The sequence below is a fragment of the Perna viridis genome, chromosome 5, assembly GCF_037379345.1.
Source record: "Perna viridis isolate PV_CMFRI_1.1 ecotype Kerala chromosome 5, ASM3737934v1, whole genome shotgun sequence".
NCBI lineage: Eukaryota > Metazoa > Mollusca > Bivalvia > Mytilida > Mytilidae > Perna > Perna viridis.
The window spans coordinates 49,062,255-49,204,031 of NC_142449.1; the positions used below are offsets into that span (position 1 = coordinate 49,062,255).

At 33.7% G+C, this 141,777-nt stretch overlaps 5 protein-coding genes, 1 long non-coding RNA gene and 1 pseudogene across 11 annotated transcripts; 4 read left to right on the forward strand and 3 right to left on the reverse strand.

The window, feature by feature from the left end:
* The first annotated feature begins 4,598 nt into the window (after nucleotides 1-4,598).
* On the forward strand, nucleotides 4,599-14,207 carry LOC148618073 (tetraspanin-18-like). The gene is made up of 8 exons (XM_088585933.1): nucleotides 4,599-4,757; nucleotides 6,751-6,871; nucleotides 7,156-7,349; nucleotides 8,041-8,115; nucleotides 9,304-9,411; nucleotides 10,104-10,295; nucleotides 11,221-11,304; nucleotides 12,909-14,207. The coding sequence occupies exons 1-8, from the start codon at nucleotides 4,695-4,697 to the stop codon at nucleotides 12,981-12,983; spliced, it is 912 nt and encodes a 303-aa protein (XP_088442059.1). The 5' UTR covers nucleotides 4,599-4,694; the 3' UTR covers nucleotides 12,984-14,207.
* A 9,385-nt stretch (nucleotides 14,208-23,592) lies between these two features.
* Nucleotides 23,593-47,621, forward strand: LOC148618074 (uncharacterized). 4 transcript variants are annotated; one of them, XM_088585940.1, is made up of 5 exons: nucleotides 23,593-23,667; nucleotides 42,744-42,896; nucleotides 43,625-43,816; nucleotides 46,289-46,393; nucleotides 47,397-47,621. In XM_088585940.1, exons 2-5 carry the CDS (start codon nucleotides 42,756-42,758, stop codon nucleotides 47,589-47,591), a joined length of 633 nt encoding a protein of 210 aa, XP_088442066.1. In that variant the 5' UTR covers nucleotides 23,593-23,667; nucleotides 42,744-42,755; the 3' UTR covers nucleotides 47,592-47,621. The 4 variants fall into 4 exon arrangements, with proteins under 4 accessions (XP_088442066.1, XP_088442063.1, XP_088442067.1 ...); XM_088585937.1 differs by lacking the exon at nucleotides 23,593-23,667 and adding an exon at nucleotides 37,602-37,737; XM_088585941.1 differs by lacking the exon at nucleotides 23,593-23,667 and adding an exon at nucleotides 37,844-37,867.
* On the reverse strand, nucleotides 31,671-38,706 carry LOC148618075 (uncharacterized). Of its 2 annotated transcripts, XM_088585935.1 has the most exons (5): nucleotides 38,571-38,706; nucleotides 36,386-36,504; nucleotides 35,614-35,917; nucleotides 34,923-35,124; nucleotides 31,671-33,687 (listed from the first exon to the last, which is right to left on the reverse strand). In XM_088585935.1, the coding sequence occupies exons 2-5, from the start codon at nucleotides 36,455-36,457 to the stop codon at nucleotides 31,746-31,748; spliced, it is 2,520 nt and encodes an 839-aa protein (XP_088442061.1). In that variant the 5' UTR covers nucleotides 36,458-36,504; nucleotides 38,571-38,706; the 3' UTR covers nucleotides 31,671-31,745. The 2 variants fall into 2 exon arrangements, with proteins under 2 accessions (XP_088442061.1, XP_088442060.1); XM_088585934.1 differs by lacking the exon at nucleotides 38,571-38,706 and having other exon boundaries at nucleotides 36,386-36,596.
* On the reverse strand, nucleotides 38,899-42,665 carry LOC148618076 (uncharacterized; annotated as a pseudogene).
* A 142-nt stretch (nucleotides 47,622-47,763) lies between the features above and the next one.
* Nucleotides 47,764-77,665, forward strand: LOC148618077 (C-C chemokine receptor type 1-like). The gene is made up of 2 exons (XM_088585936.1): nucleotides 47,764-51,390; nucleotides 75,923-77,665. The coding sequence occupies exon 2, from the start codon at nucleotides 76,166-76,168 to the stop codon at nucleotides 77,264-77,266; it is 1,101 nt and encodes a 366-aa protein (XP_088442062.1). The 5' UTR covers nucleotides 47,764-51,390; nucleotides 75,923-76,165; the 3' UTR covers nucleotides 77,267-77,665.
* Nucleotides 77,666-88,091: 10,426 nt separating this feature from the next.
* Nucleotides 88,092-91,896, reverse strand: LOC148618078 (uncharacterized). 2 transcript variants are annotated; one of them, XR_015921941.1, is made up of 4 exons: nucleotides 91,798-91,896; nucleotides 89,863-90,066; nucleotides 89,462-89,553; nucleotides 88,092-89,163 (listed from the first exon to the last, which is right to left on the reverse strand). It is a non-coding gene; the product is annotated as an uncharacterized LOC148618078 (long non-coding RNA). The 2 variants fall into 2 exon arrangements; XR_015921940.1 differs by having other exon boundaries at nucleotides 91,376-91,879.
* Nucleotides 91,897-108,026: 16,130 nt separating this feature from the next.
* Nucleotides 108,027-137,011, forward strand: LOC148618079 (uncharacterized). The gene is made up of 10 exons (XM_088585942.1): nucleotides 108,027-108,237; nucleotides 113,429-113,507; nucleotides 114,892-114,954; nucleotides 118,410-119,120; nucleotides 120,873-121,003; nucleotides 122,323-122,476; nucleotides 124,395-124,538; nucleotides 126,246-126,296; nucleotides 127,694-127,801; nucleotides 129,594-137,011. Exons 2-10 carry the CDS (start codon nucleotides 113,429-113,431, stop codon nucleotides 132,059-132,061), a joined length of 3,909 nt encoding a protein of 1,302 aa, XP_088442068.1. The 5' UTR covers nucleotides 108,027-108,237; the 3' UTR covers nucleotides 132,062-137,011.
* Nucleotides 137,012-141,777: the final 4,766 nt, after the last annotated feature.

Genomic DNA, 141,777 nt, shown 5'->3' on the forward strand with positions numbered 1-141,777 from the left:
TTTGTGGAAGCGATTCCATAACATCTTATAAATACCCTAGAAGATGTCAAAATGCTTGATTTTTTGTGTGGTCGACCTGTTCTCTTTTTCAACTGACGGTCGGCATTTCAATGAAAACAAAATGTGCAACGCTACTCGCTGATTTATTCCTTCAAACTTATGAGGTTGATTGACTTTATAGATGATCTTATTCTAAAGAAGGAACATCGTTTAGCCATATCCTTTCTTCTCAGTTTCCGCTGTATACTTTAAACAATCCCAGATTCGGAGATTTTATACATTTTACTTGTTTCTTTATACGCGTCATTCTGTTATTTCAAGTTCTTATTTTCCTTGTCTAGTGGTTATCCTTGGATTATATTCCTTTCTTATCTTGGTTTCCCCTTTTACCTGACCCACCTATCCTCTTCGTATCAAGTGGCTATAAGGCTAGGAATAGGACACGTTATCTATTTGATAGTAGATATCAACTGGAGAAGTCATTAATTTTATTATCACTTGCAATATGGCGGAACAGGACATGTTTACCCTTCCTGGGCACCTGATGTTACTCCCAGTTTATTTTGTGCTAGTTCATATCGTTAGTGCTTTAGTTTGTAGTATGACGTCTTGTTTCCCTATCTTCAGTTTTTGTGTTATTCGAATCGCTACCTGGTGTCGGTAGATAGTCTCTGTTTCATGTGTTTACGTTTAGGCTGTATTTTTGGATTTTGACGTATTTGAATCATCCCACTACTAACGCTTCTTTATTTTTGTCGATATTTACCATCTTTACAAGTTATCGAGTTGATAAATACATGTACTGATCCCTCGGATTAAATTTTGAACAACATGTCCCTAATCTCAAATGAATGGGTTTTCTGCTAAAGCCGTTTTATACTTAAATAATGTTAGATATTGAAAAGGATTTCAATACAAGGTATAGCAAGTCAATAAGTTAAAAAGTCACTTCTATTGGTTATTGTTGACAAAATCTTTTTTATTCTTTATTAGACATTTTTTTTTATTTCACTGGTATTGATTCTGGAAATTACCACTACTTGTCGTCCTATAGATATTGGTATGCACAAACAAAATACTTGTATTATTTAATTTTCACTTCAAGTAAGTTCGAAACTTCAAAGTTTACTAGTTCATTTAAATGTTATTTGTCAGATATATTTTTGGAGATCGATTTAAAGAAAGACTCCTCAAAATGTCACGGCAAATCACATCACATTGAAAATATAAAAATAGGAGATGTGGTATGAACCAAGTAACGAACAATTAAACTTCTATAGGTCACCATACGGTCTTCAACGATGGGCCATACAGTAAAGTGCAGTAAAACTATTGGAGCATTGAAAAGCACTGATTATGGCACAAGTCCGTTAAAAAGCGTGTGTTGGGGTTCTGGGTCCATCCGCAAGATACTAGACAATGGCAACATATTGAGAGATGAACATTGTCTATCGCGACTTGCACATTGACTCAGAACATCATATTTTTTTTCTTTTTCAAACATGTGATATGGGGGACTATCATAGCTTACTTAGAACTTCAACTTTCAGTTATAAATTCGGACTTCAAATCTTCAAATTACAATATGTATTTACGTTGTATATTTTGGTTGTAGAGTTCACGTTACATAATGGGCATTTGGTTAAAAGGTTGCATGTTTTTTTGTAATTATAATTTAATAAAATATCAGAATCTTTACTACACAGTCAACCCTTGACCGAACAGTTATCTGCAATATCTACACAGTTAAGCCTTAAACGAATAGTTATCTGCACTGACTACCCAGTTAACCCTTGACCGAACAGGTGTCTGCACTGCCTATAGAGTTGGCCCTTGACCGGACAGTTATCTGCACTGTCTACCCAGTTAACCCTTAACCGAACCGTTATCTACACTGCATATATAGAGTTAGCCCTCGACCGAACAGTTATATGCACTGTCTTCACAGTTAACCCTTGACCGAACAGTTATCTGCACGGTCTACACAGTTAACCCATGACCGAATAGACACATGAATTGTCTACACAGTTGACCCTTGACAAAACAGTTATCTTCACTGTCTATGCAATTAACCCTTGACCGAACAGTTATCTGCACTGTCTTCAAAGTTAACCCTTGACCGACAGTTGATTATCCGAATTGTACTCACAGTTAACCCTTGACCGTTCAGTCATCTGCACTATCCATACAGTTAACCCTTGAAATAACAGTTATTTGCACTGTCTACACTGTTAACCCTTGACCGAACAGTCATCTGCACTTTCTATACAGTTAACCCTTGACCGAACAGTTATCTGCACTGTCCATTTCTTGAATATAGGCTTTGTTGTGAACAAAACAGTGAAGCAAATGTAAAGAAAATGTCCATGAGATAACGACCACAGTTGTAAGACTACAAAAATTGTGAGCAAAGCTCACTAGGTGACACCCCGCTTCACTCCCCAAAAACCATATAAGATGCCCCATATGTGATTTAAGCATTTCAGATGGAATAAAGAGCTGCGCTTTAAGCGCATGATACACCCGTTGTCCTTTTAACTTGTCATTATACTTTTTTATATGATCAACTAGAAATACCCCCCCCCCAAAAAAAAAATAAAAAAATAAAAAAATAAAAAAATAAAAATAAAAAAAAATAAATAAATAAATAAAAAATGTACAAAATATTTGGCACCATCAAGGCTACCTCAATTTTAACTAAGTTTGTTGTCTATATTTTTCACCCATACATTTCTATCTTGTTTAAAACACCCTTTTCTGACAAGGTTATCAAGTACCTTTTATATTTATTAGTCAATCATCATAACAAATGGTCTGTTTAGAACGAGTTTTCAACGAATAAAATTTTCTTGGCTGTTTCCGGCCTTTTTTAAAGAGTAAAACTTCATAACACGGAAAGGTAAAATTTGACATTTATACAAATCGGAAGGGAGCTTACTTCAGTAGATAAGATTAATTCACCAAAGTTTCATAAAAGTTAGTGAAAGTGTTTTTGAGTAATTGTACGAAAACTTGAAAATCTCCCTTTTTAAAGTATAAAATTTCATAACGCGGAAACGAAAAATCTGAAATTTATAGATGTCGAAAGGGAGCTTACGTCAATAGATATGAACAATTCACCGAAGTTTCATAAAAGTTTGTGAAAGCGTTTTGAGTTATTGTGTGGACGACGGACGGACGGACGGACAACGGTATACCATAATACATCCCGTCTTTGAAGGCGTATACAAGCGAAATAGAAGGTACACAATTGCATCAGGTAATAAAGAATCATAGAAAATGTCCTCAAATTCCATTCAGCGGTTTCAGGGAAGTTGCGGATTAGAACAGGGAACTGACGAGCGGGCCGACACCATGATCTCTATATACCCCCGCTTTTCAAGCGGAGGTAAAATAAAACGGTGCAAACAAGAAGAGCCCGTCCTCGTCTGACCATATATCGTTAAGGTGTATCCATCTGCACCATAGAAACTGATTTGTTCAACGTGCCATAGTTTTCCTTTCCTCTTTTGTCTACCACGGACTTTACTTTTTATAAACAACTCGGCGGGTGTTTCTAGAAAATCGAGGACGCTTACACTACCGATGCATTTTGCCCATGCTCCCATGTTTTAGTAGAGGCCGACTTCCTCATTTACTTTTCTTACTTTGTATGTATTATTTTGGACATTTTATGTTCTTTGTTGTGTTTGTTTTCAATGTCAGTTCTTTGACCTGGATTACATTCTTTTGGTTTCTGGTAGAATCTTGGTTCCCTTAATTACGTAGTCTCTTTCAGTTCGATATAGCTTTAAGCACACTAAACAGCAAGGTCATATAGGCAATCTCATGACAATTAAATGAAATACAAAAAGAATGTAAAAGGGGACAAGACAATATAAACAAAGGGATAGATATACATAAATAAAAGTGGATGGAAACCCTCCCCTGACTCATACGTTTTCAAATACTGGTACATGTTATTAATATGCAAACATAAAGGAGAAATGCTAGCAATAATATGATCAATGAATAGTATTGCAATTGATTTGATTAAAGGGACGACGATTTAATTCGGGAGGGGTGGGGCTGGCAAACTCTGTAGTGTCAGAAAATTTATTTTCCACCGCATCTAGGCAAGAATATTATTTCCATTTCACTGTATGAAGTACCTTGGCTGAGGTCAGAAGACAATGTGTTTATTTCTAGGAGGTGTTAACCTGTATGTTTATTTTCAGATTTTTCAGGGCCAGTAATTTTTTTTCATAAACTACCAGCACCCCCCTGGAATCAAATGTTTCCCCTAAGTTCGATTCAAGAACCACATTGCCGGCATGCAATCATTAAACAAACTAATTTATCGACATTGTGGTCGGTAGAAAAATAGTCAAATCGAATACATTGTATATACATCTACATATATTTGAATTTTATTTTCTGAACAAAGATTATTATCACTCTTCTTGGTAAGATATAACTTACAAAAAGTAACAAAGATCCGTTATCTTATTGAACTACTCAAATTCTCCAGTAACCAGTATATTTGTCTTTACCCAAAGCCTTGTATTATCACCATTAATCAATATTATCATTCCCTATATTGTACATTGTATCTATAAAATCTATAATTTTGAACATTTTTAGCACCAAGACAATTATCTGTGTTTACTGATAAATTTAAACAAAGGAAGTTATAAATTTTTTTCATATTCTGCATGATGGATTGCATTTCAAAATGTGGGAGAATACTTATTGTTATTCTGAATCTTATCTTTTTGGTAAGCTTACTTCACATTATGTCTTGTGAAATCAACAAGTACTGCTTCGACTAAGCGATTTGGTTAACGCACGTATACGGATTTTCACTAGACGTAGTAAACTTCGGGCAACTTTTCAAGAAACGTTTCTGAAATACGCTTAAATCCTCCAAAACATTTTCCTTCAAAATTTGAAAATTATGATGAAAGGAAAGGCACACCGCGCGCCTTTTTTCCAACCTATTCGTGACGGGTGTAAATATTCTTCGGCCAAACATGTTTAACTGATTCATCTAATACTGCCGCTTAGGATCGTCTGATAGATATTAATGTTGAATGTCCCCTAAGGGACCATGATTTGAATAATAAAATTTGAATTGAATTTGAAAGTATCTGAAATTTTTCGTAAAAACTACATGTAAAAAACTTGAGTGTTTCTTCAACCCGGAATGTCTTCAGGTTGTACAGAATATAAGCAGTGTGTTTTCTTCCACTATAATCAGATACGCATCACGACTAGTATTATATTAGTCGGGATGCATATTTGATAACAGGAGCATGCTTCTGTGTTTTAAATCGAGCTTGAGGTATAGCTACACGTAATAAAACTATTTCTGGCGGTAACAACTTATACTTTAAAAGAATACGCTCAATTTGAAGGAAATTGACTTTTTGCTGGCTGCAGTTTGAAGGGGAGGCAGTGCTACTGTGAATGTGTTTTATCTTCATACATGTACAATGTTTATATAGCACTCTCAAAATATCATTCTTCAGAAATACGGAAAGATACTTGCATATGTAAAAACGAAATCTTAATCCATGTCTTTTTAAAAACAAATATGAAATAGCCTTATTTTGAAGAAAACCAAAAGGCCTGGCACATCAAAATATGACCTACATCAACACCATTTGCAGAATGAGTGAATGCCCCCTAAATATGTTTTGAAATGTTACATAGACAGAATGCGTATTTGGGATACACCCATCCATACGCATATGGTCCGATCATATGATTATGCGCATATCGCATTCATGGTTAATTTTTTTTTCAATGGAATTTACATCTATTCTTGAAGACTAAATGTAACACATCCATGGGATTTATTTTCAACAAAATCACTTCAACTCATGAAGAACCACAGCGAGTCTATATGCTTACATGTATTTCAATAAATACTCGTATGGGCAATACGTCCGGACTTAAAGAGCATTACGTTTGTATCTGAATACGCTTATTGTCTGGAATGTTTGCAACTATATCATCGATATTAACATGATGATGAAAGCAAAGGAAAAGGGCCGATATAGGGTCTTGCTGGCCAAAAATTCGATTGAAAATTAATCATAAAGTGTTGAATAATTTCATTGTGAATTTGGAGACTTGAATCATCACAAATAAGAAAAATAAAGACTTCTGATATTTCTTACATTGAAAGGACAGAATAAAATATTGACTGAAGTTTACCAATATTGAGATATCCTGTCAAATTATGTACTTTTTGGACACTTTCTTGTCATATTTTTGACATGGAAACGATGTCCACATCCAGAGAAACAACTTCTATTTATAATTACATAATTACATAGTTAATCATATGTGAAAATGTACAGTTGTTTCTTGGGTGTGAACCTAGTTTTCTGGGTGTAAATATGTCCACCCCCCCCAAAAAAAAAAAAAAAAAACAACAACAACAACAACAACAACAACAAAATGTACAATTCTCAGCTGTGTTTGCTAAATGACGGTAAATTATGGCACCAATATGACGTCATTATAATGAACTAATGCCAAACATTATATTTTTTCCTTATATTTATTTATTTTACTACCTTATGAAAAACTTAATATTATTACAACAACGTTGATATTTTAGACAATATTCGTAGCTTAATGTCCCTACACCTATGGCAATATACATGTAGTTAGACGTTCAAAGACTATAGGAAAGTATTCTAAGTATATATGGTTTCAGTGAGTTCGGTTTACATTTTGTGGGATTCTTTTTTATTGTAGTTGATTGGACTGGTGATATTTGGACTTGGTATGGTTCTGAAATTTGGATTCGACAAAGTGAAGCCATATCTGGATGACGGCCTTGATGCAGTTAAAGATGGACTAGCTTCACTATCCCAGAGTAGGTATCGTGATGTCAGTAGTGACATTACCGGTAAAATAATGGTAAACACTACAAAATATAGATACATGTACATGTGTCTAATTTTGTCCAACCATATTATATAATATAGTAATCTTATATTAATTAAAAATATTTTGAATTATGCTACCATGTTCCCTGAATTCTTTAATAAAGGGTAGTTAAATTTGACGCAGATGCAGTTTTTTTCTCTCTTCAGATCTTTCGCTCGCGTTTAGATTTAATTAACCATAAACATTGTATGCACTAACACTATGTTATAGAGTCTGGATCATTAGGAGGCGCTGGACTGGCACAAACTTTTGATGCTTCGAAAGTTGACGAACTTATGGAAATTATAGAAAAGATACTTTCAGGAATGGCGGTTGCTTTGATAGTCTTTGGGTCGGTTATCCTAATCCTAGTTATTTTGGGGATGTGTGGTGCCTGCTACAAGATCAAGATATTTCTCTATATTGTATGTAACAAGTATTTAATGTACAACACGCGATGATACAGTGTATATGCTTATGATGTTTTTGTTTTTTGTTTTCTATACACATATAGAAACAATTATTTCAAATGATTTTCACACGAATTTTATGTGATTTTCACACGAACTGAGCTAATTAAATTTACATGAAATTTGGATGAATCGAGCCTTCACGTGAGCTTCGTGTGATTTAACACATCGCATCAAAGCCAAAGAACTTGAGATAAAGGACCCTACAAACCCTATAAGTCAGCCATTAATTATATCTTGACATTCACTTAGAGATTGATAGAAATAGAAATTTCACGACTAAATTACATGTACTAGTATACAACAAACGCACAGGCTTATCATAACATCCCTTCAGCACATGTTTTGTTTTCCTACCATGCCAGGACTTGTCTTATTCACATGGACTTGTTGTACCGTGCTAGACTTCTTACAATGAGACTTTTGGAACAACAGAAGATTGAATTTACCACTACAGAAGTTTTATGGTCGTTATCATGAACGCATAGAACGTTATGATGTATTTACCTGCACCAAATGAGCTGACATTTTTCATCCCAATGGGGTTGTTGTCTCATTGACATACTCACTTTTTCAATTCTCTTGATATTACATGATAATAATATGAAATGATTATTTTTACCATACTTATTCCCTTCTTTTTCAGTACAGCTTCATCATATTCCTGCTGATGATGTTATTGATCGTCATAACTGGGCTGTATCTGAACAAAAGAGACATTGTAAGTTTATGTGGAAAACGATTCGAAAGTTTGCAGTGAATTACAAGTCGAAAAAACTGTTCATTTGATTCGAACATATTTTAATTGGTAAGAGCGATTCATTAATTCATTTTAAATCTAACTACAGTTTTATCCAGTACATGTATTTCTAAACAGAAAGTCCCAGTTCTGACTACGTTTTGGATACTAATAGAGTGAACATACTATTGTATACTTAATGTAAGTTCGAAATTCACTCTAAACGCTGCATTCAGCCCTCTTAGAAAATACAAGAATCTTTCAAAGTCGGGAAAAATCCGATTGTCAATGATTGTAGTAAGAGAGGAAACGAACGTCTGCCGCTGTGTGGAGCATGGATGTAAGTATGTAGCGAGTCGTATCGGTTCAGTTCCGTAGCTCTTGTTTTCATTGGTCAATTTTTAGTAGCAATCTTTGTAAAATCATGCAAATTTTGAAATATATGATACACCCCAAAAACGCTACACATTTTTTATTTTTGTTATTGAGTTGATTAGTAGGTTTGTATAATGAAATGTTTAATTATTCATTCCAATCTGTCTGCTCTTAGGAGATAATTCACATTGAAAATCCACAAGTTTCTGTTGTATTTTTGTGTAGTTTACAGAGTTATCTCCCTTAATTCTGAATTCTACAGTACATTTTCTATAATTTTATCTCCCAAGAACAAGGGTTATATAAAAAGTCACATGTTAATTTCTGTATAGTTTACTATAACATTTAAAACAAAATATCAAAAATAAAATTATGTAGGCTTTCAGTCATGAATCATATTTTGCATGATTCTTTTCTAGAGAGCTGCTTAATCGACAGGAAGCATCGGAGTGATATATACGGAGGGTCATACAAAGAAAAATATAGATTCTAGTATTGTGTATCTTCGTATATCCTTATCAGGGCTCCCTAGAAATACAATGTATGTCATCATATAACACAAGAGGCAATAAAAAGTGTATGCGTAGAACATTGTCAATTCGTTATACATCATCTATATGTTTATTTTTGGCTTGTAGGATTTACATTTCTCATAAAATGGAACAAATTGAGAACCAAGCCATGTGTCATATCATTTATCATACGAGGACTGTTAACCTCTGAGTGAATCTCTTTGGGGAATTATAGATAAGAATTAAAGTTAATGGATAAATATAAAATTTGCATACCTTATAGATCGATGATAAAGTGAAGCCAATCTTGAAGAAGTCGCTACATGACACATATGGAGGGTTGAGGGGTGTCGATTTTATCAGCTTGACTTGGAACTTTGCGATGCACGAGGTGAGATTTATATGACAAACCCCCACGTTAATAGGGGAGGATTATCCTAAACAAACAGACCGTCATCGTTCTGTTACCATCTTATAACTTTTGTTGTCAAGACCTTCCAAAGCTTACTTAAAAGTGTGTTTACACTTGTTGAAGAACTTTTGGTGATCTCTGGAAGTATTTACTATTTAGAATTTACGTGGTTCGCTGGTACATTTGTTACTATTTAGAATTTACGTGGTTCGCCGGTACATTTGTTACTATTTAGAATTTACGTGGTTCGCTGGTACATTTGTTGCGTTTTTTCCATATTTGTATTTTCCCCACTGTGATCAGCTAAATAAATAAAGAGAGAAAGAAAACATAGAACAGACTTTGTCTTGAAAAACGGGACCACTCGAGTAACTTTTTATTACAAAAGAAAAATTACATAAATGCAGTACATGCAGTTTTGAGAAAAAAACAACTAATAGCACATAACCTCTGAATCTTGTAGAAAATAAGCTATAAGAATAACTGGCTCCACTTAAACACCGAGTATTGCATGACCAAAATAAACAATATGTCACAAGGATATTGAATATGTTTAATGGCAATAAAGATTTGATTTGATTTAATATAACCTAAAATTAGTTAGAAACACATCATATTACGTACGTGTGAATGAATGGAAGAATCTTTTGATAAGTGTTCTTTTCCTTAAGTTCTCTTGTTGTGGAGTAGACAACTACGAAGACTTCAAAAATGCTGCTCATTGGAGTACAAATCCACTTTCGAAATCTGGTATGACGTTAATGGCGCCTTTGGCTTGTTGTAAAAAGCTTCCAACTGGTCAAAACCTTGATGATTTCCAATGTGCTGTCCAACCAAAGGCTAATGTTTCCAATTATGAAGTAGTAAGTCGCGTATTAGTTTTCTATTTAGAGAAAATGTACAATATATTTCAATCTATTATTGGTGCTGATAATTGAGTTGTATATACTGATGTAACAATAGTATGCTCTTCGTGTCAATGGAGGAATAAATAAATAATCAATCAATACCAATATAATGTATAAAATGAAATAACCCCTCCCTGCTCACCCAGGAAATAACCCCTGCTCACCCAGGACTTAACATAGATAATGGGTGCATGAGGTATTTAAAAGTATTATTTTACTTTCCCTCTAGTATGTTCAGAAAGGTGTAAGGGCACATCGGCTTTAACTGCTTAAAGATTCAGTCGAAAAAAAATTAACAGTTTTTGTTTTAAAAGTGCAAATTTGCATACATTTGTAACCGACATGTGATGATCGGTGGTGACCAAACAACTTCATATGCCGAATATTTGAAATAAACTGGAAGTGTCAGTTGTTTCTTGAATACGCACGCCATTTTCTACATACATGTACTAGGAATCTCTAAAAAGAATAGCAGTCTTTCAAATTACTTTGGAGAAAATTAATGGTACTGTTCGCGATTAAAGTCAACTGCATTTACTGCTTCTATGAGGTTGTCCACATTTTACAGTAATTGTAATAAAAACACTTTTAATAATAATAATATTATCACTGTTGAATTAATTACAACTTTTTTTTTTCATTGGAAAAACAGCTCTGAAAATGATTAAATTTTCATTTGACCGATATCAAATACAAACCTTACGATTTTAGAAAACTCAAACAGGAATGATAAAATTGATGATTTAAGAATTACACCCTGTTTATAGATGTCTGTTTAAAGCGGTCTTCTGGAGGGGTTTCAATGAAAGTTTCTACAGCGAAGTATGAACTTTTCAGCTAACAAAGTATGTTTTTTTCATATTTTTACTTTGCTTTTTAGGGGTGTTACGATGTGCTTTGGTCGTACGTAGAGAAATATAACAAGTACGTCATGACGTCGGTCATTTTGTTGACACTTATCGAGGTACGTATAGAATAAAGTAAGACAAGTATATTTTAGTTCATATCTGTCGCATGTGAAGGCAAGACAGATGAAATTATATAGTTACACAAAATACATATATCTATACAATGTAGCAGTGTCACTATTCTCTTATAATTGTACAGGATCAGGATAAGAAACCTCTCTTTCATATGGATCGACTTAAATGTTCAATATCTTTTTTCGATGTATTTGCTTCTAATGCTGCTGATTAGAGTTTACTCCTTGAACCACGTGTACAGCACACCGAAAGTGTCAATATTTATCATGATTAGTATTTGTTTACAACTACATTGTACATGTATTTGAATCAATTTGATTCAAACTGTTGTACAAGTTCAATATATAGATCTAAAGAAAAAGTCCACGTGCATGGAGTATATAACAACGTGTATTGGGTCTATTTTTGTTTGTTTTTGTTTTTGTTTTATTTATTTATTTTTTTTTTGTAAAATTCTTTCTCTTATGTTCGATACAAATACTTGTGTCTAATTTATGTTAATAAAGTAAATGAATGCATGCAACCTCAGTAATATTTTCAAATAAATAAAAACCATTGAAATGTCTGCTCATCAGAAAGTACATGATTGTACATGTACGTGTAATTAAACATACATTTTGTAGCTTACTGATCTTGATGAAAACATTTCTTTTAAGTTTATTTTTATCATTATGATTATTCTTCCTGCATTTATCACAAATTTTATTTTTTCTTCTTTACATGATTTTGAACATAAGCCATCATTAATAAGTAAGCTTCCTTTTCCAAATGTCTTTTAGAATAGGTATATAACATACTCTCCCCCTCCCAAATCATTCCAATATCCAATAAATATTTGGAATTAAACCATTGCTTGTGACGTCCACCTATTGTTAAAAAGGTGGATTCTTTTTTACCAATCAACGATGGACATATGGAGGACAAAACAAAAGATGAAATTTCCTATTCAGGATTTAAATACGTAAACATCTAAAATACTCCAAAAATACTTCATGTGTACGTTTTTAAAAGAAGTTATTGCAATTAACTTTTTTGAAAAAAGTAGTAATTCTGTGTCTTATAAACAGTTTAAAAGTTGTATGATCATGCAATAGACAAGGAACTTACATAAAACTTTAGAGGATTCTTGTACAAGTCTTCTTTTTTAATATGGCACTAACGATTTAAAATTAACTATCGGGCGGTGATTAAATTTTTGCTAATGGTTTCCCGCCATTTTACATGTGTACATTTTTTTCAGATTCATAAGAGACCCGATTATTTCTCTTCTCTGTGTGGGGAAAATAGAGATATTGAGATTTTTACATGTTTGCTATTAAACTAAAGCCTCGCATGTTAAAAAATTAAACTTTCTACCAAAACCCTTAAAAAGGTGACCGACTTGAATTATTTGATCATATAATTGGAACAAAATACTTTAAAATATTTCTCAACTAAAGATTAACATGAAAAATGTTCAGTTACCATTGAAATCGTATAAACATCGTAATACTATTCAAAAAAATAATCGACGACCGATAATTATCGATGTTCAGTTTAATCGATACCGACTTGTTTCCAATAATTGACTTCTATATTTTGACAGGCTTTGATTATATTTCTTGGATGTTGGATTGCATGCAATGACGGCAAGAGCAAAGTTTCTCCTTCCGGTGATTAGAAACACTGAAATAATAATTTGTGTGGAAAAGGACGTAGAAATCGCAGTTTTTTTATGTTCGTATGACCATTTCAGAAACACAACGGAGTTGTTTCATATAACAGTTTCGTTGCTTTAGTTACAAAACAAAAACTGTTTTCAAAGGTTCTGAATTGGCCACACTCATTGCTTACTTATAATCCTTTAACCATTCCTGTCAACTATTTGTTTGACTGATCGGCTACTGACCAATCAATAGGCGATAAACAAAACATCAATTATACAATTATGAATGATCACTGATTTTTTGGGGGGGTTGAAACTTTCAGTTACGTTATGTAAAATAATGGCATATTTTTTAATTTGAATATTCGTTCCTAGTCCCCCTTGAACATTGTATTTAATTATTTTAAATTGTACACTCTATTTCAAGAATATTGATAAAAGTATAAAGTAGTTTGTTTGAATGTAAGTTTATGTTGGTCTTTCGGTGATAATACAATGTAACTATTCGAAATGATAATAACACATAAATCGTTCATGAATTGATCAGTGGCCGATCGGTAAATGATCGTTGACCGATCATTTATAACCGCTGGCGGATTCTGTGAATAGTTTTTGTGGTAGCATGGTTAAAGGATTAACATAACACTAGTATATTATGCTCTTACTTATATATTTCTTCCCTAGAAAAGAATTTAAAAATTTGTATTAAGCCAGTTAACATTGATGTACATGTACAAAATTATAAATGCTTACAAGAAAACTAAATTCTTTCCAATCAAGGTCTTGCTAGTGCTTACTAATTTTGGTTTTAATTAGGTGTCAAGAAAAATAAACATGTGTTTGAATTTATTATTAGGGAAAACTAAGCCATGTGTACAGTATACTGTCTTCACGGTAAAAAGAAATATATTTTAAACGTGTTTGCAGTGTATATGGGTATGGGACCTGAATCATATGTACAGTGTACACAATTAGGGGAACCATAGTAGTGTGTACGGAGTACGTGGTTATGGGGAACCCGAGTTCGTGTGTACTGTATACACTGTAAGGGGAACCTGAGTCATGTGTACAGTGCACTGTGTTCGTGGTTATCATTTGTCTCTTGAGTTTTTTATTTGTTACTTTAAAATATCTTTAGCTTATCCTTTCTATGTTAATCAGAAATTGGTACGTTACATATTCATTTTTTGGCTTTTTTTTAAATAAAGAACTGAATCTGAATAAACAAATTTTAAGAAATTGTATTTCCTTATGACTGAATTCAAATGACGCTTGCAAAGAGAATTGGAACTGGTTTCTCACCATTTTCATTATTCTAAAAATTTTTTAGCTAAGAATTATTTTATTAAATCAGGAGAGGCGTGATATTATGAGGATGTTTCAGAAGGGGGTGTCTTGCCTGTTAAAATGTGAGTGAGCTCACTAAGTCACACTTCCGGTAGCAAAGTGCAAAACCTTCAAATTATAATATCTCGTTTTAAAACATTCATAATTTTAAAATTACAACTACATTAGTTGTTCAGCTTCATATAAAGTTTCATCAAATTCCATTGAATGGTTGCTGAAGAGTTGTGTTTAAAACAAACATGGGTAGACAGACGGGCATGTGTATAGCTACGCTAGCTCAAGCTTTGTTTGTGAGAGTATTAGAAATAAACAAAATCACCGAAACATACATGTAGGTCCCGTCAGCCAAACAGGGACGATTGAGCTAAATTACATCTGTTCTAGGGATCGGAATAAATAGGGATGAAGGAGCTGAATTACCTCTGTTCTAGGGATCGGAATAAACAGTTCTAAAGGCTAAAAACCACTAATTCCACTTCTCATAGGCTTCTATGCTAATTTCATAATATTCAATGGCTTCTCTAGACTTTACCTAACTTTAACCTGCAGAGGACTATATATCAGCATGATTCTGTATATGTCAGCTCACAATCCTCAGAATGGCATGTGGGGTTAGCAGACTTGCAGTGCAGTACTGGTCACCGGAAGTGAAGGGTCTATAAATAGCATGGGAAATCCCAGTGTTTTCACAAGATAGGGGTATATTTAAAAATCATTATGGAGATTAGGCTTCACATCACAAGAAGCAAAATGCACCTATAAAATGTACAGAAATGTTTTTCCTTTCAGAAACTGTTTAAATTTTTTAAATAAGATGAGAACTTTTTTCACAGCACTATGAGGAAGAGGGGTAATTTCTGCGTAGGACTATTTTTGCGTACGTTCCAAATGCTCATTGGTTGAATTGGTGGTCTGTAACCTAAACTGAGTGGGTGACATATTGTAAAGTTTGAAGTAAAAAAAAATAAGATCGAGGCATGATGAATCTTTGTACTAAGTTTCAAAGCAAGACACTTTTTATGAGTTAACACTTGAAGACTGGAGAGAGAACGGGAAGCGGTGCAGATGTTGTGGCGAACTAGATCTCAACAACGTGACAGTTAGACATGAATTGGCAGGCAGGTGTTTTCACCTTTAACAGGTTTTACTTTTGTCTTAGCCGTTGCACAGGACATCGTCACGTTATCCGTAGTCTTAGCCGTTAGACAGGACAGGACATCGTCACGTTATCCGTAGTCTTAGCCGTTAGACAGGACATCGTCACGTTATCCGTAGTCTTAGCCGTTGCACAGGACATCGTCACGTTATCCGTAGTCTTAGCCTTTGGATAGGACATCGTCACGTTATCCGTAGTCTTAGCCGTTAGACAGGACATCGTCACGTTATCCGTAGTCTTAGCCGTTGGACAGGACATCGTCACGTTATCCGTAGTCTTAGCCGTTAGACAGGACATCGTCACGTTATCTGTAGTATCCGCGGCACAGGACATCGTCACGTTATCTGTAGTCTTAGCCGCTGCACAGGACATCGTCACGTTATCTGTAGTCTTAGCCGCTGCACAGGACATCGTCACGTTATCTGTAGTATCCGCGGCACAGGACATCGTCACGTTATCTGTAGTCTTAGCCGCTGCACAGGACATCGTCACGTTATCTGTAGTCTTAGCCGTTAGACAGGACATCGTCACGTTATCTGTAGTCTTAGCCGTTGGACAGGGACTTCTTATTACTGGTCGGTTTGAGTATTGGATATAAAAAATAAGAAATGTAGTATGATTGCCAGTGAGATAGTCATCCACCAAATGGCAATTAAGCAACGAACAATTAAACTTGTACAGGTCACCATATAGGGCTGCGGACTCTAATGGACCTAGAGTGTATACGGCTGTAGTACATGTGAATGGAAAGATAAATCAATGTAGTTTTTGAATATCATTCTTTTCTAATTGAAAAGTGGTAAAGTTTTCTGCTATTGTACATTAATTAGAGAAGGAGTCAAAGATCAATGGACCCCAATACACTTTGATAAGTAATAAAGTGAAATCGTTCATTATAGGTATTGGGAAACAAGTAACATGTAAAGATCACATGTATATAATTTCAAAAATATAAAAAAATAACTTTTTCCGACAAAATTTGACTAATCACTGAACAAAAATGCCTGTAAAACTGGTTGCATTTTAGTGCATTTTCAATGATTAAGAGATAATGAGGTACCGTGGAATATTAAAATGTATACAATGTATCTAAATATTCTGTACTTAATAACAAATAAAATAAACACAACGTTATCTATTCGATCTGCAACACGGGCTTCTCAAAATGAGTTTGAAGTTTCACGCTCCAACTATTATTATTAATTGTACTCAAATACGAAATCGTTTCCTGACAATTTGTCTAGTTTCTGGGACGTTTTATGATCAGAGACAATGTAAAATATCGAGTCCACCTTACGTTTTGACGAAAAGACTTAAGGTTTTGAGATTTGGTTTTCTACATACAAAAATTATACATATATTTTTTGCGTTTGTCGTTATTTGCTTGGACTTCAAATAAAACGTTAAAGATTTAGCAATGAATTAGGGATTCTCAAACAAAAAAAAAGTGCGACTCGGGGGTTCATGGCAAGGCTGAATTTCGTTTGAATTTGACAATACATAAACTGTGAACTTTGAACTTTGCTTGGAAGCATGTGCATACATGTACATGCTTTCCAATGAAAAGGGGGTGCCAACCCCATGCATCCCCTCTGGATCCGCCGCTGCTCTGAACGATTAAACGAGTTGATAAAAAGAAAACAGATTCTTTGTAAACATTCCAACGCAAAAAGAAGAAAGAAGTTCAGACGCAATATAATTGTTTACCTCTTAAAAAGACTCAAGTTTTAGTAACCGTATGAATAGGACACACTGGTAACATAGTTGTTATAGAATATTATTTCGAAGGAAACATCATTGACCAGGGCAGGGCAGATCAACAATATTATAAAAAGAGAGGGGTTTGATCAAGACGTTTATAAACAAGGGAATACAATCCATTATTTGCTATTTACTGTCTATAAGTTGTTATAAACTTCCTTTTTTTACAGCGTAAACATACATGTACAGAGCAGTTGTAGTAAGAGGTTTGTGCATTGATTTGATTAGTATTATAAGAAAGTATTCATATTTTGACAAGGCAGAAAAGTTTTTTTGAACATTTACAATATCATAATTTTAATTTGTGTGCAGCCAATCACGTCTCTCTGCATCACGTAAAGGAAGAATAAGTGAGCCACTTTATGGTTCACTTCTCGAATTTTGATTTGTTATAATCTAATTACCAATAAAATTTAAACTGAATCTGGGATTTATCACAACAAATGTAAAAGCAGCTTCGCTACCCAAGGGTTACGGTCTTGCATCCTCCCTTCACGCAACAGGAGGGGCAGGACAGTAACCTTGCCTAGCGAAGAGTCTGTAAAAGCTAAGAATCGGAAATATGCAACTCATAACTTGAAAACTTTTGATCGGTCTGTATTATAGTAAAGGCCGATTTTAATTGAAATAATCCATTTACAAAAAATCTTTGCAATGTTTTTTTTTCACAGTCACATACTAGATAACTATTAAGCAATGGCGGAGTTTCCCTCCTTCATTTAAATCCGGAATGACATCATTTATATAAATTAAAGAAAAAATCTACGGGCGCATAAGAAAAAAACAGAGAAAAGGCGTTAAAATTAATGTCCCACCAATGAACCTAGTCCGAACCCCCAGTTTTTTGTATCAAGCCTGGGCTGCTCATTAATTCTTTTAATTCATATATCTTATTCTTATGACTATTTGTGTATTTTTTGTGCTTTGTCTTTACTATGGATATCCTGCTCATCGTTCCTATTTCCTCAAAACGAACATTGTTACGCGCTCAGTTATTGAATACATGTAACAGAAAAAAAATGTCAAAACTCTTATCTGCTTAAAAAGCACTTAAACATGATCATGTCAAAATATAAGTTACTTTGGATAATATTCATACTTTTCTGTTGTACCAGCAGTTCGGAAACAACAGATTGTCCGGGAATTGATATCGTATTTTACAATTTTAATATAATTAGTAGTTCAAACTCATTTTGCAAAGCTCATGTTGCAGTACGGAATAGAGAATGTTATGTTTATTTAATTATTTGTTATTCAGTTCAGAATATGTACATATACATTGTAATATTCTACGGTGTCTCGTTATCTCTTAATCATTGAAAATGCGCTAAAAAGCAACCATTTTAGAGGCAATTTTGTTCTATAATTAAATAGTCAACTTTTGTCGGAAAAAGTTATTTTTTACACTTGTTTCCTAATACCTACAACTGATGATTTCACTTGAATTATTTATCAAAGTGTATTGGGATCGATTGATCTTTGTCCCCTTTTCTAATTAATGCAGAATAGCAGGAATCTTTACCGTTTTTCATTTCGATATTCAATTAAAGTACTCATGTACTAAATCAATTTATATCGATCGTTTGAATTTTTATCCCTAAAATAACAGTAAAATTGCAAAAAATTGGGATAAAAGGAAGGTAAGGGAATCCAATTCAAACGTATCTTAATACAAGCTTAAAATTATTTAAAATGTTTAATATTGAACTATTTGTTTCATTTTTTTTAGTTACCTTTCTGATTACGAAACACACAAACAAAAATGCGTTATGCATCCTAGCAGTTCGCCAGTTTGGGTAATATTCGGGTTCGATATCGGTTTACATGGAACACCTACATAAATGAATACAAACTCTCGGACATAGTGCATAATTGAGCTACAAACTACTAGCTGGCCATTCCCAGTTTTTTTTTTTTTAAATTTTCAGGTCAAAATTTAATTTATCGACCACCAGGTCAAAACAGTCTGTTAAATCATTCAAACTTAATCCATGGTCATTGAAATAAATCATGTCCTTAGATACATGTTCTCTCAACCAGCTACATTTCTCAGTTGATAAGCTTTATAGCTCAAGTGTTATAAGTTATCCATAGACGTCTAACTTAATCCACGGTCATTGAAATAAATCATGTCCTTAGATACATGTTCTCTCAACCAGCTACATTTCTCAGTTGATAAGCTTTATAGATCAAGTGCTACAAGTTATTCCATAGACGTCTATGTGTCATATAAAAGCGCTTAGTTTCTGGGGACCTAGCTCCAGAGACACGTACATTAACGTAAACGATAATGTCTTTTAATGTAATTTCACCAATCGCGTCTGGTGCAGAAAACATTAAAGCCATGCACTTTTAACCCCTTGACCACCTACAGTTCTACCATGATAACATACAAATTGCTAGAATAGCCAAATAGAATAATTATTACAAAAAGTAATAACACCAGACCCAGAAATTCACGAGAAATGCGTTATCGAAATTCTATGCCATCGTCTATGCGTTTCATTTTTTTTTTGTCATCTGCAGGCTTCCGATGTCACAAGGCGGTAACCGTAATAAAAATACACGATACCGTGGGTGATACGTCAGAACGGTTTCGGGGGTTAAGCTATTTTTTTTTATGAAATTGGCCAAACGATGAGGGCAATTAATAGCCTGAAACCTGTTTCTTCATACAAGTGTCTTGATCGAGGAACCACTGCCCCTTTTTTCTGCCAAGGCCTGCATAAAATATCTGAAGACAGCTCTTCCAATTGGTACTCGGCATTTCTCTTTTACTTATATTTCAATATTATGATTGGTGACTATTTATAATCTCGCAAGGTTTTCATTTCTAGCTAAACATCAAATGGTTTATTATGCGTCTAAATGTAAATAGACAACTTGAATATATAGACACTTTATATACTCTCAAGAACAAGATACACACCTTCCCAAATGCACTCAACCATGAAAACGCATTCAATTATTCTGTACATCTGTATGCATTTTATCGTACTGAGAAACGAAATTAATACTTAGCAGAGGAACACTTCCTAAGGTGCCCATTTATGCAAGTTCAACACATGTCAAACTTCTGTCACATCATTTCCATCATTTTGCTGACAACACCTCTGTGTAAGTTTCATGGAATTTAAAAAAAAACTACATGTAGTAAATACATGTATAAGTACATCTTGTCTTAATGTACATTCGTATCTTACAAGTTGACAGATGGTGAGTGTATATAGTCAAAACCTATAACATCTTTGTAAACGTAAACACATGAAGTTAATAAATCTATTAAAATAACTACATTTAAACTAAGTAAAACATCAGTACAAAATATCTACATAAACAAAATATTCAATAATACAAAAAATAAATCATAATTTGGTAATCTGGGGACTACTTGTAGAAAATAAACTTATTTTAGAAATCAGTATCTGGGGGGAGCCCAGCAGATACATGAAAGATGTTAAAAATGAAAATACATGCGAGCTAAAAAATGAAAGAAAACAAAAGTACATTGTATCCGGGGGAAGCCTGGCAGATATTGTATAAATTTTGTCTAATCTTAGTACCTGGGGGAGCCCAGCAGGCACACCTACAACTACCTTATCTTAGTACCTGGGAGTGGGGAGGGCGACAGTCACGCCTACATCCTAAATCTTAGTGTCTGGTGGGGAAGCCCAGCAGACACGCCTAAAACCTTATCTTAGTACCGGGAGAGCCCGGCAGGCAAGCCCAGCAGGTTAATAACATAAAAGCATTTGTGCATTCTGAATTGGGGATTATAATTCCAGAAAAATGGAATTGAAAACGCCAAAATGAGTATAACAAGTGCCCCCAAGAAGATTGCTCCACTGTTAATATGAATTGTACATTTAAATGTAGGTGCTGTAACCCACTATAGTCAACAACAAACAACGAATGAAAATATTCATTTGATTCGTGCATGTATAAGTGTATCTATTGAAGTCCTGATGTACCTAGTATAACAGTTTGATGACCTTCAATTCCTGCAGCTACTGCAGTAGTAAGCTGCCCCGATACGAAAAGGAATGACCACTGTATTTGGAATCAACTATACCTAATGAAGATAATTCATGTCTAAAATGCCAATAAACTTGTTTCTACTCAATGGTGCTTCTTTACAGTCTATAAAAAGAGCTGATAAACTAATTGCACTTGTTTCTTCCTAGTACCTTTAATGAACTATTTCATACATTGTACAAGTTTGATACTTTCAGATTCAAAATATGAATATTTACACCCTGTCTGAAAGGATCAGTCTTCGACATTTTCCAATTCAAAACATAGTAAGACCTATTTATATCAAAAGTAATATCTTGCATTAAGATACAGTTATCATGATTCATTTACTGGTAACAGTAAAGTCCCCACAACGTAAAAGCCAAAAAAAGGCTAATTGACAAAGTGCTAGCATCATAGAGTCTAGAAAGGGGGACAAAACCCTTTTTTAAATAATTTACAAACCACTGTCAAAATAGATAGAGTTACTGGAAGTCTTATCTTTAAAGTTACATGTAAATCAGAACCTTGAACTCTTTTGATACCTCTCAATATACATTCTAACCTATCATATACATGAGTGGATCTTTTCTGCCTTTTGTTAAGTAAAAAACCCTAGTAACTCCAGATAGATAAATCTTAAAGCGGTTAATTTGAAATCTAAGGCTTGATAACAGTATGCAAGGAAGTTAATAACTCTTCGTCTATAGTAGCAGGTCTCCTGGTTGGTTAGCCATACCATACAAGGTCAAAATTGGCAGAAAAGTTCAAAACCAGTCTTATAAGCTGCTGCGGTATTTGCACTTATAGAAATGTTCCATAACCGTTCCTTCATACATGTATCATCAAATCTTTCCGCTGAATACAAGATGTTTGAAATTGATCTACCCAAGGTGCTATGCTGTCGAAACTTTGCAGTCTTTGTTTATAATCGCCACTCTAGACATGTCACAATCAAACACAGTTCTATGCCTAGCCCAAGTACACTGTACTACCCCCCAAGGCTATAGCCATAGCTATGGGATATAACTCAAATAAGGCCATAGAAGCTTCTTTGTTGTGCAAAATCTGTGAAGGAAACCTCCCTTGAAACCACATGGTACCAAAAATACCCCCAAAAAGCGCAGTCTGTAGCATCAGTGTATAAATGCAAATCAGATGCTGGAGTTAGATTATAATTTAGAAAGAAACGCCATTCCATCCAGATAGGAATTTCATCCAAATTTGTATATCCAATCCACATTCTTTCGTAAGATAAACGTGGTGATGCAGTTTTTTAGTTGTGAAAAGCTTAATTAGATATGAATAAATGAACGTCCAGGATAAATTACTCTGCATGCAAAATTGAGATGACCCAAAAAACTGAGTAATTGCTTCTTTGTACATGATTTTAATGTCAAAAATTTCTCTATGATTTCACAAATCCTTCCAATTTTCCTTGGGTAACCGAGCTTCCATACATTCCGTATCTAATATTACACCTAAATATTCCAAACAATGAGTCGGTCTAACAGTCTTATGGGGTGCAACTACCTGAATAACAAAGTTAAAATTGCCATAGTTCTATCAGCTTCATAATTTTGGTGGGTCAATTGTAAGGAAGTCATCAAATATTTTCGGACTTGAGCGACTACCAAAGACTAATCTAGAATAAAAGTAATATTTAACCTCCCAATGAATATCGTGAAATGGCAATAATTGTTCTGCTATTGGCACTAATTTGAATGCATCAGAAATATCGGTTTTGCATAGCCAACTACCTTTCCTACATTTTATATGGATGGCATGGTCAATAGTAACATACTGCAGTGAAAATCTTTGTTTTATCGATTAGGTCATTTAAACTAGGGTTATCTAATTCATCGTGGGGGGCCGATAAATCCACTATCATTTTTTTCTTTTTGCAGTATTTCCCTTCGACGATGCCTATTGGATTAATGCGGTACAAGTCGTATGATTTAACGCGCTCTGTTCGTACTTGTTTGAAAATAGCGGCGTAATCGGCCAGTAAAATGCGACAAAACAAATTAACCAGTAGTTATCTATTGAATTATAAATTATTCTTAAAGAATATGGGTGTGGCAATATATTTAGCTTGACAAATGTCAGAATACAGCGCCGTAGTCATATATAGTCATTCCTAAATATGTTGAAAACCGTAGTATTTCAGCTGTCCCAGGTAACATTTTCAGTCGCATGAAAAAATTCAAAATGACATAAAAATGTGGTTTTTTTTTAAATAAAAGGAATTTGTTTAGGGGAAAAAATCGGAAAATTTCTACCTTTTTGTACGTTGTTTTATTTTGACGTCACGGTGACGTCGATTCCCAGCAATTGTTCAGAAAGACCAAGAACGAACTGTCCCACAGAACAATAACTCTAATTTGAAACAAAGAAACGGAGTATCAAATATGGATACAGGTACATTTTATTTACATTTAAGTAATGTTGTTTCACTTAAAATCATAAATTTCAACACATTTTAAAAGAAAAACAGCTTTATATATAGACGACGAAAATTCTTACTATACTCGGCGTCACATAAATAACATACTGTTAAAATTTGAATAAAAATATTTTCTACGACTTTATTGACACCTACCGTCGTTTAAATTGTCTTAAATGACTTGCTCATTCGTTTAGCCAAACGGCTTCTCCCTGAACAAGTCGCTTTTAGCTTAAATCATGCGTAACAAATCCTTACGGGAAAATCCCATACTAATATCCGCCATGTTGGTTTCTACGGGACGATTTGTTTACAAACGAAGTTCGTAAGTTCCCGTCGAACTCCGGTGACAATCGTCTGCTTGATTAACTTCTCGGTATTGTACGTTGTTCGCGTAAAATAAATCCGAGATATCCGAAATAACGCCGAAATGCATTCTGGGTTCTTCGGTTTTTGGACAAACCATTTAAACGTAAACAACATCTCCTAGCAACCCGATCACTGTAAACATGGCCGACTTTTTACAATGTAAATATTGGCACCTAGAATTAAAATCTGACCGGAATTTAACGATTCAATGTTTAGGGAGAAGCCGTTTGGCTAAACGAATGAGCAAGTCATTTAAGACAATTTAAACGACGGTAGGACTCAATAAAGTCGTAGAAAATATTTTTATTCAAATTTTAACAGTATGTTATTTATGTGACGCCGAGTATACTGTCTTTTTCACGCGTCTTTCTGCTCAGAAAGTTTAGCTAAGAGTGAAATCCATGATTGGGGAACATCTTTTGACACAAATTCAAATGTTATCCGAGGACTATACTTCGAACCCCTTAAAACGAAATCTGGGCTGTCTTATAAACTTTTGAAAGACAAACGTGCTATTGTCCCTTCTGCGTCAGTGATATATACTGCTGTACCCTCTTTCCGATGTATTATTAATATCCCTTTTTGTACGGAACTGATTGCACGTGCTTGGGTCAGAGGTCAGAGGTTGCCGATACTGAACCAGGCCTGTTTCATGAAAACGAAAAGAATGATCAGATTGCCGATATTCCAGGTAATTTAAAAGTTTTAAGCTCAACATAGAGTATGTCCAACTTTTCCAAAACCTCTGTATGCCATATTATTTAATCCCTTTTAGAAATGTAGAAAACACGCATGAAACCAATCAATCGATATTGATTTATCGTCTGCCATTTACAAAGCTTCCCAAACAACAATCACGTGACCAAAATACGTCATGTGTCATACGAATTAACTATGGAAAACCAGATTAACAAAAAAATGAACATTTTCTGAGGATTTGACAAATTACAAATTTTCCCTCATCTTAAAAACATTCTACTTAGAAAAATTCAATGGAAATTAATAGTTAAGCAGTATTTAACGCTAAAAAATTCTCACAATTAACAACTTTAAGCTAATTTAAGACATTTTTTTTTTTATTTACAGATATATGAAAGAAATGAAGAAAAAAACAGTATCACCCTGATGCTTAGAAATCTGTCTTCAATTGAGTACAGAATGGATATTATTTTTTTTACAATTTTTTTTCTGCTGCTGTTGATTTTATTAAAGTTGTTCAAATGTATAAATGATTTAATTTGCTAAGTTAGAATTATATCAAATGAAAAAAAAGTTGCACAAAAATGGTATATGAAATACTTATATAAGAATATTCAAATATTTATCAATTAAAAATTAGCAAGTTTCAATAATCTAATGATTGAGATCACCTAATATAATCAATTTTAAGTAATCTAAAATATTCTAAATGATTTCAATTCTTAATCAATTTCAATCAAATGATTATTTGAATATGAATTGAAATAAAATAAACATCATTTTGAAATAATTTGCCTTAAATAATGAAGTGTTTAAATTCTCACATATAAATATTTCTCTTTAAATAGACTAAAATACATTGTATAAAGTTATTTTTGTCCAGTACTATTATATATATATTTCTTTAATAAATCCAATACTAGCATATTTCTTTTTATTTAGTTGAAATGTATTGTACCCCATATGGCTCCCCATACTATTTTAATCTCTGAACCGGAAATGCACGGATTTGGGGTACCACAACACTAATGGCGATGATTGACATTCGATTATCAGTCACGGGTGTAATAATTAAATAAAGACATGCAAATAATATAATTTACAGAAGTGGAAAGTAGAATGTCTGAATTTTATTTTTATGAATAATATTAGCGTCGTCTGGTCAAATCGATAACTCGATCGGAAGAATATTATTTTGACCAACGGAATGGGGGTACCCCAGTATACATCTCCCCGCATCTCAAACTTACCCGAAGTATCCATAAACTTTCTGAAAACATCCATCTTGATATACTCTCTGTTCTGAACGAAATGGAGGGATCTGCTTAGAAATCGGTTGGAATTTAACAAGTCAGTAAATGGTGTGTAATTGAATATGATGTTTAATTATTTTGAATATTTTAAATTGCCTTTAGAAAAGAACGGATGTGGGAATATGTCACAAATACAAAAAAAAACGCCCTTACAATAACAATAGCCTTTAAACTATTATTTATTTCAAGAGGATTACAAATAATATTGCTCTCTTGCTTATTTATTTATAAAAGCAATTGTATAATAATACATTACAAACATCAGACTGAGTTCTTCAAAGCTATTCTAGATTGCATTTTGCAGTTGGTCATTATTTACGAATTGTTGTGACTTTTTTTGTGATTATTTATCAGATAACTTGTTCCCAAAGAAAAATAAAGTCCACATTTCTTCTGATAGTACCCCCAAAACGTCGTGTTACCGCTGTGGGTACGAACAGCGCGCGTAATGTCTAAGGTATATTAATAAATGGACCATAGATGAAACCTTTGTCTAATTCAGACTGAATATATTTTGAAATGATATCCGGTTGACGTCTAGCTGATAACATTTTTTTTTACATTTAACCGAGGAAGACGGTAGTGGAGAAATACCAGTATCAAAACCATACTTTAGATCTGTCACTAAATTCCCTGTCTGGATGGTTGCATAATAGTTTTTGAAAATTTTCAATATTTAAAGCAGTAGACACTGGGCCTTTTTTGTATAAGGTTAGAATGGCACTTGGGGGCTATCACGTTTTTTGAATGGAGACATGGTGATTTGCCGTGCTCTGCTTTCATACATATAGCACATACATGTAAATTGGTACGTTTTGGTCGGGTACATTCTTTCTCTGCATTAAAGTTATTGCAAATTTCTAAGTCTCCCATAAGCATCGGTATGCCTATTGTCATTCAGAACTTTGTTGGAATCTCTATAAATTAGCTGTGCAAACATAGAAACATTAGAATTCCTAACATTGTTTGGGCAAAAGGCCACTGAATGGTTTATACTCTGACAATTTCATTAAATGATTGGCTTCATATGCAAATATATTGCAGAATAATGTGTTATTCCTGACAAACCAATCTACTGGCAATCCTTGATATTCGAGGTAGGCTGCAGCACTATCACTAAAAAGCTTATGATACTCATAAAAGCCATTACTAACATACCGGATAGCCATTTCTATAATGTCTCTTTCATAAAGATCAAGTTCAGCACGTCTATGTGGAAAAAACTCACACATTAATACTCTTGTATATCCCGAAAGCGTTAACAAATTCTGCTATTGACAATTGTTTAACCATTATCGAAAACGAATCTCTGCGTAATATCCTTTCTAAAGGTCCCAAGTACCGTGAACCACGCTCCATAAATTGGAATTATAACTTTAAAGTTCTTATGGATGTCGTCGAGGACTATGCAAGAAAATGGATAAAACGAGAACAAGAAGACATTGATTCTCTGTCAGAGTGGTTGAAGGCCGTGAGGTCTTTAATTTTGAAACGAATGAAAGTATTAAGTAGGTCAATGAGTGCCAAGGCTACATCAGTTTTCAAAGACCCCGATGTAGCAAAAACATTGTCTACTATACATGACAAATATGTTGTCGTACCAGCAGACAAAGCCCAAAACAACATTGTTTTTGTCTGTAAAACGTTTTATATCCAATGTTTATTATCAGAGGTAGACGTAGAAAATAATAGCAGTGATAAGACCTACACTGCTACCACTCTTTCCAAAGAAGAGATTGTGGAAAACCATAAATCTGTGCTATCCTCTTTTGGTCTCTCTACCAAGGACGATGATTGTGATTTACCGTCTATGTACTGGATTACTAAACTTCACAAGAATCCATACAAACGTTTCATAGCTGGATCTGCAAAATGTACCACCAAACCTCTTTCAAAACTTTTAACTTCTATACTCACAACTGTCAAAGAGGATCTACAGTCCTACCACAACACTTGTTACTCCCGTAGTGGTATTAATTCAATGTGGATCCTGAAAAATTCAAAAGATCTTTTGGAGACAATCAGTTCAAGACTATTATCTGAATATAATAGCATTAAAACCTACAATTTTTCAACACTGTATACTTCTATTCCCCATACTCAGTTAAAATCCCGACTTAAAAACATTATACATCGTTGTTTTTCCAAAAAAGATGGTACACCTAGATACAAATATATAGTTCTTGGTAGAGATTCCTCATACTTTGTAAGAAATAATTCCAAATCATCATCCAAATATACAGAGGAAGATGTTTACAAAATGCTGGAATTTTTAATCGACAATATATTTGTCCAGTGTAGTGGACGTGTTTTTCAACAAACGGTCGGCATTCCAATGGGAACAAATTGTGCTCCTTTACTAGCTGACCTATTCCTTCACTCTTATGAGGCTGACTTTATAGCTGATCTGATCAGAAAGAAAGAATATTGTTTGGCTAGATCCTTCAATCTCAGTTTCCGCTATATAGATGACGTGTTATCTTTAAACAATCCTAATTTCGGGAATTTGATACATCGCATCTACCCAAAAGAACTTGAGATAAAAGATACTACAGACACTGTGAAGTCAGCCTCATATCTTGACCTACACTTAGAAATCGATGGTAAAGGAAAACCATTGACCAAACTTTGCGACAAACGTGATGACTTTTCATTCAGAATTGTCAACTTTCCTTTCATCTGTGGCAACATCACTTCGGCTCCTGCGTATGGAGTGTTCATATCACAACTCATACGTTATGCCAGAGCTTGCCGGGACTACGCAGACTTTTTGTATCGCACTAGAACTCTGACAAATAGGCCTCTGGAACAGGGTTATGTTGCTACAAGATTGAAGTCATCACTACAGAAGTTTTGTGGTCGTCATCATGAACTCGTGGATCGTTATGGTGTATCCATCAGCACCATGAAAACTGATTTATTCAACGGGTCATGGTTTTCCTTTCCTCGTTTTTCTACCCCGGACTTGACTTTTTATGAGCAACTCGGCGGGTGTTTCTAGAAAAGCAGAGGACGCTTACCCTACCGGTGCACCTGGTCCATGCTCCCAGTTTTTAGTGGAGTCCGAGTTGCTCATTTACTTTTGTTACTTTGTATTTATGATTTTAGTTACTTTATGTTCTTTGTTGTGTATGTCTGTTTTCCTTGTCTGGTCTTTGTCCCTGGATTACATTCTTTTGATTACCGCTATAACCTTGGTTCCCTTGATTACTCTTTATTTAGCCGGGGTCGGGACGTTCATGGTCTTTCTTCAGAGTAACTAAAATGTGGTATGAGCAATGTTCCCAAATTAACATCCTTCCCTTCTAATACACTTTGCGTAACAAAGGTGATACTGTTTCCACAAAAGGCAAGGAGTCCTTTACAAAGCTGAACTTTGTTTTGACGAATTGATTAGGATTTGTGTACTGTGTGTTGGTAAGATTTGAATTGTCTGTACAGTTAAGATTTAATAATGCTCTGCTAAGTGTTGTGTCATCTTGGAGTTCTTCGGGAACCCCAGAGCTGTATAGTCATGTTTGTCCATAGGCTTAGCTCTGTGGTCACCGCCAGGTCTGGGCATCCTGCAGCCGTTGACACGTGTCTGGTGCCTTTTAACGTTTGAATGTCACTCGTAACAGAGTTCATGTCCTTCTTTAATGCGTTGACGTTGGCTGACAATTCTCGAATTACACTGAGAAGTTCTTTGTTTATATTCTGATTCTTTTCATGCACTACCGGAAGTGCCGTTTCGGCCATGATTACCTCAGCTATTCCATCTGACGGCCTCACAGATATAGTTTCTGCCGTTCCAATATCTGGCTCTTCAGCTGTTACAGTTACCTCCCGTGTATGACCATATTGTTTATACAATGAAATCAAGTGGGATCGGCGCGCATTCCCGGGAAAACTTATTCCAAGTTTTGAGAGTTCAGTTTTAAGCTGATCAGCAGTCCAATTTTCTCGTAATGATAAATTATACGGTAAATTACAATGCACATTGCAACCCCTGTTGCTTGCCATCGATGGCATGGTTCGTGTGTTATAATGAATATGCTACGTGATTTCCGTAACACATGCTACGAATAGATGCACAAAATGCTAGTAAAACAACGGCTATTGAAGTCCAATAAAAATGAAGTTTGGAAAGCTACATTCCATCAAGTGAAATTCACTGAAATTTGTTTTGGGTCCAGCTGCCTCAGATTAAAAAATTCAATGATATCGTGCGTAGGTCATGTGACTTGTGCATGTCTATCTAAAAATAACTGTGAAGTTAGGGGAACCAGGAAGGGAGAACAAACGTATATAAACCTACATTAAAAATGTACATTAAACGACTAATTTAATCGGATTAATCAAGGATTTATATATATTTAACTCCTTGGGTAAAGGCATAGAATAAACAGATACAGTACCGATAAGAGGTTAAGAGGTCAACTATTTTTAATAGGATCATTGTTCATACAAACCAAATAAATCAGCGGTAAAAGTTGATCATTGGCGTAAATAACATAGAATTTGATATAATAGAAAAACCTACAAAGTGGATCTTCTTCTCTGAACCTTAATGGGGAATGTCAATCGGTCTATTTTGCTGCGGTTGTGTAGATAATTGCAGATGCTATAAGGTTTTACAAATCTAAAGGCTCCGGTGATTGCTATATCAATTCTGATCTTCGATCTAAATTGATAAAAACTACATTGATATATCTTTCCATTGACATACGATATAACTGTATACCGTCTAGGCCCATTAAACTCGAAAACTAAAGCACTTTTTGATAACAGCACTAATACGGTCTTTAATGATGGGATAAGTCCCTGTCCTTTCAGCAGTGTTATTCTAAATATTAATAGCGCAATGTATTCCAACAAAAACTGCGACCAAAATTGGTTTTTATGCAAATTGGAAAGAATAATCAGACATTAAACTAATGTAAATTAAAGAATAATAAGTAACTTACGAATGATATTATTTCGAAAGCATTGTGAAAAGAATAATTAGGGTTTTTTCGTGTTTGTTTTACAAAAACTAGAATTTATGGTAATCGGCTAAACAAATGTTTTAAAAAAATAACGAATGCAGACATGTTTTTGACATGCGTGATTACTTGCTCTTTTCAAATGGTCTGGAAGGTAGAGAATATAGACAATTTACTGCTAAGTCAATTAAGCCAGTACAAAAAAATATACGATTCTATTCACTGATATTATGGTCTGCGTTCGATGTTTTTGCCGTGGTACATTAACCATGAATTGCCTAATTTGAAGATGTTCTCATAGCTACCAAACCAAGTCAACGAGATCGTAGTTGAGTGTACTTTAAGAGAGCGAGGTGAGAGTTTCGCTCATTATTAGCTTCAGTATTATCCATTAAACATTACATATTCATGTACATGTTATTGTGCATTTAAGTCGATCCACAAATTTGAAAGGGGCCCGGGTTGCTATCGACACATTTTAAAAGAAAGGAATTCCATGCCATTACTTGCTCATTTTTGTTCAAATTCCCACCACAGTTACAAACATTTCGAACAAAGGGGAGGGGTAGGCACATCCGACTCTAGAACGCCCTTGGATTCGCCCTGATTTAGTATGAAAACACAACCCATTCATTAAGTTATCATTAGTTTAATTTCATAATTTGTACAGATGAAAGCACTTGGAAATACTGAAACAACGAAATAGCACTATGACGTCTTAGTCCGCAACAATTCACTAGGAAGTACATATTCTACATTATGTTGGGGATTTCCCATGTCCATATATATCTCTTCTTTTGGGTCATATATTGTTCTTTCTAAGTCCCTATTTTCTGGGGCATTACAGTCAGTTGTTTCTTTATTTGTACATAGTCCCAGTGAAGAACTTATGACACCGATATGGAATATATCGAACGGATCGGTACTGTTCACTTCATATGTTTTTGTTTCTTCTTCCTCTTCTTCTTCGAACTCAGTTTTGATAATGTTTGTAAAATCGGCTATTTTCGGAAAAGGGTTCCACACATTGATGTTTTCTACTTCTTCCGATATAGACTTGTTCTCCGTGATATTTCCTAACTCCGGTACGTTTATCTCTGTTGAGAAGTCGATGAAATCAACACTTTCAGGAGCCAATGAAACGGGATGGAGTATGTTGGTATGTGCTGCCAAATCGTCATTTAAATCACCTCCAGTAAGCAGATCTAGGCGGTTCTCGTCGTGTTTCGATAAATCAACCGCACTGTTGCTTCTTCGCAATGAACGTCGGGTACCCTTACATGTCTTACTGTATGTAGGTTCATACACAGGAACGTTATTCACTTTTGCTGAAGACAATGCCATTGGCCAATCTCTCACGGAAACTATACTATTTTCAAGAACATTTCTGTCTTTCGTCGGTTTATCTTCATAAGATCGAGCTCTAGGACGGATTGATTGAAACACTCCTTCGTTTGGTACAGAAGTATAAAGTTCATTCGTTCCAGAAAGAGCTGAGTTTGCTAAGGGCCATTCCTTTCGGTTTTTTAGCGTTGGGGTGTTTAATTTTTCATCATCCCCCTCAGAAATGCTAGATGATGTTGATGATATGGACTCTGCTCGTCCTCTTGTTACAGTTTTTAGCATATCCTGAATCTTTGGCATTTTCTTATCTTTTTTCTTTACACTTTTGGAACGTTCTTTTCGTCTTGTTGGTAAAGTTGATGGACGGTCCGGAAGGGACGGAGGAATTTCCGTTGGGTTAATACGTGGATCAAATCCAAGATGTTTACTTAAATTTTTGCGATATTTATCCAAATCCTCGTACTGATTTTCCATTTCTATCATTGATTCAAGTTTATAATTGATGGTTTCTTGACTACCAACATCCCAATAGATACTTGCATAGTTTCCAGTTCCACTTATTTTCCTTCGCGGTTTACTTTTCTTCGACTCTACGATCGTGCTAGAATTTAGTGACAAGGTATTAGAACTGGTAATGTCATTTTCGCTCATGACGAATATTCCAGCTATCGACGCATTTATCTCGGGCCTTATAGAAATACCACTATCAAATGAATTGTTGCTTTTATGCTTTGTTGTTCTATTTATAATGTCTCCCTCTGATACATGTTCGTTAACGCACTGAACAATCCCAGAATCGTTCGAACACACCGAGGTTGATCTAGGAAAGTCACCGTCTTCCATGCAATTCGACACTGACCTAGATTTTTGAGTGCTGTCCAATTCATTCTGTTTAACATCAAGGTCTATATGACTGTACCCTAAATGGTCAAACATAACCTCGACATTGTTCCCTACTTCCCTATTCACCAGAACTTTAGAAACTATTTTCGTCTCCTGTCCACGACGGGTTGGTGTTTCTAGAGAACTGTAATTAGCTTCGATTGTCGATGCGTCGGGAACTGTCGAAACATTCATGACACTATTGTCGTCGCTCGAACTTCTACAAAGCAATGTCTGAAAACTTTTATTTGTCTTTGTGATCGATGTATTACCCTGGACAATACTGCACGATCCCGAATCCGAGTTCCTCTTTCTTATCGTCTGCATCTTGATTGCATCTTGAATGTTCCGTTTTATGACCGCTAATATTTCTGGTACCATCTGTGATTGGAATCGGAATTGCGCTTCCCCAAACTCGGATATCCTGAAAAACAAATCATTTCAATTTCAAAACTATCAGAATATTAACACTTAGTTCTGCATTTAAACTGATGAAAATTCATTTAAGCAAGTTTGATATGGATTTTATCACCAGACCTGCAACCATGCAAGCACTTATTGGCTAGAATCAGTTTATAGAAAAAGTCATTCAATACATATTTTTTCGTTAATGTGTATATAGGAATTCACAATGTGGAAATGCATTCTTAGATGTTTTTTCTCTTTTCCTTCACTCTTACGAGGCTGACTTTATAGCTGATCTGATCCGAAAGAAAGAATATCGTTTAGCTAGATCCTTTAATCTCAGTTTCCGCTATATAGATGACATATTATCTTTGAATAATCCTAATTTCGGGGATTTGATACATCGCATCTGCCCCAAAGAACTTGAGATAAAGGATACTACAGACACTGTAGAGTCAGCCTCATATCTTGACCTACACTTAGAAATCGATCGTAAAGGAAAACTATTGAACAAACTTTGCGACAAACGTGATGACTTTTCATTCAAAATTGTCAACTTTCCTTTCATCTGTGGCAACATCCCTTCAGCACCTGCGTATGGAGTGTTCATATCACAACTGATACGTTAAGCCAGAGCTTGCCGAAACTACGCAGACTTTTTGTATCGCGCTAGAACTCTAACAAATAGGCTTCTGGAACAGGGTTATGTTGCTACAAGATTGATGTCATTACTACAGAAGTTTTATGGTCGTCATCATGAACTCTTGGATCGTTATGGTGTGTCTATCTGCACCATGAAAACTGATTTATTCAACGGGTCCTAGTTTTCCTTTCCTCGTTTTTCTACCCCGGACTTGACTTTTTATGTGCAACTCGGAGGGTATTTATAGAAAAGCAGAGGACGCTTACCCTACCGGTGCACCTGGTCAATGCTCCCAGTTTTTTGTGGAGTCCGAGTTGCTCATTTGCTTTTGTTACTTTGTATGTATGATTTTAGTTACTTTATGTTCTTTGTTGTGTATGTCTGTTTTCCATGTCTGGACTTTGTCCCTGGATTACATTCTTTTGATTACCGCTATAACCTTGGTTCCCTTGATTACTCTCTCTATTGTTACACTTAGGCCTCGTGTATTCAGAGTTTTTATTTGAAATGAGAGTTTCTTTTTGTGCGATTTTTGTATTTTCAAACCATTCATTTTTATCCCTTCTTAATTTCGTTATATTAATCAGTATACAAAGTAGCTCAGTACTTACGATCCAGTTTCAATTATTAAGATATTGACATCAGTCTTATCCATGAAGAATCTTTTGATGAAGTTTAAGTTCCATTCAAGAATAGAGTTGTCCTCGAATGACTTGATAGTAATTATTTCTGGAGAAACTGATAACCAATAGTTGCCCTTAAGTGACCATATCTTAGAATCTTCATTCTCTTCTATGGAGACTTGGAACGTATCTACAAAATAATCGAATATAAATATTGTAATTCTAGTAATCAGTTTACTTTGAGGACATTTGGTACTGCGTTTGTTGTTGAACTTTTTCTGCTAATTGTATTTTTGAAGGAGTCGGGGCTGCGCATTTCATTTTAATTTTCAGTTTGTTTCCGTTTTTTTTGTTGTTTTTGTTGTTATTCCTGTCTCAGTTTTCATTTCATGACCGAATTTAAACACCATCATTCAACCTTGGTTTCTAGTTAGTTTATGATTCATCCTACTGTAATATGTTTAACATTTTTTACAAGAAATTTTATCTTTAAGCATGATGTAAGTTGTATGCCACACTAAAAGAAAGTTGGACTAAAATACAGTACACGCATTGAAATTAAGCCTTGGAGAACTTAAGAAAATAACGCAGGTACATGTATATAGACAAGAATGGAGGGCTGAAAACCGATAGGTGCATCGTACATGTCTATGTAGCTTTAAATGCGATTCCAAATTACCTTCATCGACGTTTTCCTTCGGCCAGAACAGTTCTTTCAATGACTTTATCCAATCATCTGTCTCTTCTGTAGATGACCCAGACAGCATCAAAGCCGGAGAATTTTCTACAATCTGGAACGCTAGAGGTCGTGTTTTAGATTTTGCTCCTTCTACTGATGTCACGTGATCAAATATGAACGTCTGTCTTTCACTTGAGTTTTGTTTTGCATCTACATCGTTGCCATACAGTATAAATTTGGCGGCAAATGTACCAGCGGCTAAATCTGTCATTTTGTGGACAACAATCCATTTTCTCTTCCATGTCTATAAGATGGAACAAAGAGAAACAACAATTAGATTAGCAAGCATGCAAATAAATATTAAGAGGCGAAGCGTCATCTTCCACTAGTGCTAAAACCAACAGCAATTGGTCTCGATTAAATAAATTTACTAGGTGCATTAAATATCATATCGGCCTTTCCAAGGACTTGATACTGTATAGAATATATTACATCTTATGCCTTATTTGTCGCAAAATGGACTACATAGAGACCACATTTAGTTCTGTAAAATAGAGCAATTCAAAGCTTAAGAAAATTTAAGATGCAACATGCACCAACATTGATTTTCTTTTAATAAGATTTCGAATGTGAAATCACCTACGTGTACATGTACGTCTGTTCACGGTTGATTTCATTTTTATTTTATTAAAAGTATCGACAGCCCAAGCGGTCTTTAAAGTACATGTACAATTTTTACACGCAAGTATATAAAACAGCAAAAATTCGTTACCTTCAATTTTCTTCCTTTGACATTTGACGGCTGTTTTATTTCGAGATATCCGGACTTGGACAATCCAACCATCGTTAACGATGTCTGTTGTGGTAGTATGTCAGATTCTATCCTTGTATCTGTCGAGAGAGATAACAGGTGTATTGTACAGACTGGTAATACTGAACTTTATCATAATTATTTCATTTATCAGTTATATAAATATGAACATTCATCACAGTTATGCCCCTGCATGCTTCATGTAAAACGGGGCCGGGGTATGATTCGGGAGTTGGTGCTCGAAATATCGACACTCTCAAGAATCTTCAAAAATATTTACAGAGTATGATCCAGAACATTAACAATGCATAAATCATTAAACCATTTTAGTTGCCTGTGTTAGTTTCATTTATAGAAAAAGGTTTTAATTGTCAGATTCACATTTTGAAGAAAACAAAATGTCTAACAATACAAGAGACATTGTTTAATAGTAGAAAATAATACACACTAAAACACTAAAACAAATTAGAACACGTAAGGACTTCTTAAAGAAGGAAGAACGATTTCATACACTCCCTCCCCATTCCCAAATACACACATGTAGAGGAGGACAAAAAATACAAATTCAACATCCTTTTCTCACCTTCCATAGTTTGCAACTCCTTAGATTAAAAAGAACAAATGCCAAATGTTATATCAACTTATATCTAAACATGCTAGTGTCAGCTCATTGACACCAGAATAATCGTTCAGAGTTGAAAGCTGTCAGCTTGGGTGTCTTATCCTTCAAAGACACCAGCTTGGGTGTCTCTGCTGAATAAAGCTTTGATGTTCGTAAAAAACATCAGCTTGAATTATGTGATGACACATGCCACTGGTTTGGGCGCTAATAGCTAATTGCGGAACGAAAGACATTATAAAAGTCTAAGATTCTGTGTCTTTTCAAGAAATGGGAGAAATTTGTGAGTTTGATAATAATTTTACCGAGAAATAAAGCCTCCGAGGACAGAAATTTTGTTGTGATTAATTTTGCACGTTAATCAACTTTTTCTAATTTTTGTTTATTTAAAATTGTATACTAGTGACTGTAATCATTTTGAAATTTAAGGAAATTTTTTAAACGAAAATAGTCAAACTGACCATTATGACACCTACATTTATAATGTAAATAAAAACAATAAGATGCAGATACCAAATGGATACATTCACCGCTTCACCCGGTCAAATCTACTTTAAACTCGATACTATGAAGGATTGTTGTGTAATCTGTTACTATATTCGCGGAGTGGTACAGCGGCGATAACACAGATTATTAGGTTACAACATACATTAGAATTATCTATATAAGTCTTGATCAATGTACACTGTCAGAGGTAAGACTATATATTTATATTATATATCCATATATATGTTTATTTATTCCTGCATTCCGCGGTATGAAACGACGTGTTGCCCCCAGTGGAGGGTTAATACAATTAAACACCGTTATGATTCAATTTAATCGTAAGCAACATGTACAGTCAGAGGATGATCCAGACATTTGAAAAGGGGTGCTAGGACATTGTTAACTATTTTTTTGTCAATTTTATTATTAGATGGAGAGGCGCCTACCCTCTGCACCTCTCCCCCTGGGTTCGCTACTATACATATATACTTCTTGACCTATTTTGCTGAAAGCTTAATTGAAGAGAAGCCTTGAGCATTAGAAATGATCAATTTTGTAAACAATTTAGAATGGATTTATGCTAAGGATATCATCGTATAAACATGAGCGGATTCAAAATTTCATAAAAATATTTATTTCAGTTTGTCATTTACTCAATGTTCAAAACTTTTGCACATAATTTACAAAATTTTACAATACTATAGAAGTAAGGTTTCCATCTCTAGAACCGCCACTAACATACAGGTGTACACTGCATGAACAGCCACAATATACTAGTAGTATACAGATTGTGTTTAAAGAAGCCATTAAGCCGCCCCGAAAACTCCATTTGAAATGAACGCGTACATACATTTTAGCCCGCTTCATTTTTCAAGTTGTAGATAGTTTCTTCTCTTACATCGTTTATAAATAGTAGACATTATTCATTGTTTGACTTGTCGATATCAATCTTAACCAATACAAAATTACTATCTTAACGAAGAATTTGTAAAGCGACAGGAGATGATTCAAATTAAGCTCCGATCTTTACACATTACTTACCCACGTTAGATGCTTCAACAATCTCTGTCACAATGAAGATCTGATCTTATCCAACAATATATATATAAATATATCTTGTAGAAAAAACATTTAATTGCAATTTCAGTTTCCTGTCCGTTGTTCTAGTATCTTCAGCTTTAGGGTAACAACGCACCATACGTTAATTATCATTAATTGATGAGGTGTATTTTCAATGATAAAGGTGTTATAATTACATTGTAATTGATGTTATAATTTTATTTCCAATTACATTGTTATTGTGTTATGACTCACTAATGAACTAAATTCGATAATCGGTTATAACTGTTTGGGTGTTAATTACAGAAAAAAACATTCATTCTGTAGTACATTTGTATCTTTATTCTTTATTTTGGTGGATATAATTGACCGAGGTGTTATATATAATTGCACTAGTTATTCATCTTAATTTTAGCATTAAATTTCTACATTGAAATAAGAACCAGTATTATAAAGTTTTATACCATGATATGATATATTATGTTACGTTGTAAAATTACATGTATTGTTCCCTCTATAACTAAATCCTAATTGTTTTGTTTAATGATTTTGCCCGTCGTGATATGGACCCTTTGATCGGAAAATAATCATTCTTCGTCTGTAGTCCTGTAATAATGTAAGCGTGTGTGTGTTTAACTCAGTTGCATCTTGCTTAAAGTTGAAACGTTGAAGCTGTGAATTTGCCTCATTTAATAACTTTTTTTAAAAATGATTCCTCTGAATTTCTGCATGTATATGTGTAACGACAGTTTATTTTCAACTTGCCTCAGTCTTAATGGATGGGCATAGAATAAAGTTAGGTTTCCATTATCCAATAGAGCGTTAAATGCGTATAATTTTAGTAGTTACTGAATATTCACAATTTGCACATTTGTTGTACAATATAACGGAAAATGATTTTAGTTCTTTATGGCTTTACAATACGCACTACGCACGCAATTTATATCCCCATATGCTACTTTAAACCAAAAATCATCCCTTTTCAGTTCAGATATTATAACAATAACCACTTATTTACGGAAGCTCATTAGGGTCACTCTTTTATTTTACTTTTTTTTTCTAATTGACGACTTTAAAGTTGGAATTTAAAAGTTTAATGTTAATATTTAAAAGTTTAATGTTGGAAATTAAGAGTTTGATGTTCCAACATTGTAATTCCAACTGTGTTGAAGTCTATAATTCCAACTTTAAAGTTTATTCTTTTTTCCATTTAAATGTTGCTTTTAAGTCAAATTTGCTAGAGTTGTCGTTCAGGATTCCCGATCACACCCGTGTAAGAATCATACCGTGGTCCATACATCACACAATGTAGTCTGTAACTCAATACTATTCGTTACATTTCCCATATGAAGTGGAGAAAACATTGTATTAATTTTGTATTGTTGACGTGTTCTTTTTGTGTATCAACTCTACCGCGCAACTCTCCCTAGATGGTTGAATGACTTAGCGCTGAATTGAATCTCCTACATTGGGTGTTATAATGTGTAGCAAACCTGTCAATGCTGTATGGACCCCATGTTTTGTTAAAATAATAAAATATGTTGCTTTTTATTGCCCAATCATCGGGGTCTGTGTGTTTACTCAACTCATCAGCGTACCGATTTTCTGCTCTAGGTAACCAATGTGTTCGTAATTGCATATTTTTGCTTTCGCACACATTGTGAATATCTAATGCTATACTCTGAAGTCCACTTTCCTTACTACCGACTTTCAATATGTGTGCCACATTTTGATTATCTGGGTCTATACTAACCCGTCTGTTCTCTAAATTATTTTCAAATGTGTTCAATACACGCCTTACGCATTCGAGTTCTCTCGATGTTGAACTCTCTACCTTTTCGTCGGCTGTCCAATTGCCCGACATTTCTTCTCCAGTAACACTAGAAACATATGTTCTGGCAAAATAGCCACCAAAGTCTACATCTGAGGCGTCACAAAATATGTCAAAATCTGACTCCAAAACACGATATATATCGGAAATATTTGTTCCTTAATCGTTTAATACTCTACATGATTTCTCCCAAAACATAATTTCAGTAATAGCACCTTGTGTTATTTTCACAGGTGAATCCTAACTAGCTCTAGACAAAATACAATCATAGATACATCTAGTTCGTAATCGAACTTGATCTCCTATAACAATTTGCATTGATATCAACTGACCAACTATATTAGCTAACGACCTAACTGGAAATAAAAGTTTTCCATTCGTTATTTTTTGCAGCTTTGGTCTCAAATCTATCAATTATCTCTTCTTTAACAAAAATTTTACCGATTTTGGTATTCCTAGTATACCCCAACCAATCAATTTTTTTTAGTTGGCTTCCAAATGCATTTGTCATGTGCTATTAAAAACCCTAGTTTTTTATCTGCGTTTTAACCCTTATGCTTGTTTTACTAGCTTTGTCAAAACCACTATCCCCTCCGAGCCCATCATCCAAAAACATAATGACCCTTTCACCCTGTGACCTTAAATGTTTGACCACTTCTCTGAGTAGTTTAGAAAATATATAACCTGCTGATGCTATACCAAAAGGTAGTACGTTAAATATACAGTATCGTGTTAACTCGTCAAAATCAAAACCAAGGCCTAGAAAAGTCCTATGGATATCTACAATATCTAGATGATGGTACGCTGATTTTAAATCATAGCTGTATAAGAAATCACCCATTTGAAAAAGATCTCGAGCGTTTTTTTTTGTATCTTCATACTTGTACCTAAATTTAAACAAGTGTGGATTCAAATGTCTGCAGCCTAACACAAGTCCAGGCTTGTTTTTGTTACATGCAGCTGTTAGTGGATTAACAACGTATGACCATGAATTAACTTCTGAAATACATTTCTTTTGTAATAAAACATCTATCTCGGATTTGACAAATTCTGGATTGTCTGGTGATGATCTGTTATTTTTTTTTAATGGACATAGTTTGGTTCAGTTTTAAATGGTACTTTATACCCGTTTTCTATTACATCTAATACATGTTTTTTGTCAGTTATTGATTTCCATTCATTTAAATGTGCTCTCAATTGACCTACTGGCTAAACAGGTGTTTTAAAGATAGTAATGCCGAGCACTCGCCCGGAACGTTGTCAGCTTCAACGCACCATTTCACGTGTTCTTCTAATACTTTCAGACTCGATAATTTACTACGTACACAATTACTTGACATATCATCTGTTTTGTTTTTTGTTTGTAAAACATCATCAAATAGCAAATTATTGTCAAATTCCCAAAAAAATTATTAAATGTACTTATCTTTTTCTTTTCCGGACATTCATCTGCCCAGTGCCGCTTCTTTCTGCAGTTGAAACACCTACCAGGTTTCCATGATGAAGGACTGTGCTTGGTTCCTGCTTATATTTGCTGTAAGGAAGGTTCCTTGACGATTTGCCTCTTCTCTGCTTTATTCTTGCGTTCAGCTTGGTTCTGAGCGTTTATCATTTTCTTTTCATCTTCTGAATCATCTGCAATTATGTTGGCTATGTATTCATTTACAACCTTCCAACTAAGTTCAGATGAATGAGCGAGCTTATTTAATAATCAGTTTTTGTCTTTCTTGCACCAATTCAATACCTTCGGCTATCTTCATTTTAGCAACCTGGACGGATCCCAAATTCAATTGGGGCACTTCTAAGTTTGCGTTTGCCTCTATAAGCTTATTTAGCACTTTCACTTCATGTTTGTACTGGTTCTCATTCCCTTTTCTCTGAAAGGTGTATTTGTCAGTCAGTGTCTCCTCGATCTTGGTCATCTGAGTTTGTGAAATTTCCTTTCGTGTATGTCTAATATCCGAATGAAAGGCTGAGAAACGGGTATCCATCGTTGTTGAAATATTAGACAAAAAGTCTTGTTGAGCTGCACAAACAGCATTCTTCACTTCCAGAGAAATAGCTTCTTTAATCGGTGAGTCTAACCCGGTGTCCATTTTGAGTGTTGACCAGACAGGTGTAGGCTAGAAAGTGTTTACAAAAGGAAAATATCCCCGCTCAAAATCTACATCACGTGAAAAATATCCAGTGAAACATTTCACTAGTACCGTCAATACAATACTTCCCTTCTGTACTATCGAAACGTCGGAAATTATACTTGCATCATAAGTGTATATACATTGTGTATATGTATATAATTATATTATTACTGTTCCATTTTGTAGTGATATTTCAAAATGGATGACACAGAAAATCGAAGTACAGACGCTGATACAGACAATAGTAGGTCAACAGACCAAAAAATCAAAGTATGGAAGTTTGAGCTCAGTCTTACTTTTATCAAAAGCATCGGAGGGATTTTTAATATTGTGAATATCGTAAGTACCTTTATAATCTATTAATCATTATCAAACTTCCGGTTCAATATGAGTACACAACTCCATCGGTCACTGCATTACTAACTTTTTGTCGTTCTTTGTCGTTTTTGTTTGATAAACTATTAAGGTAATATGACCATAGCAGAGTTTGGAGATCTGGCAGATTGGATTAGTTCTGTAGTACTGTATTTGAAACGATTTTAAAAACAATACTGCGGTTTCTTCTTGTGTCAAATATTGAAGTTATAGTTTGACATGCGCACTTGTATATTACTTTACAGAAGATATACTTTTATTCCTTACTCAGCGGTGATACGTGTATATTCAGGTAGTATTCAACACGATGGTTTATTTGTGTTATTTATGGATATCATGTCTATTTTCTTTGTCTAGTTTTTGTCCCTGGATCTTGGATATCCTATTCCTCCTTGCACTCGCTGTCTTCTTGCTTTTACTTGAACGCTTAACCCTACTGTTCTCAAGATTTTGGACTGCAGAAAACCACCAACGTAAAATAAATTAAAAACTCATGGTGGTTTGAGAAACCAAAAACAAACCAGTAACGGGCCCAGAGGGTGGAGGGGTACCGGGGATCACGAGAACCGCTCATTTTGGAATTAAAATAAAAAAAGCTCAGTTTAGGGGTAGAAATTTACCTAAAACAGTCTAGAACTACTTCTTTTTATCCGCCACTGCTACTAACCACATTGCATTTGTATTTTTTCTAGGTTTCATCACTACTATGTCTCATCATACTAGCAGCTGCGAAGAGAGTCGACTGTTTTGCGGCCTTCACATCGACATATGGATTTTATAATTTTGCATTTTCATCATGTCTTATCACCTACATCGTCAGATTTATTATTTACGTATTTAACCTGGACACTCGCTTGTTATGGGTGTTTCCATGGCTAATTTGGGTAAGATATATCTGATTATGGAGCAATCGTTTGATTTCTAGGGGAGGGCTAGATTTTTTTTTTCAGATGAATTCTGACCAGACGTTTTACAAATCATTTTTGTCGTACAAAACTATGTTATAAAGACTTCTTTTATGATCACTTCAATTTTGTAATGACGAAAATGAATTTGTCAAATTTTCTCAAATAAGTATACAAATATTAACTTGTTTGCATAGAACATTGACTTGTGTTACCTGATAGCAAAAGTCAATTTTGTGAGACAAAATTGAAATTGTATGCAAAATGTTGATTAAATTCGTTATCATCCTGTGATTTTGTAATTAAAATTAAGTTTTGTGGAGACAAAAGTCAATTTTGCATGCAAAATAGTTCAGAGAATCCTTTTGGATATGCAAATAAAATTAATTCTTTCATCACGATTTGTCTCTTATTGGATATAGCGGTTCTCGCAGGTTTCCATTACTTCATATCATATGGTTGATGCGCTATAATTCTGCAAAACCTAATAAAGTATATATGTCAGGTATAGAATATTTTTTACATTGGTTATTCTAATATGACGTCCTTCTTTGGCTTAATCCGGAGAATTCATTTGCATATCCCAAGGATTATGTAAACTATTTTTCAAACAAAATTGACTTTTGTGACACATAATTGACTTCTGTGACAAAAAAATGATTTTTGTGTCACAAAAAAGACTTTAGTGAAGCAAAAGTGAATTTTTGTGCTAAATTGTACTCAAAAGTGATTTTCTTACGATCGAATTTAATCGTTTATAAACACAAAATAGAATTTTGTCATAATATTTCTTAGTTTTGTATGCACATTAGTTCACAGAATCCAAACTAAACTTATTTGCATACAAAATTGGCTTTTGTTTCCCAATATTCAAATTAGGTAACAAAAGTTAAGTCTGCAATACAAAAATGAATTTTGTCATGACAAAAGTAACTTTTGTCCACTGATATATTACTTTACAAAATTTAAATTTGTAGTATGTTATAAATTTTGTTGTTCTGAACTCATTTTTGTTTAACAAAATTCACTTTTGTCTGTACAAAATTGAATTTTGAGTGCAAAACCACAAGAGTCCCATTCGGCGCCCCTTACCAAACCATATGCGTTTAATATCGCGATGAGGACTTCGTCCGTTATGAAAAAGATATATTGCCTTTCAAATTTTGACGTTAACATGTCTAATTAAGACATATTTTGCATTCCCTAAAATTTGCACAATTAAACGATACAAAGGTGAATAATGGTGACGGATAAAATCATACGATTGGTGTCTTGTCAGTATTACATTAATAACGTACTGTTCTGCCCAAGCTAAGAAAAATTCTAGAATTGATAGTGATTTAGAGACGTTCGTGTCAGAAATCGCTCAGACAGAGCTAGTATAGTCAGAAATAGATCTACGTTCAATGGTCATGACTCTATTACCAAGAACTGTAAGGAATGACGTCCAGTTGAATATATATATTACTGACCAGCCAGTCGACCGATTTACGCATATAATTATGTCTCCGTTTGCAGTAAATATAATTTCTATTATTTACGACAAAGAATTGGCATGTTGACATTCGATAAACAGGGATATTGTCAAAGAGGTCTGGAATTGTGTCATAAATCATGCGTGGATTCTGTCATTTAATTGTCAAAATCGTTCTGATCTAGAATTATCCGAGCGTTGTCATTATTCATTCTAGTTTCTTACACAAGTTGTCATAAATTGTTCTTAAATTGTCACCAAGACAATTCTATGAGCATGCACCCTCCTGACAATTCCAGACAATTTTGAAAAGAGGTTTAGGAGTGATTTCAAATGTGCATATATGTTGAAGATAATTAAGATAGCAATGTTTTGAGTCTACTGATTCAGAAACAAAATCTAATAACACGTAGCTTGAAAATTCCAGAGTGAGTCTGTTTTAGGTTACAGACCACATATTCAACAATTGAGTATTTGGAACGAGCAAAAATAGTCCTACGCAGAAATTACCCCCTGTTCCCCATAGTGCTGTGAAAAAGTTCTCATTTTATTGAAAAAAATTGAAACAGTTTCTGAAAGGAAAAACATTTCTTTGCATTTTGCTTCTTATGATGTGAAGCCTAATCTCCATAATGATTTCTTAATATACCCCTATCTTGTGAAAACACTGGGATTTCCCATGCTATTAATAGACGCTTCACTTCCGGTGACCAGTACTGCACTGCAAGTCGGCTAATCCCATATGCCATTCTGAGGATTGTGAGCTGACATATGTAGAATCATGCTGATATATAGTCCTCTGCATGTTAAAGTTTAGGTAAAGTCCAGAGAAGCCATTAAATATTGTGAAATTAGCATAGAAGCCTATGGGAAGTGGAATTAATGGTTTTTAGCCTTTAGGTTATCTTTTCAGAATTCCGGAATGAGTTTATTTTATCCTTTCAGAATTCCGGAGTGAGTTTGTTTTATCTTTTCAGAATTCCGGAGTGAGTTTGTTTTTTGCCCTTATGTTTCTCATTGCTTCTATAGCAGTGTTGGCCAACGCGTGCGGTGGCTATTATGGAGGTTACAGGGCCGCAGGAGTAAGTTATATTTGACTGAGGAATCATATTGCCAAACTAAGCATTTAATTTTTAAAATGAACAAAAGACTTCAAAGTAAAACATGCGATGAAAATTAGTAAACTGATAAAGAATCCAAGGCACTAAAATTGAATTAGCCAGTCAAGTAATTCGCGGTATAAAATGCCCTGGATTACCCAGGTGCACAAGTTCATAGATAAACGAAATATCAATTATAAAAACCGTTTCGTAGAAGTAAATTGATTTTAAGCGAGTTTTTTTCTGCAAACAGGTTTATGGTTTCGACAAACCAATAATAATCTGGTTTCAAGACTTTAAATAAATAAGAATGAAAAAAAAATGCAACATCGTTTGTTTCAGCATAAAAGTTGAAATAAAGAAGTGGTCGCCATTTTTGAAAGGGCTAAAATGTGCTCTCGGTTCTGGTTGAAGGATAATCAGATGATTGAGAGCAGAAACAAATGAAACATTTAAAAAATGAGGATAAACCGTAGTTAATCCTGGTTAATGTTTTAAGAAAATAAAACACGCCTGTGCTTTTAATACTTTTAAATCGAACAGTTACTGCTTTACAGTTTCCCTTTCCTCTTTCGTCTACCCCGGCTTTGACTTTCTAGAAAAGCAGAAGACGCTTACCCTATCGGTGCAACTGGTCCATGCTTCCAGTTTTTAGTGAAGTCCGAGTTGCTCATGTTCTTTTGTTACTTTGTATGTTTTATTTTAGTTACTTTATGTTCTTTGCTGTGTTTGTCTGTTTTCCATGTCTGGTCTTTTTCTCTGGATTACATTCTTTTGATTTCCGCTAGAATCTTGGTTCTCTTGATTACTCTTAATCATTATATTACGAAGGCCAATCACAACAAAAAAATTTAATAATGACTAACGCAAAACTCTCGAATAATAACGAAAAATATCGCGCTATTACACGAAAAATAACTTATCTTTGGTGTACGAAACTTTCGTATTATCTATAGTAAGTATATGTAATTCACTATTTTTTTAGGGATTTGGAATTATTGCTTTTTTTGTCATGGCAGCGGAAACAGTATATAACATTTTCCTTTTACGGAGAGACCATCCACCAACAGACAATAAAGTATTACTCATGATAGGAGTGGAGAGAAAACCCCCAGGAAATTCCCCTGTTTATGATAGAGACAATAGTACTAATGATGATTTAGAAGACCCTAAATACTAGATAAATATGTAAATAAAAAACTAAAAATAACCATTTTTACCGCTTACACATGTACCGATATTTTCCTCACATCTTTAGTTTCAGATTATAACTACAGTCAAATAATATATACAAACGTCTCAGAAATGTGACAGCTCTATTCGCTACCTCATTGGATCAAATTGATACAGAAAAGATAATGTAAGCATAGAAGGGTCTGAAAAATTCCCAACGATGTTAGAACAGTCGAATTTGCAAAGCAAATGTTTGGTCGTTCCCACTGTGGGACTGGAACACGGCCTGCACAAAGTCCAGTGCCCTAGACCAGTAGGCCAGCTAGGCTATGTAAATTATAGCTTCCTCAGGCCGGATCATTCCTCCCCTTAGGATTTATCTAGGGCTGTAACGAGGAGGAACCACCCAGGTAGCGAAAGCTATATTTTTATATAGCCTAGCTTGCCGAGTGGTCTAGCGCGCTGGATTTTGTGCAGGCGGTGTTGCCACAGATTTCACAGCAGTACGAGTTCGAATTTTTCATACCCTTATGTATATATATATCTATATATATAATTATTTTTGTTTGTGCTGCATCGTCATGACTGGACGATCCGATACCCATTAAGTTTGCTGGTTGGCAGATTCCTTTAGACTTTATATATATATATATATATATATATATATATACAACGTCTCAGAATGTGACGACTCTATTCTCTACATTGCTCCATCGGATCAAATTGATACAGGGAAGATAACGTAAACTTATAGAAGGGTCTGAAAAATCCCAAACGATGTTAGAACTGTCAAATTTGCGAAGCAAATTTTTGTCGTTCCCTCCGCGGGACTCGAACTCATACCGCTGTGACATCTATGGCAACACCGCCTACACTAAGTACAGCGCCCTAGACCACTCGGCCAGCTAGGCTAATTTGACAGTTCTAACATCGTTGGGAATTTTTCAGACCCTTATATATATATATATATATATATATATTTGATCACTTATTCGGTTAACGACGAGTAAACTCAGGAAGCAAAAACGTATGGAATACTTTTAAACGAGCTTAAAATAAGGGAATTATCAACAATTTTAGCAACGGGTCTATAAAAGATATACTGACAGTATACATATATATGATGTAGTATAGAAGTAAGAGGACTGCTACAAATTACACAAAAACTGCCCATGGAAATGTTTTGAACTAAGGGTTACTTCAATAGTTGATTTCAGAGAAGTCAATAGTGGCAATCAAGAAATTCCGAAAGGGAGGGGAGGGGGTGGGGCTTTGACTGACTTAAGAGGGACACGCGCCTGTAATTTCCAGTAATTTTATATTTAATCAACCACAAAATGGATCCGCCTATGGTAGGAAAGGCAAAAAAGAAATAGGAAGATGTCAGTTTCTATTCTATGGAAGAAGTACAGTTTAATTACATAAGATTATTGAGAAGGATTTTAAACGTAATTTAAAGACTAATAGAAGGTAGAGGAAGTTGAAGTAAACAATAGTGTTTGTTGTCTAAGAACCGTTCGAACTTAATTTTAATCAAAATTGTCCAGGGAAAACGACAATAGAACTAAAACTAATTCTGAAAGTCAATATAACGTAATAAGATCTCCAGTTCAATATGATATTTGTGTCTGAAACAAGTAAGACAAACATAAGATCCGGTTTCATTGCCTTAACTAAACGTTTTTTTTTTTTTAAATGACTCATTTACCAAGCAAGCGCCGGTCCAAGGAAAGGCATGCCGGGCGAATGCACGAAATCTTGTTTAATATCATCCTAAATTATTCTTTTTATTTAAATTATGCCCCCATCTTAAATCCTGGATCCGTCCATGCTTAATTGTTTTTATGACATACGTGCAATACATGTGTCACCGTATGTGTAATTTTCATTACGTGTTATCATATCATACATCATACCCATCATGACGTATTACCGCGACTTCTTATATTGTCGTAAGCATATCACCTAATAACATTGCGCGTTTGGCGCGAAATGAAATATGCGCACCCAGGCATACCTCGACTGGGCACTCTATATTTCATTAACTGCCAGATAGCTTAACCTAGCTGATGCTATTATGCCGAAGCAATATATTTACAGGTATAGTGAATTTGCATTGTTTTTCTAAAGTTTACTTTAGTTTTTGGTTTCGGATTAGATAATCGTTTTATTTTGCGATACTACATTTTAACGTTTAGCTACAATTTAGCTATTAATCAGATATCTGCTGAAATTTGCAATAGAAATCTTATCTTTTTTTATAAATTGCGAAAGCGCGTAGAAAGTTTGTCAGCCGTAGTGTCATTTTATTGTGTTTGTAGGTCGTGTATAATTGAGTTATTGAATGTTTTCCGAAACATGAATAACTATGTACAGTTTGTTAATAAATATATTTAAGATTTTGGGTCTTAATGGTCGGTGAAACTTGTTATGGCAATGAAGATTTAGTCACAGCCTACATGCCCTGCGACACATGGATGCATGTATAAGTTAATTCCACTGATTTAAAACATTTGTTCTCAATAGACTTCAAAACATTCTAAGACTCTTACTCGCACTAAACGACTACAACTGTCTGTACCATAGGAAGCGGAAGTCGTCTCCAGACGCCATTCGGACAAAAAAAAAAAACAAAAACAAAAAACAAAAAAAAACAAAAAAAAACAGATACTCAAATACATAGGATAGTAACGTCAACTAACTTTAATTACTTAAATACAATGAAGTGTTGTTTTTTACTGAGCATGACAAATGTGCAAAGCTGGAGTAAAAAACCCTGGTTTTTCCATTGAGGGATTCAAATCACCTAATTTGACTTTGTACAATCTTGTGTTTTCTTTACTCCAATGTATTAGCTCGATAGTCATCGTAATTTTTAATGTAAGTCAGTTTTTGTAAGGATCAGGGAAAATGGGAAAAATTAAAAACTTGCATATGCATGTCAAAAACTTACCGCTCTGACAATACATTTTACTCACGGATGCTTTCTCTATTTGAAAAGACTACATTTGATCTCTGCATCACTGGATTGGCTCAGAAATGTTTCAATAGAATGTTGAAGAAATGAAGTTTTTTACAGAGATGACAGCTCATGAAATTTTCATTTTCAGTGCATTTCAATGCAATTATGATTAAATTAACCAATGTAATATGGATACTCTAATGGTGCAAATAATCAAATCGTGTTTCACCCACTGCCTGATCTTACAGAGACACTTAATCTTCAATCACGTTTTCCTGGCATGCATTCTACTTCAAAATTTCAAAAAATCTAAAATTTTCTTACAATAACAGATTCCGTAACGACTTTACAGAAGTAATAATGTTTATTTTATTGATTCTCTCGGTTTTCACGTAGATACTAAACATTTATTTGCCAGAATATTTATAACAGTCAGTAATTAACGCTAACTTCCCGTTTATTATTGCAACAATATTAAATAACATCAGTCGTCCTCTAATGGTTTCTGGATAATAAGAGAGGAAGAAGGCAATAGCAGTGCTATTGAAATATGTAAGAATCCTATTATGGACATTGATTTGATGGTTATTCGTGAGACAAGAAATCGTCATTCGCTTCTTTGTGAAGTTCTGGAGGAAAATTGAAATATTTACTGTAAGATATGGACTCGACGTTTGTTTAGTAAACATTATTGCGGTGTACTACGATAGTCGCATATCTTTGGAAATATAGTCGACATTTAACGATTCGTGATTTTTCAAAAGGAAGATTGTTATTTTTGTTGGCTGTTGTGATGGATTGTGATAGGTGAAGTTATTGTTCTTGGCTGTTGTGATGGATTGGGGTAGGTGAAGTCATTATTATATTCTTAAGACTAAATGCAATATCGAATCGTATTGCATAAAACAAAACAAATTCATGTGCATTTAATAATAATAATAATAATTATGTTGCCTCTGATACAAATGATTGCTGAAAATATTCTGTATAGTCTGTAAAAAAATGTTATATATTGGTGTTGTTCGCTTTGGATGTTCTCTAATTTCTTCCGTCAACAGATAAAAAGACATGCCGACAGTTTAGATGTAAAGAGTCTTATGTGTAACATGTATCAGATACATTTTGTACATATATGTATATATGATTAATTATTTTGTCTCGGTTCTGATCGTCTTTGGGACACCAGAAGATACATGTTGAAATGCATTTACTGGTAATAGACTCATCGTCTTTCATCAACAGAAGATAACAAAGTTTGTTTTTTTTTTCAAATTTTGGTTTCGTGTTGTTTCATCCAGAGTTTTGATAGTTTTAGATTGTCTAAGCCAGAGTCTTTTCATGTCAACAGAAGGTGTATACATGTATATTTGATTACTCGAGTTTTATATAAAAAAAAAGAACTGTCAAATTGTCTTCCATCAATATGTTTGTTGTACGATATTTAGTCTGATCGTCTTTTGTCATCAGGAAATGAATTTTGACATTTTTTACTGTTTAATCCCGAGTCTTATTTTCTTGGTCAACAGAAGGATTTGGTATATATATATACAGTGTTAATCCTAAAGTTGGTCTATAGAGGGTTCATAAAATTATATTTATTCAGTCGATCGACTAAAAAAAATCTGTCAACTGCTCTAGAATATCAAATGTTATGTAGGGTAGAACCTAACACAAGTCTTTTCTCGGTCAACAGTAGGATTCTTGGCTGCATAGTAATAATCTCGAAATTAAGTTGGTCAACAGAAGGTTCATATATCTATATTTGTTCAGTCGTTCAATTAAAAAAATCTGCCAACTGTTTTAGAATATCAAATGTAATGTATGGTTGAACCTAACAAAAGTCTTGTAAACAATTATATCAAGATAGGCACGTAGATTTTTTGTTTTTCTTTATGTTTTTTGTTTTTTGTTATGTTTTGTTTCGTTCGTTTTTTTTGTTTTTTGTTTGTTTGCTTGTTTGTTGTTTTTTTTTTGTTTTGTTTTGTTTTTTTTTTTTTGGGGGGGGGGGTAAATGTATTTAACTACTTTAACTTAATCTCATTTTAATTGTTTACATTCGGCAACATAGGTTATAAACTTAGTTGGTACTGTTACGTCATTAAGTCGATTTGTTCGTAATTCGTGATTCAAATAATTCCGAGCTATATAACGTTTTGGCAAATAATCAAATCTTAATTTGGTTTGGATTCGACTAGAAATTCGATTAAATAAGGGTTGTTTTTAGTTTTTGACCAAGTTAATATGCTTGCATAAGCAACTTCAGGAATATTTATGCTTGTTCATAAACATTTATTTCTAATAAAGCGTAAACTGCCCTTTAAACAGCAACAATACTTCAGAAGTTTTAGGAACAAGGTCACAAGATATAGCATTACTCTACAAACAATAAGTTCTCTGCCAAAGCACATTGTAAATATCTCAGTATATACCAAACCACGTTGTAACGATCAGAGTATATACCAAACCACGTTATAACGATCTGAGTATATACCAAACCACATTGTAACGATCTGAATATACATGTATACCAAACCACGTTGTAACGGTTTGAGCATATACCATCCTCGTTGTAACGATCGGAGTACAAACCAAACCGCGTTGTAATGATCTGAGTACATATCAAACCACGTTGTAACGATCTGAGTATATGTCAAACCACATAGTGACAATCTGAGTATATACCAAACCACGTTATAACGATCTGAGTATATACCAAACCACATTGTAACGATCTGAGTATATACCAAACCACATTGTAACGATCTGAATATATACCATACCATGTTGTAACGATCGGAGTACAAACCAAACCGCGTTGTAACGATCTGAATATATACCAAACCACGTTGTAACGATCTGAATATATACCAAACCACATTGTAACGATCTGAATATATACCAAACCACGCTGTAACGAACTGAATATATACCAAACCACGTTGTAACGATCTGAATATATACCAAACCACGTTGTAACGATCTGAATATATACCAAACCACGCTGTAACGAACTGAGTACACGTATATACAAAAGCACATTGCAACGATATGAGTATGTACCAAATCACATGGTAACGATCTCCGTATATCCCAAATCAAATTTTAACGATCTCAGTATATATCAAACCTCGATTTAACGATCTGAGTATATATCAAACCACGTTGTAACGATCTGAATATATGCCAAATAACGTTGTAACGATCTCTGTATATACCAAACCACGTTGTAACGGTTTGAGTATATACCATCCTCGTTGTAACGATCGGCGTACAAACCAAACCGCGTTGTAATGATCTGAGTACATATCAAACCACGTTGTAACGATCTGAGTATATGCCAAACCACAAAGTGACGATCTGAATATATACCAAACCACGTTATTACGATCTGAGTATATACCAAACCACATTGTAACGATCTCAGTATATACATGTACCAAATCACGTTGTAACGATCTGAGTATACACCGAACCACACTTTACCGATCTGAGTATATGCCAAAAAAACAAAAAAAAAAAAACAACAAATACAGAAGATAAACTTTGTTCACATGTATAGATTGTAAGATCTACCACGAGGTCACACCACCGGCCTTTCCAAAATAAATCTAGTTATCTAGAAAACCTAATTATACATTGTGTATATGTACCCTATTGTCTTGAAATACATAAAATAATATTGTTTTCGACCTGCCCATAAAGGTTGTGTTCAGACATTTTGTTTCAATTATTACGTACTTCGATTTCATGCGACATTTTCCTGCTTTTCTTAATATTGGACTTGTTATTTGGAATTGAATCAAATGGATCATCAGACATTTTTCATGACAAACTAGAAAAGTATTTCCTCTGTTGGAAATATCCGTTTTTTTTACGTTCGACATCATTACCTTCTTGATGCCATTCAGATAAACTTCTGACATTGTTGTTAATATATAGGGCATTCTAGGGTCATCATCAATATATAACACAAAATTATACCATTTTCTGTTACCAAAGCTATAATCTGTAAGCACACCTTACAGGACCAGCGAAAAAAGGTATACTATACATGTAGTACAAAGTCACCCATCACCAAAGGTAAATATGTTGTGTAAGATAATGCATATAAAGTTACCCATTACCAAAGGTAATCTCTGTAGTATGAGGTTACCAATCACCACAGGTACACTCTGTATTACAAGGTAACCTATCACCAAAGGTAAACTCTATAGTACAAGGTTACCCATCACCAATGCTAAACTCTGTGGTACAAGGAAACCCATCACCGAAGGTAAACTCTGTGATACAAACTAACCAATTACCAAAGGTAAACTCTGTGATACAAAGTTAGAAATCACTAAAGGTAAACTCGGTGATACAAAGAACCAATTACCAAAGGTAAACTCTATGATACAAAGTTAGAAATCACCAAAGTTAAACTCTGTGATACAAAGTTAGAAATCACTAAAGGTAAACTCTGTGATACAAAGTTAGAAATCACTAAAGGTAAACTCGATGATACAAAGTAACCCATTACCAAAGGTAAAATCTGTAGTATAAGGTAACCCATCACCAAAGGTAAGCTCTGTGATACAAAGTAACCCATTACTAATGGTAAACCCTGTAGTACAAAGTTACCCATCACCAAAGGTAACACTGTAGTACTAGGTCATCTATAACACAGGTAAACTCTGTTGTACAATGTAACCTATCACCAAAGTTAAACTTCTGTGATACAAAGTTACAAATCACTAAAGGTAACATCGGTGATACAAAGCAACCCATCACTAAAGGTAAACTCTCTAGTAGAAAGTTACCCATCACCAAACGTAAACACTGTAGTACAAGGTCATCTATCACCACAGGTAAACTCTGTTGTATAAGGTAACCTGTCACCAAAGTTAAACTCTGTAATACAAGGTCACTAATCACCAAAGGTAAACTCTGTGATACAAAGTTACAAATCATGAAAGGTAAAATCTGTAGTAAAAGGTAATCCATTACCAAAGGTAAGCTCTGTGATACAAATTGATACCCATCATTAAAGGTAAACTCTAGTACAAAGTTACCCATCACCAAAAGTATACACTGTAGTACATGGTAACTTATCACCAAAGGTAAACTCTGTAGTACAAAGTTACCAATCACCAAAAGTAAACACTGTAGCACAGGGTAACTTATCACTAAAGATAACCCATTACCAAAGGTGAATTCTGTGGTACAAGGTAATCCATATTCACAGGTAAACTCTGAAGTGTTAAGTTACCTATCACCAAAGGTAAACTCTGTAGTACAAGGAAACCCATCACCTAAGATAAACTCTGTGGTACAAAGTAACCCATCTCCAAAGGTAAACTCTGTGGTACAAGGTAACACAACATCAAAGGTGAACACTGTAGTACAAGGTACTCTATCACCAAAAGTATATAGTACAAAGTAACAAATCACTAAAGGTAAACTCTGAAGAACAAAATTACAAATCACTAAAGGTAAACTCTATGGTGCAAGGTTACCCATCACCAAAGATAAACTCTGTGATACAATATTACAATCACTAACGGTAAACTCTGTGGTACAAGGTTTTTTATCACCAAAAATAAACTATGTGATACAAAGTTACACATCACCAAATGAAAACTCTGTGATACAGGGTTACCCATCACCACAGGTAAACTCCGAAGTGCAGGGTAACCTAGCACCAAAGGTTAGTTACCCATCATCAAAGCTCTGTGGTACATGAAAGGTTACTTACAACAAACGTGTTAAGGTACTCTGTAGTACAAGGTTGATGAACTATAGGTTATCTATTGTCAAATATGAATTTTAGATTCATGTTACAATTTTTATATTTTTATTACATTCAGGTGTATGATTTAGTAGATATTTGTTTTTATTCGTTACGAATGCAAACCCAAAGTACAGGAACACCAAGTCTCTATCTGCTGTGATTAACTTCTAACGAGATATTGATATAGCAAGATTTTAATGACATGAAAAATAGGCGATTCTTTTTATCATACAGAGGTGATAACCACTCACTCATAAGCTATTAACTTAGAATACCACGGAGTATTTCCTAACAGGATTACTTTTAGATCACTTAACATGTGAAATGGAATATATCAATCTTGTATCAGACAAGACAAATGTTTTTTGAAGTCTTCCATTCCTTGAACATTATGTTTGCTTTATTATTTTCACATCTATAAAATTCTGATTTTCATTTATGTATTGGTATGATGAGGTTTATTGATATGAGATCTGTAGACATTAAATTATCAACTGAGTCGCTGGATTTGTAATGTAAAACAACGAGGTTTTTATTCATATAAACGGGATATTGGATAACATTATTGCTAATCATTTTATATTTAGAACCTTTCTAGTAATATTTTTCTAAATCTGTTTCATTATCCAAACCTCATGTCAAGCGTATTAAATAGGGGTCCGTTAAGGAATATTTCATAAGAGGACAAGGATCGAATTTTAAAAATAGAAACAGAGTTTGCAATAAAAGTCAATATTTCTATGTTCCATGATTTTGTTCGTATTCAACCTTCAAAGTTGGTTGAGATTCTGGACCTTCGCTGGTGATCTGGTTAAAACAACAAAGGAAGGCGTTTATACTATTGCGAAAAGATTACGATGAGAAAATGCAAGAACTAAATTTTCATATCAACCTGGTTAATGAATTTGATTTAATGGTGCATTTATCAGAAACAACAGTTTCTTGTAACTTTGCATCAATCATGTAAAACAGTGAAATTCATGACTTATTTACTAAATGCATTGCATTCAATATTAAATGAAGTAATGTCCTATATTTAGTGATTCTAACTGTTACGGGGAAACTGTTTGATTTTCTAATGAGGTGATGATAATAATAAAAAATGCATGTTTTACAACAATCATTATATTATGTTGACAGATATGTCTTAAGTGTCAAGTTAGTAACGCCAGAATCTGATGCCTACAATCAGTTTCCCTAAATGTCATAAATATAGTCATTAACGACAGAATCGTCATTATGTTTTTGCTAGCTCTTTTAATGAAGCTTGATTTTTTTAATAGGTTTCCTCTTTCTATATCCATAGAAACATATTGATAGCGGGTTTTTCTTCTTATGTACCTAATAAAGAAAACCCACTGACATTCTAAGATTTGTGAAATGTCGTGAAACTACATGGTGCTTTAAAACGAGTTTGGGTTTTTCACTTCTTAAATTTCACATATAAACAAATTTCAGTATATTACAGTCCGTCCTTAAAAGTTAAAAAAATTAATACAAATGGCCGTTACAGCCTCAGATTTCTCCGCAGCAAATGGCCGTTGCAGCCTCAGATTTTCCCGCGGTAAATGCCCCTAACAGTCTCAGATTTCCCTGCAGCAAATACCAGTTACAGCCACAGAATTCCCCGTGGTAAATGCCAGTTACAGCCACAGATTTCCCTGCAGTAAATGCCCATAACAGTCTCAGAATTCCCTGCGGCAAATGCCAGTTACAGCCTTAGATTTCCCCGTGATAAATGCCCGTAACAGTCTCAGAATTCCCTGCGGTAAATGCCAGTTACAACCACAGATTTCCCCGTGGTAAATGCCAGTTACAGCCACAGATTTCCCCGTGGTAAATGCCCGTTACAACCACAGATTTCCCCGTGGTAAATGCCAGTTACAGCCACAGATTTCCCCGTGGTAAATGCCAGTTACAACCACAGATTTCCCCGTGGTAAATGCCCGTTACAGCCTCAATTTTCCCTGCGATTTTATATCAAGTCAGTGCGCTGTAATTATTATCATGTATGCGCAACTTCTCTTAAACCGTTTAATGGGCTTCAATGAAATTTTAAATGAGGATTGTTCATGATACTGAGGCCTGCATGAACAAATACAATAAATAAATGCTTCCAAAGGGAAAATATCTTACTTTATGGTTTTACATATAGCATGTAGTATTATAGTATATAATTGCAGGGGTAAATACTTGGTGAGGTCTATCGTAGTTAAATAAAGACGTAACTAAAGCAATGCCTTGACTAGTCACTGTTGTATAATGGTACTTTTCATGTGCATGCAGTAGATTGTCGTTTATTGTCATGATTAAGTATCAGTCTCTGTAAAAATCAAGCAGTGGATGAAAGTGGATATGAAATAACCCATCACTTTGACAGGACAGTGTAAATTGATTGTTTGTAGCGAGACAAGATTTTCCGTATCGTTTTGGTAAAATGAGTTATAGTAATTTAATTGAAATGCACTACAAAAGGATGTTTTGGGGGCATATAGATAATGCCGTCAAATACCTTAATTGTCCAAAACTCCGATGATAATGATAAAATAGACAAACACACCCAGTAATGTAGTGACCAAATAGTGGTCATTTCAAATAAAGAAGTTTTCAGATTGGTGGGTTGTTCATGTTTTTTTCCTAGTTTTTCCTGAATCTTAAAAAGACGTGTACTTAATGTATCATATTCATGATTGCCGATCATTTATTTCTGCATTTTAATTACACGATCATTGCATCGAATATCGATAAACTTAAATACTAATCCATTATATATAATTCAGACAAACAAAATATATTACAGAAAAACTTTCAAACTAATGAAGTGTTTTTTTTGTCTCCATACACCACATGATTGCCTAACAATATGACCCTTCATCAGGGGCCTGTTTAACAAAGATATTCTAATTTATTTTAGAACATTGATTAAGATATTCTAAGGTATTTTAGAACATTGATTAGGATTCTTTTTTGATATCATATGAAACTTCCGTTGCTTTCTAAAGACCATCGTTTTAAAGACATTACTATTGTGGCCTAACCTGTTATTACGTCATGATGTGAATTATATTTTTGAAATAAAGAATGAATTGAACATGCATCCATGTTTTACTTTAATTCAATATAACTAGAAAATGGATGGCTGTAAAATTTTATTGTATATATATACGTCTCAGAATGTGACGACTATTCGCCACACTGCTCCATCAGATAAAATTGAAACATGGAAAATAACGTAAGCATAGAAGAGTCTGAAAAATTCCCAACGGTGTTAGAACTGTTTTAGTCGTTCCCTCTGCGGGACTCGAACTAATACCACTGTGACATGTGTGGCAACACCGCCTGCACAAAGTCTAGCGCCCTAGACCACTCGGCCAGCTAGGCTATATAAAAAATTTCCTCCTCGTAGGAATATTCTAGGGTTGTAACTTAGTACAAGTGAGTTGTCCCGTACTACCATACATCGTGTACTAAGTTACAACCCTTATATTTATCCTACGTGCTCGATTTGGTCTTTTATTGACAAATAAGTGTAACAAGAGTCTCCCAGGAGCCCGAATCGCTCACCTGGTAAAATGTGCCATTCAATGGCAATAAATTTAACAAGGAGTTGTCCAACAATTTTGACTCAAGAGGACTTTGGTAGTACTTATCGTAAGGATCATTTCAGCAATTGAAAGTTTCTATCTATCATAGTTTTCAAGATATTGGCTGAAAACTGAAAAAAACCATCTTTTTTCACCTTTCAAGGGCAATAATTTTTACAAGGAGTTGTCTGAAAACTTTGACCCCCTGAAGACTTTTCTAGGCTTATAATGAGGATTTTTTCAGCAATTGAAAGATTTTGGCTTAACCTAACGGTTTTGAAGATATATGTGAAAAACTACTACCTGACCCCTATCTTCTATTTTTAGTAACTGCGGCCATGTCTTTTTTCGACATATCGAACATTCATACCAAGTGTGGTTTCAATTGGTGAAGTAGTGCCAGAGGAGAATAGTTTTGAAAAAAAATGTAAACGACGACGGACGCCAAGTGATGGTGAGCCACTAATAATTTTTTAAAAACGAAACTGACTTCTCACATGGAGAAAAAAAACAAGCGATATCCGAACTTACTTCTATGCAGTCACGCTGATCATTCAATATAAAAATAGTGGTATGATTGCCAGTGAAATAGTCATCAACCAAATACCAAACTTCTGCAGATCACCGTGTGATCTTCAATGATGGGGAATCCCTTACTTTAAATACAAGATATAAAAGGGCCTAAAATAATTGATGTTAAACTATTCATAAAAGACGAAAATCGACCTCATCTATACAACAAAAAATAAAACGAATAACAATAAACACAAAAAACCGCGACAACCACTGTACTACAGGTTCCCGGCTTGGAACAAGGGTACGCAATAGAAACTATTGAATTTTCAATGTGAATTACTTGTATCTCCTAAGAGCAGATAGATGAGAACGAATTATTATAAATTTCATCATAATCCACAAAACAACTTAAGTTTTATAACTAATTACAAAAATAAAAAAAATGTGTAGCCTATTTGGGGGTGTATCACATATAACTACGTAATTTGTAGGACTCTTATAAAGACTGCTACTCAAGTACAGTAACTACAATTTTCGTAAATATAAAGTTTTCTTTTAAATTTATCTTAACATGATTGTAAAATACTATTCTTTCTGGTCTCATCTTAACGTTTAAAGTACCATTAGTTGGCTGTCAAGTAAAATATGAAAAGTACTTGAACCTATAGATAAGGTTTCATAGCTAGAATGATTTCGTTGATACAACAGCTTGTTGTCAGTTAACGTATATAATGCTTCAGTTACACAAGTTAAGCAATTAATTTTCGTCTACATACAGGCAAAAAACTCCATCACTGTAAAGAATCTTTGGTATGAAGACTTTTGTATGCAGACATCCCTAATCTTTATTCAATAAGTCGAGGTGTTGTTCAAATTACATTTATAATCATCGATTCGTCTTCGTGGAATTCATCTTGTGGTTGGTGTTAAGTGAATCAGAAATCAACAATTATCTTTTGGATAATCACTCTTGTAAAACTCTAACAACCTAAAAATATGAGATTATTGCGTGACTGCAAATAACATAACTTAATAAAATTTTGTTCTAAACGCAACGTGGTTAACCAACTGAAAAAAAAATTGAGTTATCGCCAGTTCAAGCTGAAAGCCACACATCTCAAATTCAAATGCTTAACAGTACTGTTACTGGGTCAAAGAAATTTAGTCATGATTAGAACAGATTGTTGTTCTGTTTATGACTTCTAATATTTGAAGTCAAATTAAGCATACACATGTACATCTAGCTAAACGACTTATTTTGAAGTTCGTGTCCTGGATTTGCATAATTTTATTTTATTTAGTTCTTTTTATTCCATTGTTCATATCCTCTGTACCATTTCGTATTTTGGTTACTGATTCTATCGATTTTGATTGATGGCAATATTTGTTAAAATACACCGGAAGAGTAATCGAGGGACCCTGGCGGAAATGATAAACCGTAATGGAAGCAGGAGGTTTAGCGCGCTATAAAACCTGGTTTAATTTTGGAAATACCTGTACCAAATCAGGACCATTTCGGTGTTTTCCAACTTTCCTGTTTTTTACCCAGATATTGCAATTTGTTATACTTTGTAGGACTTTCCTTTTTACAACTGTCTGCATTTATTAGTTTGGTAGTTTTGTTTACGTCAGTAACTTTAAAAAATGCGTTATTATAATGCAAAAAAAAAAAATAACAAAGTTTAGGTGACACTAATACGGTTCCGTATAAAATACTTCAGTCTAAGTGGCACTAAATTCATTCTTCAGTTATTCCTAAATACCACATTTTTACCGAAAATTGTATAGGCTTTCATAATGACTTCTGAAAACAAATTATTTCCGCAGATTTTATTTTTTGAGGGATGGGGTTTTTGAATATTGAATCTTCTCGATGGTTTGTTCATACTTTTCACGAAAATTAATTTCGCATTATAATATCATGAAATATAAAATTGTTAACAAAAGTCCGTTAAAATATAGCAAACTGTTGTAAGTAGATGTCCTTTTTTATGTATCATAATCAAGTGTTTAATTCGAAAACTTCACATATCTATATTTTAATGTAAATGATCTCAACCGATAAAGATGTTTTCCAAGAGTAATCAAGGGAACCAAGGTTATAGCGGTAATCAAAAGAATGCAATCCGGGGACAAAAACCAGACATGGAAAACAGACATAAACAACAAAGAACCCAAAGTAACTAAAATGATACGCACAAAGCAACAAAAGCAAATGAGCAACTCGGACTCCAATAAAAAACTGGGAGCATGGACCAGGTGCACCGGTAGGGTAAGCGTCCTCTGCTTTTCTAGAAACACATCAAAATGATGGAATTTTTTATCGACAACATATTGGTCAAGTGTGGTGGACGCGTTTTTCAGTTTTCAAATGGGAATATGTTGTTCTCCTCTGCTCGCTGACATACATTGTATTCCTCCATTTATTCGAGGCTGATCTTATAACTGATCTAATCCAACGGAAGGAACATCGTTTAGCCAGATCCTTTGGTCTCAGTTTCCGCTGTATAGATGGTGTATTATCGTGAAACAATTCTAGTTTCGGGGATTTTATACGTCGCATATACCCCCAAACAAAACTTGAGATAAAGGATGCTACAAACACGTGAAGCCTCATATCTTGACCTACTTAGAGATCAATGGTGAAGAAAACTATTGACCAAACTATTCGACAAACGCGATGACTTTTCATTACGTATTGTCAACTTTCTTTCATCTGTGACAACATCCATTCAGCATCTGCGTATGGAGTTTTCATATCACAACTCATACACGTACATATTGTCAGAGTTTACAGTAACTACACAGACTTTTTGTATTGCGCTACACTTCTTACAATTGGGCTTCTGGAACAGGGATATGTTGCCACAAGATTGAAGTCATCACTACCAAAGTTTTATGGTCGTCATCATGAAATCGTGGATCGTTACGGTGTATCCATCGGCACAATGAAAACTGATTTATTCAATGTCTCATAGTTTTCCTTTCCTCTTTCGTCTACCCTGGACTTGACTCGGCGGGTGTTTCTAGAAAAACAGAGGACGCTTACCCTACTGGTGCACCTGGTCCATGGCTTCAGTTTTTAGTGGAGTCCGAGTTGCTCTTTTACTTTTTTATTTGTATGTATCATTTTGGTTATTTTATGTTCTTTTTAGTGTGTGTCTGTTTTCCATATCTGGTCTTTGTCCCTGGATTACATTCTTCTGATTTCCGCTAGAATCTTGTTTCACTTAATTACCCTTGTTAATGGAATAGACAATGCAAATATGAAAACTCTTAAGTAGTATAAAAAAATGCGTGGTCTTCGGTTTCATAAATATGCAAGACCCCCCTCCCTGAATAATATTTATGCGGACAGCTACTTTAAAAAAAAAACGTAGTCACCATTCCATTTCTAGATTGCTTTCTCCTACCCGTTAGTAAACAAGACATACATGCTTTTACTTCCGGTAATTTACATCAGTGTATTGTTGTAATCATATGATTGGCAAAAACCTCTTAACTGCTTTTGACGCTTCTAGTGTTTTAATCTGGATCGACTCATTAGTAATACATGAATGTCTTCATAAACACGTCTAGTGGTAGAAAACACGGAAACATGTCGCGTTATGAACGTCGAGAAATTTGAAGAGAAAATAAAATAGACCAATAAATGATGTTTTAGCAAAGTTTTTTGGCATCGTCGTAAAAAGAAAACGCTTTAAGCCAATTTTATCTGAAGATTATATAAGTTTTTACACCCTGAGAATGTGTTTATATCTCTGACAGAAACCAATTATTTTCAAACAAGACGTGGAAATGACATGACCATTAGGAGGTGAAATATTAGGTGTACATGTATCTGTTACTATGGTTGCAACTTAGTACAAGTGAGTTGTCCCGTACTACCATACATCGTGTACTAAGTTACAACCCTTATATTTATCCTACGTGCTCGATTTGGTCTTTTATTGACAAATAAGTGTAACAAGAGTCTCCCAGGAGCCCGAATCGCTCACCTGGTAAAATGTGCCATTCAATGGCAATAAATTTAACAAGGAGTTGTCCAACAATTTTGACTCAAGAGGACTTTGGTAGTACTTATCGTAAGGATCATTTCAGCAATTGAAAGTTTCTATCTATCATAGTTTTCAAGATATTGGCTGAAAACTGAAAAAAACCATCTTTTTTCACCTTTCAAGGGCAATAATTTTTACAAGGAGTTGTCTGAAAACTTTGACCCCCTGAAGACTTTTCTAGGCTTATAATGAGGATTTTTTCAGCAATTGAAAGATTTTGGCTTAACCTAACGGTTTTGAAGATATATGTGAAAAACTACTACCTGACCCCTATCTTCTATTTTTAGTAACTGCGGCCATGTCTTTTTTCGACATATCGAACATTCATACCAAGTGTGGTTTCAATTGGTGAAGTAGTGCCAGAGGAGAATAGTTTTGAAAAAAAATGTAAACGACGACGGACGCCAAGTGATGGTGAGCCACTAATAATTTTTTAAAAACGAAACTGACTTCTCACATGGAGAAAAAAAACAAGCGATATCCGAACTTACTTCTATGCAGTCACGCTGATCATTCAATATAAAAATAGTGGTATGATTGCCAGTGAAATAGTCATCAACCAAATACCAAACTTCTGCAGATCACCGTGTGATCTTCAATGATGGGGAATCCCTTACTTTAAATACAAGATATAAAAGGGCCTAAAATAATTGATGTTAAACTATTCATAAAAGACGAAAATCGACCTCATCTATACAACAAAAAATAAAACGAATAACAATAAACACAAAAAACCGCGACAACCACTGTACTACAGGTTCCCGGCTTGGAACAAGGGTACGCAATAGAAACTATTGAATTTTCAATGTGAATTACTTGTATCTCCTAAGAGCAGATAGATGAGAACGAATTATTATAAATTTCATCATAATCCACAAAACAACTTAAGTTTTATAACTAATTACAAAAATAAAAAAAATGTGTAGCCTATTTGGGGGTGTATCACATATAACTACGTAATTTGTAGGACTCTTATAAAGACTGCTACTCAAGTACAGTAACTACAATTTTCGTAAATATAAAGTTTTCTTTTAAATTTATCTTAACATGATTGTAAAATACTATTCTTTCTGGTCTCATCTTAACGTTTAAAGTACCATTAGTTGGCTGTCAAGTAAAATATGAAAAGTACTTGAACCTATAGATAAGGTTTCATAGCTAGAATGATTTCGTTGATACAACAGCTTGTTGTCAGTTAACGTATATAATGCTTCAGTTACACAAGTTAAGCAATTAATTTTCGTCTACATACAGGCAAAAAACTCCATCACTGTAAAGAATCTTTGGTATGAAGACTTTTGTATGCAGACATCCCTAATCTTTATTCAATAAGTCGAGGTGTTGTTCAAATTACATTTATAATCATCGATTCGTCTTCGTGGAATTCATCTTGTGGTTGGTGTTAAGTGAATCAGAAATCAACAATTATCTTTTGGATAATCACTCTTGTAAAACTCTAACAACCTAAAAATATGAGATTATTGCGTGACTGCAAATAACATAACTTAATAAAATTTTGTTCTAAACGCAACGTGGTTAACCAACTGAAAAAAAAATTGAGTTATCGCCAGTTCAAGCTGAAAGCCACACATCTCAAATTCAAATGCTTAACAGTACTGTTACTGGGTCAAAGAAATTTAGTCATGATTAGAACAGATTGTTGTTCTGTTTATGACTTCTAATATTTGAAGTCAAATTAAGCATACACATGTACATCTAGCTAAACGACTTATTTTGAAGTTCGTGTCCTGGATTTGCATAATTTTATTTTATTTAGTTCTTTTTATTCCATTGTTCATATCCTCTGTACCATTTCGTATTTTGGTTACTGATTCTATCGATTTTGATTGATGGCAATATTTGTTAAAATACACCGGAAGAGTAATCGAGGGACCCTGGCGGAAATGATAAACCGTAATGGAAGCAGGAGGTTTAGCGCGCTATAAAACCTGGTTTAATTTTGGAAATACCTGTACCAAATCAGGACCATTTCGGTGTTTTCCAACTTTCCTGTTTTTTACCCAGATATTGCAATTTGTTATACTTTGTAGGACTTTCCTTTTTACAACTGTCTGCATTTATTAGTTTGGTAGTTTTGTTTACGTCAGTAACTTTAAAAAATGCGTTATTATAATGCAAAAAAAAAAAATAACAAAGTTTAGGTGACACTAATACGGTTCCGTATAAAATACTTCAGTCTAAGTGGCACTAAATTCATTCTTCAGTTATTCCTAAATACCACATTTTTACCGAAAATTGTATAGGCTTTCATAATGACTTCTGAAAACAAATTATTTCCGCAGATTTTATTTTTTGAGGGATGGGGTTTTTGAATATTGAATCTTCTCGATGGTTTGTTCATACTTTTCACGAAAATTAATTTCGCATTATAATATCATGAAATATAAAATTGTTAACAAAAGTCCGTTAAAATATAGCAAACTGTTGTAAGTAGATGTCCTTTTTTATGTATCATAATCAAGTGTTTAATTCGAAAACTTCACATATCTATATTTTAATGTAAATGATCTCAACCGATAAAGATGTTTTCCAAGAGTAATCAAGGGAACCAAGGTTATAGCGGTAATCAAAAGAATGCAATCCGGGGACAAAAACCAGACATGGAAAACAGACATAAACAACAAAGAACCCAAAGTAACTAAAATGATACGCACAAAGCAACAAAAGCAAATGAGCAACTCGGACTCCAATAAAAAACTGGGAGCATGGACCAGGTGCACCGGTAGGGTAAGCGTCCTCTGCTTTTCTAGAAACACATCAAAATGATGGAATTTTTTATCGACAACATATTGGTCAAGTGTGGTGGACGCGTTTTTCAGTTTTCAAATGGGAATATGTTGTTCTCCTCTGCTCGCTGACATACATTGTATTCCTCCATTTATTCGAGGCTGATCTTATAACTGATCTAATCCAACGGAAGGAACATCGTTTAGCCAGATCCTTTGGTCTCAGTTTCCGCTGTATAGATGGTGTATTATCGTGAAACAATTCTAGTTTCGGGGATTTTATACGTCGCATATACCCCCAAACAAAACTTGAGATAAAGGATGCTACAAACACGTGAAGCCTCATATCTTGACCTACTTAGAGATCAATGGTGAAGAAAACTATTGACCAAACTATTCGACAAACGCGATGACTTTTCATTACGTATTGTCAACTTTCTTTCATCTGTGACAACATCCATTCAGCATCTGCGTATGGAGTTTTCATATCACAACTCATACACGTACATATTGTCAGAGTTTACAGTAACTACACAGACTTTTTGTATTGCGCTACACTTCTTACAATTGGGCTTCTGGAACAGGGATATGTTGCCACAAGATTGAAGTCATCACTACCAAAGTTTTATGGTCGTCATCATGAAATCGTGGATCGTTACGGTGTATCCATCGGCACAATGAAAACTGATTTATTCAATGTCTCATAGTTTTCCTTTCCTCTTTCGTCTACCCTGGACTTGACTCGGCGGGTGTTTCTAGAAAAACAGAGGACGCTTACCCTACTGGTGCACCTGGTCCATGGCTTCAGTTTTTAGTGGAGTCCGAGTTGCTCTTTTACTTTTTTATTTGTATGTATCATTTTGGTTATTTTATGTTCTTTTTAGTGTGTGTCTGTTTTCCATATCTGGTCTTTGTCCCTGGATTACATTCTTCTGATTTCCGCTAGAATCTTGTTTCACTTAATTACCCTTGTTAATGGAATAGACAATGCAAATATGAAAACTCTTAAGTAGTATAAAAAAATGCGTGGTCTTCGGTTTCATAAATATGCAAGACCCCCCTCCCTGAATAATATTTATGCGGACAGCTACTTTAAAAAAAAAACGTAGTCACCATTCCATTTCTAGATTGCTTTCTCCTACCCGTTAGTAAACAAGACATACATGCTTTTACTTCCGGTAATTTACATCAGTGTATTGTTGTAATCATATGATTGGCAAAAACCTCTTAACTGCTTTTGACGCTTCTAGTGTTTTAATCTGGATCGACTCATTAGTAATACATGAATGTCTTCATAAACACGTCTAGTGGTAGAAAACACGGAAACATGTCGCGTTATGAACGTCGAGAAATTTGAAGAGAAAATAAAATAGACCAATAAATGATGTTTTAGCAAAGTTTTTTGGCATCGTCGTAAAAAGAAAACGCTTTAAGCCAATTTTATCTGAAGATTATATAAGTTTTTACACCCTGAGAATGTGTTTATATCTCTGACAGAAACCAATTATTTTCAAACAAGACGTGGAAATGACATGACCATTAGGAGGTGAAATATTAGGTGTACATGTATCTGTTACTATGGTTGCTTATTTGGGTCAAATAAAGTGAGAAAAAATCCGTGGCCACGAAAAAACAATTAGTATATCCAGGCCACGACTTTATAATAAGTAAAGACCACAAGTTAATGAGTCGAAGCCACAAAATAAAATAGTCGTATATATACATGTACCCAGGATTTCATATATGACTAAACACGGTTTTTCCAGAATTTATTGATGTGTAAACCGGACCATTCACTCACAAAAATGCCAGATTTGGAGTCAATGGTCCGATTGTACACATCCATAAATTCTGGAAAAACAATGTTTAATCCTTATATTCAAATCCCAAACTATCTGAAATATATTTATCGTTTTTGTTTTCTTGTATTTCTTATAGACTCTCTTTCAGTGAAGTTTACACCCGAAATTGACTTCGGAAAAGGCGGCATTCAACCGACAACGCGACATTGTTGTCAATTTCAGTATTCGAATTAAATAAGGGACTAAAGGACTCCTGATAACCATATTCTTTCAAAATTGTTGTTTTAAATATCCAATATCGAAGATGAATGAAATAAAGCAGATTCATGTACTATCGTTTCGCGCCTTCAATTCGACTTTTTCTTTCGTCAAAGCTAAGCGATGGTAGCCATGTTGTTTACGATATGTACATGGAATTTACACTGTTGTAAAAACTGCCATCGCCGAGGTCGTAGAAAATGAACTACCAATCAAAATGCACGAATAAGGCATATGCTAATTAAATTGGAATTATCATGAAGTAACGAAAACTATTTATGTTTCTCCTACACTTATTTTGAGAATTCGACGTGATAGACTTAACCATGAATATTTCAAAGGGAGGTTTACAAAGAATGTAATTGATTCGTTCTTGTGCCCAACATACTTTCTAATAGTTGTTAATAGTCATGCCGATTTTCATCACTGAACTCCAAAAAGTATTAAAGTTAAAGAGCGGGCACGATTTTGGACACTTGGAATTGGGTTACCTACATTCTACCTAAGTTTTTGAGCCATGTCTTTTCATCTATATGGTTCATTCCTGTTCGTGACACACATTCTAATATAGAGGTTAATAACCATGCCAGATGCAGACACATGTTTGTGACGGACGGCCGGACGGAAAAGCTGATTACTATAGGCCTCCCGCCGATAATCTGCGGCGCCCTAATAAATCTAAGAATTTTTTTATCAACAATTATACATTGTATATTATTATATTAATTGTATGTCTCTTAAATTTGAATTCATGTATTTATTGAGAAAAAAAACTCACAATCACCAGATACATTGTACCTCGCATGGTGGCTCGTGGCCACGACATACCAATTACTAATTCGAGGCCACAGGTTACGATTTTTGTTTCTCGCTTTATTTGACCCAAATGAGCTTACTTTAATGTCTAGATTAGAAGGTCGACGTGTTTAGTGTATCCTTTTTTATGTTACAGAAAAAAACATCCTATGGGAGACTTAAAAATGTATTTTATTGTTTGCCACAGGAACAATCACCAGAGTGTTTTTTTTTCTTAAATGTCCCTCTTAAGGCTTCTTATTTTTGAACAGGTTTATTTCGTATAACCTGTTCAAAAATTAGTATCAGTCCGTTTTTAATTAATTCTAATGGATTCAAATGTAAATATAAAGAATTGATTCGTTACCAAAACTTTTTAATATTTGCAATTGCAGAGTGCTGACCAATCGACGGTAAACGTCACAGTACTAATCAATGTTGAACAAAATAATCTGGTTTGCTCAAAGAGAACCAACCAACCACAAAGCTTGTTACAATCCCAGTATATGCAGCGATTGGACAAAAATGAAGATCACTGCTTCCACTACCCCTCCCCACACTGTCAATCAAGTGAAAGTAATTAATTTTAACAGTTATTTTTGAAAGCACCGACTGGTGTATTTTTTTAAAACTTTTGGTATTATATACTTTAGTTGGTTTTTACACGAAATAAAGCAGAGTCCATTTCCGTTTAGAGTTTTGTATGTATATAATTACCCCGTATACATTTAAGAACATTAAGACTTATTATACCCCGCTTTAAAAGCTTGGTATCTGTCCGTTCATCCATCCTCAGTTCTAATCCGCAACTCTCTTAAATGGAATTTGATGAAACTTTCACAGAACGCCATTGTGCACCTTCTACTTTGTTTTCCTTTCTGAATGTGTTTTAAGGTTACCTGAAGCAAAACATGCATCGAATTTGATGAAACTTTCACAGATTCCCTATTACATAATGCCTTTGTGCACCTCCTATTTTTTGTTTCTATCCGAATGATTTTTTGGGGGGTTTTCTGATGCCTTATACGGACTTCGTCATTTGTAAACCAAGGTTCCACGAACCCTCTTCTAATCCGTAACTCCTCTGAAACCGCTGTTTTGATTTTGATGTAACTTTTACAGATTCTTTATTACATTATGCCATATTGTGACATCCTATTTTGTTTTTACATCTTAAACCGATTATTGGGTATCCTATATGCCTGGTTTTATGGAGAGAAGCGGGGTTATCACCAAGTGAGCTTTGCTCACAGGTTTTCACTAGTTGATTAAAGATTTATGTAAGTGGAACGAACTTATTCAACACGCCCTCTAAATAAGCTGGTCTTCCATTTTTCCATTACAAAGTCGATGGTACACAGATGCATTCTTAAGTAGCACTGTAGCTAAGAATCATGCAAAATGTGATTCATGGGTTAAAAAGCCTACATATTTTTATTTTTGATATTTTGTTTAAATTGCCATCGTAAACAGAAATTAACATTCAGTCTTTCATATAACCCGTGTTCTTAGGAGATAAAAATGATATAGAATGCACTGTAGATTTTAAAATTAAGGGAGATAACTCTGTAAATGACACGCAAATACAATAGAATCTATTGGATTTTCAATGTTGATTATCTCCTAAGAGCAGGCAGATTTTAATGAATAATTACACATTCCATAGTATAGACCCATGAAACAACTTAATTACAAAAACAAAAAATATGTAGCCTTTTTGGGAGTATATCACATTTTACAGATTTTGCATGATTCTTACAAAGATAGTTACTTAAAATTCCCCAGGAAGTGTCATTTATGCCAAATATTGAAAGATATATAATGGTAATTGTGTAAGAAGAAGACCGTTTAAGTCAAGACGAAACATCGAAAGTTATGTCATGAACTGGATATTCTTTATTTACTAATACAATTTATCTGCCAAGACAATTCCTCATTGTTTACATATCTGGAAACGGAAGAGGAAATCTCAATCTTTTATTAATGTATTTGTAGAAAACGACAAATAAATCCTAAAAATCGATTATTGCTGATGCAATTTCTATTAAAGCGAAGTCATCATCATTTAATTAGCTATCAAAAGAAACTTCTTCTCAAACGCATCCGCGACTTTGATAAATTGAAATAAAATGACGTTGATGAATTGAAGAATCCTGAAGGCTACATGTGCACTCTTTTGTTTTGATCTAAAAATTAACTAAATTTTATCTCAAGAAGAATTATTATCCGTATTCAGTAGAAACAAAGTACTATATTCATTTAATTGATAATGTTATATAACAAATGAAAAATAAACGGATTTGGCGAAACGCATCAAAATAGTAAAAACTTTCAGAGATCACCAAAAGGTCTTTAACAAGTGTAATCGCACCCTTTTTTCCGATAACAAAAGTTACAAAATCCACGGTAACAGAACGATGACAATTCTTCATAATAAACTAAAAAGTAAAATAACGACACAGAGATATATTGATGACCAACATCTTGCTGACTGCATGGACAGGCTAATTTCTGCGATTGGGACAACATAATTTTATAAGGCCTTAACCATCCCCTTTAATATAAGAAAACAATAAACAAACACACCATAGAATTCACTCGATAATACACCGAATTCTTTCCATGGAATATCTCAACATACACCATAAACGAAATGAGATATCCACTCAAAGAAAGCTCACAGTTACTGAAAGCTAACCCAGAGCCATTTAAAGAAAGACAATCCCATACCATAAAAACTACCAGCATAAGAAATAATCGGTCACTACGATTCCGGGGGAGTAGTAACGTCAATTACTGAATATGAAATATTTGATGTAGGGAAGCCCGCACCACTTGAAATGATTAATCGCTCTGGTTCTGGTCTAATATGCTTCCGAAAGGTCGAAAAAATGGTAAATTGAGAATTGCGGATTGGTTAAACTAATATGCGTTCAAAAGGGAGGTTGCAGCTGTGCGAATTTAACGGAATTCCCACGATTTCATATTGTCACCACGAAACATGTGGACGTCGCACTACGCAAGAAAATAAATATATCATCTGCTCGCAGAATAGAATCTCTAACTTCTTGACACATATGTCGCAGGGCATATGGGCTGAGACTAATTTTCCATTACCAAGACAAGTTTCACCAACCATTAAGAGCCAAGATCTTTATAAACTGTAAATATATTTATTAACAAACTGTACGTATTTATTTATCTTTCGGAAAACATTCAATAACTCAATTATACACGACCTGCAAACACAATAAAATGACACTACTTCTGACAAACTTGCTACGCGCTTTCGCAATTTGTAAAAAAAAAACATAAAAAAGATTTCTATCTCAAATTTCTGCAAATATATGAATGCAGTTAATGAAATATAGAATGCGCAGTCGAGCTATGCCTTAGTGCACATAATTCACTTCGCGCCAAGCGCGCAATGTTAGTAAGTGGTATGCATACGATAATATAAGAAGTCGGTGATACGTCATGATGGGTATGATATATGATATGATAATACGTAATGAAAATTACACATACGGTGACACATATGAAAAAGACACCCGTTATCCTATGTCGGCTTTCCATGCATGACGTCAAAGAACAAACAATTATACAGCTCGATGAAAACCAACAAAAATCAATCATTGAAACGAAAGTACTATACGTGATGACTTTTATTTTCCTTATACACGTATAAATGTCAAAACAAAAATTGAACTGGCAAATAATGTTCTGATACGACCACAGCATGTTGAACTCAGTTCTATTTGGACAGTTCTATTTTACTATACACAATATAGTTTTTGACACACTAAGGCATATGACTTGATGTTCATTATGGAAACAACTGGTTTTGGGCACAATATAGCACACAATTTGAAATTCAAGAAGAGGTGTAAAAAAGTTCTGCTTTAAGGGTGCTAATCAAAGACCATTGCCTTCGATCCTTATAACTAAAACCCTAAAGAGATGTAAATCTGAGAAATAAATAAAAACAAAATGGGACCCCCAAAATTGACGATTTTGGATGTGACCCACTTCGGTCCCTTAAAGCTAGAAAATCGGAAAAGATATCTAAAATCTGATTGAAAAAATGCAGGCAGCAATTACAATTAAAAAAAAATTCGCGATCAATAATAAAAAAAAGGTTGATTTTTTTGGGTGTAGCCCAATGTTGCGCTCCTTTCACTCCGACTAGGTTAAAGATTAGTCTTACTTAAAAAACTTAAAAATTTTAAAGAAAAAATTTCAAAACGAACACATTGACATTTAATCATCAAAATCGGATTAAAAACATTTTTTTCTAATAATTGTAATGATATCACCTATTTTTCCCTCTAAACCCTTATTTTTAAGAGGGGTCGGAGCAAAAATCTCCAAAGACTATACGACCCTAGCTCCGTCGTATGGGATCGGAGCAAAAACCTCCACAAACTATACGACACAAGCTCCGTCGTGTCGCTAGAAATTCAAAAAGATCGGATAAGTATTACTCAAGTTATCGTAAATAGACTCCAACGACGCAGATGACGACGAAGATAACGTCGTCGACGTCGACGACGTTAGGGTGATACCATTATACGACCGAAAAAAATGTTAGCGGTTATATCAAACATTGTGCAACGTGTTGAAGTACAAATCAGAAATAAATATTTCAATTACATCCTTAGTATTGTCTGATGCCTTGAAGGAATTTTGACCGATTCAGCTGAGATTCCCATACATGCTAGAATATATTTTTGAAAGCCTAAAAGAAAATACATTGCAGATATGTCATTGATAGGTTATTGCAACTATAAATGAACCTTTAGAATAATTAATACAGATACATGTATACTCTATAATATACCGGTGATGTAATATCTCTTTTGCCAAGTTTTTTTTGACTTGACTTGATTATGGAACGGAATTTTCTGTAATTTTGTTGTTACCCTCATTTACATAGTCCTTAACTTTCTGTAGATATCCCGTTAATGAATTCGCGTTATGTATGGTATTTTGTCTGTTTTCATGGTGCAATCTTTATCCTTCATGATCCTCGTTGTAATTATGGTTTCATTATTTTTACTTTTTACTCTAACGAAGATTTAATGTGAAAAGCATTCTATGAAAAAAAGTACAATCTATGAGAAAAAGAATGCCCATGAAGAAATTAAGTGCAACTCTACCTTAAAACCTGGCAGAAGCCTATGATAATTGATTCATGCATTTCTTAATCCTATTTTTTATTGAAATCCTTCAGTAGGCCCCATAGAAACTGTAAAAAAATAATTTTACATAAAAGTGCAAACGCAAATATTAACACTAAAATTTTGTTACGTTGTACGACAGAAAAGTTTGGGAAACGTCCCGCAAAAAATTGTACACTATAACCAGTGAAAAAAACGTCACGATATATATGGAAGATCCAAGGAAAATAGGAAGAGAGCCGCTTTCAGAACGCAACAAATGCATTTGGATAGTTTAATTGATTATCTTGTTTTAGACAGAACCATACTTAAGAGAATATTAAGAAGATATACCGAATATGGAAAGATGGTCCGTGAATAAATGCATTTGTCTGGCTGTAATTTTATCGAACTTAATTCATTCTATCAATGTCGAATCCAAATCGAGTTAAAAAGAATGACAATGTAGTTTTAGTGATGAATAGATTTGGTAATAAGTTTCCCGAATCAGTTACGGGCCGAGATACAAATTGACTTTTACTGATACAAATAAAGAATGATTACAAATTAATTTTCCCGCGTATTTGTTGAGATTTAATACAGTTAAATAAATGTTACATGAATTCAAAAGTTACTTAGCGTTGTTTATCTTCTTCTGCTTAATGCAAACTGAATTTCTCCTTTCAGGATTGTCTCCTGTGTCGACACGATAAGTCTCTTGGTGCCAATTATTCCATATCACTGGAGTTGAAAATCTGTAATCTATCAAAAACTAATTACAGTTCTAGTCAATAAGAAAAAAAAATAATGAAGAATTTATCGCTACAGAGTGGAATCAGCTATAAATTCTTCTGTTCTTGATAGATTACTGCTAATAGTACAGTTTCTGCCACCAAAACATAAAGAAAAGTGTTAAGGCGTACTTTCACGATGGAGGAGGTCGATTCATTGTCACTAATGAGAAGTCAAATGAATACGTCAAAAATCTGGCGGAACAATACGTTTATGAGTCGTCCGAATAGCGAATTTGACAGTAATTTATCACCAAACGCTCTTGAAAATAATATAACTATATATGTACCCCCTTTATTATTTGTCTTAGGAACTTTCGGAAACATACTGACTATCTTTGTTATGAGAACAAGAACGTTTAAACGTCATCCGATTGGATTCTACTATACCGGATATTCCGTATCAAGTCTACTGACATTGTACATATTTCTAGGTTCGGAATGGATGGCGTATATTCTTAACAAACCACACATAGATACGCAGGCCGATTGGATATGCCGTATTTGGCAGTTCATAAGCCGTGTTATTACCTATACCAGCATCTGGTTTGTTGTAGCGATGACAATCGACCGTTACTTAATCATCTGGCATAGGAAAAGAGCGGATAAGTTGTGCACCTTATTCATGGCCAAGTTTGCAGCTGTTTCCATAGTGACGGGTTTAACTGTCGTGAGCGTACATGCAATGTGGACATACGAATTGATGAAAGGATGTTACTTTTTTCATAACGACGACGACATTCATGTCGCCATTTGGCCTTGGATGTCTGCCAGTTGTTACTCCTTAATACCACTAACGCTTATTCTTGTTTTTGACGTTTTGATATTTATTGGACTCTGCTTAAAAGATGCGCCTACAGAAACAGCGAACGAGGTGACGTCCATGATGTTAACACACGCAACTCTTATGCTGTCGATGATATATTTTGTACTGGTTATCCCCCCTACTGTAATTAATATTGTCGACAGAACGTTTCCTCCCTCATGGTTACAGAGACAACAATTAATGGAACAGTTAGCTGTAGCTCGAGTTATCGGCCATTACATGGCGTGGACCAATACAGTAACGGTTTTCTATGTGTGTATACTATTTTCTAAGTCATTCAGAACTGAGTTTTGTTTAATGTTAACTTCGTTTTTATTTAAAGCAAAGTCGGAAAGTACGATGTATGAGTTACACCAAAGCTCTGACAGTAGTGGTAGCCAGGTAGAAACAGAAGTTTTAGTAACACATGTATAATGTAACATGGTATATAAGATATAAATATGATTTTAGGCATTGCGTAAAATGAGGAAAGGGAATATGTGTAAATAAATCAAGACTTAGTTGATGCATCTAAAACTATTAAGGGCAGTTGATAAAATCCATTGGATTTTGTTTGAAAGAATGTGCTTTATAATCTGTATTTCCGTAAAAATCTAGACAGAGTTGTTTTCATAATGACATTGGCGATTCATAACAAATCATTAAGTAAGACTATTTAGTACATGATTTTGTGAACTCGTGGGATTTAGTCATACAACCATTGATATAACAAATTAAAAATTGTTCATGCTAAAGAGAAATCCTTCATATGCCCATATATAGTGTAGTTCAGGATAACACATTTATCATTACCTTTATAAATAGATCGGCGCACAAAACAGAACAAATCGTCGTACAAAAACGAATCATCGAAGAACAACATGCACACTCTGAATATGCAACTGTCCAATTGTTTTGTAACGTAGTTTCGTAACTGCTACTTTTGTAAGTATTGTTTAATGCATTTTTACATGGGTAATGTATGCATAACAAAAACTGGTTACTGTTTGACAAAATGCACACTTTCTTGCACACGACTTTTCAATTATAAAAGGCTATTGCAGGACCTCGAGATTTCAAGGCTAGACCACCTAGCCTTGCAAAAAACTCTCATTGAAATATGGTCCTTCCGGTCACGTCATTATCCGAGATTTAAACATCATAGAAAACGAATATCTAAATATGGTCCCTGCTAAAGGCCCCAAGTACCGTGAACCACGCTGCATAGATTGGAATTATAGCTTTCGAATGCTTATGGATGCTGTGAAGGACTGTGCATGGAAATGTATAAAACGAGAACAAGAAGCCATTTATTCACTGTCAGAGTGGGTAAAGGATGTGAGGTTTTTAATTAATTTAGAAATGTATGAAAGTTTTAAATAGGTTAATATATGTCGATGCTACATCAGTTTTCAAACACCCCGATGTAGCCAAAACATTGTATAATATACATGACAAATATGTATGATTTCGCACCAGCAAACAAAGCCCAAAATAACATTGTTTTTGTCTGCAAAACGCACTATATCCAATATTTATTATCAGACGTAGAAAATAATAAAAGTAATAAGACTTATACTGCTTTCACACGCCCTTGCTATCATCTTTTGGTCTGTCCTCTACAGACGATGATTGTCTATGTACTGGAATCCTAAACTCCTTAAGAATTCATATAAACAACACTACATAGCTGGATCTGCAAAATGTACCACCAAACCTCTTCCAAAACTTTTAACTTCTATACTCACAGCTGTCAAAGAGGGGGTATCTAGTCCTACCACTACACTTGCTACTCATGTAGTGGATTTAATTCAATGTGGAAAGATCGTCTGAAACCCCACAATTCAAGATTATCATCAATATACAAAAACATTTAAAGACATTATTTTTCAACTCTTTATACTTCTATATCTCCATGCTCAGTTAAAATCCCGACTCAAAAACATTATACTAGTACATCGTTGTTACTCTAGAAATGACGGTTCACCCAGAATTAAACAGATACGTAGTACTTGGTAGATATTCCTCATACAGGTTTTTTGTAAAAAGCGATTCAAAATCATCTTCCAAATATACCGAATATGTTTTCAAAATGCTGGAACTCTCTATCGACAAAATATTTTTCATGTAAGTTGGATGCGTTTTCCAACAAACGATCGGTATTCAAATGGGGAAATATTGTTCTCTACTCGCTGACAAATTCCTCCACTTACACGAGGCTAATCATATAATTAACCTGGTCCAACGGAAGAAAAATTGTTTAACTAGATACTTTGATCTTAGTTTCCGCTGTATAAATGACGTATTATCGTTATACAATATTAGTTTCAGGGACTTTATACATCGCATCAACCCCAAAGAACTTGAGATGAAAGGTACTACAAACAATGTGAAGTCATGCAACCTCATACCTTCACATTATCTTAGAGATCAATGGTAAAGGACAACTATTGACCAAACTATACGGCAAACGCAATGACTTTTCATTCCATATTGTCAACTTTCTTTTCATCTGTGGCAACATCCCTTCAGCACCTCCGTATGGAACTTTCTTAACAAAACTCATACGTTATGCCAGAGCTTGCCGTAACTGTGGAGACTTTTGTACTGCGCTAGACTTCTTACAACTAGATTTCTGATACAGGATTATGTTGCTACCAGATTGAAGTCATCACTACAGAAGTTTAATGGTCGTCATCATGATTTTGTAGATCGTTACAGTGTATCCATCTGCACAATGAGAATCGATTTGTTCACGATGTCGTAGTTTCCTTTCCTCTCTCGTCTACCCCAAACTTGACTTTTTATGAGCAACTCGGTGGTTGTTTCTAGAACAATAGAGGACGCTTACCCTACCGGTGCACCTGGTCCATGCTCCCAGTTTTTAGTAGAGTCCGAGTTGCTCATTTAATTTTGTTACTTTGTATGTATTATTTTAGTTATTCTATGTTCTTTATTGTGTTCGTCTGTTTTCCATGTCTGGTCTTTGTCCCTGGATTATATTCTTTTGATTTCCACCATAGCCTTGATTCCCTTGATTACTCCTTTGCACGAAAATATACAGACTGCAATAAAACTTTGATGGCTTCCGCACTAAACATTTATTGTTGCTTGAATTAAACATCACGAAGTTCGGGAATTTTATGCCTTGTAAAGTTTACTTTAATGCATTGCCATTTAAAAGTGTATGTCACCCTACTAGGTCACACCGTTTTGTTATTATTTATCTTCGGGATGCTATGTGGTGTCATGCGATCCACAAATCTTTTTTTGTTATAAGCCAGTTTACCATAAGTGCGTATTTCTCTCCTGAGTTGGGCCATGGGATAAACATAATTTAACTCCATTTAACTCCTCTTCAAGGTCAAAATATTTATTTTTAAAAGTTCTGCGTCAACATATTCATTTTAAAATTATTCTTCTACTCACTTCTAAAAAAGTCATCCTAGATATGATGACAAATCGTGGTGCAATTCAGAATCAATACATAATCCATTCATCCGAGTAACTGTTTGCTATTACTTTTTCGTTCCTAGTCCGTATAAATATCCAGGTATATGGTAAAAGTAATAATATCTTTTAATTTAATAGGACCGTAAATAACCGCGACAATAAGAAAGAGAAATATATACATTTATCATATATTTAGATTAAGATGTACCTTTATTTTTTTTTGTATAAATATGCATTATAAGTGATTGCTTTTACCCTACATCGCATACCCTATATCACATCCATAGATTTTATATATTATACTTCATACAAAGAAAAAAAACCACATATTTCTATTGGACAATCATTTTATGTTATTTTGGTCTATTCCTTCTAGCTCCGCCCATCACGATATATCTCACTCTTGAGCTTTTCTTCTCTGGATCCATTTCACGGTAAGATAAAATGAATAGTGGAAGTGTACATCGTTGTTCTTTTGCTATTGTTGATTTTGTTTTTATTTAAATGTTTAAACACTTGTAAATTTTATCCCAGTTGACTTTCACTACATCCGAGGAATTGCAAAAGTTACACCAGAGTTTAATTTCACATATTAAGTTTCTTAATGGTTATGTACAAGTTCATAAAAGTGATGTATTGAAAGGATTTTCAGAATAATGTGACACATTTTGCCTGAAGCAGAGGATAATACACAAAGTAACACAATCAGAAAGTATATCACCCTCGACTACGTCTTGGGTGATATATCTGCCTCGTGCGTTACTTCGTCGTATCATCCTCTGTTGGAGGCAATATGTATAATCGCATACTCTATATCACATCCCTACCTGGAACGCACTTGAAGTATAGTTAAAATGTATGATGTAATGAATATGAACACGTAATACTCAGTATATACAATATGAATAGAAAACAAAATTATCAGTATAATTTTGTGATGAGGAAAAGACTTACTTTTTCTTTTTTATTCAGTCTCCGTTTTGGATGACATTTACAGGATATAAGTAAAATATCTTGTATGCATTTTGAGATAAATTTGAAACAAGTTTTTGGATATAGATAAAGAGTATTTTTACTTACGTATTATTAAACATTAATTGTAAAGCGCCATATTATTTTTACTACTATAACGCTCGACAACACAAAATTACAAATATACAGAAACATATGTCAGACTGAATATAAAGTCAACGCTCAATTGAATTACAAAATCAACTATACATTATAAGTTAAACGAATTGAAAATTGAACAAAGCAAATATGTGTCAAATTCAGTTAAGAATGAAGAACTAAAAATATAGAATATGTTACATCAAATCAGAAATACATATGGAGGACGTATATCAAACTGGAGAAAAATAGAATTAAAACTTACTGAAAATCCAAAATTACATGAAATAGATTAAAAATCTGGTAAAAATAAATGGTGATATAACGAGAATGGATATGGTGAATCTGTCAAAGAGACTACAACCCCACCGGGAAAAAAAGGTCAGCTCAAGGCCACTCATGGGTCTTCAGTGAGGAATCCCTCGTACCTCAGGTAGACCACAAAACAATGTCATGCACAGGTACAGCGAAATAGTTGCCTAATATACTCCTGCAACATAAATGCAAACGTAAAGTGAAAACGATATATATGAGGTAACCAAATTTTTAAAATAAAAAAAAATATTCACTTAAAAAAATCTACATCGCTATAAAAATTAAAAAGAAATTTTTTGTTAATAATTGGTAATTTTACAGCAGGGAAAAATGAAAACAGTAAAAGATTCATACATAATCAGGATAGGTCGGTGTGAAAATATAGGTCATAACAGCTATCCTGAAATGTTCAAAGGATTGTTCATTCCTGATATTGGTAGATAGTAAATACAATAACCTAGATCTATTCTTCCAGGGTACTATGTTTTAGTACGCTCCCTCTGCTGCATGATCATTATAGAGCTAGCTGTGATCGAAGCGTGCGACTTGGTAACGATTTACAAGTTCCCCTGATAATTCCATATAGAAATGCATTACCATAATCAAGGTTGGATGTTACCTGTGATGGAACCAATGTTTACATGCGTACGTTGTTAAACGGTCTAATACGTCCAATACATTTGATTTGAAAATAGCAGGATCTTGATTTTTCATTGACCTGCCATTCGATAGATATTTTTTTATATAAATGCATGCCTACATTTTTCAGGAAATATGTGTCATTTACAACACAGCATCGAGTTTCAAGGAGAAGCCATCTGGTCACTGTTTTGGAACAAACATAACCAGTCCGATTTTATATTGATTGATTGTTAACATACCGGCATTCGAAGTGTTCTGATACTGCATTCCAAATGTCAAAAGGCTTAATAACTTGTTAAACTTGACTGTCATTTGCATAGCAGTGGTAGCTTATGGATCTCGCCGATCGGTTTCGAAAAATACAATATCATTTGGTTCCAATAATTTCAAGTTGAAATAGTCAGACTAGACACCGTCGATCGTAACGCTTAGTGTTTTGTCACTAAGATTTGACTTCATCCAGGATAAAGCCTCGCCGGATATTCCAAATGAATACGTTTGAACAGAAAAGCGTGAGCGATGACATATAAGCGGCGGGAATATAGAGAATGATGAGCACAGCATACTTATTGTCGTCCAAAGCTGTTACTATGTCATGGTTTACACGCAAGTGCGATCTCTATATCGTTTGTCGAATGATTTGAATGGTATGCGGATTGAAGTGTATTGTGTAAGTCATTCGATTCCAAATAGCACTGAAGACAAGTTGAAATCGCTTTTTCTAGTACTTTTAAAACTAAAGGCAGATTCGATACTGGTCGAAAGTTGAGTACATCTCGCTCAAGACCCCATTTCTTATATTCATGTTCGTTGTCGATTTACATAGAAAACCTAGATTAATGAAAAACTCTCTCTGATATCGCGAAAAATTGAACTAGACTTCTGCTCAAGTGCTACAAATTTTTGCATAGACACCCTTGTGTCCTATTAAAGCGCTTCCAGAGACATGTACATTAACATAAACGCCAAAGTCTTAGAGTATGATTTCAACCATAAGGACTGATGAAGGAAACACTAGTCATGTACTTTTATCACACATCCTATACACATTTAGTTTAGAAACGATTAATAACACATGGCCAAAAAGCCAAGTAGCTAAATAGAATGGCTTTTTTTACAAATAAGCCATAACACCAGACCGTTCTTGTGAAAAATTGCACTATCAAAATTACTATGTCACTGTTTAAGTTCTATTTTTATTTGCCATCTCCTTTCCAAGCCAAGAGGCTATAACTGTGCTACAAATTTGTTAAGATTATGATTAGTACATAGTTTATTTTCAACCTGGCTGTCAGTCTTTAGTTCCTTTGATTCGGCTTTTTTGTTCAGAGGGAAATAGCATAATAATGTCTTTGATAGCCATTTATAGTAAAACGAATCATTTTGGCATAACAGTAAAATGCAAAGAAAGACTCCTTTTTAATATATATAATTATATATTTGCTAAACTTTTCTGAAATGCACGAAACTGTGACGGATACATCAGGATAGTTTCTCAGCATCCCTCTTTATATATTTATCTTTTGTAAGATTGATGAATATTCGTATAATCTCATAGGGTTTCTTCTTACATTTGTAGCTAATCACCAAATGGCTTTTTTACGCACCTAGCGTTTTTAGACAACATGAATACCGACAGTAAACAACTGGATCATTCGGATAACTACATAAAAACGAACAATATATACTGATAAGAGGATAGAGGTCTTAATTCTTTATTGGATAGTTGTTAAATCAAACCAAATTAATCGCCATATTTAGTTAGGAGTAAAAATCGTTTATTAGTTTTGTTTATAGGTGATATAATGCGAATTATATTTTAGAAATAACTGTAAAGGGGACCTAAGTGTTTACATTTGGACCTTAACAGGTATGACAATAGAAGTTTTCCTGTGGCGTTGTGTGAGATACTTAAGAGATACTAACAAGTTAACAAGTTTTACAAATTTATATGCTCTGGCAACTGCTTTATCAATTTTGGTCTTCGATCTAAATTGGTTAAAAAGAATTTATGTAGACATTTGCTACAAATGAACCTAGCACGTATTATGTTAGGGTACCTTTACTACTTTGAAATCATTTTAATATTTTCATATTTGCATAATACAAAGGCATTAACCTCAAGACCCGTTTGTTCCTCCTGAAATCAACAAAATAAGTTCAATCTTAATAAATCTTTAGTACGGTTATATCGTCTCATGATATCGGGAGGCGATCGATCACAAATCAAAATAAAATTTAATTTGCCTTGTTCTTTGACATGTTGATTTTTATTTCACAATGCAATTTCCTCAGGAATGGTCCATGTGTTATTCTATAGTCTGGTGTTTTTGCTGTTCCTTTATATCGTTTACGTTATTGTATATAAGTTTTGTTATTTCAAAAGTAGGTGTATCAAACATTGAAGGTAAAAAATATAAAACAAATAAACTAATAATATATATAAATATATTTTCACGTATAAAAAACATACAATTCAAGAAGTAATAATAAAAAAAAACAAAATGAAATTAATTAAATTCGTGTACATATGCATAGGATTGAATAGAATAGAATAAAGTAACATCATTTGCATAAACAACATAGCACATAACATAATATGCTAGAGTAATCAAGGGAACCAAGATTCTTGCAGAAATCAAAAGAATGTAATCCCAGGGACAAAGAACAGACATGGAAGAATAATACGGGGAACCAAGGTAATAGCGGTAATCAAAAGAATGTAATCCAGGGACAAAGTCCAGACATGGAAAACAGACATACACAACAAAGAACATTCAGTAACTAAAATCATACATACAAAGTAACAAAAGCAAATGAGAGCAAATCGGGTGCCACTAAAATGGACCAGGTGCCCCGGTAGGGTAAGCGTCCTCTGCTTTTCTAGAAACACCCGCCGAGGTGCTCATGTAAAGTCAAGTTTGGGGTAGACAAACGAGAAAAGGAAAATATGAAACGTTGAATAATTCAGTTTTCATGGCGCAGATGGATACACAATAATGTTCCACGAGTTCATGATGATGACCATAAAACTTCTGTAGTGATGATTTCAATCTTGTAGCTACATAACCCTGTTTCAGAAGCCTATTTGTTAGAGTTCCAGCGCGATACAAAATGTCTGCGTAGTTTCGGCAAGCTCTGGCATAACGTATGAGTTGTGATATGAACACTCCATCCGCAGGTGCTGAAGGGATGTTGCCACAGATGAAAGGAAAGTCGACAATTCTGAATGAAAAGTCATCATGTTTGTCGTGAAGTTTGGTGAGTAGTTTTCCTATACCGTCGATCTCTAAGTGTAGGTCAAGATATGAGGATGACTACAATGTCTGTAATATCCTTTATCTCTGCGGTGGATGCAATGTAGCAAATCCTAGAAACTAGGATTGTTCAACGAGAACACGTCATCTCTATAGCAAAAACTGAGATTATAGGATCTAGCTAAACAATGTTCTTACATTTGGATCAGATCAGCTATAAAGTTAGCCTCATAAAAGTGAAGGAATATGTCAGCAAGAAGAGAAGCACAATTTGTTCCCATTGTAATGCCGACCGTTTTTTTGAAAAACGCGCCCACCACTCTGGACAAATATATTGTCGATCACAAATGCTAGAATTTTGAAAACATCGTCTTCTGTTTATTTCTAAAATGATTTGGAATTATCTTTTCACAAAGTATGAAGAATCTCTAATATATATTTGTATCTAGGTGTACCATCTTTTTTTTGAGAAATAACGATGCATAATGGTTTTGAGTCGGGATTTTAACTGGGTATTGGGAATAGAAATATACAGTGTTGAAAAATTATAGGTTTTAATGCTATTATATTTTGATATCATTTTTTACGTCTACCTTTGACGATAAACATTGGATGTAATACGTTTTCAGCTTTTCTACTGGTAAAACAACATATTTGTCATGTATAGTTGACAATGTTTTCGCTACATCGGGGTCTTTGAAAAACTGATGTAGCATTGGCACTCACTGATCTCCTTAAAACTTTCATTCGTTTCAAAAGTTAAGACCTTACGGCCTTTACCCACTTTGACAGGGAATCAATGTCTTGTACCTCTCGTTTTATCCATGTTCTCTCGTAGTTGTTCATGGCATCCAGAAAGGACCTTACTTAGAGATTCGTTTTCGATGATGCTTAAATCTCCCGTAACAACGTGACCGGAAGGATCATATTAAAATGGAGAGTTTTTGCAAGAAACAGTCAGGTCGTTTAGCCTTGAAGTCCTCGAGGTTCTGCAATAGCCTTTTATAATTGAAAAGTTTGGATGCAATAGGTGAAGTATAGGAATATGAAATAATCCGTATTGATGTGTCATTGAAATGGGGGAATTCTAAATACCAAGTCAGCCATTTTTACTGAAGCATTAATAATCTAGGGGTAATGACATTGAAAAATATGTCAATTTAGCCATTTTTAGGCGGGGTAGGGGTACATTTTTTTTTCATTTTACCGCAAAACCTTAAGTGCTATCGCAACTTTCTTGGTAATATTATAAAGACATTGGGCTAATGATAATACATACATATGTCAGTGTACTACGTTCTATAGAAAAAAAGAAAATCGTAGAATAAAAAAAATTAAAAATAAATTTTTGCCTCAACGAAGTATAATCAAATTGCTGAGGCACTGAGTCAAGGAAGACCTCATAAATATTCATGTGACCAATGGCAAGCTAAAAAAACTTAATCATTTTAAAGAGAGCCATCTGTTTTAATGAGATGCATATCAATACTGCTTGTTTATTAATGCATTTATGGATCTTCTTTTCTTTCATCGTTTTTGGTTTTTCTGGCTGTGTACATTTATGTCCTCAAATTTCTTGACACTTAACACCTAAACCAGCATTTCTTCAAAAATATGATCTTCACTGTGAATCACTGACTATCAATATTATATGGATTTTCAAAGTAAGAAAAAATCCACACTTTGAAATTTCGGGTTGGAGATGCATGAAGTAGAAATGAATCCTGTGGACTAGGGGAGCTAGGTTGACCAAGGACCTAATCTAAAGAGAGAAATGAGCAAAAAAACTTCTCCTTGTTTGTGTTCACTTTGACAGTGATTTGTAATAGATTAAATGAACAAATATGTCAATATTGTTAGTCTTCAAACAGAATTTACTAAAGCTCGTCCTTGTCATTGTTGTCTAGATTAGGCTCTGAGTTGAAAATGTCAAAACTATACACATGTTTACAATAAATAATTACCTTTCTGTAGGAATTTTTCAATTCAAACAAGGATACAAACTCTTGTTATCAAAACTACTATGCAGTTTAAAAATTTTTAAACTAAAAAAAACTTTGGTTGTACCTCATATATTTTGGTGTCATCCCAGTTGTCCCACATTTTATAATTACAGGTAAAAATGTGTGGGACAAGTGGGAATTGTGTACATGTTAATTAGTTGTTTTCACACCCTTATTACAATAGGTAATTATGTATAGTCTTTTTCTGAATATTATCTAATTGTATTATGTAGTATCTATAGGTAAATTGTTCCTGAAGTATATTTATTGCTATAAAATATGTAACTTATTATAAAATAAAATAGATCTTTTCCAATCCTTTGTACTGATGCCTGGTAACAGAGGGAGATATTCCATGTGGATAGTTTGAATGCATTTTGAACTGTGCTTTTTGATGATGCTTTTTCCATATTAATATTTTTCTCCTTCGGTGATAATTGAAACAACAATATTTTTTTTCTAATATTTATTAATTGCTTTATGATATATTTCAATATTTATGAAAATAACAAGATTCACAAAAATTAACAGAGAATGATAATAATGCACTATTACAGTATAAAACAAACAGTAAAATGTTCATACACTTCTACCCAAGGTGAATAAGCTGAGATGCTGCATCAACATAATTGATAACTGTGATTTCCCCGTTGCGTAGTCTTTGTTTGAGTAGTTGCAGTCTGTTGTCAATATTTCTGTATTTGCGGCGCTTTCTTGTTGGTAGTCCCCCTGCTCTAATTTGGATGATATTTACTTCATTGCCAATTAGCCAATTTATGTGGTCAGTTATTAAAAGTTATTATATGACTGCTGGTTTAATTAGTTAAAATAATTAACTTCACTTATTATTTTTATTATTATTATTTTTTCTTAATTCCAATCAAAAATATGTATCTACATGTATATGACTAGATGGTGATAGTGGAGTACTAGAAAAAGACTATAACTTTGTCAAAACACTAATTAATTATTTGTTGTTATAAGAATGTTGGACAACTGGGAATATAGTTTTTTTTCAAATGTGGGACAAATGGGAATAAACCTATATTTTAGCAATTTAAGATTCCAATCAAGATGGAAAGTCAAGGATAAAGAGATGTAGTGAATACAGGAAATATATTGTTTTTCTTTATAACAAATGCACTTTGAATATAAATCCATCTTTTCTACTTTCCAAAACAAAAAGGTTACTAGTGAACCCATACCCCATGAGTACCACTTTTTATGATGAATCATTATTGCGCTTAAGCAGAGTGTTTTATACCTGTCTGTCTTCAATTATGTATATGCATTTCTTTCATTCTTTCTGCGTGATTGTTTCACCAATAGGTATTACATTAAAATACAAGTAACTCTTATGTTTTGCCAACAAATGAGTGCTACGAAATTAGACATCATATTTGTAGTTTTTATTAAGAGATGTTGATATGTACCAGCACTTGAGAAACATGAACTTTGTTTCATGCCTAAATAGTGTCCTAACACAAAAATAGTCCATTTGGCTTTTGCTTTCTTCTCGCAACATCTAGTGAAACTTTAAAAGGGATTACCGCTGAAAAGAAATCAAGGAAAATATGATAACAGTGTCTTTGATAATTGCAAAATGTTACAATATGTAAATGCATGAAAATATACATGTATTTTAGCCACATCATATGGAAGTACAGAAACCCCCTCTTGTTAAAACAACATCCCCTCATAACCAGGAAGATCATTAAAGTGGTTTGAAGTGGTGAGTTTAAAACAATTAAAGTCATTTCATGTACTAGACAAAACTTCTAAATACAGAAACTGGAAGGTTTACTAATAACATTGTTTTAGGGCTTCTCCTATGTATGCTTTCTATTTACCTGATGATTTATAATGATGTCTGGACCCCCAATTTCAAAATATTTGGATCCATCCCTGTATGTTGATTTATTTTTGAGCAATTAATGTCACACTGTAAAGTAAATAACAAATTTGATACATGTATTATTATATTACCAATATCAAAATTGTATGAAATCTTTAATACTGTACTGCATATGCCAGTAACCATAGTTAGAGTACATGCACGTGTATTTTTGAAGTTTTCAGTATAAATTTCCTGTTCACAGACATACAAATGTAAACTGCACATTTTGCTAAGACATATGACAACTGTTCTACACTAGCAATGTTTACAGTAGACCTATCACCAGTTCTGAAAATTTTAAATCATTGTGTACATTGGAAGTATATGAACAAACTTGTGTATACCTTCACTTACCTAATACATTGTACATGTATGAATGTCCCTGAAAATCAACTCTTAGGAAAGGTCTACTTTTGGGTGCCTTGATATCCATCATATTTTCAATCCGCTTTCATGGACATAGAATTTCTAACCTAATCGACTGTGTCCTTCATGTGTCATGAAAATCCTGTATCTAACTTTAAGATCTGCATTCTAAATGTATATTTTGACAATGCACTAAAAAAGAACAATATTGATAATCAATTATGATTTACAATTATATGGATATAATACACATGTACATTCCATACTGAATATTACATGCCAAAATCTGCATCACATGCGGTATCAACACAAGACTTCTATGTTAACCCACTTAGGGCTATTGGTCGCGGGTTGATATAGGTCGAGGATTGATACCCCATCAGATACAGATTTTGGCATGTCATTTTCATCAAAACATATATTTTAGTTATACATGTACTTCAAGTGTGTTTTGTGTAGGGTGTGATATAAGGTATGCAATATAGGTCTAGGGGTGTGATATAGGGTATGCAATGTAGGTCTAGAGATGTGACATAGGGTATGCAATATAAGTCTAGGGGTGTGATATAGGGTATTTAAATCACAGGTCAGCCACAATGATAATGACTGAAAATTTGGGAGTGGGGCAATTTCTAATACAATAAAAATGTAATCAAATCGTTCCTAATGTATTTAGAAAAAATTTCAGCAGTAATGTCATAAGTGGGGACTCTTTATACTCTAAAAGTTTGTTTGGCTACATATAAATACCTAATTTTTGCTAGATATCCCTCTTTTTGATAAATCAAGATCAACTACTAAATGTGATGCCACATGGCTTCATTTCATCCCAATCCAATTCAGATTAGATTTTAATTGCTCCCCCTTTTTCCTTTGTTTCATGACTTCATGTGACATAGAAAAAAGAGGGAACAATTAAGATCTAATTTTAATTACATTGCCTTTCATTCTTACCTTTGAAACAGACATTGTTTATGTTTCTGCTTTGAATTCATATTAATTTAACAATTCCATGATTCAAATGTTTATTTTCTAGTTCAAATACTTCCTATTGTTTACTACACGTATATGTGTATGTTTATCTATGTGCATGTACACATTGCTTGTATTTTAAATTACTGGGATTAAATCAAACACACATGATATATATAGGATTTACATGTATTTAACAGTATAATGTGTATAAAAATATAAAACAACTTAAAAACTCTTAGCATATGTAAAAATATTTTTTATCAAAATTGTTCACAAAAATACCTGTAATTTACAAACACGAACACTTTCTCAAACCTTCAGGACCCACCTGGCAGAGGCGGGTACACACACTTTGAAAATGAGGGGTGGCAGCTTGGGTTTCCTCAAGAAAAGGGGTGCTAGGACATTATTTGCCTTTTTTGTCAATTTTACACATGAAAATTACAATTTTCCCATAAAAAGGAGGGATGCCAACTCCCCCCTCCCGCACCCTCACTGTAATCATAAACATTGAAACTATACTTACGTTTTTTTGTACATCACAAAAAAAAACCGTACATTGCAGCTCAGAAAATCCGTTGTTAGAAGCTTCCGACATTCGCAATAGCTTTTTACAGTCATGATAGTAGTTTATATTTAACTCCTTGGTAAGATTGACAAACAATTAACACTTTCAAACCTACAGGACCCATCTTGTAATGCTAGACATTAACAATATACTAACAACTCAAAGAGTGTACACTGCTAGTAAAAAAAATCCGTCATTAAAAACTTCCGACATCTTCTTGTGAATGTTTGACCGGGTTGCTCGAATAACAAAAAAAAACCTCGGTGTTAACCGAAAACCAGTTTGAAAATCCGAAAACCTCAATAAAACACGTTTTTGGGTGGTATAATTGCTCACTGTGTTATTTGTTTTTTATTAGTATTCCAGCACTTTCTAGATACCTAACGAAAGTCTGTAATAATCAATATGTCGTCAGTACTTTGAAATTTGTCACTTGTCCTTCAGACGCCATATTGTTTTCGGTTATTGGAAGTACCGTGTTTGACCTGCGTCAGGTCAATTAGAAAAAAATAGTCCTGCTCGCTAAGACAAAATTCAAATATTTTAAGATATACACATAATCATAGAAATATTGCAATTCAACAAATATTACAATAGCTTTGATGTCATAATACTTCCATCTCTTACGAAAAATAAAGCATCACATATTGATCGGCGGCGGAGCGATATACTAACGTATTTTGCAAGCTAGAAAAGGGGGAGGGTAAAGAGAACAGACCGCGGAATATTTAGGCAGTCCTTTGTGGCAGTATCCAATTCCGGTTGATTCCCACTTGCCGACGATCTCTAAGTCAAGTTCAGGCTATAAATGCCTTAATTGACAAAAAGTAGTCAAAAAATACAAAAATGCTTCGGGGGGGGGGGGTGCACGGGGAGTTATCTCAGCCGACGTACTATAATTAATATTTGTACTTTACCTGTAAATTTATGATCAACTATCAAATTAAGAGGAATATGCATTTTTTGCTAGAAATCTTTCCTTCTCATCATCAATTCTTTATATCCCTTAGAGGTTACAAGTACTAAGTCAGTGTAGGATCAATAATGATAAAAAAAAAACAAATATAAATGAATAGATGAAAAATAGAAAAAAATGTCAAATGTGCATTTATATATGCACTATTTTAGTATACAGTACTAGGCAGCAAGAGAAAAAATAAAATATATAGCACCATGTCTTGCCGACTTCATTAAATGCAAAGCAGTCAGTGTAACCTAAACGTTTCTCAGCATTCAATTTTATTCAGCTGCAGCGCATACGAAGTGTATAACACAAGGTTCGAAATCAAAATCAGTCATAGGTCTCCCCCCACCAAGAATCGAATATAGCAACTTTAGTTCTACATATAAATGTAGAGAAAAATCACATAGAAAAAGTCACGCACAAAAAGTCGCGGGAAATAAAGTCACAGCTTTTACATAAATGGAGTCTTTATGAAAAATGTCATTGTATATTATAAATTTACTTCCTCATTCATTTTGTATCATTTTATACTAAATAATTTTATATTATATTTGCATATTGATGTCTGAAAAGTTGAAAATTGAATTTTCAAATAAAAAAATATAATAAAATAAAGATATTTCCTGAGATATGAAAAAAGAAGCCATTTAGTTTTTTACTTATTACATGAACTTAAAAAGGGGCCATATCAACCAGAACATTTGGAAGACAAATGAAAAGATAAAATAAGAACATTTTCTTTAGTATAGACTGTCTGGTAGCATTCTGTAAAATTTCTAAAATATAAATCAATATTATATCATGATATGCAGAAACATACATTTTTATACATGTATGACACCTACTGTGGTATTTTGATACAGACTATACAACTTCATGGTTATTGAACCCTTGGTTTTTTTTTGTTTTGTTTATACAACTGAATGATGATTGGGGTTATTAAAAGTGGGCAAACCAATGGGAATCATTGTGTCTTTCTGTTTGATTATAAATTGAATTTACCACCAATTAAAAGATTAAAGGTTAATTTTTGACATTTTTGTCACATTTTTGTGCTTCGAGAACACACTCTTTCATAGTATTTTCATCATAATTTAGTCACTATTAATTTGTTGAATTTATAACTTATATAACTAAAATATGGGATAGAATATAACTGTTGTTTTATCCCACCTAAACCCTGAATATTTTTTTCTCTTCAGAATGCAAAATCAAATGTAAACCTGAAATACTTTAAGTTAAGCCAGTAAAAATATTGAGACAGCACAGTCATTTTTGTACATCAAATATATATATATATTAGACTATAAATACCGAGACAGTCTTTTTTTAACGAAGTCTTTTTGGGACCTCCTTTTCTTTTGACAGTTCATTTTTCGGTTTGCATTGTGCACGTTCTGTCGTCCAGTGCACTTGTAAGGCATCACGTCTGGTGACCTCTTCTAAACGAATCCCTCAACAGGGAACTATCTTGTAAATCTTTATTGCTCCGAGTGCGTCCATCTCCTTCACGGGTCATTCACGAACAGACCACACATCCTTTTTCATTTCTATTTATACTTTTTTTCATCCAAGAACACATTCTGAATTTCCCATGGGAAAATGTTTTAGTCGGGAGTGCCCTATTTCATGTCGATCAATAAATATCCGTGGGGTTTGGCGGTGGCATACTCGTACGATTTCATAAAGTAGTTTGTCTTTTTGGGGAACATTTGTTGGGCCATGGTCATGACCTGCGATACGTCTCTGTGATTTTTAAACAGAACCAAGTAATGGGTATTTAGACTGATGGTCCTGTGATACTTGTTTTTGTTGAACAGATTCTGAACCAGCAACATGACACTTGTATTTTTATGGTGAGAATATTTCGTGAAGAGATGCGAGATAGATTCGGTGACCGAATTCATCATATCGTCTAGAATAAGCAAGTGTTTTTCTCTGGGTTCCACGGTGTCAAGGTCGGGGAGTACTTGTACAAAGTCGACATCCTCCATGGTTCCATAAATTGTTTGGTACATATCGTAGCACCACGTTATTCAATCGGGTCTAGGCAACATCATGTGTTTCACGTTTTGTACGAATCGACGTACAAACATCGTTTTTCCACTTCCGGAGGGTCCTGATATGACACTGGTAAAGGGATGGGCCCACGGCATGAAATGGTCGTTCAAGTATCCTTTGGGTACGTCGAACGCAAGGGGGTCTTCTGTCGGTGTATGAAAAAGTTTTCGTCAGTTGTGTCCTTTGGCAAGTTTTTTGAGTTTCATCCTGGATCGATTGGCGTATAGCCCTTTCATCGAAGTATAAGGGTCTTGGCGTAGTCCATTCATCAAAGTATCTTGGTTTTCTTCCCTCAAAGAATACTGATGAAGTCCTGTCATCAAAGTATCATAGTCCGATATGTCGGTTTGACTGGGGCTTATCTGTGGGAATTTTTACGGTGAACTAATCTCACATGTCTGTTTAAAATATCCATTCTACTCAAAGACTTTAAAGAGATAGAACAGCGGAACATGTCTACGACAGTCCATGTACAACTGTCACTTTTTCCGGGTTAAACTCGTTTTTATATGGTTTCTAGAACATTGTTTGTTTGTGTGTGTGTGTTTGTACGTATGTGTGTTTGTATGTACGTGTGTGTGATTATATATGTGTGTTTGTATGTACATGTTAGTATGTACGTGTGTGTCTGTATGTATGTTTGTACGTGTGATTGAGGTCAGATACAACATAACCCTGACCCTATCCCTGACTCTTACCCCAACCTTAATCCTTTTTCTGTATGTTATTCTGTTGTTTTAACACTAACTTTATCTTTAGCCACTTCCTTTCAACTAACTCTATTCAACCTCAAAGTGCATCATTCTAGAACTGTAACCTAATCGATAAACAATTTCTCACATTTATTGGCCATAGCCCTAACTCTAACCCTAAGCAAATACCATGGCTTGACCCAACCCTTAACATAAACCTAAGCCTAACCCTTTGCTTAATCATACTCCTTACCCTTACCCGAACCTAGATCTAACGTTTAACTCTAACTCTCTTGACACTGGACCTTATCTGAAACTCTAACCCTGACCCTAGTTCTTTGACCCGTACGCTAACTTTCTAACTGTTTTCCTAACACTGATCCAAGTCATAACCCTGAACTTAAACAAGTAACGAGACCTGACCCTAACCCCCATAACAAACTCTATGTGTGACTTTCATAAACTCTAAGACCTAACATAGACCTAATTCTAGACTTAATCATAATCCTAGACAAACAGCAACATCTGACCCCAACCTTAAACATAACTCAATACCTAACTATACACATAAATATAAACTTAACCATTACCATACACCTGACCGTAGATCTAACGGTTGACTCTAGCAACTTTCTTGATTCTAGACCTTATCTGAAATTCAGACTCTAACCCTAGCTATTAACTTTATCATGACAGTATCTTACACCTTAATACAAAGTCTTTAACTCTATTCCAAACACTAACTCTAAACATAGCCCAGAACCGAAACAAGTACATGAATCTTACCCTTAGCCCATAAGTAAATCTAGATATAACTTTAATCAAAGGCCTCATGCTAGACCATCAAGACCAACACCATACACAAGACCTATGTCTAGATCTAACATTAACCGAAACCTAACCTAGACCTATCTCTAGACCTAATCCTAACCCTAACTTAATCATAACAATAGACAAACATCAACATCTGATCTCAACCTTAAACATAACCCTGAGCCTAACCCAACAATTAACCATAAACCGAACCCTTGTCATTGACCTGAGCCCATAACTAACGGTTGACTCTTACAATTTTCTTGACACTAGACCTTATCTGAAACTCTAATATAAACCTGACCTCAACACTATTTGTAACCTATACTTAATCAAACACTTAACCATGCGCTTAATCCTAACCTTTACCCTAACCTAACCCTAACCGTTACCACTAATCCTAACCCCTAACACTAACCCGAACTTAATCATAAACCTGGAGAAAAAAACATCAACATATTACCCCAAACCCCACGGATATTTATTGATCGACATGAAATAAGGCACTCCCGACTAAAACATTTTCCCATGGGAAATTCAGGATGTGTTCTTGGATGAAAAAAGGTATAAATAGAGATGAAAAAAGATGTGTGGTCACTTCGTGAATGACCCGCAAAGGAGATGGACGCACCCGGAGCAATAAAGATTTACAAGATAGTTCCTTGTCGAGGGATTAATTTAGAAGAGATCACCAGACGTGATGCCTTACACGTGCAATGGACGACAGAACGTGCACAATGCAAACCAAAGAATGAACTGTCCCAAAAAGTCCTCGTCATAGACCAGCTGGAGGAAAGAAAAAAGCCAACCAGAAGACAGATGTGATACCTATAAATGGAACTGTATAGAGAGGAGTTCGGAACAAAGATCGAGTAGATGTATTAAGAACGTAAAACGTACAACATCAGAATATCAAATACTAGTGGAAACCAGAGCGTAATATCGTGTATCATTGTATAAGAAACAACGACCTTAAGAAATCAAGAAAGTTACAAAAGTTTAACAAGATGAATCATATTGATCTACGGTGCCAGAATCTTATATAGTAAGAGGATAGTTCATAAAAAAGGAGGAGCTATATGGGGAATACAACGAACACCACCAGAAGTCATGTTACCGAGGAACGAAAGGAAGAGAAGGTTAAACAGAGTGGAAAAAAACAGACTTGACGTCAACGATACTCGGACGGCAAGAAGACTCACAGTAAAGCGGATTCATAGAAAGATCGGATCGTGAAATTACTTAATGGGGAAGAAATAAAAAATGGTTTATGGAACAGACCATTTAGCAGGATCCGGATTTGAAATACAGACGACACCCCGACGAATGGAACGATGAATATGAATTGTAAATAAAATATAAAAGAAAAAAAATCTTGTTGTGTAATAAAACTAGACTAAGAAAGACCTCCTTACAATACAGGGTAGCTCGAAACCGATAACACCTATTAAAACTGTTAGCGATAGCATAACAAATATATTTACTATCAGAGCCTCATAACACGGGTCAAAGTTTGAGTGTAAGTAACTTGAAAACATAATATAGCAATAAAAGTTCAATCTCCTAATAAAAAAACCCATCATACAATACTAAACAAAAAAAGGGGGCGAAGGAAACAAACCACGAATGAAAATATTGAGAGAAAAAAATATATTCCGTAGTTGAATGGTTTACACCCATAACGGGTCAAATCTAGCACACGCGACATGTAAACATTGAAAGTATGAAAAAGAAACCGGTTTACCCGATAGAGCCTCATAACACGTTCAAAGGGTGTACGCGACATGCAAATATCGAAAATACTACAGCAGTAAAAAGTTCAATCTCCTTATAATAACAAAAGAAAAGAATTAAACGAGCACACAAGTCTCAAACTTTAACAAAAAAGGGCCTAAAAACAAAGTACGAATGAAAATATGGAGAGAAAAGAAATCAACAAATCAATGGTTTACCCTAAAACAACCCCATAACGGATCAAATCATGTTAACATCGAAAGTATGAAAGAAGGAAGTTACTCGATAGAGCCCCATAACACCGATAAAATCGATGAAAAGGTTGTATGGGTCTGTAATAGGTGATGAAATGGCCGACTATAAAAATCTGAAATGAAAGGCAATACACCATTCAAAAGCTATTAACGTTCCAAATGTAAATCTTACAATTGTCAGGATAATCATTAGTGGTTAGTCAAAATGTCAAACTAATTACAAAAAAATATTATACATAATTAAACAAAAAACAATAATAAAATTTTATTTCTTAGTGGTAAACATTGCACAGCACGTCCTTACACCTGTATTGTATTCATAAAGCAGAATAAAAACGGTTAAAAATGAATGAATGAATGAATGGGATATTGAAATCACAAGTAAAGTGGAAAGTTTCAAACATCTGTCTAATCCGTAAGACATCTATTCAAATTACACAATCCATTGAACACAAAGAAATCCAAATCAAAATTTAAAATCGATTAATAGTGCCCATTCAATATTACACACAGGAAATGAAATTATAATTAATTTACAAACATAATTAAAAAACAATTAACGTTAATGAAAATGTAAAAACAAAAAAGCAATATACACAAAGAAAGATAACTCTTGTCATAATACCCTCCCCCTTTTGTATACATACCAGTTTATAGTATACTATATAATGACACTAATTAGGACACTTAATGAGGATAACTATGGAGGTCATTTCTTCCCTCCTAACCTTTAAGTTCCTCTTCCTACATCAAAAGGTCTCCATGTTCCCTTTATTGGTCATGGGTCCCCCATCTAAGTTCACTTCCGGTCACCCAAGGCCCACTTTCGGTCTTACTAAGGTCCACTTTCGGTCCCCGTTCCCCTACCGATCACTATCGGATGTGACGTCATGTGCATGCGCATTGTGGTGCTTCACCCGGGCTCCACCCGAAAAATAATAAGCCTAGAACTCATAGTATACTACTTTGGAAATATTTTATTGCCAAATAAAGTGAACTGTGCCCAGTTGTTCTATAAGTTTGAATAATATTTTCGTCTTAACAACTTAATATTTTTGCTCTCAACAAGGCGGTCAATAGATTGTCGCTTGACCTCAAACAATTAATTTTTAATTACGATTTATTGCTCTGAATCCATCCACGCGCCAAATCCTCATTGGCCTGGTATACACATGCTAAAAAAGCAAATCGAGCCATTTACGATGTTCTTCGTAAATGCAGATTACACAACTTATCTCTATAATACCAGTTAGATTTATTTGACTGTGTTATACAACATAGTCTCTTATACGGTTGCGAAGTTTGGGACATTGAAAATAATAGGGTACATCTAAAATTTTGTAAGACCTTAATAAATGTATGTCAAAAAGTCAACCCCGGATTTTATGATTTTACTGGAAACTAAGCGGATATCCACTGAAATAAAAATTAAACTGAGGGTCATTAACTTTTGGCTTAAACTAGTTACTGGAAAATCTGAAACGCTACCAGCAATTTTATTCAACCTTGCTCATAAAAATATGGAATCTAGAATATTCTGGGTAAAAAAAGTTACATCAATATTGGATGAGTGTTGTTTGTCTTTTGTTTGGGACGAACAACACGAACATAATGCATATTGGATATTTTTTACAAATAATTAAAGCCTTTTAGACCAATTTCAACAGTCATGGAACTCAAAAGTGAAAAATTCGCCTAAATATCTAAATTATAGATTGTATAAAGAAGATTTTGGAATTGAAAACTATTTCAGAATTTTAAATGACAAAAATATTATAGATAATTACTCTTTGTAGATTTAGAACCATGAATAATACATTTCCCATTGAAAGTGGGCGTTGGTAAAATATAAGTAGAGAAGAAATAGAAAATGTCATTTATGTAATTCGGGAGATATTTTGGACGAGGTCCATTATTTGTTTAAGTGCACATAGTTTGACAGTGACAGAAAAATCCTTCTCGCAGAAAAATTTCTTAAGAGGCCAAGTATTATTATATTTAAAGCTTTGATAAATAGCTCACCACCTTCTGTTCTCAAAAATCAACCTTGATTTAATGCTAAATGTAAAGAGAGTAGCAAGAAATTCCACAAAGCCAGGAAGAGATATAGTTTCTTAAAAAAAATGAAAAACAGAAAACTAATGAAAAAGACAAGCAAAGAATATAAAGGTGAAATGAAAAAAGTGTATGATACCTAGACATCACATGCAAATCTTGCTAAATATCATAATTTGCGGTAGCACTCACGTGCATCCGCGATCAATACCATTGTAAATGGAAAATAGTGAAACTTGAAATGGAAAGAGTAAAAATAACCATGAAATTGATAGTTAATCGAACAGCATGCAAGGGAAATTTCGCATCTTCCATTTTATTTATAGGAATCCGTGTAATATTTACGCACTATTTAATGACTTGTTTCTTCGGGCTGTTGATCACGTGGTGCAAAAAATTGTTACAGTCAACGGCCGTCTCATGCGTATGGATATCTCACTTGACCTAAGAAGAAAAGCTTCTGAAGCTGCAGGGGACGCCAAACGGGAAATAGTTTGATCAAATAAGGCGGGTTTCTGCACGAAACAATTCTTTCATTACAGATACTATTTGCGAACAAGTTTTGATTATCTTGAGGGAAAGAATGGATATTTTTTCTGTATCCCCCGCTAGTACCCTGGCGTCATCCCGCCATCTTGGATTTCTCCAGTTGAGCATCATGACAAATCTAAATATATTCTTTAATTTGCCTGACAAATTTTAGATGTAGACTTTAACCCGGAAAGCATTCCTACGTTGGGCCAACGTTGGTTCAACGGAGTCATTTACGTTGGGCCAACGTAGGGTACCCGTTGTTGGCCCAACGTTGTAAGTGCAAAGAGAGCCAACGTTGACCCAACGGAGGCAAACAATAGTTGGGCCAACGTTGGCCCAATGTAATGCTAACATTGACCCAACGAACGCCCAAAGTTGGCCCAACATAAGCCCAACATTAACCCAACAATATGGTCAGACGATTTAATCCTTAAGATATTAGAACATAATTTTGGAAATAAATTCATAAATTGGAATTATAACTTTAAAGTTCTTATGGATGCCGTCGAGGACTATGGAAGAAAATGGATAAAACGAGAACAAGAAGACATTGATTCTCTGTCAGAGTGGTTAAAGGCCGTGAGGTCTTTAATTTTGAAACGAATGAAAGTTTTAAGTTGGTCAATGAGTGCCAAGGCTACATCAGTTTTCAAAGACCCCGATGTAGCAAAAACATTGTCTACTATACATGACAAATATGTTGTCGTACCAGCAGACAAAGCCCAAAACAACATTGTTTTTGTCTGCAAAACGTTTTATATCCAGTGTTTATTATCAGAGGTAGACGTAGAAAATAATAGCAGTGATAAGACCTATGCTGCAACCACTCTCTCCAAAGAAGAGATTGTGGAAAACCATAAATCTGTGCTATCCTCTTTTGGTCTCTCTACCAAGGACGATGATTGTGATTTACCGCCTATGTACTGGATTCCCAAACTTCACAAGAATCCATACAAACAACGTTTCATAGCTGGATCTGGAAATTTACCACCAAACCTCTTTCAAAACTTTTAACTTCTATACTCACAACTGTCAAAGAGGGTCTACAGTCCTACCACAACACTTGTTACTCCAGTAGTGGTATTAATTCAATGTGGATCCTGAAAAATTCGAAAGATCTTTTGGAGACAATCAGTTCAAGACTATTAACTGAATATAATATCATTAAAACCTATGATTTTTCAACACTGTATACTTCTATTCCCCATACGCAGTTAAAATCCCGACTTAAAAACATTATACATCGTTGTTTTTCCAAAAAAAAAAGATGGTACACCTAGATACAAATATATAGTTCTTGGTAGAGATTCCTCATACTTTGTAATAAATAATTCAAAATCATCTTCCAAATATACAGAGGAAGATGTTTACAAAATGCTGGAATTTTTAATCGACAACATATTTGTCAAGTTTGGTGGACGTGTTTTTCAACAAACGGTCGGCATTCCAATTGGAACAAATTGTGCTCCTTTACTTGCTGACCTATTTCGTCACTCTTATGAGGCTGACTTTATAGCCGATTTGATCAGAAAGAAAGAATATCGTTTGGCTAGATCCTTCAATCTCAGTTTCCGCTATATAGATGACGTATTATCTTTAAACAATCCTAATTTCGGGGATTTGATACATCGCATCTACCCAAAAGAACTTGAGATAAAGGATACTACAGATACTGTGAAGTCAGCCTCATATCTTGACCTACACTTAGAAATCGATGGTAAAGGAAAACTATTGACCAAACTATACGACAAACGTGATGACTTTCCATTCAGAATTGTCATCTTTCCTTTCATCTGTGGCAACATCCCTTCGGCTCCTGCGTATGGAGTGTTCATATCACAACTCATACGTTATGCCAGAGCTTGCCGAAACTACGCAGACTTTTTGTATCGCGCTAGAACTCTAACAAATAGGCTTCTGGAACAGGGTTATGTAGCTACAAGATTGAAGTCATCACTACAGAAGTTTTATGGTCGTCATCATGAACTCGTGGATCGTTATGATGTATCCATCAGCACCATGAAAACTGATTTATTCAACGGCTCATAGTTTGCCTTTCCTCGTTTGTCTACCCTGGACTTGACTTTTTATGAGCAACTTCGCGGGTGTTTCTAGAAAAGCAGAGGACGCTTACCCTACCGGTGCACCTGGTCCATGCTCCCAGTTTTAGTGGTGTCCGAGTTGCTCATTTACTTTTGTTACTTTGTATGTATGATTTTAGTTACTTTATGTTCTTTGTTGTGTGTGTCTGTTTTCCATGTCTGGTCTTTTTCCCTGGATTACATTCTTTTGATTACCGCTATAACCTTTGTTCCCTTGATTACTCTTTTATTATGTATTTCCTGGTCATGTCGCAGAGTGCTGATGTTGTGCACTCCTTCAGAGTAACCTCTCACATTTCCCCTCAGTTTATCATATAAATTCTTTACAGTAAGTATATACCAATGACAAGCTGATTGTAGTTAAAAAGATTAAGACAAGAAAATCTATTGTAACATTAGTAGATACTACGAGCATTGGTTTACTAAATTAAAAATTTGCAATTTTTTTACATTGAATGGACATATGATAATACCTGTCACTGTTTTGTGTTTAGAATGAATTTGCATTGAAAATATGTGTACATTTGTTCAAAATGAAAGTCAACTTTTGTTTTGTAAAAGGTGTATTATGCTCTCAGTTACAAAGCTGCATATGGGGGAGATAATCATGTACACTATTGCTATCATAAATTAAATTTGGATATTCATAATAATTTTTTCTTGGTGTTATTAAGTTCTAAATATTAAACGCGAATACTTGTTGCATGAATATTAAACATGCAGTTAACAGAATTCGAGGAAAGAGCCAACAATACTTTTTTGAAAGAAGTAAAATTATATTAATAAATATATATATTTTGGTGTTTCAACGTTGGGCCAACGTTGGTCCAACTTAGTATCGCAGTTTAGATGCAACAACATATTTGCTTTCATACATCCTGATTTGCTTTCTAGTTTTACTGTCTTGAGACCGATATACATTTTTCCATCAAGAATAATATTAAGTCTTTTTTAACATGTTTGTTACCAAAGTCGTTTCGACGTTGGTTCAATGTTGGTTCAGTGTTGGTTCACTGTTGGCTCTGGGTTGGACAAATGTAGAATAAAGTAAATCATGTAATCATGGTTTTGATTTAAAAATCAAACTTTAACAATACTCTCACGCAAAATTCGCTTCTAAAACAAGTTTTAAAGGGAAACTTAGAATGAAATGGTTGTTGAAATATAGTAGGGCGAACGTAGAACCTTTTTATGATATGGAAGTATTTACAATTTCAAAGTGTCATGTTCAATCATTTGGTTGTCAAGTAAAAACCATTTTGTTTAAAAATAAATCAAGAAGAAATATTTCCCTAACTACGGACTACCACATTGGACCAACGTTGTCTTGCCAACGCCAACTAAAAGCCAACGATCCAACCATCAGCCAACGTTGGCCCAACGGAGGCATGCTGTCTGGGAAATAGCTGAAGATAGTATTTGAGAGACAAGTTATATATATTTTAATATTGAAGGGAAAATGAATCCTTTTTATCTGCCAGTAAACCCGTTAGTACAGTACTTTCGCGTCACCCTGCATGCAACTCAACAGATGAGCATCATGTCAAATCTTCTGTATTAATTCTGTTTAATTTTTTGTTATCATTGATGTACACTATTTGTAAAATGTTCTTTGTACTCTGTTATTTTATGATAAATAGGTATGAATCTATCATGAGCTCATAGTCCTGATAATTAACCCTTTTTTGCTGTGTAATGTATGATTATATTCATGTTACAAACTTTAGAAGGTTTGAACTTTTTGAATCAGTTTATAATTATGCAACAACAGCGAAAGTATAGGTATTGCATGCTATACATACATTGTATGTTCCAACAAATACTTGTAACATGTATTCTTTTTCCGACGCAGTCATTTCCAGAATGAAATGTAGAAAATTATAAGTAAAAAGAACAAATTTTACTGCGTTAGCTATCTTTTTTGAAAGATAAGACTTGTTTACAATGTGTTACTTTGAACAGTACAAAAACCTAGTTTCAATTGATGTATTCATTTCATTGTTTGTCATCTTAATACATATACACATATTTACAATTAACAACACGTGTTTAAAACTGTGTAACGTACTTGTTTTTGTCTAAGTTTAGAATAGATAGTAAAAATGTTATTTTTCAAAAGTTTTCAGTTTCTGTTTATTTAGAATATTTCGACAGCATTACATTTAATAGGGATGGGACTTAGAAATTAAACAAATATATGGGGTCCATTAGTACTGAAAGATACAAGTTGTTTGAATGACATGAAAATACAGATTGTTTCTATCACAGTCTTGAATACCCTTTTTGCGTCTCTCAGGACTGCTCCATTCTATGACTGTTAGTAACTCTATTTAGTGGAGGTGAAAGAACCTTGGTGTAGGGTGAACTACTATGTTGATGCTTTGGTCTGATTGTATGGTCATAATTCATTTTGAAAGTAATTAGACAGCGAAAACGGCAAATTTACATGCTTTGACACAGAAACACAGGATTCAAGAGTGGTTTAACTAAAGAGTCTTTGTTCATGTATGACTAAGAGAGAACTTTGAGCTGTATAAATATTTGCTTCAATTTATTGATAAGTAAAAGCAAAAGCTATGTTGTGAAGTGATATAAAAAAGCAAAAAAAAAAAAAAAAAACATGGAAGAGTGAATTAACATGTATATTTTTAAATGTGTATCGTCAAATCAACTCAAGGAGCCATGGCTGCTCAGCTAATAAACGGTCTTTGAAAAAAAAACTTCTATGAGAAAGAATGGTAAAAATATTACTTTCCGTAGTTTAAAATATTACAATCCTTTTTTATTAGAAATGTGATTGTGCAGTAAGAAACAGAGCAAACTGTGAAGCTTCATTGACTCAGTGCTTCAGTACTTTGATTAATTTAGTACACTTACTACAGGTATTGTACCAGAACTTTGGTCACAAGGAATTATTGTACCTATTTATAAGAACAAAGGTTGGTATCGGATCCAAATAACTATGGAGGAATTACACTAAATTCATGCTTAGGGAAAACCGCATCCATTTTGAAAGAAAGACTTACTAAGTTTTCTGATGAGATTGAGCTCTTATCTGAATCACAGACTGGATTTCGAAAGGGTTATTTTACTGTTGACAACACTTTTGTATTACTCTCCCTTTTAGCTATATATTTTTCCAAAGGTAAACAAACTATTTTGCACATTTTTTGACTAAAAAAAAAGCATTTGACACAGTCTGGAGAGATGGTCTGTGGCTAAAAGTTTAAAAATCCAATGTAAAAGGGAAAATATTTTCAGTTATTTTCAATATGTATCAGAATATTAAGTCTTGTATTAGGCATCAAGGTAAACGCTCTGCATTTTATAACTGTGGAGTTGGTGTAAGACAAGGAGAAAACTTGTCACCTTTTTGTTCTCAATTTTTTTGATTGATCTAGAAATCTTTTTGCAAGACAATGAAGAACAAAATCTAGATTTGATAGAAATGTTTGATATATATGTCAAAATATTTGTGATGCTTTATGCAGATGATACAATTATAATGTCAGAAACAAAGGAAGCTATGCAAATAGCATTGGATGCGTTTGCTAATTACTGTAAAGAATGGAAATTACAAGTTGATACTGAAAAGACAAAAGTTGTTGTCTTCAGTAAAAGAAAGTGTAAACAACATTTTCAGTTTCAAATATATAACAAAAACATAGAAATATTAAACAACATTTTCAATTTCACATATATAACAAAAGTATAGAAATATATGAGTCGTATAGATATCTATGCACGGTTTTCAATTACAACGGCAGTTTCACTATTGCAAGAAAGCGTCCAATAGATCAAGCCCAAAAAGCTCTTTTTGCTCTCTATAGGAAACTAAGAAACATTCCACTGCCAATTTATTTAGTTAAGTTATTTGATACTTTGATATCACCAAAAGTGTTATATTCCTCTGAGGTCTGGGGTTTTGAAAATAAGCAAAACATTGAAAAGGTGCATCTTAAATTTTGTAAATATATCCTTAAGCTGAGAAGCAGCACTCCAAATTTTATGGGTAGAATCCACTTGAAATATTTGTTAAAGTAAGAATGGTTAGCTTTTGGGCAAGAACTATGCAAAAAGAACATAAACTCAAATCTACTGCCTCGGCTTATAATAAAATTGTATGACAATAATCCAACTAAACTTAGGTGGGTTAACTATGTTAAATCTATCTTGGATGATACGGGTCTTAGTTACTTATGGTACGAACACGTTAAAGTAAATATTAACTGGCTTAAGGTCGCAGTTAAACAGACATTATGAGATCAATTCTATCAATCTTGGTTTTCACAAATGGACAACACATCTCGTGGTGAATTCTATTCCACTTTTAAACATGAATTCAGAATTGAACCATATCTTCTCAGATTGTCCCCAACAGAACGTATTCATTTGACAAAATTAAGATGTTCCAACTTAAAACTACAATAGAAACTGAGAGGTGGTCTGGCGTCCCACGGAGTCGGAGAATATGTAATCTTTGTAAAGAAGGGGTGGGAGATGAATTTCACATATTCTTCCAGTGTAATAATCCAACGGTTAAGTATTTAAGATCTCGTTATATCCCAGATTACTACTCAAAGCAACCGAATATGAGTAAATTCGGTGGGTTATTGACTATCTATATCAATTATACAAAAGTGTGTGTGTTTTTTTACGAAAAATTGCTAATATCATATGAAAGTGAATGTGTTAAAATATAAATGTGAATCTGTTTGTATTCACATATTTTATGATATTGACTGTTCTGTGTATTGTGTCTGTGTATTTGTCTTATTTACATGTATGTACATGATTGTTTTTTTTTGTTGTCCTCTTGTATACGTACCGTGTCTGAGGCTATCAATAAAATCTTGTCTAAAAAAATCTTGTCAGCAATTAATGTAAATTTATAAGACTAATTACAAAGAAGCTGTCTCCAGGGTAGTTCTCAAATTTTATGTTTATAGAAATTCGTCATGAATGTGATTCAATATTATTTCTTCCAATACATGTACACTAATCAACTTCTTATGCATATTGTGTAACCATGAAATTGTTATATCTCCTTTTCTAAATAACTTTCAATTCATCAAACAATATTTATATAAAATGTACATCTATTTTTACAACAATTTCCAAAAAAACAAAATTTATTTTTCCCTCAAATCTTCCTTCAATATTTATGTGACGCCGAGTATAATTTATTTTCATTTTCCTTTTTTTGGCGTTTTTCGATACTCGTGATAATATTTTGGTTATTTACTCTTTCCAATTAATTATCCTATTAATCTTTACATTCATTTTATTTCACCTTAAATTAAAGTATAAACACTTCTTGGCAATATTTCACATCTTCTTGTCGTTATTTTTTCTTTTTTCACGTTTTGACGCTTCTTGTCATCTTTTGTCGATAATTAGTGAGACCGCTCCCCAATTATTTTACTTCCGGTTTTGAAATTTAATATCATTTGCATTCATTTGCCATGATTTGGCACACTGCTTGTTTCCAGACACGACATCACCAATTCCCTATATTTTATGATCGATCCTCTACCGCCTATGGGTTGGTCCCACTCAACAACTTGCATTTAAGGTTGAATTGATAAACAGAGATTGAGAGAATGACAGTGTAAGCGAATATTATAAGTTCAGTGTTCATCATTACTTTTCGACTAACTATAAACTATTCCCATTTGAAGATATTTTTTGTTTTGACCACTACCATCAGGATTCGACGCTGGAGATATCGTGATGGTCAAAACAAAAATATCTACGGCGCCGAATCCCAAAAGGGATTACCTTTAGACAAATATGACTCGGGCACTTGTGTTATGTATATGGTTAATTATGGGTCTGTAAATAGTACACGTAATTAGGTAGATCAGGATTAATATTACTGTTGTAGGCACAAACTTTCTCACGACCACCTGTTGATTGATCTCAGCATCTAGAGGTTTATTTTGATAGAATTTGTTGACACTATCCCCTCCTTGAACATTAGATTGATTTAATTAGATGCTTTTGACAAGTAAATATTTGGTTCCATTGAACTTAAAAAGTTAGTCATTGGTCAGAGTTAGAATTTACTTTTAATATTTCCCATTTATAATAAAATAAATGGGAGGAGTTTTTGGTGTGTTGCACGTTTTGTATCTTTAGATAGCTTACCATCATGCACCGCTCTTGTAACACCAAGCATTACTTATGTCAATTGTAAGTTATAGCAGTGTCTTTATAACATCATAATAAACGATATATTTAGAACAGTGCATTAAATACTTGAAATAGTGGAATGCCCAGATCCTGTTAATTATTTGGTTGACCTTTTTCTGGACTTGTACTTTTTAAAATAGTTGAACATATTCCCAGTTGTTTACATTTGTTTCATATGAAAAGTGTACCCCTCCCCTTCTCTTAAGATATGTTCCATGTTCTTGTTCTAGCTATACCGCGATACAGTGGGACCCATGCTGTAGTGGGAATAGAATATATATATCATGTCATGACATATTATGACATTATATTGTTTTACCCCAAAACAAGTCTGCACTGTCACACATGTGTTACAAAAAATTATTACTATTTGCAAAGGAAGTTCAATCCAATTAGGCAAAAAATTAATATGTCTGTTTACCTGCTACCCTACCTACATTTACACTGTTTTTCCCTAACCCTTAACATTTTATGGCCTTTTTGGCTCTAGTAATGTTAAAGTCTATATTGTTTCCCCATTAACTCAGTTGACTTTATATTAGTATTACACTCCTTGAGACATTTAGACGCTCCCAGCAGGCGTTTAAATGCACGATAAACAAACGCTGCTAGCGTGCGTTTAAACGGACGATAGATGAACAACTAAAAATAATAATATTGACATATAATGAAGATAGAAAAAATAGAAAATAAAATTAATGAAATTATATCAATAAATAATAGCAAAAAATATGAAAATAACAGTTAAATCAAAGAAAAGTACAAAAATAAACAAATGCTTCTATCATGTGTTTAAACAAACACTCGTATTGTGCGTTTAAACGAACACTTCTATGAAACTTGAAACTTGAAACTTTATTACTTGATTAAATGCCTATTTCTACATATAAAATATATTCAATGGCGTTTTACATTTTAAAAAATATTTATAATATAAATATGATACAATATAGTATGTACACAATATAATCATACAAAATTCAAAATAGTGAAAAATAGCCCGCAAAATACAATGATTTAAGTTGACTTTTGAAAATATCCAAAGATTCACAATTTCCTAAGTTTAAAGGTAACTCATTCCATAGTTTTGGACCTACAGTGTTGAAACTTCTATCTGAAAATGTTTTCTTTCTATTAAATGGAATTACAACGTAACCTTCACTGGAAACAGATGATCTCAAAATTTGTTTAAAGACTCCTTGCGTGACAAAAAATCAGTCGAATATTGTTGTGCCTTACCCACTGAACAGTTGTACATGTATGTTAATATTTTAAAGCTTATTCTTGCTTTAATTGGCAGCCAGTGTAATTCAAACAATGCTTCTTTTGAGCTGTTATATTTTCTATGATTTGGTACAAGTTTGGGACACATATTTTGAATTCGCTGGAGTTTAGATAGCTTGTTTTGAGCAATACCATACAAAATGACATTGCAATAATCAAGATGTGATACTACCAAAGATAACACAAGAGTCTCGGTAGCTTCTTTAGATAAGTACTTCCGAATGCTTTTGATCTTAAAATAATTGAGCATAGCAGTTTTGCATTTCTTTTTTATATGATCTTTAAACGTTAAACACTTGTCTAGAAAAGCACCTAGATACCATATACAAGAGATTGACTTAATAACATCGTCACAAATATTAATTTCTGTGGTGGTACATTTTGCAAGCTGGGCACAGCCAAAGAGTATAAATTCAGTTTTTGCACTTTTCATTTTCAATTTATTTTTATTCATCCGCTTGTTGATGGTAATGGCACAGTTTTCGAGTTCATTAGTGGCTTTTTGTGCGTTTAAACAAACGCAAAGCGATGTGTAAACGCATGATAAACGATGCAAGAATGCTAAAATGGGAAACTTAAACGTCTCAAGGAGTGATGTAGTCCCTGAACAAACACTCAATGTGTTGATGTACATTCAGGAAAAGGATAATAGAAAATGCATGAACAGGGAAGAGCTTTAGTTCGAACAACATAAGTTCTAATCAAGATAATCATGACATTTGCTAAAGCATAATGAGGCAGTTTTTAATCTGATGTTTACACGTATGTCTCACAGGAAGCGGACCAGCAAAGTAAAAATAAAACAGCATAATTATTTGGACTACAAATGTTCCTTTGCCAGTTTGAGTGCTTGTCAGATACATGTAAATGCAATTATTCACTTTGATAATCATTGCCCTCAACCATACTTTTATTACATTTATAGTTCAGACCTAATTGTCCTTGTGTCATTAACTGTCTCTTCTCATCAAATCCTACACCATGACACTCAAACTGTCCCAAGTCAGGAATTTCTGGCCTCTGTATGTCTTGTATCGTATTCACCTTCAGTTTAATTTTTAGCTCACCTGGCTGAAGTGACACCACTTGACCAATTGAAACCAAACTTGGTATGAATGTTCCTTGGGGTATCGTGCATAGAACTGACGTGGGAATTTTTTATCCGTCAAAAAACATGGCCACCGTTACTAAAAATAGAACATAGTTTTTCACATATATCTCCAAAACTGTTAGGTTTAGCAAACTTATTTCTATAGCTGAAATGACCATTATTATAAGGCCTTCAAAAGTCGTCAAGAATCAAAGTTGTCAGGTGACTCCTGTAAGAGTTATTGCCGTTGAAAGATGAAAAATGACAGGTTTTTTTCTATCGCTGAAATGATCCTAATGATAGTCCTACCAAAGTCTTCTGGAGTCAAAATTGTTGGACAACTCCATGTCAAATTTATTGCCCTTGAAAAATTAACTTCAATCAGCCACCTTGTCCGTTGTCATATAATTCACATTTAAAGTTTGGTTTCATGATCTATGTACAGATGAGTAGCTGAGTTCGTTAATACTGTTGTTTTTACTCCAATCAAGATAAAAAAAAATAGAAGATGACTAGAGGGATAATTGAGTAAACTGAGAAGTTGTAGCTTTGGGTATAAAGTTTTCAATTATAAGTACATGTACATGTACCAGCTCACTTGTCGTAAGGTACTAGTATAATACTAAGAGAGCTGCCTTTTATTTTAAACTTTTGTTTCCCTGTATTAGCATAAAATGTTAATTTGCATGTAAATGTAAATTAAGGTACTGATGTCTAAGATACCAATGATATGCACAGTCACTAATAATTATTGATTTATACTTGGCCATTTTAATATTGCTATTGTTCATGCTGTTATCTGCAAAAGATCTTGATATATACTCCAAAGGCTTTAGCCAGAGAGACGATAACAATTGAGGGCTGATAAATTGACTGACATTTTGGACAGTTGTGCAGTGACATCAGTAAAGCTCATGAGAGGGCAGATATTGCCCTTGATGGGGGATCATAAATAAAAAAAAACCAATGCCTTCATTGCAGAAATGATGTTATTCCAATGAAATATGTCATCAAGCAAACTTAAGATGCTTAAGATGCACATTTTAGACCAAAAAAAAAAAAAAAATCAATGCAAATTTTTAATTCTCTCACTTTTTGCATTTAAATCAGTACTGTAATTTGGTGTGTTTTATTTTGACCTTTTTTATAAGAGTGAAACCAATCCATCAAATTGTAATTCTACCAGTGTCAGAGTAGTTTCTATATTTTTTCTGGATAAAATAAGTAATAATAGTACTGGTAAATGCATTTATAAACTTTTTGAATATGGTCACTTTAAGTAAGCAAACTACACATTTTCTTCTGCATGATCTTTTGTCTTTCACCCAACAATGATAACACACCAATATATATTTACAGTATAAATACTTGCATACGTTATATTTTGGTGTATTTAATTTTGGCACTTCTACAGGAGCCACCAAATAAAACCAAAATAAAACTACACCCACATTATACCAATTTACAGTATAAATTTTCACTTCTATTCAAGATATTATATCTAAAATCTTTTGTAAAACTTTTTGATATGTAGTTTTATACAACTACAGTATATCATGACTATAACCAAGAAAATTGGTATAGAACCTTATGTCTGGCTATCAAGATGAGTTGACTGGAGAATCTAAACTCAGGGTAAAGAGATCACCATCTTTTTTCATGATAGGCTTAATTTCCTTTGTAGCAGCACATACAGGCATTTGTTCTATATTATATTATTTATTTGATTCCACAAATATGTTGCATAGTTCAAGTTCAACAATATACACTGATGCAAATTAATTCACATCACTGATGTAAAAGTGAATCCAAACTACTTACTGTGTAATTCCAAAGAGCTGCTTAAGTTAGGGAATTTTACACAATTTATTCCAAACTATTATTACATAATTTTCTGTATTATATTTTGGTATTCTTGTTTAAAGTAATTGTGTGTTTACACCCAGAGTCCTTCACCAATAAACATATTTCTTTGAGACCTCAATTTACAAATGATTTGTACCTTTCCTCAAGGAAAATAATAAATAAGTAATATTATCTTTAATCAGTATTTAATCATTGATGGTTTCTAAAAATAAAATATAAACTAAGACAAATTGGAAATATTTTTTGAATTTTCCAATTCTTAACTCTATAACTCCTAAATTATTGGTTATATAATTGTCTCCTACAATTTGACAAGAATGTGATGCTATAGTTGTGTTGTGGCTCTAGATTTACTTTATTATGATAGATGGATGCTGGAAAAGAAGACAAGGAATTCAAAGATGTGAAGGGACATCAGAGGGACACAAGTGCCCAGAATGACCAAAGTGAGTACAAATATATGTACATGTTCATGTCTTGACAAGAGTTTCGGTATTAAATAATCCATGAAAGGTAATTAAAAAATTCCTGACATGACAGTCAAAAAGAATAATTAATAGTTAACAAGTCTGTGTGACAAATGGAAATTTCAGGGTAAAAACTGGAAACAGTATGGTCCTGACTTGATACAGGCATTCTCAATGTGGTCCTGACTTGATACAGGCATTCCCAATATGGTCCTATTAATGTAGATATTTTGCCTGTGTCTGTAAAGTGCATAGCCAATTAAGGAAAGGTATTTCTTTCAGAATTAGTATAATTGAATTATACAAGTATACAAAATATTTCACTTTATTTTATTCTAAATAACTGTAATAGAAAGTTTATTGACTTTTTTTTTTATTTGAATGAACAGCAAAATAATTCATATCGTATGTACTATTATTATTATTTGTTTTTGGAAATTGGAAGGGCATATTGAGTGGGTAAGAGAGGGCAAAAATGTGGGGTAATTTGTGTAATTGAAGAAAGAACCAGGGGGTGGTTTTTCATGTTAAGAACTCGGAACGTTAAGAAGACAAGCAAGACTTTTAAGAGGACATATAAAGGGTTGAGACAAGGAGACAAATGAAAATGCTGAAATGATAAAAAGGTCTTGATAAAGCATTATAATTATCTGAACTAGTAGGCCTGTGTGCTTTATCTTTGACAAAATGGTCATATTGCATATTTCTATTATTTTATATTACTTTTATTAAGCAAATATCAGTGCTATATACAAACAAAATCTAACAAGAATAGGTATGGTGTATATGTCAAAGAGACAAAAACCCCACCGTGAAGAAAATGTGAGCTCAAGGCTACCCATTGGTCTTCAGTGATTGATGAGGAAATCCTCATACCACAGGGTAGCCTATAGCTGGCACCAAAACATCATTTAAAATATTTTTTGAAAAATCAAAAAAAAAAAATAGTTTCGCTATCTACCTACCTTATTTTTTCTTGCTTGAAGCGGGAAACAAGATCATTATAACTTTTGGCCTGAAAGTGATTGGATCACTTTGACGTGTACCGCAATAGAGAAGCTTTGTATCATTTGCATCAGGAATTAATGGCCGAAAACATACATCTTCCTGCTTTGGGTGAAAAACTTGACTTGAAGTTTTTGGGTCAGGTTTTATACCACAGTAGGAATTGGAATGTTTTGATGGATTTAAAGGTTAAAGGTCGTAACCATGAAATAAAGGGCACCTTGCCCAGCATTTTATCATGATTGTTTTAAATGGCCTTCTGACGTGTGCATTTAATGCCTTAATGATTAAATTCATATTCATATCATATTTTATGTATCAATGTGTCAAATTATGGGCAGAATTACAAATATTTCAGAATCAGAAAAAAAAGAAGAAATGATAAAGCCCTCTAAGAAATGTCAACCTGTTCCATATAGAGGTATGTTTACATTGAGCTAAAGTAATTTCTTAATTTTGATGTTAGTATCATATTCTTTTCAAACAAAGCTTGTGGGAATATTATGATACTTAGATTTATGCAAATTTTGAGAATGTTTACTAAGTAACAAACTATGGTTTGTGACGTGACTGTTTCCAGACAATACGTCTTGAGACGTTGCTGTTTGCAGACAGTAGCAAAACAATGATGTCTATTGTAACTGCAGATTTAAGCAAATGACATTTGGAAAAAGATTTTTATTGCTGCGAGAAATAGTTTTTTTTATGGTACCAAAAGTCAACATGAGATGTCAAATCTCTTGAATATATTTAAAATTGTCAGTGTGTTAGTGCTATATTTAGGTCTTGGTATTTGAGTGAGAAATGGTTAATTACATCTGGGTTGTGTCTTACATCAGCTGAATATATGGGATTTTTAAAGCTGCATTAGCTGCCAAATTTGTTCAGTTTTGATTCTATTGAATTTTGCTGATTCAATGAAATAAGTTTGTAGTAATGCAATTGAAGCAATAAATGTTGATAATATCTAAAGAATATTGTGAAAACAATGCTTTTTTAATCAGAGAAGATCAAAAGCTCTGATCTAATTATTTTTCACCGTTTCTTCCAAACATTGCTGACAGGACATTCACCTGGGTTAAAAATACTTTGACCTTGGTAAAAAAAAAAATAACAATAACGGCTACACAGGTAAGCATTTTCATTTCATCTATTTCTTGATTAGTTTTCGAATAAATAATGACCATATTTAAGCCACATTATATCACAAGACGTAAATTTCGAAAGGATCCTTGTGTTATATTCAAAGTTTTTTCCTTTATGGCTTGAGTCTGTCGTTTTCATTGCTGTTGAATAACCACTTTTGCTTTGCATTCAAATTTGTTATTAAAGAAGCGGCTCATAGATCACATGTGCAGATTAAGGTCACTGGAAGTCACATGCCTAGGAATTTATTTAGGTCAATTTTTTGTCTTGTAGGGCATAAATATATAGGCACCTATTTTATGTATTTAATGCATTTTATTTGTGGATATCAAATGAAATTATACAGAAAAAATACAATTAAGTTGAAAAAATTCAAAGTTAAGATATATTTCAACAGAAACAAAAATTTACGAAAATGACAGATAATGCAGCTTTAAAGACCTGTTTTTAGCCTATCAAAATTTATGAAAAACAGATATCACCTTGTCCATCTGTCTGTCTGTGTGTCTATCTGTATGTCATGGATCAACTCTTCTTAAACAACCCAATGTATTTTTATGTATAGATATATAATGTATAGATGTGCATGGAACAGGAAGGAAAAAATTAATGTTGAGTCTGTACAAGAGAAAAGAAGGCTTCAACATTATGTACATATGTCTTCTAAAAGCAAGGGTATTTACTTTGTGAGCTAGCGTGAACACAGGATTTCTAGTAAAAGTAGTGTATAAAATAAAGAAAAAGGGGTGTGTTTTGTAGGACATTATTTACCTTTTTTTTTTTTCAATTTTACACATGATAATGTACAAGTTCCCAATTAAAAAGGAGGGGTACCACCCCCTGCACCCACTAGATCACTGCAAAAAATCCCTGTGCATGAATCAAGGAAGTTGACATAGGGGAAGGTTATTAATGTCTGACACATAAAATACATTTACAGAACAGAAAGACATACTGTGTCTGATCACCGACATATTGATACACCACTTAGATTGGTAGCCAATAACATTATCATTTCTTCAGATTGTCTGTCTTTTTGTCTGTCTGTCTGTCCTTCTATCCATAATGCTTAGTGGGTACCTACTTTGTGTTATCTGTAACTAAAAAAATATTAAAAAAATATTATTCAAATATACACATAAAAGGTGCATCTCTTATTATGGAAAAAAATGAGAAATTTTCTCCTTCATTGCATGATGAACTTTTGTCCTTTTATTTTGTGGGCAATATCTACTTTGTGTAATCTGTAGCTCAAACAGAATTGAACATATAGGACAAATTTATTTATTTATTCCTACATTTTTAGCATCTTTAACTTATCCAGTTTTATAAAACTGCAAAAAAATTATTGTCATCTACCTGGGATATGACATTTTATTAAGTAGCTGTCTTTGTAAGAATCATGCAAAATCTGAATAATGTGATACACCCACAAAAAGGCTACATATTTTTATTTTTGTAATTAAGTTGTTTTATGGGTCTATACTATGAAATGTGTAATTATTCATTCAAATTTGCCTGCTCTTAGGAGATAATAAACATTGAAAATACAGTAGATTCTATAGTATTTGAGTGCCATTTACAGAGTTATCTCCCTTAATTTTTAAATCTACGGTGCATTCTACACAATTTTTATCTCCTAAGAGCACAGGTTATAAGAGAAACCACATGTTAATTTCTGTTTACTATGACATTTCAAACAAAATATAAAAAAAAATAAAAATATGTAGGCTTTTTACCCATGAATCACATTTTGCATGATCCTAAGCTGGAGTGCTACTTATCAACTCAGTGAATGTTTTTAGGATAGCAGAGGATGCTTATCCTACCAATGCACAAGATCCATGTTCCTAGTTTTTTAGTTGAGTCCGAGTTGTTCATTTACTTTTGTTTCTTTGTATGTGTTATATTTTATGTTCTTTATTGTGTTTGTTTTACATATCAAGTCTTTGGAATATACTGTTTCCACTTGAATCTTGGTTTCCTTTATTTTTCCCCATTGTTGTGTTTTATGTTTACACATGTTTTCACATATATCTCCAAAACCATTAGGTTTAGCATAATTATTTCAATTGCAGAAATTACCCTTATTATTAGGCTTTCAAAAGTCTTCAGGGATCAAAGTTGTCAAGCGACTCCTTGTAAAAGTTATTGCCCTTGAAAGATGAAAAATGACCTTTTTTGCAGTTTTCAGCCAATATCTTGAAGACAATAATAGATAGAAAGAAACTTTCAATCACTGAAATGATCCTCAAGATAGTCCTACTAAAGTCTTGTTGAGTCAAAATTGTTGGACAACTCCTTGTTAAATTTATTGCTCTTGAAAGACAAACTTTTACCAGGTGAGCGATTCAGGCCCCTGGGAGCCTCTTGTTAGTTTCACCAAATTGACTTTAAAAGTAATTTTTTTGGTGGTGCATAATGAAAATTTCACATTAGATTTCTTAGCTTTTGTAAATCACAGACTGTTGGTATTTTATACAAAGCTTCATTTTTGTATACTGTTTGATAAACTGTGTTTTCGTAATTGTTTGACATCTACTTTCTGTTTGTGAAAAAAAAAATCAGGGGTATCACTAGTGAGCTGTCGCTCATAGATTTCTTGTTTTAATGGGCTAAGTGTTTATAGAAATATTGAAGATACTTGAATGCTGATAAATATATGATGATGACACAGGTCCAGATATGTGTGGGTCTTGTTTATTTATGAAATTCCTTTTTTTGTTATAGAAAATATTTCAGAAAGGATACATGTAAAGGAGGAAGTTGAAATTTACATAAAGAAGAAGATACATGAAGACATTGATCAAGTTGTTAAGTTCATCAGTGCTTTAATGAACACTGATGGTGGAGTAATAAGACTAAACAATAAATGTCATGCCAAAGCTGATCCGGAAAACTTTGACTCTTGGTTTGGTCGAGTTGAACAAAAATTGTTTAAAACATGCAGTAAATTTTTATCATTTTGTAGAGGAAATTCTTATTCAAATCAGATGGACAGTTTTGATAAATTACCTCAACAAAGATGTAATACTGAGAAGCTGTTATTGAAAGTCAAACCTCGACGTGATTGGATTTGTACTATTGAGTTGTATCTCTATCTCCCAAGAGTTACAGATGTTCTTGTTGTTGAATTGACAGAAGTTCCTTCCTTACTAAACAATACAGACTGTTCTCATTCAGTACATGAGTTCTTCCAAATCATTGAACCTTTTGAGTATGGTAAAGTACATCCAGATGCCAAGGAAGAAAGTGATCAGGTTCAATTTAAGGAAATAAAGGCAAAAGAGAGTGACATTCCAGGAAAATTTAGTAATATGGTCAACAAATACATATCTGCCTTTTGTAATCATAAAGGTGGCAGGATCTTCTTTGGTATTGAAGATAAGAGAAGTGTAGTTGTTGGTGTTCCACTAACTAGGGATGATAAAGATTCAATAAGTATGTCTGTTAAAGACAAGATGCAATGCCTAATAGTTTTAACACAACCCCAAGATACTTAACAGTCTTACATTGTATATACACATATACATGTAATCACCTTGTCTATCAGTCTGTCTGTCTATTTACTTGTATTTTGTGAATGAGTTTTGATGAAAATTTGTGAAAAGTTTTAGGACATCATACTGTACATGTTTTGCTGGACCCCAAGTTAGTAACCAGCTGTTTGATGGTACAAAAGCTTTAAAAACTTAAATTAATTTTCTAAGTTCTACTTATCATGCTTTTCTAAATGCTTTCAGATATAGTACAAATGATTTTATGGTTCTGTCTAAAATTCAGGCAGGGATTGATTTACCATACATGTATCTTAAGATAATTAATGAAACTGTATAAGTAAATTTGTTCAGTCCTAAAAATAACTCTTTCTTCATGTCCTTGCATCTGATACTTATCGTGAAATATTTTTTTATTGGTTATAGTGTACAAATTCTAGCTGGATCTGCAAGGTGTGCCGCCAAACCTCTTTCAAAACTTTTAACTTCTGTGCTTACGACTGTTGAAGAGGATCTTCAGTCCTGCCACGGCACTTGTTGCTCCTGTGTAGGTATTGGTTCAATATGGATCCTGAGGGATTTGAGAGATCTTTTGGAGACAATCAGTTCAGGACTATTATCTGAATATGATGGCATTGGGGCCTGTGGTTTTTCAACACTGTGTGCTTCTGTTCCTCGTGCTCGGTTGGAATCCCGACTTGGAGGCATTATACATCGTTGTTTTTCAAAAAAAGATGGTACATCTAGATACAAATATATAGTTCTTGGTAGAGATTCCTCATACTTTGTAAGAAATAATTCCAAATCATCTTCCAAAAGTCAGCCTCATAAGAGTGAAGGAATAAGTCAGCAAGTAGAGGAGCACAATTTGTTCCCACTGGAATGCCAACCGTTTGTTGAAAAACGCGTCCACCACACTGGACAAATATGTTGTTGATAAAAAATTCCAGCAGTTTGTAAACATCTTCTGTATATTTGGAAGATGATTTTGAATTATTTCTTACAAAGTATGAGGAATCTTTACCAAGAACTATATCTTTGTATCTAGGTGTACCATCTTTTTTAGAAAAACAACAATATATAATGTTTTTAAGATGTGATTTTAACTGAGTATGGGAAATAGATTTATACAGTGTGGAAAATCATAGGTTTTAATGCTATTATATTCTGATAATAGTCTTGAACTGCTTGTCTTCCAAAAGATCTTTCAAATTTTTCAGGATCCACATTGAATCAATACTGCTACAGGATTAACAAGGAGTTCCAATAAAAAAATATTTGGCTTTTCCTATGTATCTTGAAATATTTTTTGACTGGTTATAGTATAAAAATTCTGTCGGGATATTTTAGTAGAACATAACTAAATTTCAAGTTTTCTTATTTCCAGTGAACTACTTTTATTAGCACTTATATTTCCTAATACAGTTTCTGTGGGGCCTACAGACAGATTTACAGTAAAAATATTTGGTGTTAAGAAATGCATGAATCACCCTTTATAAGCATTTGCCTGGTTTTAAGGCAGAGCTATACTTAACAGGATGAGTAAATGTCAACTCTAATTCTTAGTTCTGAATCCACTCACATGACATGTACACGGATATTGATAATAGTTGAGTGAATTGAAGCAGTTGGAGTAGCATTAGTGTGGCAACCTGTGCAACCTCTATAAATTTTTTTTCATGTTTTGTTATTAAAGAAAAAATCATGTCGAAGAAAATGGAGAAGGATATGGTGTATGGATATGAAGGCAGTAAGACAATATACAAAGAACACTGGGACATTCAATTCTATGAAGTCAAAAACCCAAGGGAAGGCAGTATTCCATTGGTATGATGATTAAGAAACTAGGAAAAATTTAACCATTTTTTCAGCAGTATTTGCTATTATTAGGACATTACACTTGGAAATTTGTAATCCACTATGTAGATTTTAACTTGATAAGTGTTTATATATGTACATATTGAAGGCACTTATGTGCTGACAAATATATGAGGGTTGTGAAGGTCCAGACAATTGACAGGCTGGTGTAGGACTTTGATATTGATTGAAATACATTGTACGTTGTATTAAGCATTTATTTTGATTTCTGGAATTTGACATAAAACATTTCAAACATGATTTAAAATACACATATGCTAGGTGAAAATTGATCAGTTTTTACGGGAGCTATTCAGATATGGGCATTTTTTTTCAGATTGGTTGGTAATGTTATAAATTTTAAGCAGAAATGATTTATAACATGAGTAACCTTCAGTGCGAAACCCTCAGGATTAATTAAGAGTTAAGCCTGTTTATTTGCTGAAAAAGTTTCTGAAAATCAATATTTTTATTATAGTTCTAGATCTGGACAGTTTAAAAGCCTAGTTATGTGAATATATACTGTGTAAAGGGGTTCCATGTTACATGCATGACATAATATGATGAAATATTTCTATGTATTAATCTTTGAAAGGAAGTGGAATCTTCTAGTTTTCAAAATGATTTATTACTGACAGAGTTTATCATTTTTTTTTCTCAAAGTTGTTTCAATCGATATTGCTGAATGTAAAAAGTTGCTACCAAGCCAGAACCTTCCATATTTTCACTCTCAGTTGTAGAAATCACACATAAAAAATGATAGCCCTACACATTTCAACCACTTGATATAAAAATTGAGAACCAATGACATAACAAGTTCACATGACCATGTGTCTATTTAAACTTACATTTCTAACTAATATGTACAATTTAGTCATTCACAATTTTAAATCAGTTTATCTTCAATCAAACTAAGTAAGTAACTTGAAGGAACATTTTCGGTATAACAAAACAATAAAAACCATAATTAGAAAATTAAATTTTTTTGGTCATGTGACCTTGACTTGTAAGCACAACTCCGCCTTAACCTCCCAAAGGAATTTACTGAACTCCTGAAGGTTGGGTATTATATGTAGATTATTGTAGATGTGCATTAAGGAATATGGTTACTGAGCGGGTATTCCAGAAGTAGATAATTTAATTTATTGGTTATTTTTAACTTCATTTGAAGCACCATAGGGTGTTCTCTTTGTGAGCTGGCTCATAGTATTTCTAGTTGTGTTTGCTTTTCAGACTTCTAAAACTTGAAATAAATACTTATAAATGAATTTTTGTTTATTTGATATTAGGATGGAACTTTAGATGTGATAGTAGTTACAGTTAGCCAATTTCCAGGTGGTGTGTTTACTACTGCTCCTGTAGCTTATTATGTAGACAGAGATGGATATATCAAACAGTACAACTTTTCTGAATGGAAGGATCAAATCAAAAAACGATTTAAAGGTACATTATAAATCACTATATTTTTTTACACAAACATAAAAAAATATGATTGTATCATGTTATGGCATTGTCACCATCTGTAAATATTTTCGGGATACATACTTGCAGGTGTCAATTGATTTTTGGGGTTGTGATTTATAGTTAAATTTTCATTTTGTGCTTTTTGCCCTGGTTACAAGTTTTTCCTAATTCGATTGGTAAATTGATTGATTGATGTCCAATGTCTGCTATTTAGTGGTTTCCAAGATGACAACTAATGATCAATAGAGCAGAACATACACATGCTTTGTTATAAGTCAGAGAATTGATGAAAAACTTTTTGTTGATCTGACTTTTATGATTCAGATGTCAGTCTGTTCCTTTTGAAATCCTGTATTGAAAATTTTTACTGGTTAGGCTTATCGTCAACATTTTGGAGTAAAAGGGTTACAATAACGGGCCAGACCCAAAAAATCAAAGGCCGTGTGAGCTATTGCCATCACTTAATGTTAATTGTTGTCATTTTCGTCCTTCATCGTTAACAAACACCGTTTTTCAAAACTCTTCTTTGACGCTATTTGACCAAGTAGAACCAAACTTGGTATGAATGTTTCTTGTAGTATTCTGCATAGAACTGATCAGGGGAATTTTGATCTGTTGAAAAACATGGCCACTGTTACTACAAATGGAACATAAGGGATCAGACAGATGTTTTTCACATATATCTCCAAAACCATTAGGTTAAGCAAAATTCTGACGCAGGGTAAAAATATTCAACATAATGAGATCTATCTGTGGTCAAACTTTCTTTTTAATCTGTTTAGCGATGTTGGAGATATTGCCCTTTTCAACATTTTTTTGTGGTTTTTAATATTTTGTCTTTCAAAAATCTTCTTCTCTCACATTACTTGACCAATTAGAACCATGCTATGAATGTTCCTAAGGGTATTCTGCATAGAACTGATGTAGGGATTTTTGTTCTGTTGAAAAATATGGCTGCTGTTACTAAAATTGTTTTGTATATATCTTTGAAAGCATTAGGTTTAGCCAAATTCCTACAAGGATAAAAGTGTTTTGTATGTTGAGGTCTGTATAATCTGTATAGCCATGTTTGAGTTCCTGCCATTTTTCGATGTTTTTCCCTATTTTTAATGTTATTTCTTTCAAAAATTTTCTCCTCTGAATTTGCCTGACTGATCAGATTTAAACTTTGTATGAACATTTCTTAGAGTTTTCTACATAGATTTAAAGTGAGGATTTTTGATCCGTCCAAAAAAAAAAAAAAAAAAAAAAAAGCATGGCTGCTGTTATTAAAAATAAAACGAAGGGTCAGAAGTCTTTGTCATGTTTCTCCAAAACTGCCAGGGTTAATCAAATTCTTTTCATAAGGCCTACAATAGTCGGTAATAGATAAAAATGTCGGACGACTCATTGTTAGAGTTATTGAGCTTGAAAGGCTAAAAATTATGTTTCCAGCATTTTTAAGAAAATATCTTGAAAACTGTAACAGACAGAATTTTTCATTTGATGAAATGATCCTTATAATAAGTCCTACCAAAGTCTTCATTGGGTCAAAATGTTGGACAACTCCTTGTTCGAGCCATTGCCTTTGAAAGGCGAAAGTTTAACCAGGTTAAATTCTGTGCGACATTTTGTACAAACCAGTTGAGTCCATAATGAACTATAAGTCCCTATGCTGAAGTGTGCCAAAAACTGATATTGTGTCCATACATGCCTTACCTGTTCAGGGTTTGACCACTGTGGTTATATCATGCTGGGGTCAGTGAAGCTCCCAAGTGATGTTCCTTTTGAAATTTGTTTTAATGTTTTTACAGGGTAGGCTTATTTTTATTACTATTTTTGAGTGAATACACTGCAATCTGATGACTAATTGGCACTGATATTCTTGCATTTCTATTAACCAAATATTGCATTGTAGATGCTAAAAGTGATGTTACAGAATTGAAAAGTGATGTTACTGAATTGAAAAGTGAAGTCTCAGAATTGAAAAGTAATGTTAAAGATGTAAAGCAAGATTTTACAGAAATCAAAGACAAATTTCCTAGAATAAATCTGTTGTCTAGTGAGTTTGAGTTTTAGTTTCAATTTTAGGTAGACACTAATTAACTTAGCTTTGTACTTTTGCAAATTTTATGGATGCATTTACATATTTATTTGCTTTTTTGTTTCCACTGTTCATTTATAAATATAAATGAGTGATATAAGAACATTTTTATCTTGTTCTAAATATTTTTTAACAAACAGATGATATCCAAGGAAGGGTATCAGAAGAGTTGATTTTAGGTTGTATCAAATGTATTTGAACAGTTTTCATTGATTATCTTGAGATATGATGAATCACCCTCTGCAGTTTGAGTTGCTCCTTATACTAAACTTTTGTATTTGTGCCATGTGATTTGCAGCAAATAACTTTCTGTCATACTGAAATCAGAGCTTTAGAGTCCAAGGTCATTGGTTAAATTGGTTATAGATATTTATCCTGTATTAATGTATCAAATCAGTTTTTTTTTAGACCACATACATTCAAAAATGTCTTGTAGTCCAGATTCATGTAAAAATCATGTATATTCTTTATGTTTAATATCTAATAGACTTTTACCTTGTACTGTAACCAGATGTTTAGTCATTTTTTTCAGCACTTAAGGAAAAATAATGCCACACTCACCTTTTAGTAAGCAATATAATTCCATGCTTGTAGAATTGTCGAATTTCATTATCAATTTTTTTTCTTCAAATTATTGGACATGGAGTCAGGAGATCATTTTTGCCTCTTATAATAGTATTTTTGAACATTGACAGAATACTTATTTATAGGAAATTAAATTTATCCCCCAACAATGAAGTTAACTAATTAATATACAATATAACTCAATAGTCAGATAGTTCAGGTTTAGTAGAGAAGTATATGTGTACAAAGATGTAAGCATATTAGGGTTTCTACCAATACTTCGCATGGGGAACCCTTTTTGCCACTTTTTCATTATAAACAAAATGCTCCATTTTGACAGTAAATCAATGAAAAATACTTGTCAAATGAATCTTCCTTTACACAACATTAAAATTTGAGGAAGTTAGAATAATTAAAGGGTATAAACTGATCTTAAAATCACAAGATATGTTTATTATTTTTCAAAAATTGAACTACAAAATTTATTATAAGAACAAATATCTGGTTCTATCATTTTATCGGAATGATATTGTTTCAAATTTAGAAATCATATGCAAAAGCTCAAATTTTGGAAGAAAAGAAATAGTATTAACATCCAAAACAAGAGGGTTGCAAAAATGAGAACCTGGCGATTATGGTCCTTTGACCTGACTTAGTATGTTAGTAGCCTAAAGCAGAAAAGGAAATAATTTTATAAAATTATAGCCATTGAAGTGTCATATGTAGAAATGTTGTTGCTGCACAGTAACTGTACAACTTAAAACAAGAAAAAGAAAAGCTGCAACAAGATACATATACATGTAGTTCCCATTTTTAGTGTTTAAATGAGCTTAGGATGTCGGAGAACATTTCAGCGTCGTAATTGTTTTTCCTGAAGAACAATATTAATTTTTGAGGTTAATACATGAGGTTTGTTATGTGCATAAGATCGAGTCCAGAATTTTATCTCCTTGCTTTCGATTTTCAAACAAATCTTGGTAAGGGGTGTCCAATGTTCGAGTTGGCAAAACATCTTTACATTCATTGTAAGTATTTATTTCATAATCAATTGACTTTTCATTGTTAAATGTGTAACATATTTTACGGTGCTTATTTTTGCAGTTACTCAAGGCACTGATTATGATGATGGTGTTTTTGATTCTGAAGATGAAGGTTTGTAATATTTTTGCATTAAACTGGGATGTATTAAATGCTCCCTTTATGTATTGACCTGAACATGCCCTTCTTTCTGTTCCACCCTAAAAAAAAAATAATGATTTTCATAAGAGAAGTTAAGTTTCTTCAAGTCTTAAAATAAGCATGCATAATGAAAATCTTTAATTATACGAAAATCCTTAATTATACGAAGTTGCGAAGGGTATAATGTTTTTGACCCGTCTGTCAGTCGGTCAGTCAGTCCTTCTTCAGTTTTTCGGACTTTTTTTTCTAAATACTTGCAGATATTGACATGATTTTTGGTATATAAGTTCACCATGATAAGTTACAGGCCAAGTGTAATTTTCGTTCTGCTCCGATGATTTTTACAAAAATAATGGGCTTGAACTTCACAGAAATGACAGTTTTCCGGACTTTTTTCTTAACACTTGCAGATATTGACATAATTTTTGGTATACACCATGATAAGTTACAGGTCAAGTTTAACTTTTGTTCCGCTCCGATGATTTTTTTACGGAAATTATGGGCCTTGAACTTAGTTGAATTCACAGAAATAACTGTTTTTCTGACTTTTTTTTTCTAAACGCTTGCAGATTATGGCATGATTTTTGGTATATTAGTTCACCATGATAAGTTACAGGTCAAGTGTACGTTTTGTTCTGCTATGATGATATTTACTTTGGATTAACTAAAACTCAAAGAAATCACAGTCTGGAGTTTGAAACTACCATTTTGACTAAGTTAAAAGGTCTAAACCTAAAAAAACATTTTTATTCCTCTTTTTATTGGGGGGTCCTTCTACATGTATTTCTCTTACAAACAAATTTACTTGAGTATCCAACATGGGGAAGTGTGGGTTATGTCAGTGCGTTCATGAAGGTCCTTTAATTTTAATATTCAATATGAGAAATGTTTTAAACTTGCCTTACCTCATTGAGAAATATTATGTTCAAAATGAGCAAGGAAAACATGCCAGTGAACTGATTGACGACTTATGCAGGATACTTCGTGTGGTAGATGTTACATTATTTGTTTATCTAATCTCATAAACTATTTTTTATGGTTTTACAGTTAGTTTGCATATTAATCATGTACATCATAAAAACCAACTTTGATAATATTTGTAATAAAGCAACCACCTAATCTGGTTTTTCAAGGCATCAGAATTAATTTACCTCAAAGACCCATTATAGAAGGGAATGATTGAAAACCTTTAGTAACTGGAGATTGGTAAAAGTGTATTGGTGGGAGTTTTGATGGGACTTTCCAATAGGTCAAGTTGTCAGAGATTTCGACTCATTGGAGTTGAACACATTGAGGTTTGACTATATTATATATTATATGATACCTTTCTATTAACATCTTTAATGGAGAATGTTTGGTTTTTTTTGCAGTTCCTTCTAATGTATTTGACCATCATGTAGTACCTGATTATCTACAAACAGAAGACTTTTATAAATTAGAAGAAATTCTGAAGACTGAAAATTGTGTTACAATTAAAGGTAATATTTGCTGTTACTTGCTGATCATTGGTCTGGTTCACTTTGGTAATAATTTTAGACAGTTGGTCTTGTCCAACATGATCCAATTCTCAACCATAGTCCCATTATGTCACCATGTTTTTAGAATTATAATTAGATTCAGACCCAACCTGCAAAAAATGACAAAGGACATCAGAACATGCCAAGTTATATACCTCTGAAATTAAGTAATAAATTACATGTAAACTAATATTCTTTAAATTCAGAACAAGATACAAAATATCCAATTTTATGTCAACACTACTTTAAACCTTTAAACAAAATAAAAATCAAGGCAATGGAGTTCATCTGATGAATGAAAATTTAAGAGACAATAATGTCATCATAAAATGGGAAAAGTTAGAATGATTTGTCTTGATACATATGTAGGGAAAATATTACCAATCCTCTTTTGAAACTGATAAAACAAATGAATTTATATGAAGTATAAACCAAGTGCAGATTAGTTCATTACTGCTCATCTACACTCAGTATGACAACCCATCAGATTCCTTTGTAATTTTGACTAGGTAAGATCAGCATACTCCTGTTTAAGCTCACATGAAAGTCATCGTCGTCATCTGTTAACTTTTTCAAACATCTTCTTCTCTGAAACTGCTGAATAGTGTGTAACCAAACTTGTCTGGATTTTTTATCTGGCAAAACGCGTGGCCACCATAACTAAAAATTGAACATAGGGGTCAAATTGCAGAATTTTGGAAATAACTAAATAAGAGTTGCGTTTAGCAAAACTCTGGCAGGGGGAGTAAAATTGTTCAGCATGATGGGATGGACATGCGCAAAAAAATTCAATAAAAAAGATCAGTTGACAAATGAATGAGGTATGAGTCCTGAAATGTTTTTTTTTTTTCCCCAGAATTTCACTTTCCGAATTCGAAAATCTTTTCCTCTGAAGCTACTAGATGGATTGAAACAAAAAATATGTTATTTAGAACATCTTTAACCATTTATGTATGGGGATTTTTTTATCTTGCAAAAAAACATGGATGATCTGATCCTTATGATAAATCCTACAAAAGTCTTTTCTTTATGTTGAAGTTCTCAGATGTATCGACTCCTTGCTAGAGGTTTTGTCCTGGAAATGTAAAAAAATAGCAGTTTTTGCAATATAATAAAATAAACTATAATAAAAAGAAAAAAAACTTTCAGCTGATGAAATGATCACTATGGTAAGGCCTACATATGTTTATTAGTTTGAAATTGTGGGATGACTCTTTATTAGAGTTATTGCCCTTGAAAGGTAAAAAAAACCATTTTGCAGTTTTCTGCCATTATCTTGAAAAGAATAATAGATAGAAAAACTTTCAATAGGTGAAATGATCCTTATGACAAGTCCTACATGTCTTTTTCAGTTCAAGTTTTCAGATGACTCCTTGCTAGAGTTATTGCTCTTGTAAGGCGAAAACTTAACTTTTTTGCAATTTTTTTGGACAAAATCTTGAAAACTATGATACATGTAAATAAAAAAATCCTTTTAATTGATGAAATTATTCTTATGATAAAGTCATTAAAGTTGTAGGATAACTTCTTGCTAGAGTTATTGCTCTTGAATGGCAACATTAAACAAGATGAGTGATTCAGGGTCTTGTACAACATCTTTGTCGTACTTGTGTTTACCTTTGTTTAAATAAGAACCTGAAAACAACAACATATATATGAAATTTTTATTAATTTCTAAAGAAATATACCCACGAAGATAATTCCTCAATGAATTTGAAAAAAAAATTTAACTGTTAAGCTATCTATTTGACAGGTTACCTTGGGACAGGGAAATCAACTATGGCCCTTAAAGTAGCATTGAGTAGGAAACACAAAGATACCTTGGTATGGAAGTTTGATTGCTGTACCACTGAAGTTATGTTCAAGTCTTTTGCTTACTTATGCAAAAGGTTAAAGTGCAAAGTGACCAACACTGGTGTCAATAATGAAGACATACTCTTGATGGGAAGAACTGTAGTTAATTTACTTTGGGAACATACACCCAACCATGTTTTTATTTTTGACGAAGTAACACAGGAAACAAATGAAGTAACAAAACAACTAATAGAAACATACCTTGTTAGTAAATCTGGTGTAAAAACATTAATTACGTCAACACACAAAGTCACTGAAAAGGTATTACTTGTAAATGGGTTCACTCATAAAGAAGCAATTCTTTTCCTAAGTGTAGAGGGAAGTGATGAAGACAAACTGAAGCTACTTAAGTTTTACAGTTTTAATCCTTTGGGTTTGAACATAGCAAGGAAATATATAAAGGAATGTAACATATCCATAAAAAAGTTTCTTAGGATCATCAATAAAGAAACTGAAGGAGAAATCGCAGTTGAAGACAATGCAGCAATTGCTGGCATTAAACCATTATTCAAGTCAGTGTTTTGTATTTTGAGAAAAATATGCGATTCAAATCCTTTAGTTTTCAAAAAGATGTTGCTACTTAGGTACTTTGATTCAGACGAAATACCAGTCATTTTACTTCAAAAGGCTGTATATTTTTTGTTTTCAAATGAAAAGAAATTTGATGTCCTAGATGTTAATGATGTTCTTACAACCATGGGGAGTTATGGCTTTGGTACTATTACTGGAAAAGATGACAGTAGAGTGCTACACACATACAATATTATCTTAGAGGCATTAAAGAAGTTTGATAAAGAAATAAGTCTGGATGAAGTCAAGGCTTCACTAATGTCAGTTATGTGTTTGATGAATAAAGACAACCTCATGGACTTTGAAAAACACTGTTTTCTTCTTCCACATGCAGAATCCATTTTGAACCATGCTTTGATGGAAAAAGTCACAAGTAAAATATTGATGGAAGATTTATGGTTTTCTTTACCTCTCCTATATGTTGCTGATATTGTTGGCTACACCAATGATTTTAAAGAAAGACACCATGATGGAGCTAAATATTATAAAATTGCCAAAGAATGCTTTATGAACTTGATTTGTGGTGAGTTCAAAGAAGAAGATGATCCTGAAGGTACTGCAAAAAATCTCTATCGCAAGTTAATTTCCATTGTAAAAGAGAAAAAAAACATACTTAATGAAATAAGCAAACAGTTTGTTTTAAACAAGTACCGGTCAGATCATGACATTCAAGTGTTAAACTCTATGCTTTTCGAGGTTCAGACAATCCATGGGCCATATCTTCGAGAAAAGGATTATGATATTCTTTCTAGAAGACATCGTGCTGTGCCAGAAAAAAGTATTGGAAAATACTTTTTCTTTGAAGTCATAATTTCGTTTCTATACAGTTATGGTCGAAGAGATCTTTACACACCAGGACAGATTGAGGAGACTAATACTAGATATTGTAATGTTCTTCTCATTTCTTATCATTTAAGCAAAATTTTCAGCCTAGGAGAAAGCAAATTCAAAATCCTACACCAAATGCTAACAAATAGAAATGGCAGAATTCCAGAAGCATTAAGTCGAAAGTTAACTCTTGATCAAATTGAAAAACTGGTTACAGATTGTAAAACGGCACTTGAAGATGATACTACTTTTTTTCTTTATGGCACTCTTTATCTGGATACCAAAAATGATGGGCATTACAAGGCTGCATGGCTTAAACAACTTGTTAGGTGTTATAAAATGATGCTAAGTGAGGTCAGCATGGATGATAGAGAAAGAAGGGAAAGTATCATTTCAGAGGGCAGGAGTCATGCCAATACATTATTCCACCAGATTCATAGCTTAAATAGCTCAACTGCTTATCCTGGTTTGCTTCTTGTAGTTGGGGAATTTTATCAATGTATCGAAGACTTAGATAGCGCAAAAAGACATTATCGAGAAGTTGCAAATATGCAGAAAGAGAAAAATCGGAAGCATTTTAGATTGGCATTAATTTACATTCTTCACTGCCAACTTTTGGAGTCCAGAATGTTAGTTAAAACCACAACTTTAGATGATGTCAAAGACAGTATCTCTCGCTGTTCAAGAATCACATTGGGTTACAAGAATGAACAGAATAAGCTAGAAAAAATTTTATTTGATTTTACTCTAGAAGATAATTGTTTGATTCAGCGTCAGGCTTCTATTGAGTATCTCAAAGTCCGGTCATCGTATTTAGGAAATAGGGCATTGCATATTGACCGTGAGGGTCTGAAAAACGAACTTTTTGACCTAGTAAAACAGTTTGAAGTAAAGACGGTAGGTTTCCATGAAGAAATAGCGGAAATAAAGGGTAAACTGAAAGCATTCAGGGTAGAAGAGAGAAACTAAACAAAGTTTAATCAATTTGTTTAGTATTGGGTAAATGTTTGAAAATATAAACCATGCAATTTGTTAGGTTTATGGGAAATATTAAAATCATTGCTTGTGTTTATTCCTTTGAAGAATGTGAAGACAGCATTATTGTGTAATAGTGCTCCTACCCCTAATCATTATCATGAAGTTATATCCTTTTCACATTTAACACGTTAATGAATACCACATGATTATGTTTAACCAAGAAGAATAGCTTGATTTTAATGATTCAGTGTGGAAAAAACCCTCTCTAGATTTTCTCCATTTTTTGGTGAGGAAAACTCCTTGAAAAATACTGCACCAAATTTCACGCAAATTAAATACAGTAATTACATGATATTTAGTTGTGTATATGACCAGGAATTTATTATTATATGGGATTATACCCATTCGAACTTTGTAATGGGGGAAGGGAAACAGAGGTTTTGTTGTCAGAAACAAACTTTAATTACTTAATAGAATTATCCCTGAATGACATCTTTCTTATACGAATTTGCGTTAATAGGTTTTAGCTCACCTGGATAAAGGCCAAGTGAGCTATTGCCATCACTTGACGTCCCTCATCGACGTCGTCACTAACACTTTCAGAGAGTAGTTTTCACATATATCTCCAAAACCGTTAGGTTTAGCTAAATTCTCACAGTGTTAAAGTGTTAAGCATGATGAGCTCTATCTGGTCAAATTTTTGTTTTAATCCGCTAAGCCATGTTGGAGTTATTGTCCTTTTTAAACGATTTTTGCTATTTTTGATGTTATTTCATTCAAAAATCATCTCCTCTGACATTCCTTGACAAATTGGAGCCAAATTTGGTTTGAATGTTTCGTTGGGTATCCTGTATTAAAACTGATGTGGGGATTTTTGATCAGTCAAAAACATGGCTACAGTTACCAAGAATAGGACATAGGAGACAGACAGAAATTGTTCGCATTTATCTCAAAAACCTTAGGTTTAGGCAAATTCTGGCTTGGGTAAAAGTGTTCTGCGTGATAAGATCTATCTGTAATTAAAGTTTCGTTTTACTTTGTCTAGCCATGTTAGAGTTCTTGCCCTTTTGCGACGTTTTTTTTTTTTGTTGTTGCTTTTTTTTATGTTATTTCTTTTAAAAATCTTCTCTTTTATTACTTGACCAATCGGAACTAATGTTCCTTAGGGTATTCTGCATAGAACTGATGTGTTATCTTTGTTCCGTCGAAAAACATGACCACAGTAACTAAAATATAACATAGGGGTCGGACAGAAGTTTTTCACATATATCTCGAAACCCGTTTGGTTTAGCCAAATTCTTTCAATTCAATATGATCCTTATTGTAAGGCCTGGAAAATTCTGCAAGGGACCAAAGTTTTCATCTACTCCTTGTTATAGTAATTGTCCTTGTACAGCGAAACATGGATTAGCAGTTTTTCAGCCAAAATTTAAACTATATATAGAATGAAACTTTCAGTTGATGAATTGATTCTTATGACAAGTCCTACTAAAGTCTTCTCGAGTCAAAATTGTTGGACAACTCCTTGTTAGATGTATTGCTCTTGAAAGGCAAACATTGTACCAGATGGGTGAAACAGGCTCCTGTGGGCCTTTTGTTTCTAGTTTAGACATTTTTGTAGTTTGTTTTTTCAAAGTTTAAAAGTCTTTGGTGTTATCTGTAATGTAAAATCCTTGCAAAAATAACTGCTCTGTTATCTTTAAGGTGCTTTTATTATATTTATATTTTAAACTATCTCCAGGAAATACCGTAACAGCTGGAAATTTTCGTGAGGTACAAATTTTCGTGATATAAGCGAGGTTGGGCAACCGCAAAAATAGTCCATATATTTTACATATTCTTTTCATTTCATTTAAATCTGAAGATGTGGAAAATGAAGACAGCGAAAGTTTGATAATCTGCAGCACAAATCGCAAAATGTAGCACCCACGAAAATTACCCACTAGTTGGTATTGAAATTTCGACAAAAAATAGAAATGGAATTACCTTGAATATATCTTGGTAAATAATAATATACAAGCAATAAAATTTCCGTTTGCTGGAATCATTTTTGATTGATAACACAATTTTGGAGCAATGTAAATTTTTAGTCAAAAATTCATAGAGTGCACGTTTCCAACAAATTGACAGCATACTTGTATTATAATATTGACATATTATGGGTATTATTCTGTTTTAAGTTTTGTTGACAACGTTATTATGTGTATGGTAAGTACAACAAATTGTTTACAATTTCAAAATTATTTTGGTAAAGAGCAGTAGTATATATTGCTTAAATCAAGTAGATCTTATTGTAGGTTATTTATATGAATTTGAATTTATTGAATTTTAACAGTGTTATAGACACATATCATTTTCCTTGTCTTTTGAAACATTTAAGACATAATATTTATTGAGAACATTTATTCTTATACTGAACTATAACTAAGTTTCGAAGTCACATATTATTTCAACCAAAGTATTTTATGAAGTGTTTTTATTTACAAATGTTCTTGCAGATATATTTTTGAAGAATGATTTCCGCTTGGTTGCATTTTAGCTTTTTTTTTGTTCTCACTGATTTTTGGAGTATATGTGTTTTGATATTTTTTACAGAATGATTTCAGCTTGTTTGCATTTTAGCTTTTTTTGTTCTCACTGATTTTTGGAGTTTATGTGTTTTGTGTATGTATTTTTTGTCACAACTCTTAAACTATTCTGTATTCCAAGACTGTATATTTTTTTGCTTTTTGCTGATATACTGCGATTGGTATATATTGGATGTTTTCGTGACTTTTAAGAATATTTTTAATGTTCACTGTTTGCTGTTAACAGTGACGAGGCTTTAATAATGTACATGTATTTGCCAAATATGTTACAAATTACCGCTTGTTTTGATGATTGTGAGATTATTTTTTATCTTAGATGTTTCTATGAGTGTTACATTCTAGAGTTTACGTATGACTACAAAATATTTGTTGTTTTATACTGGTTGGTGGCATCGTTGTGATCCATAGACATATAGTGTCTGGAAAATGACTTCAGAATAAGTTAGATCTGTTAGATCATTGAAATTTATTGCAAGGCGTCCACTTCCCTTCAGGTATAAGTCGTATCCTATTCCTATTCAAACCAAAGTCAAAGTCAAACCAAATTTTGAGTTGTATCATTCTTGATGGTGCAATTTTTTTTATACCAAGTAATGGAAAACAATAGAATTATATCTGCCTGAACTATGTTTTCTGATGGAATTTTTTTTATGTATTTCCTCTCAGTTTTGAGAGGGTTAACCAATGATCATATCTTTTCAGTGCTGCTACTTCTTAACCTTTAGAAGAACTTCGCTTAAACATATTTTGAAGATAAACATTTTATAAAGTTAAGTAATGTAAATTCCTTATGAGGTTAAAAAGGGTTGACATTTGAATATCTAAAAAAAGCACTTTTCTCTTGGTCAGCTAATTCCGCACACATCTTATGAACTCCAAAATATTAATGATGGACATAGTGATTAAATTGTTATTTTCGCCTCTGCAATGTACCGAAATAATAATAATCTAGTTATGTAATAGTTGTTTTGTTGAAATATTGATTTTACTCTTTTTGGAATACCCCATGAGCACTTCAAAAGGTATTCAAAGACAGACTTTTAAAACATATTTGAGTATGCGTTATTTTCAAGTGTGAACTCAATTTACATAAAATGTATGCTTTAGTCTTGTATCAAAAGAATAGGCCTCCAACAGCGCTATGTTTGTCGTAAAAGGCGACTAAATAGTGCTCAGGAACCTAGCCGGGGGCTAGGCGCTCTGCCTACAGAGCAACTGGGATGTGTGCCCCAGGTGGTGGAATGGGGTACCCCTGGCATGTTACATGCTGGGGTTATCAGGCTATAATACGGAAAACCTGACCGCAAACCATGGTGGTGTACCGTTTTGGGAAAGAAGCCACTTTCCTCGCACGTTAAAGAACTCTGCTGTGGTATTCGATAGGAGTAAGAACTTTTGCTCTCCGCCACAGGAGGCTAATTACCCGACCCTACCCATGCCTTCTTTTTTTCTAGTGGCAATCAAAATTAGTCGACCCTATTATCCTTGTGTCCCATCCCTTTTTTCATTTTACATCATTCATGTTCATTTTATCATCCATTTCATCGCCTGAATATAGCTGAAATATTGTTGCTCGGGCGTTAAACCCTAATAATCAATCAATCAATATTTTTGTATCGAGGAATTACTGTTTTATCGGTGCCATGTAAAGCGTGATATACTCAAGCACAGGTTAAAAGAAGGGACAGAAGAATCAAACTTATTGGTTGATGAGCGATGTGGATTCCCTCGAAAACTTTTGTCTGTTTCATTGACCTAAAAGAAGCTTTCAACGTCTACCCCGGACTTGACTTTTTATGAGCAACTCGGCGGGTGTTTCTAGAAAAGCAGAGGACGCTTACTCTGCCGTAATTGTACCTGGTCCATGCTCCTAGTTTTTAGTGGAGTCCGAGTTGCTCATTTGCTTTTGCTATTTTGTATGTATGATTTTAGTTACTCAATGTTCTTTGTTGTGTGTGTCTGTTTTCCATGTTTGATCTTTGTCCCTGGATTACATTCTTTTGATTACCGCTATAACATTAGTTCCCTTGATTACTCTTTTAACAATATTAATCGGGAATGTTTCTGGTTTAAGTTGCAAAAATTTGGCGTTAAACGAAGAGTTGTGAATGCCATAAAATCTTTGTACGACATCACCACATGCTTAGTGCGTGTTAACAATTCATTTACATCTATGTTTCGTGTTTGTTGTGGTGTCAAACAAGGTTGTTTAATTTTGCCTACGCTTTTTGCATTATATGTTTATGATTTGGCAACTGAGATTAGATCTCTAAATATAGGTATTGATATTGATAATGTAATTTTAAATATATTGATATTTGCAAATAAAATTGTACTTTTAGTACCAAATGATAGTGTGTCATACATTTTAGACCTAGCTGTGTTCAACGTTCTACTTTTATTTTTTACTGTAGGGAATAATATAGAATATGCACTCTTATAAGTATATCGGTATGTAGTTTTCTGAACACATTATTGGTGCAAAACAGCGAAAGAACTTTCAAAATTTGCTAGCCGGACGTTGAGTTGTATGACATCAAAATTTTATGCCTGCGGAGGAATGTTTTATCAAGTGTTTACAAAACTGTACGAAATTTTGGTTTAACTAATACTGTTACATGGTTCCACTATTAGGGGCTCAATGAACGTAGACTTATTAATAACATTTAAAATAGGGCTGCTAAAATTTTTCTAGGAGTGACGAAATTGACAAGCAACGCTCCAGTTAAAGGAGATTTCGGTTGGTGTTTATGTTTGCCAAACAGCAATTTGAAGTTCTACGGTTTTATTATAAAGTTCAGTTTATTAAGTTTACAGTGTCTCACAAGCCATTGGATGGGTATTTGTCCTTTTTAACTACGTATTTATTGATTGTACATAGTGTGGTTTATTCTATGTAGACAGATAAGTGGCAAATTAAATTATTATTATTTTATATAAATAAAATTTTATGCTTTATTTGACAAATGATACACATTTTTCCTATTACGTCTTTTTAGGAGAAATGGAATGCTTATGTTAGTGCTTTTTGTTTATTTCTTTTTCAATATGATATATATTATACATACATATATATATATATATACATGTAAATATATATTAAAAAATTTGAAAATATAGTCATCCTTTTTATATTTCTGCTTTGTTATCTTAATTATTTTTTTGAAACTGTATTTAAAGCCATTTTGTTTTTTCATACGACCGAAATTTGTGCGGTCTTATAGTTTAAAGTTCCAAAGCTTTATTTAAAAGTCGGTACATGCAAAATTGATTTCTGCTCGAATTTTGGTGACCTTGATAACTCGTTAACAAGGATTGTTCAGTCAGTTGATGGCATGTTTTATTTGTTCTATATGTATTTTGTATTCTCGCTTATTTTGACCCCCAAAAAAGTTTTAACTATACAAGGATGGAAGAACAATGAAGGAAAGCACGATTAGTTTCAGTGTTGGTTTGTCTTAAAAGATGGTTCAGGTTTGTGTGGTAATTCAACCGGATCACATCATCTTTGCCTTTATATTTAGTGTATTTCGTTTGTTCGTTAACCATTAGTGAGACGGAAGTTATGAACTAAGGATAAGTAAAATAGATTCAAATTTTCATGTGAACTTTGAGATCATATATCTCTTCCCAAAGTTTATAACGGCCATAAAGGTAGTTTAGTGCCTTGCAGCAAAATGTAACATATAAAGAGACAAAAGCAGCTCATAAATTTAAATGCTTCGTGGTGAACAGAAATCAATATATGTTACAGTTTCCCCCTAACAAAAGAATCGTTGATGGTGAATTGAAGAAAAGTGACGTGTGTTGCTAACGACAACGATACTGTTATTCTTGTCCTGCTGTTAGAAGTTTATGTTAACAAAGGGTGTTATCACACCTCTGCATGGAATAACTTGTGTTTTTATTAATATAACTCTGATTAAGACAGTTAATGATTAATCATTTCAGTTAAATATTATTGAGAAAACGAAAAAATACATCTTTGTCAGATAAACGCCAAACTATTCATCAATACTCACTTTTATACGTTCTAATATGTTGCACTTTTAGACGAAGATGCGTTCATGATTTCTAGGGAAATCCAAGTTGCTCATTTACTTTTGATGCTTTGTGCGTATTATTTTGGTTATTTTATGTTGTGTATGTGTTTTCCCTGTCTGGTATTTGTCCCTGGATTACATTCTTTTGATTTCCGCTATAATCTTGGTTCCATTGATTACTCTTTCTAACCTATGCAAATATGGAGTTTTCTTAATTTATACTGATACAAATTTTTACCCCTAAATCATCATGAAAATTGATGATTAATTTTTCAGACACAAAATATTTTATAATTAGGCTTTTGGTATGTATAGGTTTTTATGTAAACACGATTTGATCGTTTTATTCGTTATATTGCTTTGTTGTATTTTTGATGCAAGGGAAAATTTACTTTTTCGGAAAAACATGATCTAGTGGAGCAGTTTAACGATAAAAGCGGCCATTTTCTGAGACATATATGAGGTAATATTAAGTATTTATTTCAATGTGACGTGTTAGTTTGATGTCAATACATTTCAATAACCAATAACAAATACTAATCCGATCCATAAACAAGTCAAAAGTCTTAAATGAACTTTTCTGAATACGCAATAAATATATCATCGTATAACCCTTATAAAATACAGAGATCACTGAAAGGTCTGCAATAAGTGTGAACACACCTTCAAGTAAGTTCTGAAAGGCTCTGATAACAAAAGTAGTAAAATTCGGTAAAAACGATGACATTCCTTCAAAATGACCTAAAAAAGAAAAATAATGACAGGAAGACGCATTAATAACCAACAATGACTATTGACTAAACCCTAGTTGGCAAAGTGTTCCTTTTATGCAAATTTATGCAAAGTAAATATGCAGAACGTCTGCATTTATATTATAGACTGCACATTCACAGATTATTTTATTGGCATAAAATTTAGCTTTATACAACATTGATTGATTGCTTATGGTTAAACGTCCGGTGACAGATATTTCGTCGTGTATTTTAGAAAGATAATGATTGACTCTGCTAACCACTAGTCCAACACACCAGATCTTTATTGTGCTAGCTCACATAAACATGAATCGACAGGTAGGCATGACAGCCCACTCGCACACATGCTAACTTTATACCACCAATCAGTCGACACTTCTTAATACTACATGCATGGAGAACGGTAACTTCTAATTTTAAAGTCTTTTTGGTAACTCGAACGAGGATCAAAACCAATACCTCCAACACTCGAGGTCAGCATGCTACCCAGGGAACACCGAGCACGGTTAATGTGTTTGAACAATCAAAAGTTCATATCTACATAAGTTTTAGATTTGTTGTTGTACATCGTATGTATTAAAAGGAGGACTCGAGGAATTTTTAGATTATTTATATATTATATTGCGTAATATTTCATGAATATTTTAAATGTCCTTTAAATAATTAATGTAAAAATGTTTTATCGAGATATCAGTTTTCTTGTTCATTAAATCGCTTGCATAATGGAACGGCATCGGTTTCTTTATAATCTCTAATTTAAAGTACTTACGTACTTTTTGGGCGCACCCAACGTTAAAAACTGCGTATTAATATCTTCTATTCACTCGTTAAATACCTTCCAATTTAAAATATTTCTAATATAAATTTAGAACTATAAAATTATAAAAACAGGGGGTGAAGACTGTTATAAGTTGTTTCTTTTTATTTTAAATGACTAATCATTTATGCAGATAGATTTTACCTATTTGTGAATTTCTAAATTTCTTTTTTACAATCGCAGTGTTTCTTACGATATTTTTACGAATATGATTAGCGATCTCTTATTTTCAAAAAAAAAAAAATATTCACTGGACATGTCCGACAACACTTTGTGCTGGTGGTGTCTTGCTAGAAACAGTAACTTCCATCCTTCTGGAGTACCTTAGATCACCCTTGTGTTAGTGATCTTAACGTCTGCTTATCATAATATTCCTTTCGCTGCAATTTAGGTATAAATTTCCTTCTTTACACAATTTGTTGACTATCAGTCAAAAAGAGGATAACATTTAAAGAGGTTTACATTAAAAAAAAGAACAAAACAATCTCTTCCTTGGAAACAAATAAAATAAATAGCAATGAGGCGAAATAAAGTTCTGAAAGGCTCTGATAACAAAAGTAGTAAAATTCGGTAAAAACGATGACATTCCTTCAAAATGAACTAAAAAGCAAAATAATGACAGGAAGACGCATTAATAACCAACAATGACTATTGACTAAACCCTAGTTGGCAAAGTGTTCCTTTTATGCAAATTTATGCAAAGTAAATATGCAGAACGTCTGCATTTATATTATAGACTGCACATTCACAGATTATTTTATTGGCATAAAATTTAGCTTTATACAACATTGATTGATTGCTTATGGTTAAACGTCCGGTGACAGATATTTCGTCGTGTATTTTAGAAAGATAATGATTGACTCTGCTAACCACTAGTCCAACACACCAGATCTTTATTGTGCTAGCTCACATAAACATGAATCGACAGGTAGGCATGACAGCCCACTCGCACACATGCTAACTTTATACCACCAATCAGTCGACACTTCTTAATACTACATGCATGGAGAACGGTAACTTCTAATTTTAAAGTCTTTTTGGTAACTCGAACGAGGATCAAAACCAATACCTCCAACACTCGAGGTCAGCATGCTACCCAGGGAACACCGAGCACGGTTAATGTGTTTGAACAATCAAAAGTTCATATCTACATAAGTTTAAGATTTGTTGTTGTACATCGTATGTATTAAAAGGAGGACTCGAGGAATTTTTAGATTATTTATATATTATATTGCGTAATATTTCATGAATATTTTAAATGTCCTTTAAATAATTAATGTAAAAATGTTTTATCGAGATATCAGTTTTCTTGTTCATTAAATCGCTTGCATAATGGAACGGCATCGGTTTCTTTATAATCTCTAATTTAAAGTACTTACGTACTTTTTGGGCGCACCCAACGTTAAAAACTGCGTATTAATATCTTCTATTCACTCGTTAAATACCTTCCAATTTAAAATATTTCTAATATAAATTTAGAACTATAAAATTATAAAAACAGGGGGTG

Excerpts from the sequence above, each read along its gene's own strand:
- LOC148618079 (XM_088585942.1), top strand. The coding sequence starts at position 113,429 with ATGGATGCTGGAAAAGAAGACAAGGAATTCAAAGATGTGAAGGGACAT. Across the intron at positions 113,508-114,891 it reads AAGTGCCCAGAATGACCAAA|AATCAGAAAAAAAAGAAGAA; the intron begins GTGAGTACAAAT and ends CAAATATTTCAG. Across the intron at positions 126,297-127,693 it reads TTTTGATTCTGAAGATGAAG|TTCCTTCTAATGTATTTGAC; the intron begins GTTTGTAATATT and ends TTTTTTTTGCAG.
- LOC148618074 (XM_088585940.1), top strand. The coding sequence starts at position 42,756 with ATGGATGACACAGAAAATCGAAGTACAGACGCTGATACAGACAATAGT. Across the intron at positions 42,897-43,624 it reads TTTTTAATATTGTGAATATC|GTTTCATCACTACTATGTCT; the intron begins GTAAGTACCTTT and ends TATTTTTTCTAG. Across the intron at positions 46,394-47,396 it reads GAGGTTACAGGGCCGCAGGA|GGATTTGGAATTATTGCTTT; the intron begins GTAAGTTATATT and ends CTATTTTTTTAG.
- LOC148618075 (XM_088585935.1), bottom strand. The coding sequence starts at position 36,457 with ATGGTTGGATTGTCCAAGTCCGGATATCTCGAAATAAAACAGCCGTCA. Across the intron at positions 35,918-36,385 it reads TCAAAGGAAGAAAATTGAAG|ACATGGAAGAGAAAATGGAT; the intron begins GTAACGAATTTT and ends TCCATCTTATAG. Across the intron at positions 33,688-34,922 it reads TTAATAATTGAAACTGGATC|GATATCCGAGTTTGGGGAAG; the intron begins GTAAGTACTGAG and ends TTTGTTTTTCAG.
- LOC148618077 (XM_088585936.1), top strand. The coding sequence starts at position 76,166 with ATGGAGGAGGTCGATTCATTGTCACTAATGAGAAGTCAAATGAATACG.
- LOC148618073 (XM_088585933.1), top strand. The coding sequence starts at position 4,695 with ATGATGGATTGCATTTCAAAATGTGGGAGAATACTTATTGTTATTCTG. Across the intron at positions 7,350-8,040 it reads TCAAGATATTTCTCTATATT|TACAGCTTCATCATATTCCT; the intron begins GTATGTAACAAG and ends CTTCTTTTTCAG. Across the intron at positions 11,305-12,908 it reads TTTTGTTGACACTTATCGAG|GCTTTGATTATATTTCTTGG; the intron begins GTACGTATAGAA and ends ATATTTTGACAG.